Source organism: Lissotriton helveticus, chromosome 7 (assembly GCF_964261635.1).
Source record: "Lissotriton helveticus chromosome 7, aLisHel1.1, whole genome shotgun sequence".
Classification (NCBI taxonomy): domain Eukaryota; kingdom Metazoa; phylum Chordata; class Amphibia; order Caudata; family Salamandridae; genus Lissotriton; species Lissotriton helveticus.
Genome location: NC_136068.1, coordinates 789,993,303 through 790,137,481, shown reverse-complemented (window position 1 = coordinate 790,137,481; position 144,179 = coordinate 789,993,303).

The following is a 144,179-nucleotide window of genomic DNA, read 5'->3' as shown; positions in this document are numbered from 1 at the left end:
GCTCCTTACTTATAACGCCCCCGGAGCGACCGCGCAGCGGACGCGCGCAGCGGGAGCACCAATTGAGCGCCGAAGGTGCGCCAAAGGTAAGCCCGTCTGCGCCCGTCCGCGCCTGGCCCGCGCCCAGCGCCAGGACCCCTGGCCCCCACTGCCGGAAGCCGACTCGACGGACCTACGACGCCACCGAACTCAACGCACTCAACACCGGCCGAACCCCGGGCTGCTACCGAGCCACACCGAGACGCACCCACGGACCCTTCGGCTGCCATTCCTGCAAGTTCACCTGCAACCGGACCCACACCACACCAGCACCCACCGAGCCGACCACCAGCAACACCCACCTGAAGTGCATCCTGCTCAACACCCGCTCCGTTCACAGACACGCCGTCGAGCTCTGGAACCTGCTCGACACCACAGACCCAGACGTCGCCTTCCTCACGGAAACCTGGATGAACGTCTCCTCAGCGCCCGACATCGCCATCGCCATCCCAGAGGGCTACAAGATCATCCGGAGGGACCGCGTCAACCAGACAGGAGGAGGCATCGCCATCATCCACAGGAACACCATCCGCATCACGACTAACACCGACGACACCCTCGCACCCGCCGAACACCTGCACTTCCAGATCCACGTCAACCCCAAGACCACCCTCAGAGGCACCCTCATCTACAGACCCCCGGGACCATGCACACAATTCAGCGAAGACATCGCCGACTTCATCAGCCCGCACGCCCTCCTCTCCGCTGACTACATCCTCCTCGGGGACCTCAACTTCCACCTGGAGAACAACAACGACCGCAACACCACCACCCTGCTGGACAACCTCGCCAACCTCGGACTCAAGCAGCTGGTCAACACCCCCACCCACTACGCCGGACACACACTCGACCCGGTCTTCTCTTCCAGCAAGGACATCACCTTCAGCCACGCCACGGGACTCCACTGGACGGACCACAGCTGCGTTCACTTCAGCTTCAGAAGGACCACGCGCCACCATCACCAGCAACAGGCTCCCCGCAGAAGCTGGAACAAGATCTCTGCAGACCAGCTCGCTACTTCCCTGAGCAAGACCCTCCCACCAGCACAACGAACCCCAGCCAAGCGGCCACCAACCTCACGAAATGGATCAGCGACTGCGCAGACGACCTCGCCCCGCTGAAGACCCCGCCGAACAGACCCGGCAGCAAGAAAGCCCCATGGTTTAATGACGAACTCAAGAGCTCCAAGAAGAACTGCAGAACACTCGTGAAAACCTGGCGCAGAGACCCAACACCGGACAACATGACTGCCCTCAAGCTCGCCACCCGAAAACACCACCAGCTGATCCACGCCACCAAGAAAACCGCATTCAAGGAACGACTGGACAACAACGCACACAACAGCAAGGAACTCTTCAACATCGTGAAAGAGCTCTCCAACCCCAACGCCGGAAACAACGACATCACCCCTTCGCAGGACCTCTGCAACTCCCTCGCCTCCTACTTCCACAACAAGATCGCGGACATACACAACAGCTTCAGCACTCAACCGACGCACGCCACGTCCGAACCACCGCCCCCCACCACCACCCTACGCGCCTGGACCCCGATCAGCACCGAAGACACCATCCGTACGATGAACTCCATCCACTCCGGATCTCCGACAGACCCCTGCCCTCACCACGTCTTCAACAAGGCCGACGCTGTCATCGCACCCCACCTGCGGGACATCATCAACACCTCCTTCGACACCGCTACCTTCCCGGAGAGCTGGAAGCACGCCGAACTCAGCGCTCTACTAAAGAAGCCATCAGCCGACCCCACCGACCTCAAGAACTACCGCCCCATCTCACTGCTCCCGTTTCCTGCAAAAGTCATCGTGAAGACCGTCAACAAGCAACTGGCCGCCTTCCTCGAGACGAACGGTTCCCTCGACCTCTCGCAGTCTGGCTTCCGGGCCAACCACAGCACCGAGACCGCCCTGATCGCAGCCACCGATGACATCCGAGCCCTGCTCGACAACGGAGAAACAGCGGCCCTCATCCTCCTGGACCTCTCCGCGGCCTTCGACACTGTCTGCCACCGTACCCTAGTACAGCGCCTCAGCAACGTCGGAATCCAGGAGAAGGCACTGGAGTGGATCACCTCCTTCCTCGCCGGAAGGACACAGAGAGTCCGCCTCCCCCCGTTCAGATCGGAAGCCACCGAAGTCATCTGCGGCGTTCCTCAAGGCTCCTCGCTCAGCCCAACACTCTTCAACGTCTACATGAGCCCCCTCGCAACCATCGCACGCCAGCACAACCTGAACATCATCTCCTACGCCAACGACACCCAGCTGATCCTCTCCCTCACCAACGACCCCGCCACCGCCAGAGCCAACCTGCACGAAGGGATGACAGACGTAGCCAAATGGATGTCGACCAGCCGCCTGAAACTGAACTCAGACAAGACGGAAGTCCTCATCCTGGGATCCTCACCCTCCGCCTGGGACGACTCCTGGTGGCCCCCCGCCCTGGGCAGCGCACCCAAACCAACAGACCACGCACGCAACCTGGGCTTCATCCTGGACTCCTCCCTCTCCATGACCAGACAAGTCAACGCCGTCTCCTCGTCATGCTTCAACATCCTGCGCATGCTACGTAAGATCTTCCGATGGATCCCCACCGAGACCAGGAAGACGGTCACCCAGGCCCTCGTCACCAGCCGTCTGGACTACGGCAACTCCCTCTACGCTGGAACCACCGCCAAACTCCAGAAGAGACTCCAGCGGATCCAGAACACCTCAGCACGACTCATCCTGGACATCCCCCGCCGCAGCCACATCTCTGGACACCTTAGAGACCTGCACTGGCTCCCGGTCAACAAGAGAATCACCTTCCGGCTCCTCACCCACGCACACAAAGCCCTACATAACCAAGGACCAGGTTACCTCAACAGCCGCCTCAACTTCTACGCTCCCAAACGCCAGCTTCGATCGACCAGCCACGCCCTCGCCGCCATCCCCCGCATCCGAAGAGCCACCACAGGAGGAAGGTCCTTCTCCTACCTGGCTGCCAAGACTTGGAACTCCCTTCCGACCCACCTCCGCCTGACCCAGGACCACCTCGCCTTCAGGAAGCAGCTCAAGACCTGGCTGTTCGAGCAGTAGCGGACCCCTCCACCCCCCCAGCGCCTTGAGACCCTCCGGGTGAGAAGTGCGCTATATAAATGCCCTGATTGATTGATTGATTGATAACATGTCAGGAGCAAGGGTTACCTTATCTCTCTGATGTTCTGGCTCTGCACCATTTGATTAAGTGGATCTCGATATTGTCTAAAACTGAATATACCAACAGAGAAAGGGTTCAAAGCTTAAAAATCCAGCACCAAATGTCACTATTTGTAATGGCCTTTTAATTCTTCACTATACCTCGGTGCATCAGGTCTGGGATGTGACCCACATACATCCCAAAAGGGTGGTATAAAGCCAACACTACCAAAAATACAAGATTGACCCTGCACCCGAAAAGAATAAGTATTTTATGTATGAATATAATAGTGCATCATTTTGAAACAGCAGAGCAACATGTAGGTAGATAGCTTCCCAAATGAAAACAACAGGCGGTCATATTTTTTAATTGTAGCAAATAATATACTTCTATTCAAACACTTCATTCCTTAAAAAGCATGATAAAATTGCTTGCCAAGGCCTTTCATCCCACATGGGACTCACCCGGGGGCATCTTGGCACTTGACTAGAAATTTTAACATGAGACTGGAGACCGAGAGTGTGGTTAAAATAGAAAAGCCTTTGGATGTTTCCTAAATGTGCTGTAAATAGAGATTTTTCAAAGGGGATCAGGTAGCTCATTCCATTATCTTGGAGCCAGATACGAGAATGATTTTCCTCCAGTGTGACTCAACCTTATATGCAGTGCTCGTAAAAGACCAAGAGCCCCGGACCTAAGGTTTCTGTTCGGTACGTGTTTGACGAATCTTTTTTGAAGGTATTGAGGACCTCTTCCATTAAGCGCATTATATGTGCGACAACAGATCTTAAAAAACTATCTCTTTCTCTCTGATAGCCAATGGAGCTCTCGCAGTAAGGGAGCCGAAGGAGAGCCCACTGGGCGATTCAGTACCATCCTGGCCGCAGTATTCTGAATCACCTGCAGTTTGCATAGCAGGGTCTCTCCTACCCCTGCCAACAAGGCATCGCCATAGTCCAGGTGGCTGATAACGGCCTGGACCAGGGTTCTACGGTGGTTTGTCGGCATAAAGGGAAGGATTCCGCGAAGCAGATGCAGGCTATAATAACAAGAGCTAGTCGTGGCGGCAATGTGATCTTTCATAGATAGAGACTGGTGTAGTTTTAGCCCTAAATCTTTAACACATTGTGTTGGAACAGGAGCTACTCCCAATTGGGAGGGCCACCAGTCATCAGACCAACTAGCTGTGTCTTTTCCCATTAGCATTACCGGTTTTGCCGGAATTCAGCTGGAGACAGTTCTGCATCATCCAGCTGGAGATCTCAAGCATTCCTCTGGTAAACCGTGCTTTCTCTGCTACTATATCCGGACCAACAGAGAACATAAGCTGAGTATCATCAGCATATGAGATGAGCTCAAAGCCTAGCTGTTCCACTATCCTTGCTAATGGAGCCATATAAATATTAAATAGGGTTGGGCTTAGGCAGGAACCCTGAGGTACGCCTCTGTCTAAGCTGATTGAATCTGACCGGTAAGATCCTAGCATAATTGTTTGTCTTCTGCCAGACATAAAATTACGCAACCATTTCAAGGCTGTTCCCGGGATGCCACAAGAGTCTAGTCTCTACGCTAGCACTTTGTGTGAGATGGTATCAAAAGCTGCGGAGAGATCTAATAATATCAGTATTGCCGATACCCCTTTATCTATTTCTTGCCTAAGCAAATCTGTAACTGCTAAAATAGCAGTATTGGTACTATAACCCGGTCGAAAACCGGAATGTGATGGATCAAGAATTTCATTTAGCTCCAGATATTGACTTAGTTGCTTATTGATTATGCTTTCCAGAGCACGTGGGTCTGCTGTTGGTTTCTTCAATTAAGGATGCACGAATGCATCCTTCCATGTTCTTGGAATGTTCCCGGATTGTATGGATGAATTATACATTTTGAGAATAGCTGGCGCACAGCTGGTAGCTGGTAGCTAAGAGAGCCATTATCTTAGGTGGACAGAGATCAGTGGGTGAGCCCGATTTTGCTGAGGATAGTGCCTTAGAGACTTCCTCAAGGGTAATTGGTTCAAAGCAGACTAAAGTACTTCCTGCCATTTTTTCATGATCCATTTGTCTGCTGGTGATATCAGGGTCTTGAACAATTTAAATGGAAAGTTAGCGTAGATTTTAATGATCTTTTCTTGAAAGTAACTCGCTAGCTGATTGCAAAAATCTTGTATTTCTATGGGAGATTGTCTGCAGACACAAATTATTTTACTATATTAAAAAGGGCTTTTGGGGCATTAGTGGCGCATGCAATTTGGTTGATGATAAATTGGCGTCTTGCCACTTTTAAGTTTGAGTGATAGATGGCCAAAGTTTGTTTGTACTGCATTCTATCTTGTGACTCTTTACTGACGCGCCAAACTGTCTCCAGTCTCTTACATTTGGATTTTTCAATCCTTAAATCGTTGGTATACCAGGGGGCTGATGGTCGGCGTTGGAATGACACCTGACTTTTTTTTGGGATCACCGCATCCAAGGCGGTAACAAACACATTGTTAAAAACATCCAAGGTCATATCATTTTCCATATTCTTTTTCCCCAATTCTGATTGAAAAACCTCATCAAAGGCTTCGACCGAAAGATTGCACCAGGGCCTGTGCATTATTAGTTTCTTTCCTGAACTTACAGTCGAAATCTTAGGGCAGGGCAGTTTAATGGCAAACCTAATCATTGCGTGGTCTGACCATGTAGGAGGCTCTGGGGGTTGCAAGTTAAATGGGCGATGTTAGAAAACATTAGGTCTAGCATATGACCAGCAAGATGAGTTGGACTAGTCGCTCTTTGGGTAAGTCCAATCATATCAAGAGTGGACGTGAGTTTATTAACCTCCTGATTCATTAGGTGTTCCCCATGAAAGTTAAAATCCCCCAATAGGAGAAATGTATTTGCAGCAAGAACGTGCATGGCAATTAATTCTGTCAAGTTGTGCACAAAATTGATCTTTAAACCCGGGGATGATATAGTAGAGTACCATTCCAACTGTCTGTGGGTGACATTGTGATCTTAAAGATTCCTAGGTCCATACTTTCATTACTTAGTGTGCTAATCCAATTTACTGACAGATGATTTTTAAAAATTCTTGCTATCCCGCCACCCGTCTTTCCCTCCCTATCTAGATGTAAAAAGGTCTACTTCTCGGGAATTGCCATCTCGATCAGTGGATAGTTAGTGGAATTTAACCAAGTTTCAGTGAGAAAACATATGTCCGGGGTATGCGATGAGATCATGTCCCAGATTTCGAAGGAATGTTTTGCTAATGATCTCACATTACATAATATGCACTTTAGTCCACTAATATCTTGCTCCTTTAATTTATTCTTAATCTCAGGATCTGCACCTTGAAATTGACAATATCTGCAAGCCACTGGGCCCTCAAGTATACTAGGGAATTTCTGCTGACAACATAGGTGGTCCCGATGATTATCTAACTCCCTCTTCCTAATCCTCTGTAGGGCATTATCTGAGTTAGAAATACGGGAGGATTGGGGGATATTTACCTCATTTCGAGCAGGGTTCTTGGCCTCTGGGCTCGGTTGGGCGCAGAACGGTGCAGATAGGCAAGCCTTTGGCACTGACAAGCTCATTTATGTCATCCGATGCTCTCACAACTAGCCCAACACCCTTCTATACCCACAGGATGGCTGCTCGCTCCACCGGCCACCTCTGGTGTCATCTTGTCTTCTCACCGCCCAGCCCCTCAATCGGCTGAGTGTGGTGAGTGGGGGGGTAACCAGACTAACAATTTTTAATATTTGAGGTTGACGATTTTAAAAAGGTATCTCTGTGGGGGCATTGAAGGAACAGATCTCACCTGTGCAATCTCCTGACTCCTGACCAGCACGGAACACTGCTGCACTCTCCCCCGCTGCCGCTGCTGAATCCCGCGGCCGCCGAGAGGGGGGAGTGTGATCGTCCTACCGCCTACATCTCCCAGCCTGCCCAGTTCACCTTGGGGACGCCGGCTGCAGCGTCAGTTTGCCGCGGCTGGAGGCGCATAAGAGCAACGCGCTCCTGCTGGGGAGCGGGGGCGTATCTCTGTGGGGGCATTGAAGGAACAGATCTCACCAGTGGAATCTCCTGACTCCTGACCAGCACGGAACACTGCTGCACTCTCCCCCGCTGCCGCTGCTGAATCCCGCGGCCGCCGAGAGGAGGGAGTGTGATCGTCCTACTGCCTACATCTCCCAGCCTGCCCAGTTCACCTTGGGGACACCGGCTGCAGCGTCAGTTTGCCGCACCTGGAGGCGCATAAGAGCAACGCGCTCCTGCTGGGGAGCGGGGGCGTATCTCTGTGGGGGAATTGAAGGAACAGATCTCACCAGTGCAATCTCCTGACTCCTGACCAGCACGGAACACTGCTGAACTCTCCCCCGCTGCTGCTGCTGAATCCCGCGGCCACCGAGAGGGGGGAGTGTGATCGTCCCACCGCCTACATCTCCCAGCCTGCCCAGTTCACCTTGGGGACACCGGCTGCAGCGTCAGTTTGCCGCGCCTGGAGGCGCATAAGAGCAACGCCTTCTCCCGCGTCGCGGGACGCGCGCGGGCCAACGCCGGGCTGAGCCCGGGCAGAGGGTGGGCCGTCTGTGGCCGTCCGGGGCTGGCTGGGCTGGGCCCCCCCCTTGAAATCTGTTAACTTGCTGTAAAGGAACTCAGGACGCTTGTAAGTCCACTACCGTTCCAGGTCTAAGATTCTCACTGAAGGTACTGTGTCCAGACCCTGCCATCCCCGCCATGTCGACGGCAACTTGATCGGGCAAAAGCCTGAGAAAGGGGGGTCGGGGGGATGAGGTGGGTATGGTCGGCACCATGAATCAGTTTATCACTCGTGTGGCTACTGTCATCGAAAAGGAGATCGCCATGACAGAGCGGCGCCTCTCTAGAGAACGCCTTGTTGACAAACGGTCATCGCTGGGTCCGATAGCTTTGGTACCATCTCCAGTGCGACCTCTCGACCCATTGATCCTTGCCTCACCTCCCCTGGATCACCCCCGGGTGACCGCTCTAAGAGCTAGCATAGATAGGTTGGAGAGTCTGACGGATGAAGCTCATTTAGTTGAAATCAATGCTGCCCCAGACCCCCTGGTTAGTGAGTCAGTTGCCCCTACACTGTCCCTAGCCATAAATCCTACACATGTGGACATACCTCTCCTACCTGCACTCGTGGTACAGGCACAAATACACCCAGTTCCAATCAAACGGAAAAGAGTGGCTAGCCCACGGAAAGGTAGATTGGTCAAACCATATAAGAGACTCCGGGGGTCTGGTACTAGGACAGGTGGTGCCCAAAAGGTAGCGGGACGAGTCACCAGTACTTTGATGGGAGCGAAGGGGGGGGACCTATCTGGAGGGCCAGTGCCCAATGTCTGTTCACACCCGATTAGTGACTCTGTAGGGACTTCACCCTCAGACTCTCTCTCCATCGCAAATATAGAGAAAATGATGAAACTACTACTCCTCCCTGTGTTAGAGAGAATCCAAGGACTATCAGAGCGGATGGACAAACTAGAGCAGGCAACCCTAGATAACTTCTTCTCCCTAAAATCATGTATCAAGTTACAGTTAAGAATTAGGGAGGAGGGGACTGGGGGGGGGGGGACCCGACAGTAGGGAGACTCCTATAGCCCCACAAGGTCCCACTTCTATACCCAACACTATAGCCGGTCCCGCTCCTGTGGTGCCGGTGGTGATTGTTTCTGCTCCTAACCCTGTGGCTCGCCCAGGGGTAGCCAAGAAGCCCGGGTCGCTGGCACTTAAGGCCGCAGTTAATTTGAAGATTCCTAAGGCTAATACTATTCCAGCCAAAAAGACGGCATGTCCCAGGGCTAATGGCACTCCTGGCCGAGCAAGCATTAATACTCCAGCCACCAGTATTGCCCCTGATAATACAAATCCTAAAATAGATAAACTAGTACAAGCCAACGCCTTGCAGTCAGGCAGGGGCCCAAAGGGGGGGATGATCCCAAATGCTAACTTACCTCCCGACTGCCAGCCTTTTGTGGCAGTATTGACTGGGGTGCCCGAACTTAGTCCAGGTAAACACGAGTCTTTTGTGGAATTGCTGAATAAGACCTTGTTTTGGCTTAAAGAAAATAGACCTTTGTCGGATACCTGGGATGGGCGGGTAATTCATGTAAGGAGAGTTGGCTGGATCGGCACTAGACCAAAAAACTTAAGCGGGGACTGTATCATAGTAAATTTTGAGGACCCAAGGGTGGCCAGTTATGTTTGTTCTTTTCCTACCAGGGAGTACAGCTCACCAGGTAGCGGTGGAGCAATAGGCACACGTGACCTCAGCTTCTTTAACCCCCAAACCTGTTAGCCAGGCCAGTTGGAACATCTGTGTGGGAGGAATGGGGTGGCAGGCAGGTTCGTGGTAACTTCTCCCATTTTAGCCCTTTTTGTAATAGCCCGTACCAGCCGCAGGGCCAGTTGTGGCATAGCTATTGACATGCTAGTTGCCCCCGACGGGAGAAGCATGTTGAGGCATCTGGGGAGTCATTAAGTGACAGCTCAACCCTTAGAGGGGAAATGGTGAGGTCATCTACTTGAACACCTTTTGATCCCGCTATGTCTGTAGGTCACCCATCGGTGGCTGGTGCTGAAGATCCCGAGCTTGCACGGTCCCCCTTGGAGGTCCCTGGGGGGGAAGCTTTATCCTTGATCTCGGAGGAGGCCCCTAGCACTGTGCATGGAATACTGACATACCTGAATGGAATTCATTTGTTGAATCTTTCGGGATTTGCTTGTTCCAGGAAACTTGCCGCTTGGAACCACGTCACAAGGTGGGTTATACTACCTACTTTGTTTCTGCACTACAATCGCCTGGAGGGAAGGGCCGCCCCTCCGGCGGTCTACTAATCTGGGCAAGTATTTCCCTGGGTTTCTCTATCAGGTCTATAGCCACCAAATCACCAGATCTGCAGAGAATATCAGTTAGAGGGCCACGTGGGGGGAGGGTGCTCGAAGTATTTAATATCTATGTCAGAGGAACAAGGGGTGGCACATCCACACTGTCCCTTACGGGCATCGATGAAGAACTTAGATCTAGTGGTGCTGACTCCCTTGTCATACTGGCTGGGGATTTCAATTGCACATTTGAACCCCTTGCTAGGGAGGATATATTGGGCACCCGGGAGGACGATGCAAGGAGAGGTATCCCCCCCTCACACTATCCCCAATTAGAAGCTGGACCCAAAGTGCCATTGATCTTAATGCCCTTTGCCTGGAACATGGACTTAGGGCAACCAACGGCAGATCAAACTCAGACCCTACCGGGGCTCATACGTTTAACAGAGTAGGCCATTCCTCACAAATTGACTTTATTCTCTTGAACTATAGACTTTGGGCCCATTTGATAGACATGGTGGTTTTACCGTCCACTGACAGCGACCACAATCTTTTATCTTTGTCCCTGTCTCCTTTTTGGGCGGGAGGGACCCTAGCTCCAACTCCACATGTATGGAAAACAACACAAGAAGTTTGCCCTTCTAACTGTGGCAGGCGCCTGAAATTGAACACCATTGCTGCCAACGAGGGAAAGATCCTGGAAGTAAAATCCATAATGTCTAATATCATGCCCCGTTTAGACTCCCTCGCACTGAGCACGCATGAGGTTCCCGCTTTGTTTGTGGAACCACCAACACCTTAGGTGAATTGTTTTTAGCTCGTCCTGTAGGCACAAGGGGCAACGCAAGAGGTGGACCCATGGGCAATGTGGGCTGGTTCTCCTCTGCTTGTCGTGTTGCCAAAAGGGAGCTAGTCAAGGCGGTGAAAGCCAAGGATGGAGGCCTGATTAGTATTGCAAGGAGTAATTATAGAAGGGCATTATCTAAGGCCAAGGCTGAGCATGAGAACCAGTTTTGGTATGACCTAAAGGTGGCAAGCTCAAGGAAGGACTCGAAGGGATTTTGGGACCGAATAAGAGCTAGGGACAAACCCGTGGACTCGCTCATAACATGCAATATAGCGGAGGGCGTGTGGTTTGACCACTTCTCCCAGCTCTACACAATGGCTCCGGGTATTGAGGTAACCCTGATTGAACAGCACCCCATAGATTGCACTGAGCTTAATGAGGAATTCCTGTTTACACCCAAGGAAGTGGTGGGGGCGATTAAGTGCCTTGTCCCCAATAAGGCAGCGGGCCCTGATGGCCTCCCAGGAGACTTGCTCCGCATTAATCCAGATGAGTGGGGGAGACTTATTGCTTCCTTACTGAATGCTGGCTTGGCTGGTGCGGCTCTCCCGGATTCATGGAAGGGCGCCGAGGTCGTCCCAATCTTTAAGAAAGGGAGTCGGGATGACCCTGCTAACTATCGCCCTATAAGCCTCTTGGATTCCACACAGAAGGTGGCAGGTAAAGTAGTTTTAGGAAGGGTCTTGCAGTGGGTAGAGGAGAAGCATATTCTTTCAGACTTCCAGGCTGGCTTCAGATCAGGTATGGGGACTATAGAGCAATCATTCTGGTTAATGATGCTTTTTTGGAAAGTGGTTGTACTGGGCACACGTAGCCAACTTTGGAGTGTGCTTGATGCACTGGGAATTCCCCCATAATTATTAAACATGCTTATAAAGTTACATGCAGATAACTTTGCACAGATCAGGTGGGGCAACCAGGGACAAAAAACATCAAGAATTCCTGTAAATAGAGGCGTCCGCCAGGGATGTGTGCTAGCCCCCACTCTGTTTTCATTGTATGTCAACGGAGTGGTGGAGCACTTGCTGCAACATCCTGCAGACGCACGATCCCTGGCTGGCAGGAGAATACCTACCCTCCTATTTGCAGATGATACCCTCCTGATCTCCAAAACCCCAGCGGGCCTGCAGAGCCTTCTAACTAGTTTTAAGACCTTCTGTGACTCAAGGGGACTAGTTATAAACACAGGGAAGGCTAAGTTCCTGGTCCTAAACCCCCCGAAGAAGACCGTCAAACCACCTACACTAGAATCAGTTCCACTCGAGAGAGTCAAGGAGTTCGATTACCTCGGCATTCGTCTCTGCGACTCTATGAGTTGGAAATGTCATCACCAAAAGATGCTGCTGACCCACAAGAGGGTGGTGGGGGCCCTCCTTAACGAACAGCGTTCCTCATCCCTCAAACCCATTGCACCGGTACTTGACATCTACAGAGCAAGAGGTGTCAGTGCAGCTCTTTATGGGGCAGAACTCTGGGGTGTACAGAATGTGGACCAGTTGTCTCGCTCCGAAAACAAATTCCATAAGGACTTAATGGACCTCCCCTACAGTACGCCAACTCTTCCACTTCTCCTAGATATGGGTACCCGGCCCATTGGTGACCAGGCGAGGCTGCGTCCCCTTCTTTTGTGGGCGCTTATTTGGAGAGTCCCTGAAATGTCCAGCTATGCAGAGGGTTTAAAAGAGGTTCTATTAACGCCTGGCTGGTCTAAGGTCCGTTGGTTAAGGGAAGTCAAGCGCCTTCTTATAGATCTGGGCCTTGAAGATGCTTGGAACACTAGAACTGCCCGGCCCAAGTCAGCTCTGAAGAAGTTATACTGGAGTTGGGTGATTGATGGCAGAAACAGTAATGCTAATTTGTGTAGGACCACTGTGGAATTCCTTTTGGTTAAGGAGGTGCACTTTTGCGAGCCGTATTTGGATATTATTTTAAAACCCTGGGACAGGGCTCTATATTTCAAATTTAGGGTAGGCTTACTTCCAGTAGGGAAAATGACTTCCAGGTGGAAGGTCCCGGCACAGACAATTCCCTTCTGCCCCTTCTGTGTGAACAGGATAGAGTCAGTTCCCCACCTGTTGTTTGAATGCCCGGCCTATGTAGTTCCTCGCCGCAGATGGTTGAAACCACTCTGTAGAGAGCTTGGGACTAGATCCCATAAGGAGGCCTTACAAATTTTAAAAACGGACCCGCGGCCCTTGTTCGCATGTGGATTGGCGAAATTTCTAGGTTGGGCATGGCGCATTAGATCTACTAGGCTTTTGTATCTTGTTTAATATGTATTTTAGACTGTTTTTATGTAAATTATTCATGCCACTTGCAATATGAATTGTATGTTTATTATTTATGCATTGGCTTTTATTGTTTTTATGTATATGTAATGCTTTTTACGATATACACCATATCAAAATAAAGCCTAACTAACTAACTAAACAAACAATACAAATTAAGCAGTGCAAATAGAGTAAAAATACAATCTCTCATTTTTCCGCCTCTGGAGATTCTAGTGCAGCTCATGCGCATTTAAATGCTCTTTTATGTCATCTGATGCTCCCACAACTAGCCTGACACCCTATACCCACAAGATGGCTGCTTGCTCCACCGGCCACCTCTGGGGTCGTCGTGTCTTCTCACCGCCCAGCGCCTCACTCGGCTGAGTATGGTGAGTGGGGGGAGGGGGTAACCAGACCAACAATTTTTTATATTTGAGGTTGACGATTTTAAAAAGGTGTAAACAATACAAATTAAGCAGTGCAATAGAGTAAAAATACAAACTCCGGGCTATCCGCCTCAGGAGATTCTAGTGCAGCGCGTGCGCACTGACGTGGTCTTTTATGTCATCTGATGCTCCCACAACGAGCCCAATACCCTTCTATACCCACAAGATGGTTGCTCGCCCACCGGCCGCCTCTGGGGTGGTCGTGTCTTCTCACCGCCCAGCGCCTCAATCGGCTGAGTATGAGGAGGGGGGGTTGATTTGGGGGGTAAGCAGACTAACAATTTTTAATATTTGAGGTTGACGATTTTAAAAAGGTGCAAACAATACAAATTAAGTAGTGCAATAGAGTAAAAATACAAACTCCCGGCTTTCCGCCTCAGGAGACTCAAAGACTAAACAATTCATTATTATACTAACAGTGTAATGCTATTGGTCTACATTGTAGTTTAACAAGAGCCTTGTCATATTAATTATAGATCAATGGGAAGCTACTCTGGATCTCGCATAGTCTTTAAATAACACATCCATTCTAGCAAAGGGAGGGAACAGAGCAGAATAATGACTAAATACATTTCCAACCACAATGAGTCTTTCATCAACACATTAATCTGTATGTGGGCACATTGTCAATATAACACACTTGGCAAAGGAAAATAGCATGAGTAATATCATCTCCAGAATTAACACCATTTGCTGATCTACAAAGCAGAATTAATCTAATATAGTCACATTTAAAATATAATCGTGATTTGTAAATAATTCATATCCTAGATCAAATCTACATAGATTCTATACACATTTATAATAATGTTTAGACTCTAGCTTCGTACCTCAATTGAAGTTTGTTCGGGCTGACGATTTTTTGAAAGTTCAAACTGATATTAAAAACAGAGAAGGAGAAACAGTGTATCTGTGAATAAACAAAATTTGAATATTTCTTTAAATATATACTCTAATAAATGCAGTTAACATCCATAGTATTTCAGAAATAGTTCCATTCAATATTATTCAACTGTTCAATAGCTGTTATCTCTAAATCACCCTACACTGATCATCAGCTGTTATTATTTTAGGTGCACATAAATAAATATCACTACATTGCCTGCCAAATGGGTATATTCCTAGCATAAAGCACTTCATACATCGGTCACTACATTACTTTATACATATGGTGACTTAGTTTCTGAAAAATTCTTTATTAGCGTTCTGTTTTGTGAGCCGGTATTTCAGTCTGTTACACGTAAAAGTCACTTACAGATAATCGCGTTCATGATGTTGTTATTACATCTGTATGTGCCATAGGAATCAACAAGGTGTTGTGTAAGCCGGTATTTCAGTATAAACCGTTATTTCAATATAGTGATTTTCTGTAAAAAAAAAACATTAAGAACTGACGTTGACCCTTCATCTGCTATTTGAGGTATATTTAAACTATTAAAAAGCCACCATGGTGGATCTTAACTTTTTAAAATTACATATTGATCATGTATGACACACCCCAGTAATTAGATATGGGTGCCAAAACCCTTCATTTGTGTTGTTGTTTCAATGCTAACAAGGTTTGTCAACTCACACTGAGTACATACTAATCTAATGACTACAGTGTTATTGTGCCGTGCATAACAAACGTCTAAATAATCACCTAAAAACTAAAGGCCTATATTATTTGGCACCGGGCACGTACCAATCTGACAGCAGCAATATTATTTTAATGCTTTACGTAATAACTGTCCAGATGAAAACCATCACTTAATTATAACTGAATCATATTTAAAATAAAGTTCCTTATATTAACACTATGAGCCCACCTACACAGACTTTCTTACGTGCACTTGCCTGTAATATTATATTGGGGCAGTCAAAACAGCTTAAGATCACTGGATAATAAACAACGTCTCACAATGGCCTTCACTCAGATACAAAACAATCACAAACTCTACCTGGTGTTCACTAGTCAGTCTTATTAACCAAATCCCAATAGGCAGTTGAAGTCAGATTCAAGAAGTCCAGACTGCACTAACCTTCACCCCAATATCACGCAGTCACACATTCCGAGTGCATACCGCGTCTCAGTACTTATGTGAATATGTGAATCCCTCTGTATGTATGCGGTCGTCCGGTTCCCTCAAAGTTACAAAGAACCAGGAGGTGCTAGGGGGCGCACAGCGGGATGGCTGCCTGAAGAGACAGCTCCGCCGGGCAGACATAGGCCCAGCGATATTACACGCGTGACACAGACGACAAACAGAAGTAACGGCGCAGCATCAAGCGTGGGAATGCACCGGGAGGCCATAGGAGCAATAGAATGAGCTGCCGGTGCGTGACACACGAAGATACAAGCCGAAATTAGCCGCGGTGGCTGCGAGATAAAATGGCGGCCATGGGGGACTGCAAAGCCTGAAGGACAGATGTCGGAGACACAGCGCGCACCCGGGTAAGGCGGAATGCCCGAAACAGCGGGAGGCGCGACTGCATAAAATAGGAGGCTGCTAGGGGCTCCCGGTGATTAAGGGATATGTAAAGTCATAACGGGGCTCTGACACTGCAGCTCTCCCGGATCCAACATGGCGGCGCCCACTGCTCCGAGAGATATGACAATCGCTGTAAGGTAGGAACCACTTCACATTACCACCTCAATGTGGCTCTACCCCCTGCGATACGATCTGGCTGCATACAACAGGTTACACTGGAGAGACTGTCCTGTAATAACGGAAAAAACAAGACACACACCCTCTGTGCATGTGAGCGAGACACAAAGATATGAGGGAGATGCTGGCCACTACTGATGCGGAGGCGGTATGCCCCAACTGCGCGGCGGAGATAACACAGTAATGTAAAGATCTTCCTAGCGTAGGGGCCCACACTTTACCCAAGAGCTACTAGTGCATCGTTACTGCCGCATAAATCACTGAATAGCGCATCTAGGCTGAGATAGTATGCTCCTGCTGTAGCGTCTAGGTACAACCGCTTCCCGCCAAGGACCCTCAGAGATCCCTGCCGGTCGGCCGGAGCTGGGGACCCTGGACGGAAGAAGACGGAGAGCAAGATATAGGCAACGCGACGGGTCCAGGTTGCTCTCCTAAGTAAAAAAACTGCACTATCGCTGAGCAGAAAGAAGAAACCACACACGCCATTCATAACTACGGCCAAGGCATACAACAGTGCAGCGGAGGCTTATGGTGGTCTGGTAGGCAGGGAGTGAGTGGAAGGTCTAGGGCTTGTGATAGCCGGCCGCCTTGCGATGTTGCATAACAATTGACTTTCACTGCATACCGTAGACAACTTACCGATCTTGAGGGGACAAGGTGAAAGGTGCTACATATCAGTGATCTATTGCTACACGTGCACCAACTTCTCACGTGCGACAGTGGCCCTTGCAATTTGATCCCCAGAACAGGACGCATACCTCTTGTGTGCTGGTTAGGGAGTGCTCCAAAAGCAACCACAATGGGAAAACCCGACTTGCAGCAAAAAAAGCTCAATTTTGAGTCCTGAAGAGCAACACGGGGACCAAATGCAAATTCGGATGCTGATCCTGAAGCAGATATGGCCGCAGAGAGTAGTATGGCAGCCATTCAGACAAATCTGCAAGACATAAATGGAAAACTCGACAACCTCGCATGTCGGGTGGACAGCATGGCCGCCAACCTAGACAAGCAGGGGGAGCGTTTGGATGCGGCTGAATATCGCATTTCGGCAGTAGAAGATGAAGCGCATGTCACGGCGGGTAAATGTGGCAGTATCAAGAAGGTGCTCGAGGTGATTAAAGCAAAAGCAGAGGAGTTAGAAGTCCGCTCACGGAGGAATATTGTAAGGATCGCAGGGGTCCCAGAATCAACAAACATGGGCCGAATGGAGACATATGTAGAGGGCCTGTGTCGAGAAGTGTTTGGAGCGGAAGCATTATCGCCGATCTTCATAATAGAACGGGCACACAGGTCCCTAGCACCACGGCCGCCTCCAGGTGCCCCACCAAGACCTATTGTAGCTCGTGTGCTAAACTATCGAGATCGGGACAACATGCTAAGGCTGGCACGTGAGAAAGGACAGATCAGCTATCAATGTATCCAGCTAGAATTCTACCCAGATTATACTATTGCGGTACAACAGGCACAAAGAGAATTCGCCGCCGTCAAAGCGAAGTTACAGACATTGAAGGTGGACTACGCCATGTTATACCCTGCGCGACTAAAAGTGACATGGGGGGCAAACCGACGAATCTTCCTACTCCTACAGCAGCCCAGGAATTTATAAAAAAAATAACGAACAAGCGAAAAGCAATGGATCACGAGGACAAACAGCGGGAATCCAACTAATTGGGACCAGACCATGGACTATCATTAAACACTGCAAATGCGAATGGCTCCACTGACATGGGGCGCATGTAAGTTGGGTATGAGTGCGAGATCGACCATCGACTCAGCCTGGAGGGGTAAGTGACTGCATTCCACTCTCTATCTAACACCAGGAAGAAGCTGAACTATAAACAAACGCTGCGAAGGGGGAATTGTGGTGATATGAGCATACTGTTGACACTCTGACTGTGCTAATCCACTGGTGATGCTGCACACTGGGACAGCTAAGCATTGTCTGGCTCTAGGCAGGTCTTGTTACACTACAAGATAGTGACTGTTGAGAGGGATTGGTGATTAGTCTTGGTATCTTTACCTCCTAAAAGTTCAGAACTTATGCCCTACGTTTGGCCCCCGGAACAGATAAATCTGGAACCTACAGCAAGAGATTGAAGATCCGGAAGGGTGGGGCACACTACGGGAGGTGAGGATTGTAATTGAGCTGCATGGTGGGAAAACCGAAACCAAACGTCCTCGGACATGCACACAACTGACATTTTGTAAACAATTACTATTGCTCTATGGACACCAGTGATACAATTACGCAACGTGCTTTGATGATCGTGTATGTGCAGTGCAATGGAATGTTTCAATGATGCTATTATGCTGTTAAATTTATTGCCAGTTACATGACTAGAATGTTTATTAACAAATGCGTCTCTGATGATTAGTAATGTCTGCCCCCATCCATTAAGTTGGGTGGTGTAATGTGCCCTCGGCGGACCTCCACATGGGTGTTCCCCGAACAGTTTATGAAATATTTGGGTGTTACTTTTGGGTTAAGGCTTCGTCAGGATTGGGTTGCTGAAGTGGGTGGGGGGAGCTTGAATGGGGGGTTTGCTCCAGTTCACGGACCAAAGTATTTAAGATGCATTGCTGAGATTCATGATGTTAACCATATCTGCGACGGAAGCTCTGTGCTAGCACCTGATAGATACAGTGTTGAAAGGGAGACAATATATATATGTACATAGTGGAAAATTAGCTAACCACATAAGATGCCGGTAGCTGACACACAAACAGGCCAACTGCGTCTAAATTTCATCACCTGGAATATTCGGGGTTTCACGAATCCCAAGAAAATAAGGCAGGTATTTGCTTGTTTAGATCGCTGGCATATAGACGTCGCACTATTGCAAGAGACCCACATTGCCCCGCATACTCATAAATACATAGGCCACAGATGGGCGGAAGCATCGCACTCTTCCACATATTCCTCATATTCTAGGGGGGTCACTTCTTTGGTAAGAAAAGGTAAAATTTTTAAAGTGGAACACGCGATAATAGACAAGAATGGGCGGTATGTCATACTCACGGGAATTCTACGAGGGCAGCGGATAACATTAGTTAATCTATATGGGTCAAACGTGGACGCACCCGAGTTCTACAAAGTGGTCTGGCAACACTTACATGATACACAAGACACTACATTGCTATGGGGTGGAGACCTTAATCTTGCACTCCATGATCATATGGACCGCTTGGGTAACACTATTGAGTCGTATAGACGAGCACGGGCGAAAGTGCTAGATATTATGACTGAACTCCGCATGCGCGATCTCTGGAGGGAGAGACATCCAAACACTGCAGAGGCTACACACATAAATGGTGCATATGGTAGTTGGTCTCGCATTGATTACTGGCTAGGTTCCGTTAACACATTGCCTTGGACGCGGGAAGTTAAGCATATGCCCAAAACCCTATCGGACCACAACCCAGTTCTCCTATCCCTTCAGATTCCACACTATTCCCCGCCTGCGTTCAGTTGGCGCTTCAACGCCAAAGCACTCACTGACACGGTATATGCCGGCACAATAGCAACAGCGATTAGGGATTACTTCCAATTAAATGAGTCTACTGTCGAAGATCCATGCATTTTATGGGAGGCTTTTAAAGCCACACTAAGAGGGGTGTGCATTAGTACGACAGTGGGAATATGACGAGATGGCAGCTAACACGATGTGAAGCTTGAAACTCAATATGAGAGTACACAGGGTCCGTCTTTGCTGGGAGAACATCAATCCTTCGCCGAGGATGAACTTAAATACATTTTCAAGTGCCCCACAGCTAGAAGGTTCGGCGAAGGAGGCAGGCCCGGCAAGGTGTTGGCGTCAAACATATGTGAAGGGCGTTGCCCACACACGATCATGCAGATACGGAAAGGTGATGGCTCCTTGTCCACAGACGCTGAGGGTTTTCTACAAGGGTTTGTGCACACCTATAGTGAGCTATACACATCACAACCCACGGTACCACCAGAGGAGGTTATGTCCTATTTAGAAGATGTCACAATTGCATGGCTCTCGGACACACAAAGGGAAAATCAGTCGCTGCCAATAACAGTGGAAGAGGTGACAGAGATCATTAAGGCATTACCAAATCGGAAAACGCCAGGCCTGGACGGGTTCACGTGTGAATTTTACAAAACATATGTTGACATGTTGGCCCCGCATTTAGTAGCAATGTATGGCAGCGCCTTTGATCAGAACATACTCCCTTCGACACTGCGGGAAGTGATAGTAGCCCTTCTAAAACCTGCTAAGGACCCTGAATTATGCGATTCGTACAGGCCTTTATCTATAATAAATGTCGATTCCAAGATTCTGGCCAAGATTCTTGCTGTTAGGCTGCAACTTCTTATGACCAATCTGGTCCTTCTGGATCAGTCTGGTTTTATACCATCAAGGGCCACCACATATAACATCAGGACACTGTTTGCGCTCTCGCACTATTTGACACCAACCACCAAAGCAGTAGCGGTTATTTTAGATGCCGCTAAGGCTTTTGATTCTATTGAATGGTCCTACCTCCTCACGATATTGGATAGGATGGTATTCCCCCCAATGTTCACGAAGTGGGTGAAGCTACTATACACGAAGCTGGTGGCCAGAGTTAGAGTGAATGGGTACATGTCGGAACCGATAAACATCGCCCGAGGGACAAGACAGGGATGTCCGTTATCCCCCCTATTATTCGCCCTAGCCTTGGAGCCATTAGCTTGCATAGTCAGGCAACAGCATAAACAATCGGCTCTGCAATTTCCATCTAGGCCCTTACACATATCATTATATGCGGATGATATGCTACTATATGTCCGTAATCCTGAACAAAATCTGGCACCACTGTTGAGGGAATACATCAAATTTGGAGGACACTCTGGACTACAAATAAATTGGGCTAAATCTTCGATCATTTCCCTAACAGACACGACCCAACCATATACAACGGAGTTCCCCCTAGAATGGCAAACTAATCCGATTAAATACAGGTGTATGGTACCATAGAAATTCGGGGATTGTCATACACACCAACTATGGATGGGTAATATCATCTTTAGAGGATAAAACAAACCGATGGATACAGCTGCCGCTCTCCCTAGCAGACCGTATTGCGATTGTAAAAATTAATGTATTACCCAAATTCCTTTATCTGTTTAATAACATTCCCATTACCCCCCCCTAAAGAAGTTTTCAAACGCATCACATCGCTAGTGCTCAAATTAATATGGGCGGGCAAACAGGCATGCATTGAGTTCCAAACCCTGATGCTGCCTTATACTAAAGGAGGATTTAGTGTACCGGACTTCTTGCTATGCTATTTATGTGCCCAAGCACAGTATGCAGCGTATTGGTACCATCCGATACCATACTTGACACATACAGCAGTGGAAGAAGGAGATGCATTACCAATACCCTTAACCGCTGTTATCACGCACCGACGCCCACCGCTACATGCTGAACACATTAACACAATTGACACAACCAGTACAGCATGGCGCCGCCTAGGACGGCTAGCTCATAAATTACCACTATATACTCCGGCGCTCCCATTACATAATCACCCAGAGCTTTCAGTCACTGGAGAGAAGGTGGGCATGGAACTACTACAGCAGGTAGGGATAGCTACTTTTGGAGACCCTTATCACAAAGGGAAGTTTAGGACACTGCAAGACCTTTCCTACATAAAAAATCAGACACTGCTGTTCCGCTTCACTTATTACAGAGTACAGGTAGCCATTAAGAAGTTGTACCCTGACTACCCTGCTGAACTGGCACGGTTAGATACCCTGCAACTTGTATTGACCTCACCAAATACCACACATCTAGTATCTCATTTATACACCATAGCACAGAATGAAATTCCTGTTACCACTCATAAGGCCATGGAGAGATGGAATGAGGTGTTAGATAACCCACTCACAGAGATGGAATGGCAGGCTACATGTGCTTTAGTTCAGATGCTTACGCCAAACGGAAAACTGCGAATATTGCATTTCAAATATTTGCAACAAACAGTATACACCAGCCAAACTCTTTTGATATGGTCTAAGACAAAAGGCAAGATGCAAAAGGTGTGGGTTCGATGAAGCTGACTTTGTTCACCTCGCATGGCATTGTCCGAAGATAAGAGCCTATTGGGAGGAGATCTCATCATTTATCACTGCAATGGTAGGGATAGAAATATTATGCAACATACGTACCTGCTTATTAGGGCTTGTTGCAAATGTGAGATCTGTTAAAAAGAAATTTTGTGCGATAGCACTGTTATTGGCTAAACGTCAGATTTCAAAATATTGGTGTAGTGTGAAGGTTCCCAGCATTAAGCAATGGATGCATGATTTGACCTATTGTAGAGATATGTTATTGACCTATGAAGAAGAACTACCTGTAAGATCTCGACCTAAAGACTCCTGGAGGTTTTTCACAGATTATATACGTGACAATTCCGTTAATTAATCACATCACTTATCTGATTTTTCTCCCCTATTTAGGCAGCGAAGTATGGACACAGACTCTCTTTTTATTACATATTGATGACACGTGAATGATGAATGCAGAAATGTAATGGTCCGTAATGTTTGTTATGTATGTACCTCGGTTTCTGTTTTGACAAAAACTCAATAAACAGATTTATAAAAAAAAAGTTACCAAGAACCAAGCAACTTACCACATGCCATTTATATGGTATCTAAAGTGCCCGCACCTGTTACCGGTAGAAAAGCTTACCATGTGATGAGTTAACGGTCACATGACCTGCCCGAAATGCTATGCGCCATCTTAAAGTGTGCAAAAATTCTATATTAACAATCCACTGAGTTGGAAAATCTTTACAAAAAGACGGTAAATCTAGCACCCAAGTTTCTCATATCGTCATTTTTAAATATTATGTTATATACTCAACTATGAATGAATTCTGCATCTATTACGATCGCAAAACCACCTCAATTAACACTTGTCCACCCCTTCAACGTTAGGAAGCAAATCACATGATTTGCAGAAGACAACTACTTAGACAGTGTACCAACCAAAATAAAGTATGTATACTTGTATATAAACCAATCAATCAATCAATCAATCAAGGCATTTATATAGCGCACTACTCACCCAGAGGGTCTCAAGGCGCTGGGGGAGGGGGGTCCGCTACTGCTCGAACAGCCAGGTCTTGAGTTGCTTCCTGAAGGCGAGGTGGTCCTGGGTCAGGCGGAGGTGGGTCGGGAGGGAGTTCCATGTCTTGGCGGCGAGGTAGGAGAAGGACCATCCCCCTGTGGTGGCTCTTCGGATACGGGGGACGGTGGCGAGGGCGTGGCCGGTCGATCGAAGCTGGCGTTTGGGAGCGTAGAAGTTGAGGCGGCTGTTGAGGTATCCTGGGCCTTGGTTGTGTAGGGCTTTGTGTGCGTGGGTGAGGAGTCGGAAGGTGATTCTCTTGTTGACCGGGAGCCAGTGCAGGTCTCTCAGGTGTCCGGAGATTTGGCTGCGGCGGGGGATGTCCAGGATGAGACGTGCTGAGGCGTTCTGGATCCGCTGGAGTTTGTTCTGGAGCTTGGCGGTGGTTCCGGCGTAGAGGGAGTTGCCGTAGTCCAGGCGGCTGGTGACGAGGGCCTGGGTGACCGTCTTCCTGGTCTCGGTCGGGATCCACCGGAAGATCTTACGTAGCATGCGCAGGATGTTGAAGCACGACGAGGAGACGGTGTTGACTTGTCTGGTCATGGAGAGGGAGGAGTCCAGGATGAAGCCTAGGTTGCGTGCGTGGTCTGTTGGTTTGGGTGCGCTGCCTAGGGCGGGGGGCCACCAGGAGTCGTCCCAGGCGGAGGGTAAGGATCCCAGGATGAGGACTTCCGTCTTGTCTGAGTTCAGTTTCAGGCGGCTGTTCTTCATCCATTCGGATACCTCTTTCATCCCTTCGTGAAGGTTGGCTCTGGCGGTGGCGGGGTCGTTGGTGAGGGAGAGAATCAGCTGGGTGTCGTCGGCGTAGGAGATGATGTTGAGGTTGTGCTGGCGTGCGATGTCTGCGAGGGGGCTCATGTAGACGTTGAAGAGGGTTGGACTGAGCGAGGAGCCTTGAGGAACTCCGCAGATGACTTCGGTGGCTTCAGATCTGAACGGGGGGAGGCGGACTCTCTGTGTCCTTCCGGCGAGAAGGAGATGATCCACTCCAGTGCCTTCTCCTGGATTCCAACGTTGCTGAGGCGCTGCACTAGTGTACGGTGGCAGACCATGTCGAAGGCCGCGGAGAGGTCTAGGAGGATGAGGGCTGCTGTTTCTCCGTTGTCAAGCAGTGCTCGGATGTCATCGGTGGCTGCGATCAGGGCGCTCTCGGTGCTGTGGTTGGCCCGGAAGCCGGACTGCGAGAGGTCGAGGGATCCGTTTGTCTCAAGGAAGGCGGCCAGCTGCTTGTTGACGGTCTTCTCGACGACTTTAGCAGGGAACGGGAGCAGCGAGATGGGGCGGTAGTTCTTGAGGTCGGTGGGGTCCGCTGATGGTTTCTTTAGTAGAGCGCTGAGTTCGGCGTGCTTCCAGCTCTCCGGGAAGGTAGCGGTGTCGAAGGAGGTGTTGATGATGTCCCGCAGGTGGGGTGCGATGACAGCGTCGGCCTTGTTGAAGATGTGGTGAGGGCAGGGGTCGGTAGGAGATCCGGAGTGGATGGAGTTCATCGTGCGGACGGTGTCTTCGGTGCTGATCGGGGTCCAGGCGTGGAGGGTGGTGGTGGGGGGCGGTGGTTCAGTCGTGGCGTGCGTCGGTTGAGTGCTGAAGCTGTTGTGTATGTCCGCGATCTTGTTGTGGAAGTAGGAGGCTAGGGAGTTGCAGAAGTCTTGCGAAGGGGTGATGTCGTTGTTTCCGGCGTTGGAGTTGGAGAGCTCTTTAACGATGTTGAAGAGTTCCTTGCTGTTGTGTGCGTTGTTGTCCAGTCGTTCCTTGAATGCAGTTTTCTTGGTGGCGTGGATGAGTTGGTGGTGTTTTCGGGTGACGAGCTTGAGGGCAGTCATGTTGTCCGGTGTTGGGTCTCTGCGCCATGTTCTCTCGAGGGCTCGGCAGTTTTTCTTGGAGCTCTTGAGTTCGTCGGTGAACCATGGGGCTTTCTTGCTACCGGGTCTGCTAGGCGGGGTCTTCAGAGGGGCAAGGTCGTCTGCGCAGTTGCTGATCCACTTCGCGAGGTTGGTGGCCGCCTGGCTTGGGTTCGTTGCGCTGGTGGGTGGGTTCTTGCTCAGGGAAGTCGCGAGCTGGTCGGCTGTGATCTTGTTCCAGCTTCTGCGTGCAGCCTGTTGCTGGTGGTGGTGGATCGTGGTCCTTCTGAAGCTGAAGTGGATGCAGCTGTGGTCCGTCCAGTTGAGTCCGGTGGCGTGGCTGAAGGTGATGTCCTAGCAGGATGAGAAGACGGGGTGGAGTGTGTGTCCGGCGTAGTGGGTGGGGGTGGTCACCAGCTGCTTGAGTCCGAGGTTTGCGAGGTTGTCCAGCAGGGTGGTGGTGTTGCGGTCGTTGTTGTTCTTCAGGTGGAAGTTGAGGTCCCCGAGGAGGATGTAGTCGGCGGAGAGGAGGGCGTGCGGGCTGATGAAGTCGGCGATGTCTTCGCTGAATTGTGTGCATGGTCCCGGGGGTCTGTAGATGAGGGTGCCTCTGAGGGTGGTCTTGGGGTTGATGTGGACCTGGAAGTGCAGGTGCTCGGCGGGTGCGAGGGTGTCGTCGGTGTTGGTCGTGATGCGGATGGTGTTCCTGTGGATGATGGCGATGCCTCCTCCTGTCTGGTTGATGCGGTCCCTCCGGATGATCTTGTAGCCGTCCGGGATGGCGATGGCGATGTCGGGCGCTGAGGAGGCGTTCATCCAGGTTTCCGTGAGGAAGGCGATGTCTGGGGTTGTGGTGTCGATCAGGTTCCAGAGCTCGACGGCGTGTCTGTGGACGGAGCGGGTGTTGAGCAGGATGCACTTCAGGTGGGTGCTGCTGGTGCTCGGTTTGGTGGGTGCTGGTGCCGTGCAGGTCCGGATGCAGGTGAACTTGCAGGAGTGGCAGCTGAAGGGTCCGTGGGTGCGTCTCGGTGTGGCTCGGTAGCAGCCCGGGTCACCCCAATGTTTTGCCTTTTGCTGGAACCTATTTTATTGCTGGTTTTTCAAATATGCTCACTGGTGCTGTACAGTGGCACGTGTATGTGCCCACATCCTTAAACATGGAGAATTTGACTAATGCTTGGCTGATGTCTTCATCTTTTATATAAGGCCATCAAATTAGTTGCAGAAATACACCCATGACATGAAAAATTAACTGTTGCCTGTGGACTGTAAGCATTTATGTGGTTCACTAGTGTGCCTAAAAAGTACATGGCTCCAGGCCTACTACCATAGCCTTCCTGCTGCATTGTAAAATTTGCAGAACAACCTGTTAAAATAACCCTATTTGACAGGTAATAAAAGTCTCTTTTAAATAGTGGTAAGTTACTCCTGTGTAGGCCTTGAAGCCCACAAAGTAGTGTTTGTGCTATTTAAAAGTGGTACATAAAGAACATTAATATTACCATGTCCACTATAGGCTGTAGATGCTATAGCACAAAGTGCAGATCTAGGTTTTGCAGGTCAGCCCTGTAGTCACTATAGCTCATATTAGACTTGAGGGGAGCTTCTCAATGGTGGTCAGCAAGATCTTGCGTGAACAGGTCATTTACAGTCACGAGTACTCCAAAACATCTAGATTTCTCCCTTTTCTTCCTGGAGAAGCTCAACCGATGCAACATCAAGGGTCAAGACCTGGGAAACATATCTTTGGGCTCAGCAACTTGCACCAGCAGTGGCCAGCAGGGCTCAGGCAGGTTCATGTAACATAATGCCAATCAGCTGACCCTTGGAATCACTTAAGCCTGGAATGAAGGATGCAGGTCCAGTCTTTCTTCTCAGACTACTGGAAAGGCCTCAAGCAGCAGGGTCATTCTCTTTGGTAGCAGGGCGGTATTTCTGCAGAATGCAGACATCCAGGAGTATACTTAAGAGTGTTCAATGTTTATTTATTGTTATAACTTAATAAAAACTGTCATAATATTTTACAATTAATACAAAATAACAGTGTTTGCTTTAAGAAACATTGCCTTTGTAAATGATCCCTGCACATTTTATTATAAATAATATAAGTTAATAAGACCTGTTTAAGTGAATACTTTTTAACATAATCGGTTTTCTAAGATGCACTAGTTAATATTGCAAGAATACAGGATAATATAGTGTTCTTCTTTGCAGCATGTTGTAATAACATTTCCTTCAATTCTAACCAATCATAACCATCTTCATTGTTGTAAAGAGGCATATGCAGCGGTATAAAATTAAATATTCGTTTTATTTATGCACTTAAGAGTGGATCTGAGGGTCCAATTATACCTAGCGCCCTCTTTGAAGTGGGAGAAGCTTCTGGAGTTTTCCCCTTACAGAAGTGTCTGGAATTTCCTCCCTTCATACCCTAGTCCCAGTCTGTCTGGGGGCACAATAGGCTAGGGTGAACGCCTTTGTCTGTGTGCTAGGCCAGTGCCTTTGAAGTGCAAGTGTAGTAGACAACAGTTCCGCCCCCTCCCACATCATGCTAGGATGGCCCTTAATGCCAACATCCAGTACCTCAATGTGATATTATCTGAGTAGCCAACTACATCTAGTCATGTGACCCAGTAACAGGCTTCAGGCATCAAATGGTTAGGACAAGCAAATGCCTGCTTCCTAGAAATGGGATTTCCATAATTGTTTATTAACTACTGACTTTTTATCATTAAAGATGGTTTTAAATTACAATTCCTCAGGCACCAAAAATGATCTTCCTTTCTGCTCCCACACAAAAGTGATCACTTATTAAATGCAATAAGGTAACCTAACATCATATGGGAGAGGTAGGCCACACAGTTGTTCAAAAGAGATTCTGGAGTTTTTCACTACCAGAATATGTCAACTTTAAAAGTACATTTCCAACTTTTCAAATACAATGCACCATACCACATGGGCTGTTTAGGATCTACCTTAGGGGTGACGAAAATGTATTAAAAAGAAAGTTTTAGAACAGGCAAACAGTTTATTTTGCCAGGTCAAAATGGCAGTTTAAAACTACACAGACAGGCTGCAATGGCTGGCTTGGGACATGTTCGAAAAGTATAATTAAGTGGGTGGCCCAATGAGTGCTGTCAGCACACTAGTAACCTTTATTTTGTAGGTCCTAAGTAGATGTAACACTACTTTGCTAGTGATTTATAAGTAAATTAAAAATGCCAATTGGGTGTAAGCCAATTTTAGCATGATTAAAGGTGTGAGCACCTGCATTCTAGAAGTCTTAAAAGCCAGGTTCCTAAAACAGAAGGTGAAGGCAAACAGCTTGGAGGTGACCCTGCAGAGAGGGCTTAGTCAAATAGGGTGGAACCAAGTCCATTGTGCATGGCAAGGACATGAGTTATAGTTACCCCAGGGCTCAAGTTATACTTACTTAAAATACCCCTACCTATAACAGCTGAATTTCAATGGATTTGTGGGTTTAAAATCTGAACCTAGCTATAACGTCTCACTACCCTTTGGCTTTTGAGTGAATATATATATATATGTATATTAATATATTACCTACTGGCGATAGCCAGTAGGTATATATAGTTAGGATTGTTTTCCATAGGGAAATCGCAACATTCTATTGGGAATAACTTTGGCACCGGTTGAGGACTTAACTTTGCCTCGCGGCGCTCCGGTCCTTCCCTGAAAGTTTGGGGGGGATTCGTCAAGCGGGGGCTGAGATAAAAGGGGGGTCCCAAAACGTGTTTTCCCCATGTTAATTTCCATAGGGCGGTTGGACTCACTTTTAGCCCGAACGGCTGAATGGTTTTCCACCAAACTTGGCAAAATTGTAGGGACTGGTAGCCCGATGTGCCTTTGCTATGTCTCAAGATATGTGCTCCAGTGGTTTTTACGAAAATTGACTTAAAAAAAATATATATTGGGCTACATTGGGCTATATATATGTTAGAGCCCAAATGTAGCCCAATGCAGCCCAATGTTGCCCAATGAGCCCAAAGATGGCCACCAGAGACAAAAAAAACAAATGTAGCCCAAATATCAGCCAGATGTAGCCCAACTATAGCCCAATGACAGAATGTCCCAGAGTGTTCTAAACAACAACTAGAGCGCTAACAGTCTTACTTATGACAAAAGTATGGCACACCTGAAGTCATCTTGATTGGAATAAAGTGTTAACAAATAAAACATTTAATTTGCAAAGGAACAAAATGAGGGGGTTCATTTTGCCATAGAAATTATGATTAGTGCTGAAGAAAGAAAAATTAGGGCACATTTTGAGTGACTTCTCAAATCCTCTTATATTTCATTAAAAGAATTCTGATATGCAGTCTCCCAAGATGGCCACCAGAGACAAAAGAGCCTGTGCTTAAAAACTCTGTTAGCAAAGCAGGCATTTGAGATTTAAAAAATAGTTAGGATTGTTTTCCATAGGGAAATCACAACATTCTATTGGGAATAACTTTGGCGCCGGTTGAGGAATCTTCCTGAAATTTTCCTTAACTTTGTCTCGCGGTGCTCCGGTCCTTCCCTGAAAGTTTGGGGGGGATTCGTGAAGCGGGGGCCGAGATAAAAGGGGGGTCCCAAAACATGTTTTCCCCATGTTAATTTCCGTAGGGCGGTTGGACTCACTTTTAGCCCGAACGGCTAAATGGTTTTCCACCAATCTTGGCAAAATTGTAGGGACTGGTAGCCCGATGTGCCTTTGCTATGTCTCAAGATATGTGCTCCAGTGGTTTTTACGAAAATTGACTTAAAAAAATATATATATTGGGCTACATTGGGCTATATATATGCTAGAGCCCAAATGTAGCCCAATGTAGCCCAATGTAGCCCAATGTAGCCCAAAGATGGCCACCAGAGACAAAAAAAACAAATGTAGCCCAAATATCAGCCAGATGTAGCCCAACTATAGCCCAATGACAGAATGTCCCAGAGTGTTCTAAAGAACAACTAGAGCGCTAACAGTCTTACTTGTGACAAAAGTATGGCACACCTGAAGTCATCTTGATTGGAATAAAGTGTTAACACTTAAAACATTTAATTTGCAAAGGAACAAAATGAGGGGGTTCATTTTGCCATAGAAATTATGATTAGTGCTGAAGAAAGAAAAATTAGGGCACATTTTGAGTGACTTCTCAAATCCTCTTATATTTCATTAAAAAAATTCTGATATGCAGTCTCCCAGGATGGCCACCAGAGACAAAAGAGCCTGTGCTTAAAAACTCTGTTAGCAAAGCAGGCATTTGAGATTTAGAAAACGTTTTAATATATAAAAATGTTATCCGCTAATAGAATTAGCATTTAAAAAACCTTGCGAATTCAATGAAAAAACCATAGGTTTCAGGCCTTATATAGTTAGGAATTAGCATTTAAAAAACCTTGCGAATTCACTGAAAAAACCATAGGTTTCAGGCCTTATATAGTTAGGAATTAGCATTTAAAAAACCTTTGAAATTCACTGAAAAAACCATAGGTTTCAGGCCTTATATAGTTAGGAATTAGCATTTAAAAAACCTTTCAAATTCACTGAAAAAACCATAGGTTTCAGGCCTTATATAGTTAGGAATTATCATTTAAAAAACCTTGCAAATTCACTGAAAAAACCATAGGTTTCAGGCCTTATATAGCTAGGAATTAGCATTTAAAAAACCTTTGAAATTCACTGAAAAAAGCATAGGTTTCAGGAGTTATATAGTTAGGAATTAGCTTTTAAAAAACCTTTGAAATTCACTCAAGCTGGACATTTTACTCATACAAAACCATTGAAATTGCTCCTATATAGTTAGTTGTACCAACTATATTTCGCGCACCCGCAATCCACTGCTGATGATGTCACATATTAGATCATTCATGACATGGTCAGTGACATCACTGATGACATCTCAAATGACATCACTGATGACATCATCCACGTGACAATCACATACACCTTTTCATACACTATTACAATTTTTCATCACTCTTTGTAAAATACAGAGTATCATATTTAAATCCATTGTCACAGCAATACAAGTATCTAAAAATCCACTCAGTGATTCATAGATGTATACACACATCTAATCACTTACCTATGGATTCACTCATACATGCTGTCAATGAACAATAGAACACTATCAAAAATACTTATACATCTATATCGACATTAAACAACAGCACGCATCCTATTCACATATGAAGTCATCCTACTCACTTATGCAAACAATGGATCATACTTACATATTTACTTAGCTAAACACTTATACAAACACCACTTCTTCTATTCATTTAGATAGTAAGTCATACTTAGTGAATTATAAAATCATTATTACAAGTATACAGTTATCCATACAGTCACTCACACAATCATTGTGTCTTATGTATACTTATTTATATACAACAACTGACACATACACTGCCTTTTATTTTTCTAGTTTGTTGGACCTGTACCATTGAGAAATATATTTGCTCATCACCACACCCATAAAGATATTCACTCACCCAAACAACTGTTAGAACATGTAGTTTTAACTTCATATATCTACTGAATCAACTATTCACACATCTTTGGACAGTCACACACCCCCCACCGAACCACACACACTTTCACACTCCCATACAAATACTCAGTTAACTAATCAATAACTAATATAGACTTTCACATAGCTAGTAACCAACTGTAGAATCAGTTTACACAACAACTGACAAAGTGATACAGATATTCACATAGTTTAGTCACTATCCACTATATTTAGTGAGACATTATAAATTGGTCAAGTAAGCAGTCAATTACACTGCTACTAAATCCTCCATCCAAATATTTATTTATATATATCTACTTATTTTTCAATGCAAATTGCTATATATATAATGCATATTTAAATAACGAAGCAAACCACATTCACTGGATGATGTCATCAGTGATGTCATCAGTGATGTCATTTGAGATGTCATCAGTGATGTCACTGACCATGTCATAAATGATCTAATATGTGACATCATCAGCAGTGGATTGCGGGTGTGCGAAATATAGTTAGTACAACTAACTATATAGGAGCAATTTCAATGGTTTTGTATGACTAAAATGTCCAGCTTGAGTGAATTTCAAAGGTTTTTTAAAAGCTAATTCCTAACTATATAACTCCTGAAACCTATGGTTTTTTCAGTGAATTTCAAAGGTTTTTTAAATGCTAATTCCTAACTATATAAGGCCTGAAACCTATGGTTTTTTCAGTGAATTTGCAAGGTTTTTTAAATGCTAATTCCTAACTATATAAGGCCTGAAACCTATGGTTTTTTCAGTGAATATATATATATATATATATATATATATATATATATATATATATATATATATATATATATATATATATATATATATATATCCATCAAACATCCTTCGAGCATCGGAGCCCCCGCCCCTTCAGGGCGGCCTCTTTAAACAACGGGCACGAAGAAGCCCATCAATTCATTATATTAAGATATATATATATATATATATATATATATATATATATATATATATATATAGATATATATCTATATATATATCTATATATATATATATATATATATATATATATATATATATATATATATATATAAATTACCTACTGGCGGTCGCCAGTAGGTATATATAGTTAGGATTTTTTCTCTATGGGTTTTTTGAAAATTCTATGTCTAATAACTTTGGCGTTTGTGGACGGAATTGGCTGAAATTTTCAGGAAAATGGCACATTTTGTTTCTGAGCAGCCCTTGAAAATTTGGGGGGGTTCGTCCAGTGGGGGCCGAGAAAAAAGGGGGGTCCCAAAACGCGTTTTTCCCATGTTAATTTCCATAGGGCGGTTGGCCTCACTTTTAGCCCGAACGGCTGAATGGATTTGCACGAAACTTGGCAAAATTGTAGGGACTGGTAGCCCGATGTGCCTTTTGTAGGTCTCAATATATGTGCTCCAGTGGATTTTGAGAAATTAACGTTTAAAAAAAGATATATATCTGTAACAGCGGACTGGGCAGCGGCCCAGGACGCGTACTTTTCGCGCAACGGAGCTTTGTGAAGCGAAGCTGATTGGTTCTCCGGCGTCTGTCAACATTCCAAACAGTCCGTAGCGGCCGCCATCTTGTCTCTCGGTAGGATCGAGAGACAAGAGGAGGTCAAAACAAAGGGGGAAATAACTATAAGGGGGCATAGTAGATCCTCGCTGACCCCCTAGGTTTGATGTGGAGGTTTTAAAAGGGCCCCGCGGGGCAAAAAAAAAAAATAATAATAATAATCGAACGGCTGAATGGATTTGCACGAAACTTGGCAAAATTGTAGGGACTGGTAGCCCGATGTGCCTTTGCTAGGTCTCAATATATGTGCTTCAGTGGATTTTGAGAAATTAACGTTCAAAAAAAGATATATATCTGTAACAGCGCACCGCTTCGCGTACTTTTCGCGTTACGGAGCTTTGCGAAGCGAAGCTGATTGGCTCTCCGGTGTCTGTAAACATTCCAAACAGTACGTAGCGGCCGCCATCTTGTCTCTCGGTAGGATCGAGAGACAAGAGGAGGCCAAAGCGAAGGGGCAAATGACCATAAGGGGGCATAGTAGATCCTCGCTGACCCCCTAGGTTTGATGTGGAGGTTTTAAAAGGGCCCCGCGGGGCAAAAAAAAAAAATAATAATAATAATCGAACGGCTGAATGGATTTGCACGAAACTTGGTAAAATATTAGGGACTGGTAGCCCGATGTGCCTTTGCTATGTCTCAATATATGTGCTTCAGTGCATTTTGAGAAATTAACGTTCAAAAACAAGATATATATCTGTAACAGCGCTCCGCTTCGCGGAGATAAAATTATATCTGTATTACCTAGCTGTTGCTAACACCAGTTAGCGACGGCTAGTAGGAGATAGCGACCATCTTGGGTCCCACTTTGCATGTGAGTGATATTTATCACTAATGACATGCAAAGTGGGCATGCCAAGATGTTAGCGACTGGAAACAGTCGCTAACATCGCTATCTCCTAGGGACTGGTAGCCCGATGTGCCTTTGCTATGTCTCAATATATGTGCTTCAGTGCATTTTGAGAAATTAACGTTCAAAAACAAGATATATATCTGTAACAGCGCTCCGCTTCGCGGAGATAAAATTATATCTGTATTACCTAGCTGTTGCTAACACCAGTTAGCGACGGCTAGTAGGAGATAGCGACCATCTTGGGTCCCACTTTGCATGTGAGTGATATTTATCACTAATGACATGCAAAGTGGGCATGCCAAGATGTTAGCGACTGGAAACAGTCGCTAACATCGCTATCTCCTATTATCAACTTTTGGAAATATTCGAGATAAGCGCGAATATCTCCAAAAAGTAACAGCTGCCCTGAGCAGTTCTTAGCCATGTTATCCAATGGGAGGTGGATAACATGGCTAAGAGCATTAGCTCGGTAATGCATGAATATCGCTGAGTTTTCAGCGATATTAATGCATTGCGGTCGTTTTTTATCGTATTTGCGATAAACCTTGATAATAGCAAGGTTTATCTGCGATAATTTCTGACGGTAAAAAAATCTTTGCAATGCATCGTTAGGGATAAATATCGCTTAACTTTGGTAATATGCCCCAACGTCTGTTAACGTTCGATTCGAAGGAAATCAGGAATTGTTGAAAAACATTGTGTGCGCCATCTTGTCTTTTTTCAAATGCCACACTTTTGTCGTGCACGGCAGCCATTTTAGATGCCTTGACCAGACCCACTCTGTGCACGCTGTCGATCCTTAGCATGGCTCCCCACCCTCGCAAGCATCTCACCCAGGCAGTGGTCACCCCCGCTCTCTGTCTTATGCATGGGTAATAAACCTCCCCCCATCTGCGCTGCTCTTCCCTGAGAATCACACCCTGTGCCCGCCCGACACCTCCCTTTCGCCCTATTCACTACCGCACCCTCTGACACTCCTTTTCCTCTGTGTCCGATTGTCCAGGCCGGTCCTAGGCTATCAGCTAGCCCTGCAGATGTAGTTTATGGCCACAGCTGTAAAGAATCACCCCTCTTCAAAGGAGTTATAGTAGATCAAGGCCCACACTCGATGAGATCCGTCACAGCAGAAGCGTTGCTATTATCTGAAAACCATCCTGTATTGTGATTGGGGAGGGGACCGAGCGTGAAGCGGAAGATTCCAGGGATGACTCTTTGTACATCAAAGTTTTTACAATTATGTGTCACATTAAAAATATATAGCACTCCGACAAAGTAGTAAGATTATAAAACTTTAATAATTTATAAATATATACAAGAAAACAAAAATAGTAATAACATATAAACATTTTTAGGGAAAAACAACGAAGTAGCGGTCGGCTGTGCGAATAGTCCCAACGCAGCACAACGTCCAGATTTCCGGCGTGGGGCGTCGCGGGGGGTGGGTCATCAGTAGCAAACTGTTGTGCGAATAGTTCCAAGGCAGCAGAACGCGCCGAAATCTAGATGACACGAAAGTGATGTCTAGTAAGTTGCCACCCAGCAAATAACGGCGTGGGGCGTCGCGGGGGGTGGGTCATCAGTAGCAAACTGTTGTGCGAATAGTTCCAAGGCAGCAGAACGATGGCACCAAGGTGATGTCCAGTAAGTTGCCGCACTGGTTTTGGTATCCTACAATGCTGCTCCGAATAACGGCGTGGGGCACCCCGGGGGAGGCGGCGTGAACGGGCCTCTCCAGGTGGAGTCTCATCTGTTTTAGTGGGGCGCCCCTTTACCGTTTCAGTTGCCATTCCGTCCGCTTTTGGTCCACTGTGTCAAAATCCGCCATTCAGCTGAGTTGCGCCCACTCTTGCGGTGCAGCGATAGGCGGCTGCCACAGGACTCTCAAAATGGCGGCAGGCTCTTTCCTTTTTGGGCGTGGTCCACTGAAATGGCCCTGGGACACCTTGGAAATCGGACGCTTGTCTGCTAGGTCTTGGACCCCATTCTCGAAAGCGTCCCTTCCGCCTTGAGAATTCATCAAAAGTTTTGGGGGCCCCGACTCCTGCAGGCTTCTGGTGGGGAGCGGCTGCCATGATTGCTCGCGGAATGACCACGACGGAGCTACGAGATGGTGGTGCTCTCATGCTGACGCCAGTTTAGTCTGAAACATCCAGAAACAAGGTGGGGCTTTCATCGTTTGGGGGAAAAAAAAAGTTTTCATCCAATGAAAAGTGTTGTTTTTAGGTCATATGATCAAGCCTTCCATCATTAGGAAACCAAAAGTAAAATGAACCAATGAAAAGTTTTATAAACAAGTCACATGACCTGTTATGCGGCATAGGGTATAAAATGCGTAGAAAATACGTTGGCACGTGAGGCGGCGTCAGTAGCGGACCGATGTGCGAATAGGCCGAAGGCAATACAACGCGCCAAGATCCGGATGGCACCGAGGTGGTGTCCAGCAAGTTGCAGCACTGGTGTGGCCATCCTACAATGCTGAAAGTCGGCGTGGGGCGCCCCGTTGGCCTGTGAGTTTGCGTCAGTAGCGGACCGATGTGCGAATAGGCCGAAGGCAGCACAACGCGCCAAGATCCGGATGGCACCGAGGTGGTGTCTAGTAAGTTGTCGCACTTCTGTGGCCATCCTACAATGTTGAAAGTCGGCATGGGGCGCCCCGTTGGCCTGTGAGATGGCGTCAGTAGCGGACCGATGTGCGAATGGGGCCAAAGGCAGCGCAACAATATTTTCTGACTGACACCACAAGGCGCTGAGATGCCAAGATCCGGATGGCACCGAGGTGATGTCTAAGTTGCGGACTGATGTGCGAATGGGGCCAAAGGCAGCGTAACAATATTTTTTGTATGGAAGATACCACTAGGCGTTGAGATGCCAAGATTCGGATGGCACTGAGGTGATGTCTAGCAAGTTGGTGTGGTCATCCTACAATGCTGAAACTCGGCGTGGGTCGCCCCATTAGCCTGTGAGATGGCGTCAGTAGCGGACCGATGTGCGAATAGGCCGAAGGCAGCACAACGCGCCAAGATCCGGATGTCACAGTGGTGGTTTCATAGTTGAGAGGCACTTCATCTGCAGTGGGGCGCCGAGATCCGGATGGCACCGAGGTGATGTCTAGCAAGTTGCTGTACTGGTGTGGTCATCCTACAATGCTGAAACTCGGCGTGGGTCGCCCCATTAGCCTGTGAGATGGCGTCAGTAGCGGACCGATGTGCGAATAGGCCGAAGGCAGCACAACGCGCCAAGATCCGGATGTCACCGTGGTGGTTTCATAGTTGAGAGGCACTTCATCTGCAGTGGGGCGCCGAGATCCGGATGGCACCGAGGTGATGTCTAGCAAGTTGCTGTACTGGTGTGGTTATTCTACAATGCTGAAACTCGGCGTGGGGCGCCCCATTAGCCTGTGAGATGGCGTCAGTAGCGGACCGATGTGCGAATGGGGCCAAAGGCAGCGCAACAATATTTTCTGAAGAGAAGACACCAAAAGGTGCTGACATTCCAAGATCCGGATGGCACCGAGGTGGTGTCTAGCAAGCTATGCAGTTGAGTTGTGTGCGCACTTGCGGCGAATAGGTCGAAGGCAGCATAACAATGTTTTCTGAATAGGAGACACCACAAGGCGTTGAGATTCGGTTACCACCGAGGTGATGTCTAGCAAGTTGCCGCACTGGTGTGGCCATCCTACAATACTGCTCCGAATAACGGCGTGGGGTGCCCGAAGGGGGGGGGAGCCGGCGTGAATGGGCCTTCCTAGGTGGAGGCTCGTCTGCTGTAGTGGGGCGCCCCTTTACCGTTTCAGTTGCCATTCAGCTGAGTTTCGGCTGCTCTTGATGCTACAGCGACAGGCGGCTGCAAGAGGACTCTCAAAATGGCGGCCTGTTCTTTGGATTTGGGCCTGGTCCACTAAAATGGCCCTGGGACACCTTAGAACTCGGACGCTCGATTTTTTTTTCCTTTCCTGTACATGCAAAAAAAGGTAAATGCCCGGTACGTTACACGCTTCATCTGCCACGATGAACTCTCCAGAGGAACCGAAAAAAAATATAGTTGTGGTAACTATACCATGCATCGTCATATGGGGAGGTGGCACCAATTAATTATAGTGCTGCATAAAAGAGAGATTTGGAGGAGAACCCCATACCTGCTAGTACATTCATCAAAGAAGTGGCACTGAGAGCTTCAGAGGCAAGGGAAACGGTCCCAAATATTTAGAAGAACTTTGGAAAGATTAAAATGACATGTTTAGATTGTGGCAAATTAATTTCATGTGGACAGATGAGTGTTACTCTAATAAATACAGCATATGAACATCATCATAGTCGATGGTTGGTAGAGACATTTTGACTATATCCTGGACCTGCCCGTCCTCGCCCAAAATGGCGCCGGAATAAATGGGACTCGTAACTCCTTGTTGTGTACTGGTTGCAGAACCTTGAAATCACGAGATACGTATGCAGTTTTGAAGCACATGGCGGGCGGGGACGAGAATTGATTGAATATTTCGACATCCCTATTGATATTAAGTTCTGATGTGTTATTGATTACTGTACTGTTGAAAGTTCGAATTAACGTCACCCATGGTACTTGCCCGCAAATGTATATCTAGATAATTTTATTGTAACTGGCCCTGTCGTATTTTAATTATAAAATGTACGTCCACCGATTCCGTAACTGTTAGACACCTTAGTTCTTGCAACCTAATGGCCCGCCCGTTACGTTCCTCTACAGTGTAAATGTCTATTCATCATATACGATTACAGTTTGCTCTGTGGCAGGCCCACGTGGTTATAGGCTCGTATTTGTATAATGAAATTTTCACAATAAAGGTTTTTAAAAGAAAACATGGTAGTAGTATATACATTGGTAAAGTTTTTAATAATAGTGACTGTTTTAGAATCATTAAAAGGCAAGTGAAATAAAGCAGACCAATTACATGAAGGGTAAAAGGTATAATACGAAGGAACGCAGTAAAGATAAATGGTCAAGGGCTGTTGTGTTTTCTATTCCTGCAACATAAAGTGATCGATAAGAATCTCATATTCAGGCGTATCGGCGACTAAGACAGCAGGTCGACCCTCTTTTGCTCAACGGCTCCGTCATGGGACGAAGAAACGCTCTTTTTCTCGAAAAAAGAATATATTTTACTTGCAGGACAGTTGTAAAATTTCCGGGAAAGTACATTAGCCTGGAACATTATAACATATATTTAAGAAAAAATAATGTTCGGAAGTAATGAAAAGCGTAATTTTTAGGTCATATGACCAAGCCTTTCATCATTACAATAAGAAATGTAAAATGAACCAATGAAAAGTTTTATTAACAAGTCACATGACTTGTTATGCTTACGTTACGCGCTGCGCGCCCCGGATGACTTCCGGATGCGCTAACGCGGCGCGTCATATGACGCATTACGCGACAACGCAGGTACAGAATATAGTCAAAATGTCTCCACCAACCAGCGGTCGGAACACAACCCCTTTCAGCAGGCTAAATAGTTCTGTTAAATGACAACAGAAGGGACAGGCAACAAGAACCATCAGTCAAAGAGGGGAGGGCTAGTTCTTCTCTACCGGGTTACATTGGGGCGCTACCGGAACTGATCGAATTGGTAGTCTACAGTGTTTCTGGATGTTTCAGACTGAAGCTGGGGTTAGCATGAGAGCAGCACAATTTCGTAGCTCCGTCGTGGTCATTCCGCAACCAATCATGGCAGCCGTTCTTTATCGTTATTTTGGGCGGGGTGGGTGGCGGAGCCGAGCTGTTTTGCAGCCATCATTGTGTGGAGTTCAGTTCATCTCACTAGTTTTGTATTTGTCATGAGGGGTTGTTCCTAATGTTTCTATTTTAGCGAGGTCAAAAAGAGATCCCATTAGTGGCCTACTGATTTTGCTCGATTCCTTTTCTTTTTTTTTACACGATTTTTCGTTATCTGCAAAGACTAAACAGAGTATTGCGACTCTGTGTTTGTTTGTAAATAGAGAATGAACCAAAGAGAACTAATTCTAAAACAGTAAATACTTGGATAACAATCAATCAAATGGAGAGAGAAGCAGGCACGACGGATTACAATGGGGGCAAAGGCCTGCGTTAACTACCTTTCACTATCTGCAAAGAGAGAGTACTCCTAATAGAAATGAGGGGGGGGGGGCACCATTCAAAGCAGATCAGTGTGCATAAACACGAAAATGTTTTCACTTACCACGTACTTGACATTCGACAGCTTATGATATTTGCTATTAAAAAACCATTGAAATTCACTGAAAAAACCATAGGTTATAGACCATATATAGTTAGGAATTAGCATTTACAAAACCTTGAAAATTCACTGAAAAAACCATAGGTTATAGACCATATATAGTTAGGAATTAGCATTTAAAAAACCTTATTTTACTCACACAAAACCATTGAAATTCCATATATAGTTAGTTGCACTAACTATATATCGCGCACCCGCAATCCACTGCTGATCATGTCACATATTACATCATTCATGACATGGTCAGTGACATCACTGATGACATCACTGATGACATCTCAAATGACATCACTGATGACATCACTGATGACATCTCATTTGACATCATTCTTGTGCTAATACGATAAACCTCTTCAGACTCTAATATAACCTTAGATACACTCAGTGTATACAGACACTCACACACTGCCACTCGTCCATGGAGTTACTCACACACCCAGTCAGTCATGCAAAGAAACAATCTCACCTCCATTTCTTCAACTATACAGTTAAACACACCTTACTTATTGAAACATATACTAACACATATTTACTCTCTTATACAATCCCTGATACAAGTTCACAATGATCGATACAACTACTCACTCATTCAGTGGCTCTCATGCACAGTTATTTATATATGCCAACTCTCACATGTACTGTGTTTTACATATGTACTTACTATGACATGTAGCATTGAGATATCCATTCACTCATCAATACACTCATGCACACAGTCAACTGCCCATGTAGCTGTTTCCACATGCACTCTTGAACTCATACACCTAGTGAATAAACTGCTCACACATCTATGCATAGAGTCACACACCTTCCAGCCACCCCTACACAAACTCAATCTCCCATAGAAATACTTGGGCAACCAATTAATAACACATATAGCCTCTCGTATAGCTAATGATCAACACATGCAGCAGTTTACAGAACAACAGACATAATGATGCACAAATTAAGACAGTTTAGTCACTAACCCATGCATTCAGTGAGACACATTTAATCACTCACTCATACAGTCAGTCACGCACCTACTAAATCCTTCATCCAGACACTTATACATCCACTCATTCTTCAATATGTAAAACATATTTAAACTTTACAAAAACACACAGACACTAGATGATGTCATCAGTGATGTCATGTGAGATGTCATCAGTGATGTCATTTGAGATGTCATCAGTGATGTCATCAGTGATGTCACTGACCATGTCATGAATGATGTAATATGTGACATGATCAGCAGTGGATTGCGGGTGCCCGATATATAGTTAGTGCAACTAACTATATATGGAATTTCAATGGTTTTGTGTGAGTAAAATAAGGTTTTTTAAATGCTAATTCCTAACTATATATGGTCTATAACCTATGTTTTTTTCAGTGAATATATATATATATACATATATATATATATATATATATATATATATATATATATATATATCCAAACACACAGGTTGCCCACTTGAGAGAAGCCACGAGGCGGGTGAAGTATTTCCTCATTTATTAACAGGCAGCTGCATACAGGTGAACACAGGAAAGCACACCACCAAAGTTCCTAGCGCCAGACCGGTTTCGGGATTGAACCCTTTCTCAATGGCGTTCTGTTTGTAAATGCCGGTTTTTCTTCGTGCACTCAATTTCAAAAGTACCTGCCTTAGTGGGCGTGGCTGAGTTAACAGCCTCCTGGGTCTTGTAGTGCCACGACGTTTTTTCTCCAGTGAGTCCGTATTTACAGCAGAAATTAAAAAACAACTTGAAGCCCATGTGGGTTGGGTGTTGAATCCTGCTTGGACGCCTGATGTCCTTATCAGCTGTCTTGGGGCACGCACCTCCCTGAGGTAATGACACCATGTGGCATCATTACAGGTCCGCAGCGCGGCAGGCTTCGCCCGCCTCGTGGCTTTTCTCAAGTGGGCAACCTGTGTGTTTGGATATTAAACGGCTGCGCTCAGCCGTGTGAGAAGCCTGCCGCGCTGCGGACCTGTAATGATGCCACATGGTGTCATTACCTCAGGGAGGTGCGTGCCCCAAGACAGCTGATAAGGACATCAGGCGTCCAAGCAGGATTCAACACCCAACCCACATGGGCTTCAAGTTGTTTTTTATTTTCTGCTGTAAATACGGAATCACTGGAGAAAAAACGTCGTGGCACTACAAGACCCAGGAGGCTGTTAACTCAGCCACGCCCACTAAGGCAGGTACTTTTGAAATTGAGTGCACGAAGAAAAACCGGCATTTACAAACAGAACGCCATTGAGAAAGGGTTCAATCCCGAAACCGGTCTGGCGCTAGGAACTTTGGTGGTGTGCTTTCCTGTGTTCACCTGTATGCAGCTGCCTGTTAATAAATGAGGAAATACTTCACCCGCCTCGTGGCTTCTCCCAAGTGGGCAACCTGTGTGTTTGGATATTAAACGGCTGCGCTCAGCCGTGTGAGAAGCCTGCCGCGCTGCGGACCTGTAATGATGCCACATGGTGTCATTACCTCAGGGAGGTGCGTGCCCCAAGACAGCTGATAAGGACATCAGGCGTCCAAGCAGGATTCAACACCCAACCCACATGGGCTTCAAGTTGTTTTTTATTTTCTGCTGTAAATACGGACTCACTGGAGAAAAAACGTCGTGGCACTACAAGACCCAGGAGGCTGTTAACTCAGCCACGCCCACTAAGGCAGGTACTTTTGAAATTGAGTGCACGAAGAAAAACCGGCATTTACAAACAGAACGCCATTGAGAAAGGGTTCAATCCCGAAACCGGTCTGGCGCTAGGAACTTTGGTGGTGTGCTTTCCTGTGTTCACCTGTATGCAGCTGCCTGTTAATAAATGAGGAAATACTTCACCCGCCTCGTGGCTTCTCTCAAGTGGGCAACCTGTGTGTTTGGATATTAAACGGCTGCGCTCAGCCGTGTGAGAAGCCTGCCGCGCTGCGGACCTGTAATGATGCCACATGGTGTCATTACCTCAGGGAGGTGCGTGCCCCAAGACAGCTGATAAGGACATCAGGCGTCCAAGCAGGATTCAACACCCAACCCACATGGGCTTCAAGTTGTTTTTTATTTTCTGCTGTAAATACGGACTCACTGGAGAAAAAATGTCGTGGCACTACAAGACCCAGGAGGCTGTTAACTCAGCCACGCCTACTAAGGCAGGTACTTTTGAAATTCAGTGCACGAAGAAAAACCGGCATTTACAAACAGAACGCCATTGAGAAAGGGTTCAATCCCGAAACCGGTCTGGCGCTAGGAACTTTGGTGGTGTGCTTTCCTGTGTTCACCTGTATGCAGCTGCCTGTTAATAAATGAGGAAATACTTCACCCGCCTCGTGGCTTCTCTCAAGTGGGCAACCTGTGTGTTTGGATATTAAACGGCTGCGCTCAGCCGTGTGAGAAGCCTGCCGCGCTGCGGACCTGTAATGATGCCACATGGTGTCATTACCTCAGGGAGGTGCGTGCCCCAAGACAGCTGATAAGGACATCAGGCGTCCAAGCAGGATTCAACACCCAACCCACATGGGCTTCAAGTTGTTTTTTATTTTCTGCTGTAAATACGGACTCACTGGAGAAAAAACGTCGTGGCACTACAAGACCCAGGAGGCTGTTAACTCAGCCACGCCCACTAAGGCAGGTACTTTTGAAATTGAGTGCACGAAGAAAAACCGGCATTTACAAACAGAACGCCATTGAGAAAGGGTTCAATCCCGAAACCGGTCTGGCGCTAGGAACTTTGGTGGTGTGCTTTCCTGTGTTCACCTGTATGCAGCTGCCTGTTAATAAATGAGGAAATACTTCACCCGCCTCGTGGCTTCTCTCAAGTGGGCAACCTGTGTGTTTGGATATTAAACGGCTGCGCTCAGCCGTGAGAGAAGCCACAAGGCGGGTGAAGTATTTCCTCATTTATTAACAGGCAGCTGCATACAGGTGAACACAGGAAAGTACACCACCAAAGTTCCTAGCGCCAGACCGGTTTCGGGATTGAACCCTTTCTCAATGGCGTTCTGTTTGTAAATGCCGGTTTTTCTTCGTGCACTCAATTTCAAAAGTACCTGCCTTAGTGGGCGTGGCTGAGTTAACAGCCTCCTGGGTCTTGTAGTGCCACGACGTTTTTTCTCCAGTGAGTCCGTATTTACAGCAGAAAATAAAAAACAACTTGAAGCCCATGTGGGTTGGGTGTTGAATCCTGCTTGGACGCCTGATGTTCTTATCAGCTGTCTTGGGGCACGCACCTCCCTGAGGTAATGACACCATGTGGCATCATTACAGGTCCGCAGCGCGGCAGGCTTCTCACACGGCTGAGCGCAGCCGTTTAATATCCAAACACACAGGTTGCCCACTTGAGAGAAGCCACGAGGCGGGTGAAGTATTTCCTCATTTATTAACAGGCAGCTGCATACAGGTGAACACAGGAAAGCACACCACCAAAGTTCCTAGCGCCAGACCGGTTTCGGGATTGAACCCTTTCTCAATGGCGTTCTGTTTGTAAATGCCGGTTTTTCTTCGTGCACTCAATTTCAAAAGTACCTGCCTTAGTGGGCGTGGCTGAGTTAACAGCCTCCTGGGTCTTGTAGTGCCACGACGTTTTTTCTCCAGTGAGTCCGTATTTACAGCAGAAATTAAAAAACAACTTGAAGCCCATGTGGGTTGGGTGTTGAATCCTGCTTGGACGCCTGATGTCCTTATCAGCTGTCTTGGGGCACGCACCTCCCTGAGGTAATGACACCATGTGGCATCATTACAGGTCCGCAGCGCGGCAGGCTTCGCCCGCCTCGTGGCTTTTCTCAAGTGGGCAACCTGTGTGTTTGGATATTAAACGGCTGCGCTCAGCCGTGTGAGAAGCCTGCCGCGCTGCGGACCTGTAATGATGCCACATGGTGTCATTACCTCAGGGAGGTGCGTGCCCCAAGACAGCTGATAAGGACATCAGGCGTCCAAGCAGGATTCAACACCCAACCCACATGGGCTTCAAGTTGTTTTTTATTTTCTGCTGTAAATACGGACTCACTGGAGAAAAAACGTCGTGTCACTATAAGACCCAGGAGGCTGTTAACTCAGCCACGCCCACTAAGGCAGGTACTTTTGAAATTGAGTGCACGAAGAAAAACCGGCATTTACAAACAGAACACCATTGAGAAAGGGTTCAATCCCGAAACCGGTCTGGCGCTAGGAACTTTGGTGGTGTGCTTTCCTGTGTTCACCTGTATGCAGCTGCCTGTTAATAAATGAGGAAATACTTCACCCGCCTCGTGGATTTTCTCAAGTGGGCAACCTGTGTGTTTGGATATTAAACGGCTGCGCTCAGCCGTGTGAGAAGCCTGCCGCGCTGCGGACCTGTAATGATGCCACATGGTGTCATTACCTCAGGGAGGTGCGTGCCCCAAGACAGCTGATAAGGACATCAGGCGTCCAAGCAGGATTCAACACCCAACCCACATGGGCTTCAAGTTGTTTTTTATTTTCTGCTGTAAATACGGACTCACTGGAGAAAAAACGTCGTGGCACTACAAGACCCAGGAGGCTGTTAACTCAGCCACGCCCACTAAGGCAGGTACTTTTGAAATTAAGTGCACGAAGAAAAACCGGCATTTACAAACAGAACGCCATTGAGAAAGGGTTCAATCCCGAAACCGGTCTGGCGCTAGGAACTTTGGTGGTGTGCTTTCCTGTGTTCACCTGTATGCAGCTGCCTGTTAATAAATGAGGAAATACTTCACCCGCCTCGTGGCTTCTCTCAAGTGGGCAACCTGTGTGTTTGGATATTAAACGGCTGCGCTCAGCCGTGTGAGAAGCCTGCCGCGCTGCGGACCTGTAATGATGCCACATGGTGTCATTACCTCAGGGAGGTGCGTGCCCCAAGACAGCTGATAAGGACATCAGGCGTCCAAGCAGGATTCAACACCCAACCCACATGGGCTTCAAGTTGTTTTTTATTTTCTGCTGTAAATACGGACTCACTGGAGAAAAAACGTCGTGGCACTACAAGACCCAGGAGGCTGTTAACTCAGCCACGCCCACTAAGGCAGGTACTTTTGAAATTGAGTGCACGAAGAAAAACCGGCATTTACAAACAGAACGCCATTGAGAAAGGGTTCAATCCCGAAACCGGTCTGGCGCTAGGAACTTTGGTGGTGTGCTTTCCTGTGTTCACCTGTATGCAGCTGCCTGTTAATAAATGAGGAAATACTTCACCCGCCTCGTGGCTTCTCTCAAGTGGGCAACCTGTGTGTTTGGATATTAAACGGCTGCGCTCAGCCGTGTGAAAAGCCTGCCGCGGGACCTGTAATGACGCCACATGGTGTCATTACCTCAGGGAGGTGCGTGCCCCAAGACAGCTGATAAGGACATCAGGCGTCCAAGCAGGATTCAACACCCAACCCACAAGGGCTTCAAGTTGTTTTTTATTTTCTGCTGTAAATACGGACTCACTGGAGAAAAAACGTCGTGGCACTACAAGACCCAGGAGGCTGTTAACTCAGCCACGCCCACTAAGGCAGGTACTTTTGAAATTGAGTGCACGAAAAAAAACGGCATTTACAAACAGAACGCCATTGAGAAAGGGTTCAATCCCGAAACCGGTCTGGCGCTAGGAACTTTGGTGGTGTGCTTTCCTGTGTTCACCTGTATGCAGCTGCCTGTTAATAAATGAGGAAATACTTCACCCGCCTCGTGGCTTCTCTCAAGTGGGCAACCTGTGTGTTTGGATATATATATATATATATTCACTGAAAAAACCATAGGTTATAGACCATATATAGTTAGGAGTTAGCATTTAAAAAACCTTATTTTACTCACACAAAACCATTGAAATTCCATATATAGTTAGTTGTACTAACTATATATCGCGCACCCGCAATCCACTGCTGATCATGTCACATATTACATCATTCATGACATGGTCAGTGACATCACTGATGACATCACTGATGACATCTCAAATGACATCACTGATGACATCACTGATGACATCTCAAATGACATCACTGATGACATCACTGATGACATCTCAAAAGACATCACTGATGACATCACTGATGACAACATCCAGTGACTGTATTTTTCTGTAAAGTTAAAATATGTCTTGAGTGGATGTATAAGTGTCTGGATGAAGGATTTAGTAGGGGCATGACTGACTGTATGAGTGACTGATTAAATGTGTCTCACTGAGTGCATGGGTTAGTGACTAAACTGTCTTAATTTGTGCATCATTATGTCTGTTGTTCTGTAAACTGCTGCATGTGTTGATCAGTAGCTATATGATTAACTATATGGGTTATTGATTGGTTGCCCAAGCATTTGTATGGGAGACTGAGTGTGTGTGTGGGTGGCTGGGAGGTGTATGACTCTCTGCATAGATGTGTGAGCAGTTGATTGACTAGATGTATGGGTTCAAAAGTGCATGTGGAAACAGCTGTATGGTTAGTTGACTGTGTGCATGAGTGTATTGGTGAGTGAATGGATATCTCAGTGCTACATGTTAAAGTAAGTACATATGTAAAATACAGTACATGTGAGAGTTGACATATATAAATAACTGTGCATAAGAGCCAGTGAATGTGTGAGTGGCTGTATGGATCATTGTGAACTTGTATCCAGGATTGTATAAGTGAGTAAATATGTTTTAGTATATGTTTGAATAAGTAAGGTGTGTATAACTGTATAGTTGAGGAAATGGAGGTGTGATTGATTCTTTGTATGACTGACTAAGTGTCTGAGTAACTCCATGGATGAGTGACAGTCTATGAGTGTCTGTTTACACTGATTGTATCTAAGGTTATATTAGAGTCTGAAGAGGTTCATCGTATTATCACATGAATGATGTCATCAGTGATGTGATCAGTAATGTCAAATGAGATGTCATCAGTGATGTCATCAGTGATGTCATTTGAGATGTCATCAGTGATGTCATCAGTGATGTCATTTGAGATGTCATCAGTGATGTCATCAGTGATGTCACTGACCATGTCATGAATGATGTAATATGTGACATGATCAGCAGTGGATTGCGGGTGCGCGATATATAGTTAGTACAACTATATATGGAATTTCAATGGTTTTGTGTGAGTAAAATAAGGTTTTTTAAATGCTAATTCCTAACTATATATGGTCTATAACCTATGGTTTTTTTAGTGAATTTTCAAGGTTTTGTAAATGCTAATTCCTAACTATATATGGTCTATAACCTATGGTTTTTCAGTGAATTTCATTGGTTTTTTAAAAGCTAATATCTATAGCTGTAAAATGTATTCTTCTTTAAATCCAAAAATATATTTTATATGTTTATTAATAATTTTTTTTTTAATATTTTTTTTGTTTCGCTCCCGGTTCGCGAACCGGGAAGCTTTCCGTTAGCTCAATTTGATGCCGCGACCCAGTCAGCGAACCGGTAAACGTTCCGTTAGCGCAACTGCCGCGTTAGAAATCAACATCGTGACGCGTCGCGGAAGCGCGACGTATCACGTTGTCGCATAATGCGTCTTATGACGCGCTGCGTTAGCGCACCCGGAAGTGCTCCGGTACGCGAACCGAGGCGCGAAGCGCAGCGACCCGGAAGCGATCCGGGTCGCGTTCCGCAGCGCGTAACATAAGCGTGAGAGGTCATGTGACTTGTTAATAAAACTTTTCATTGGTTCATTTAACTTTTGGTTTCATAATCATGTAAGGCTAGGTCAGGTGACCTAAAAATAACACTTTTCATTGGTTTAGAACTATTGTTTTTCCCAAATGATGAAAACCCCTCCTTCTTTCCTCACTCTGACTTTCATCTTTGTGAGAGGAAATGAAAATGAAATGAAATGAAATGAAATGAAATGAAATGAAATGAAAATGAAATGAAAAATTACATTTCTATAGCGCATAACTACCCGGAGGCCTCGCAGCGCTTGAAGACTTTATTTCATACTAGAGCAATGGCTTCAATGGTAGCTTCAGCTGGTGGACCCCCACCACCACCACCACCTCCTCATGGGAAGAGAGGACCACCTCCCCAGGTCATCACCAACACAGAGGAGGAAGAGGAAGAAATAGAGGAAGAGGAGAGAGAAGGACCACAGTTCTTGGAAGAGGTGCCCCGGGTTTCCCATAGGAAAGCCAGCTTCATTTGGCAGTTTTTTTCAATGCCTCCAGGCCAGAAGAAAGTGAATGCGAGGTATGTCACCTGCCTCATTTGCAAAGAAAAATTATCAAGAGGGACTGATAAAAAGTATAGCTATGGGAACTATACCATGCATAGGCACATGAGCAGGTGGCATCCACTCAATTACAGCCGGGCGGAAATACGAGACATGGAACAGAACCCAACAGCAACTCCTGTGGCCAGGTCAACTTCGTTGATTTCTTTGACAGCAGCAGAGGCACGGGAAACCGTGCCAAACATCCAGGATAATTTTGGGCATATGAAGTTTACTTGTCTGCACTGCGGTGCATTGATATCATGTGGCAACATGAGTATCAATTCAATAAACCTAGCTTACAACATAATCATAATCATAATTGCCCTAACCGCCCCACACAGTAATTTTTTTTTTGCTCCTGTTGAGCCCTTTTCAATGCCTGTTTTTTGTTGTTTCCCCCCCAAAAAAACCAAAAAAAATCTAAAATTGTTCAAAAAATAAAAAGCAAACAAAAAATGTTAAAAAAATAAAAAAAAATATATAAAACAACAAAAACATTAAAAAAAAAGTTATTTTCAGAACTACCTCCCCTTTCAAAAAAAATTGCTAGAATGTTTAGCACTCTAGCAAGCTCTATTTCTTTTAGTTCGCTCCCAGTTCGCTTCCCGGTTCGCGAACCGGGAGCGAACCAAAAAAAAAAAAAAAAAAAAAAAGAAGAGTAAGTATAAGGAAAGTAAACAGAGAGTGATGTTAAAAGAAAGACAGCTATAGGGAGTAAACCAGAGATACTGTTTAATAGATATATTTACCGAAGAAAAGATGGAAGAGGGTATAATTGTGGAAAACAAAATAGATAAGGAAGTGAAAGAAAAAAAAGAGAGTAGAACAATAACAAAGAAGAGTTTCTTGGAGAATGTGAGTGAATGTTCAAAATAAGATTAAAACATGGGGAATAACAGAGAGAAAAAATAGAAAACAGAAAACAAAAAATAACAGAAAAAGATTAATTGAAACAGCAAAGAAATGTAAATAACATAGAGCCATATCATCAACATAGGCAATAAAAGTTTTGCAGCTTTTATCGGCAGAAATATGTCACCAAAGCCGCTTTTGCGGCAGAAAACTGCCGCTAAAACCACTTTTGCACCAGTTTTCTGCCAATAAAAACAGCAATAATTTTATTGGCTGTGTTCATAATATGCCCCTTAGTGTGCTTCAACTACACAGAGAAAGCATTATGAACAAGTAGTGAAAAAGTGATCAGTCAAAGACACTAAGAGTAATAGAGACGGAGTGAGTGAACAAGAGTGAGGAACTATGAGAAGAGAGGGACTGAGAAAAGGAGTGGAAGGAGTTGAGTAAGTAGGTAAAAGAGAAAGGAATGAGGAAAGTAGCAAAGGCAGGAAACTGAGGGTTAAAGAAATAAAGCTGTGGAACTAATAGTAGGTGAATGTGATAGAAATGTAACGAAAAGAATACAAAACATTTACCTTATAATTGTCGTTAAATTACTCACTTTTTGTTTTTATACTTTCAATCTGTGAAAGAGAGAACAGACATTTGAAAAATATTAAAACATGTATTTAAAAATTACAAAAGACAAGGGGAAAGATTGAAGGACAAACAGTTTTTCAACAACTTTGACACTGACAGAAGCTTCTGCTTCTCCAGGCCCCCTACACAGTCCTAAAGATATACATTTTAAACTAACAGTATCTTGATGCAGATGAAGTGAGGCCTATCTTAAAACATGGTGCATCTTTTGCACTGCTGTTGTCTCAGAAAAGTGTCGCAAGACACTAACATTTTAAATGATTGCTTCAGGATGCCAATAAGATGTGTCCTATCCAGAGGTTTGTTTGAGGTGAGACCTACTCAGGGTTCCAAATGAAATTTCGAGTTGTTTGAAGAGAACAGAGGACATAATACATGTGGAGGCCTACCAACGAATTGATTAATGTCCACTGCACTCTTGAACAAATGTCAGACCTCCTCTGTCTCCAGGAACAGGCCTAAACCTCATCTACACAATGTGGTGTGTAATGTTAGGAAACACAGGTAATATAATTGAAAAACATGCACATTTTTTTGCTCATTCCACAATCATATGACCTGTGTTTCCTTTGCTTAGGTATCTCATTGTGGAAATGTAGTCTATCATATGAAAGACTACGTAGAATATGAGCACTGTATGCAAGAACTTTGATACTTACAGAAGCCTCTCCTTCTCCATCCCTCCTACACAGTTCTAAATGTACATCATAAATGGAAACAGTACAGAATTAATTATACATGTTAAATGGTTTATTTTTGCTGTTCTCAGAATGTATCAAATTTCACTAAAAACAGTGACTTGAAGGTATTCATCATATAACAGCGGGGAAAAAAAAACACAATCAAAATGATTGTGTTTAAAAAACCCATACAACATAACAAATCAGAATTCAGAACTCCTTAAAGTTAACTTACTTTCCATGACGTCAAAGGATGTCCTATGAACAGCTTACACTCTGTTGTGCTGTTATTACTTTCAGCCCGCCACTTTCTGAAAGAAAACCTCCATCGTTTTGAAAAACATGTTACATACAATAAATGACTTCTTGCTCTCTACCACAAGTTTCCACAAGGCCAAATCTTGTCAGAGCCATTTATAACTCTTGGATTTCTTGTAAGCCAATCCCGTCATTTGGCATTTCCGCAACTTTCAGAATTAAAATGTTGAAGATCATTTTCACAATCCTGGACTAGTAATATCTTCCCCTTCTTCCTCAGTCATGTTCTACATTTCCTATGACACTGATACTGCTTACTATGAAGCAGACTTACACTACCTCTATGACTACTACAATTATTTAATTCTCTACATCACTTTTAATCACAAAGCAATGTAAAACAGTAGACAGCATTGCAGACTTACATTCCCTCTACTCTATGTTTTGATTGGCTGCTTCAATTAGCTTATAAAAAGAAATAGTTTTTCTGAACTCATTCAAAGTGCACTTATTTCTCCATGACGTCCAGTCTTATGGTTAGAAGTTATGTCTCTGAACTACACTTATCCTCAAGGCCAAATCGTGTAGGAGCCATTAGAACTTCTTGAAATTCCTCAGAGCACATCCCGAGATTCTTTCCCTAAAATGTTGGTTTTAAAAACACCAGGTAAGAGTTTTTAAGGTCATACGGCAATTTTTTTTTGAAAATTAAAACAGAATCATTGCAGAATGACCAGCCATTTCTAGACTTTAAATAAGCTGTGTAATGTCCTGATGTTATTGAAGGACCGTCATGATATATAATTGCTGCAGTTACAAGCGTCCTTCCTGATATTGACAACTGCGAAGCCACAAAATTTTTAATTAAAGTTGTCAATTTTGTTCCATCAGGCCTACATCGTTGGAACATTAAAATGACATACTGACCACATGTTTGTATAAATAATGTGGACATCATTTCAGATTTACATTGGCTACACTCCATGTTGTGATCAGCTGCTTTTACTAGCTTATTAAAGGAGACTGATTTACTGTCTGGCAAAGTTAAATATATAAATCTTTCTGAGTCTACACTAGTAGTACTTGATACCATACAGTTCTCGCAGTCATGCTGCCATTGATAAGAAAGCCCAAACAGCTGATCTACATCTACACCTTCAGCATGCAATACATCAAGCATATACATTAAAAACTCCTGACAATCTTGCTGAATATTTTGAGAGAATTGTGTTTGGCCTGAACATCTGTCTAACAGATTTCGAATTTCAGACACACTTTCTATGTTTGTTCTATCAGTGCTACATTTTTCTAAGACAGAATTTAACAAACTGCAAAATCTTTGATCAGAATTGACCACAATCTCTTCTTTTACATTTTCTAGAGAAAACAAAACATTAACCACTACATTAGCATAGCAGTTGACACCAGAACTGTTTTCAAATTGAAAACCAACAACATCTTCAACAGAATCCTTTTTGTTTCTGCTTATAATTTCAGGTTCATCGACTTTTCGTCTTTTTGCTACAACCTCCCTAGTATTGGTCACATTTCTTCGTTCCCGGCCTACCACACGTTTCTCAAACAAAGGATATTGAGGCAAATGTGGCGCATACTCTCTTCTTAACCTATTGTATTCCTTAACACAATCTAGATCCGCACAAATGTTTGTGACATCACACTCAATCAAGTACAATCCCGATAAAGTTCTAACTCGTGACAATGCCACATATGCCATACCCTCCTTGAACATTGAACTGCCAATATTCACCAATGCACTGTCTACACTTAAACCTTGCGATTTATGGATTGTCACCGCATATGCCAAGCAAACAGGAAACTGCTTACGGCGAACATATAAGTCTTTTACAAGCAAAAATCTAGCAGAACAACGACCAATTAGCTGTACTTCCTCAATGCCATCAAATTTAATTTTTAAAAATTCAATTCCATCTCTATTTCTGTATTTCACAAAATCAACAACATTACCCATTGATCCATTTACCAGACCTCTTTCAACATGTAAATTCCTTCTTAAAATTATACGGCAGTTCAAGCACACATTCAGAGTCTTTTCAAAACCTGCAGTTTTAGATATACTCTTCTCTAATTAATCCAATTTTGTTTTCAGATTCTCAGACAAAATAATTGTTGATCCCATATGCTCTACTCTGTCAATAGCTTCCAGTTTCACAATCTCTTGCTTTTCTAAATGCAACATTTTGTTGTTGAATTTGGCACATTCTGCAAGAGTTGGCATCAAACATATTCCAGATTTCTTCTCAGTAATTTTCTGAAAAATATTCTCAGGCACAACATCTTGTTCTGGATATAAATTTGACAGTAATCGTGCATGTAAAGCTTCTTTCCCATGCTCGGTCACTTTTCCAATTCTAACATCTTGTAGAATAGTCTTGTAAACTTCATCCTTTGCCTGACGCATATTTTCATGCAGTTCAGCATAATTGAAGTTTAACCATATATTGACGTTGCCAATGCTGCCTAGGCACTTCCTGGTATCTTCATGCGTGAGCATTTTGAACACAGGTTGCCCTTTCACTGGTGTCAGCTGCAGAAGATCTCCGAAAACAATGATGTGTTTGCCACCAAATAACACATCATACTCTGTTTTGAGAACTTCTTGCATTCTCAAATGCACAAAGGCAAGCATGACATTGGAAACCATGCTTACTTCGTCAATGATAAGAAGTTTCATTTTCCTCAAGATTCTTGAAACTTCAAAACAAGCATCTCCAGATAGCTTGTGATATTGTAATTTGTTGTCATGCTCCACTGGCAGCATCAGTAAACGATGTAAAGTAATCCCTTTAATGTTATGTGCTGCCAGTCCAGTTGGAGCGGTGACAACACAAGACAGCGATGACTCTGTCCTTTCCTGCAAATAACATGAAATTACTTTAATAAGGAAACTTTTTCCAGTTCCCGCTTCTCCACTCACGTACAGTCGGACAGGCTTCAACGACGTACATGAGCACTCTTTCTTGTCATGACTTAATCCATGATCAATTTGCATGGTAACTTCGTCATATATTTTCCTCTGCTCAACGTTGAGTTGTCTTTCCAACTCTTCTAAGTTAACCGCATCCTCCTGAGCATGTGCCATGGCTCTTTCCACTTCATTCATAGCAGTGGCAGCTTCATTTTCGATAACAGGTCCTCCTAGTGGATCCTGACTCAATGAAGCAGAACTCTGACTGTCCTGAGAACTGTCTCTGGCAATCTCGGCTGCAATCATTGCTTCCTGCTCAATTTCCGCATTCAACATTTCTACATATTTGGGAAAAGCAGGACATTCTATGGTCTCCTTGGCGGCATTGAAAGAGTCTTCGTAACAGAGAAAATCTCCAAGCAGTTCCTCTTCTGCACGCCAAGGCTTGAAAAGTTGCAAAAGTGCTAAATAGAAAAACTCATTTTTTTCAGGAGATTCGCCACTCAATTTTCGATGGTTTACCAAGTGGCATTTTCTTTGCTTGACCAGACATCCCTCACTTCCTATTACAGCATACACTCCTTTCTCAGTATCTTCTTTGATGTTCCTCTTGAATATGTAATTTTGAAGAACCTCATATAAACAAACATTCTCGAGGTGAATGCTTCGATTTGGATAATATGTATCCAACATGTTGGTCTTCAAAATGTCGGTACTGTTTGGCTCCTTTTCCGCCAAATACTCAATTTCCCGCACAGGTTTGAGAACTCGATTACGCGTTGCAGCAAGACCAAGACTCGCCCAAATGATACTCCTGGACTTGGCATAGAGACTTGCTGAAGACAACCGGTCAGAACATTCGTACGCTCCAATTTCTCGATGCGACAACATCTTCAGACTGAAACTGTACAACTTCTTGCTGAGGCTCTTTTCATGGGAAATGTCCTCCCACATATCCTTCAATTCTGTCTTCTCTTTTTTGGTGATGTAAGACGTCACATACCGAGCCACAGCCATACAGTTATCAGCCACAAACTGTATATCCATGTTAGCATTCCACATGGACAAAATCACCGGGTTGTAGTCGTTGATGTACTTGGACTCTTCGTTCCTCTTCAAATTGTATGTGTTTTTAGGTGATTTCTTCATCACATTATGTCGCAGCGAAGACATCAAACTGTTTACTCTTCCTTTAGAAATCACCGGTCGTGGAAAGCCGAAACGACATTTGGTGTAGAACTTGTCCTTGTTTCGGAATTTACGACGACAGTACTTTCCACATCGATGGCTTTGGAAACGCAGAACTTTTTCTCTTAGGCTTTTCTTCTCCTTTGCGTTTGGAACCGCACACGTAGAATACTCTTGTATAAAACTCATCACTGAGTCTTCTGGATCCGTTCCAAATTTAGGTGCATCCTTGATCCACAGCAACATATGTATATGAGGAGCACCTCTTGCTTGGTACTCCTTTCTCCAGAAGAAATCCAACACCTCTCCAAGAGGTGGATTCTTCTTATTCATGATGAAAGACATCATAGCTTCAAATCTATGATTGAAGTACCTACATACATTGACTGGATCCAAAGAGCACAGTTCTCCGGGTGTCTTGAATTCGATGTTTTCTACGTTAGCATTTGCCTCTCGTAGAAATTCAAGTAAGTCTTCCCAGCCATACTCGGCACAGCTCAGAGTGAGGAACCATGTGGGAGTTCCTAAGTTCCTCAGCATACATTTTAAATCACCATGACGACGGTACCAGTACTCATTAGTACCACGCTGACACGCCATGAGATTAATCAGGTGAGAATCCAAAATACTGTCTTGGACATTGACTTTATCCATAAAGTCACTTGCCGAGATGTTTTGCATGTGTATACCACTTTTCAAGATGTGGTTCACTGCATATGACAGTCCAGACAGATCGCTTTCAAACAGGAGATGAAACAAATAGGGAATGCATTGTCGAAACCTAGCATCTCCTGCATACAAACGCAAAGTCCGGTATTCAGAAGCAGGAATTTGATGAGGTCGCTCATCATATCTTCCTCCCTGACCTGTTGGAAAAAGCTGTGGGAAACACCGAGCTTCCAAACTTTCCTCCCAAACACTAATGGGACTCCCTTTGGCTTGTTTCATTTGAAACAACTCAATAGCATTCCCCATGACTTCCTTGGAATGCAAAGGATGAACACTATAATGTTCATATATTTCTTCACTAGTAGATGGTTCTACTTTCTCAATTTGACCAGCACACAAATCGCTATCCTCTTCCTCACTTACTTCCTCTTCTGCAACATATACATTCTTATAGTATTTATTATTTTTTTTCAAATACAATGTTGCCTTTTTAACTTTCCTAACATCCACTAAATCTTGCCATATTTTCTTATTCTTTGTCGGAACCCCATTAACTAAGATAACCAGAGGTTCCTCTTCCACTTTTTCTACTCCAATTGTGTTAATGTTTTTCTTCAAATCTAGAGGCAAACAAACAACTCTTCCCTTTAATCCTCTCTGTAAATCTGATGGAGGCAATTTCCCTGTCTTTGGCTCCATTCTTACAATAGCCTGAAAGGGATGGATAATTTGAATCAAAATAGATTCATAAGTATTTAAATCCTTCAATTCAGAAGGAATCTCAACCAATTCCAGATTATTATGAACTGCTCTAGCAGGCATCTGGTTTTGATTTAATTTGCAACAACAATAAGTACACACACGTTGATCCAATCCCAAATCAAAACAATTTTCTACCATCAAGTATGTTGTGAAATCCTTCCATTCACTATTATTTTCCCTTTCACTTTTTGCATATAAATCCACTAACTTAGTCTGATTCTTATAATAAGTGCGTCGACAACACACACAAGTGAAATTTGGCCTCTCACTTGATTTGACCTGAAACGTCGCAATTTCCCTCTGGAAATTATCTGTACTGGAAACCTGTACACTATCTTCCACATTACCCGCTTCTTCTTGGTCAATTTCAACATTCTCCTCTTTACTTCCAAAGTAACAAAACTCAATTTCTTCACATATATTCTTCACATCTATTTCAGAACCATGCAAAAGAGCAGCGCATAATTGTTTAAGCATAATTGCTGGACTCTTAGCATAATACAACATTCTAACTCATTTCCTCACTTTATTATGATGCACTGCTAGCATCCTGAAATGATGAAAAACACTCTGGCATACTCTCCTGGAAAGACAAGCCAGTGAATGACCATGCAAACCTGTCACTTCTCTCACTCTGCAAGGATCTAATTCTTGCAACAACCTCATTTTCTGCTTCAAACTTTTCTTATTAAATGACCGTACAAAATCACAAAGCAAATTGATGGAATCCTGTCGCACACTGCAAATACTACTACACTTCCAGGTGTACACAGGACCCTTAGCACGTCTTCCTAAAACCTCATTACCTAACACCTCTTCTGCCTCTGTTGTCACAAGTTTTTCTTTTTCAACTGGACAACCATCTTTCACTTCATAAGCACGACCACTGGTGTCAACTGCATGCACCAAATCATTATCCTGGAAATAACTCTCCTCATTAAAAAATGCCTCACAGCTTGAACTATGCATCCATTCTCCAGAAAAAACTTCACAAACGATTAACTATTCTCTTCCATCTACTATTTCTTTTGAAATCATAAATTGCCTTGTTTAGCTTCCTAATTCTATTGATTATCAAAATAAATAACTTACGTTTAATTTCAAATGCCTGATCAATAACTTTCTCAACTTTTTTTTTTCTCTTATAAAAAAGCACTTTCTGTTGACCTTTCTTAATATTTTTTAACAAATTGCCAATTATCCTGTTGCGGAACATTCGTTTACGAATGTCCCTAAACTGTTGTTTCCTTCTACTATCATGCACAGAGTTATCTCTTGCTCTAGCAGTAACATTTTTGATTGGCCTTTCCTTTCCGTTTGAATTGCTTCTCTTTTTCTGGACTGAAACATTTTCTGTAGTAATATTTTTTTTACTACAAATATTTCTTATGAATGTTTTTGTCCACTTACCCGGTGCTTTCTTGGTGACTTGACAATTCTTTTTTGTAGAGGACTGCTGCTGTAAATGATGGACCTGCTGTCTTTGACGTTTTGTAGCCTTTCTCATTCTCTCCTTAGTTGGCATTCTCAAAATTTGAAATTATCTGCAGTTGAATCTGTGGTAAAATATAATAAAAAATGTTATTAACCACTATTACCAAACAGTAAATCAATAACGGTCAACAAAAACTTAACACACTACTTAACATTTTTACATATAATATTTTTTAGTGCTTTGGCAAATTTAGAATACAGAAATAGCAGAAAAGAAATGGAATTCTTCTTCATTTACCTGTCCTGTTTTATATGTGAATCTGATCTAATTTTATGAGCATATTTTAATATTTTATTGAAGACACTACACATAACCTGTTTTTGAAGGTGTGTTTAATTTAAAATTAAACAGTTTACATTTTTACTTTTCATTTATTGTAAATTTTAAAAATAAATGTTTATAGTTCCATAGGCTCAAGCAGGTCAGCTTCCCACCCTATGTCATATAATTCGGACAAATCTGCATCCTCATCACGTTCTTCTTCATCCTCAGGATTTAAATCATCCAAGGGATCAACATCCACTGATGTTTCAATTACGAGTTCAATGATGAGGTCGAAATCAACTGATTGCTGATTGTCGCTCATGTTGATGTTGTCTTTATCTTTAAAGAAAAATAACAACAATGAGATGTTGCAGAGTAAGAGACAAATCTCAGAGATTATAATAGTAAAATTGTTTAACAAGAGTAACATTTTGCAGCTATTATTTAGCCATGTCCAGCGATGCTGAGCAGGTGAAGCCTATGTCTAATTTTTCAGTGAACAGGACTCATCTCTTCTTAACCTTGGATAAGCCTCACCGACTCTGTGTCCCCTGCACATACTTAAATGTAAAGGGGCAGATTTATGTTAAATGGCACATCCCCAGGCATGCACCAGTTAACGTGCACCGCTGCTCTGCCACCCATGGTGTGCCGTATTTACAATCAGATAGGAGAAAACTGCGTCAAAACCCTGCGCCTGCTTTAAGCAGGCATAGGTCTTGACGCAACATTGTGGAGATGGGGCACCCCTGAGCCTTGCTTGAGCTGCATCGCACTTGCGATACAACTCCAGCAATCACTACCTTTACATCACAGATACATCACGCATCTGTGCCATTTTTGCCCCATGATGCCCCGCATTGTAAATGCAGCACACCATGGGTGGCGGAACAGCGGCACAGGATGACTGACACATCCCTGGTGATGCACCAGTCATCATAAATCTATCCCTAATCTTCTTATCTTGTTACAGATGAACCGCCATATGTACCATCAAACTATTTTGCATTTCCTAAATAGCGAATTTTAAGGAATAAATAGCAATTCTTTACCATTCCTAATTTGCAATGAGCAAATTGCTAATTGCAAGTTACCCATTCATTTCCATGGGCTAGGAGCCTCATAGGAATGAAGGTTTAATTTGCGATTAGCAATTTGCTCATCACAAATTAGGAATTTTTCCAAGGGTGCAGGGGTGTCTCAAGAACACCCTGCTGCACCCCCTGAAAAAGAAATTTGGGGGCATATGGCGCACATACATGCCCTAAGGGCATGTATGGGCGTCATATGGCACCTTTTGTTTTTTGGAAAAAAAGCTTTTTGAAAAGAATTCACAAATTACCACCAACTAGAAGTTGGTGGTAGTTTCCAAATCCTTAATGTCATTTTTTTACATATTTTTTGTTTGATACATTGCATTTAAGTAATCGCAAAATTTGCAAATCCTTCAGTGCAATCGCAAAATAAGGAATAGCAAATTTTGCTATTCCTTATTTTGCATCAAACTTGTTTGATATATACCATTTGTCTAATTAGCATTCGCAAAGGCCGAAATTCGCCGAATTTTGATCTTTGTGAATGCTAATTAGCTTGATACATATGGCCCCAAGTGAGGCCTGTCTTGCAACATGGTGCATCTTTTGCATCACTGCTGCATCGGTTTCATGTGGTACGTTTTTTTTACACCATGACATATCTGCCTAAAAGCATCAATTTGTAATTTTGTCGCCTCATAGCAAATCTTTTGCACCGCCGCTGCATCATAAAAGTGACGCACAGTGGCGCAAAAGAGGCATACACCTATCATAAATCTGTCCCTAGCATTTTAAATGATTAATTCATGATGACGATAAGGTGTGGCCTATCCAGAGGTTTGTTTAAGGTGAGGCCTACTCAGGATTGCAGATTAAAATTACGGTTGATGAAGAATACAGAAGAGATAATACATGTAAAGGCCTACCAATGAAGTAAGTGATTTGCACTTTATTTCGCAAGTCATCATAAATGTATCCCTAAGCTTCTTATCTTGTTACAGATGAACCACCATATGTACCATCAAACTATTTTGCATTTCCTAAATAGCGAATTTTAAGGAATAAATAGCAATTCTTTACCATTCCTAATTTCCAATGAGCAATTTGCTAATTGCAAATTACCCATTCATTTCCATGGGCTAGGAGGCTCATAGGAATGAAGGTGCAATTTGCGATTAGCAATTAGCTCATCACAAAATAGGAATTTTTCCAAGGGTGCAGGGGTGTCTCAAGAACACCCTGCTGCACCCCCTGAAAAAGAAATTTGGGGGCATATGGCGCACATACATGCCCTAAGGGCATGTATGGGCATCATATGGCACCTTTTGTTTTTTGGAAAAAAAGCTTTTTGAAAAGAATTCACAAATTACCACCAACTAGAAGTTGGTGGTAGTTTCCAAATCCTTAATGTCATTTTTTTACATATTTTTTGTTTGATACATTGCATTTAAGAAATCGCAAAATTTGCAAATCCTTCAGTGCAATCGCAAAATAAGGAATAGCAAATTTTGAATTAAGGACATTTTAAGTCATTTCCACATGTGCAGTGTTTTCAAATTATGATTTGAAAATCGTTTTTGGGGAAAAGTAATGGTTTGCAAATTTATGACAAGGACATAATGGTGTATGCTTCTCTATAAGGCATTTCAGTGTCTCTGATGTCATTTTTCCCATATTACATTATAAGACCTTTCCCCGTGGAGCACATTCCTTGTAAATATGCTCCCACCTGTGCATGGTAAATTTAGATTTTGACTGTTTGAGTTACATAGCCATGTTAAAAGTGACCCAAAAAAGTTGCAAAGGCTTAAAAAAAACACTTTCATGTGTCTAAAGGACATTTTAAGTCATTTCCCCGTGGGCAGTGTTTTGTAAGTGGCGCAAAAGAGGCATACACCTATCATAAATCTGTCCCTAGCATTTTAAATGATTAATTCAGGATAACGATAAGGTGTGGCCTATCCAGAGGTTTGTTTAAGGTGAGGCCTACTCAGGATTGCAGATTAAAGTTACGCTTGATGAAGAATACAGAGGAGATAATACATGTAAAGGCCTACCAATGAAGTAAGTAATGTCCACTTCATTGCGCCAGTCATCATAAATGTATCCCTAAGCTTCTTATCTTGTTACAGATGAACCGCCATATGTATCATCAAACTATTTTGCATTTCCTAAATAGCGAATTTTAAGGAATAAATAGCGATTCTTTACCATTCCTAATTTGCAATGAGCAAATTGCTAATTGCAAATTACCCATTCATTTCCATGGGCCAGGAGGCCCATAGGAATGAAGGTGCAATTTGCGATTAGCAATTAGCTCATCGCAAATTAGGAATTTTTCCAAGGGTGCAGGGGTGTCTCAAGAACACCCTGCTGCACCCCTCAAAAAGAAATTTGGGGGCATATGGCGCACATACATGCCCTAAGGGCATGTATGGGCGTCATATGGCACCTTTTGTTTTTTGGAAAAAAAGCTTTTTGAAAAGAATTCGCAAATTAACACCAACTAGAAGTTGGTGGTAATTTGCAAATCCTTAATGGCATTTTTTGCATATTTTTTGTTTGATACATTGCATTTAAAGAATCGCAAAATTTGCAAATCCTTCAGTGCAATCGCAAAATAAGGAATAGCAAATTTTGCTATTCCTTATTTTGCATCAAACTTGTTTGATACATACCATTTGTCTAATTAGCATTCGCAAAGGCTGAAATTCGCAGAATTTAGGCCTATGCGAATGCTAATTAGCTTGATACATATAGCCCCAAGTGAGGCCTGTCTTGCAACATGGTGCATCTTTTGCATCACTGCTGCATCGGTTTCATGTGGCACGGTTTTTTTACACCATGACACATCTGCCTAAATGCATCAATTTGTAATTTTGTCGCCTCATAGGAAATCTTTTGCACCGCCGCTGCATCAGAAAAGTGACGCACAGTGTCGCAAAAGAGGCATACACCTATCATAAATCTGTCCCTAGCATTTTAAATGATTAATTCAGGATGACGATAAGGTGTGGCCTATCCAGAGGTTTGTTTAAGGTGAGGCCTACTCAGGATTTCAGATCAAAGTTACACTTGATGAACAATACAGAGGAGATAATACATGTAAAGGCCTACCAATGAAGTAAGTAATGTCCACTTCATTGTGCCAGTCATCATAAATCTATCCCTATGCTTCTTATCTTGTTAGAGATGATCTGCCATATGTATCATCAAACTATTTTGCATTTCCTAAATAGCGAATTTTAAGGAATAAATAGCGATTCTTTACCATTCCTAATTTGCAATGAGCAAATTGCTAATTGCAAATTACTCATTCATTTCCATGGGCCAGGAGGCCCATAGGAATGAAGGTGCAATTTGCGATTAGCAATTAGCTCATCGCAAATTAGGAATTTTTCCAAGGGTGCATGGGTGTCTCAAGAACACCCTGCTGCACCCCCTGAAAAAGAAATTTGGGGGCATATGGCGCACATACATGCCCTAAGGGCATGTATGGGCGTCATATGGCACCTTTTGTTTTTTGGAAAAAAAGCTTTTTGAAAAGAATTCGCAAAATACCACCAACTAGAAGTTGGTGGTAATTTGCAAATCCTTAATGGCATTTTTTGCATATTTTTTGTTTGATACATTGCATTTAAGAAATCACAAAATTTGCAAATCCTTCAGTGCAATCGCAAAATAAAGAATAGCAAATTTTGCTATTCCTTATTTTGCATCAAACTTGTTTGATACATACCATTTGTCTAATTAGCATTCGCAAAGGCCAAAATTCACAGAACTTCGACCTTTGCAAATGCTAATTACCTTCATACATATGGCCCCAAGTGAGGCCTGTCTTGCAACATGGTGCATCTTTTGCATCACTGCTGCATCAGTTTCATGTGGCACGGTGTTTTTTACACCATGACACATCTGCCTAAATGCATCAATTTGTAATTTTGTCGCCTCATAGCAAATCTTTTGCACCGCCGCTGCATCACAAAAGTGACGCACAGTGGCGCAAAAGAGGCATACACCTATCATAAATCTGTCCCTAGCATTTTAAATGATTAATTCAGGATGACGATAAGGTGTGCCCTATCCAGAGGTTTGTTTAAGGTGAGGCCTTCTCAGGATTGCAGATGAAAGTTACGCTTGACGAAGAATACAGAGGAGATAATACATGTAAAGCTCTACCAATGAAGTAAGTGATGTCCACTTCATTGCGCCAGTCATCATAAATGTATCCCTAAGCTTCTTATCTTGTTAGAGATGAACCGCCATATGTATCATCAAACTATTTTGCATTTCCAAAATAGCGAATTTTAAGGAATAAATAGCGATTCTTTACCATTCCTAATTTGCAATGAGCAAATTGCTAATTGCAAATTACCCATTCATTTCCATGGGCCAGGAGGCCCATAGGAATGAAGGTGCAATTTGCGATTAGCAATTAGCTCATCGCAAATTAGGAATTTTTCCTAAGGTGCAGGGGTGTGTCAAGAACACCCTGCTGCACCCCTGAAAAAGAAATTTGGGGGCATATGGCGCACATAAATTTTAACAACATTCCTTTACGTCAAAAACGATTTTCAAGTCATAATTTGAAAACACTGCACCCGGGGGGAAATGACTTAAAATGTCCTTAAGACACATGAAAGTGTTTTTTTAAAGCCTTTGCAAGTTTTTGGGTCACTTTTAACATGGCTATGTAACTCAAACAGTCAAAATCTAAATTTACCATGCACAGGTGGGACCATATTTACAAGGAATGTGCCCCACGGGGAAAAGTCTTTTAATGTAATATGGGAAAAATGACATCAGAGACACTGAAATGCCTTATAAAGAAGCATACACCATTATATCCTTGTCATAAATTTACAAACCATTCCTTTTCCCCAAAAACGATTTTCAAATCATAATTTGAAAACACTGCACATAGGGAAATGACTTAAAATGTCCTTAAGACACATGAAAGCGTTTTTTGATTGCCTTTCCAGCATGGTTGGGTCACTTTTAACATAGCTATGTAACACAAACATTCAAAATCTAAATTTGCCATGCACAGGTGGGAGCATATTTACAAGGAATGTGCCCCACGGGGAAAGGTCTTTTAATGTAATATGGGAAAAATGACATCAGAGACACTGAAATGCCTTATAAAGAAGCATACACCATTATATCCTTGTCATAAATTTACAAACCATTCCTTTTCCCCAAAAACGATTTTCAAATCATAATTTGAAAACACTGCACATAGGGAAATGACTTAAAATGTCCTTAAGACACATAAAAGCGTTTTTTGATTGCCTTTGCAGCATGGTTGGGTCACTTTTAACATAGCTATGTAACACAATCATTCAAAATCTAAATTTGCCATGCACAGGTGGGAGCATATTTACAAGCAATATGCTCCACAGAGAAAGGTCTTACATTAAAATGGGAAAAATAACATCAGAGACACTCAATTGCCTTATAATGAAGCATACACCATTATGTCCTTGTCATAAATATTATAACCATTCATTTTCCTCAAAAACGATTTTCAAATCATAATTTGAAAAGACTCCACAGCTCCTATGCACAATAACACCCTGTCAGTACTAATACTTCACATTTTCTCCAATTACATTTTCTCAAAGAAACAAAATCTATTTGTAAAACACTTGAGACAAAGCAACATTTGAAGAACACAACTTTCTTCATAATTTTCTCCTTAAAGCACACTATTCTCTATCTAAATTAAAGAAATCTTTTCTCACCTTAGCAAATACTTTGAGTTTCAAAACAGTCTCAGAAACACACCAATTTGTCTTCAGCAGAGCAAAAGGTATGCACTCCAGAGTCTGCAGCTATCAAAAGCACAGAAATGCTGTAATTCTTCACACATATCTCTCATGTCACCCAATCAAAACTCTTCCCTCACTTTTTTCAAATCAAAACCATTCCCCCCTCTGCCATTTCATGCCTTTTCTGCATGGCAACCACCTCTTGGAAGACCTCTGGTGTTTGCAAGCACAAACAACAATGTTGCAATTGAACTCTGAACTCTCAGTGCACCTCATATCCAGTGCATTCTTTCATTTAATGAATTTTTTCTTGACCACTCAAAATACATCTTTCAAACAACTCATCCATGCACCCTAACTTTCTGTTTTCAGCAATCAAAATCCACCAATCACTGTTACTGCTTCATTAACACAGAAACTCCACAGTTTTTTTCATTTTAAACTCTTATTTTTTCAACTGCCATTTCATTGCCACACTTCATCTGACTGCAGGAGAAGCTTCTCTCACCATGTTTTCTGTCTGGATTGTTGGACATAGTTACATCTATTGGGCTCAGAGGTATGCTGAGAACAGGAATTTACCTAACCTCAATCTACAAGATGTGGAAATTAAGTGGTTTGGCCACAGAGGATTAAAATGTCACCAATTGATACCATTGGTGAAAACCTTTATGCATTTGCCAAAACCTGACCTGTTAATTGTGCACTGTGGAGGTAATGATTTGGGCACTTTGACTGGGGTAGGTCTGGAAATGCTTTTAAAGGACACCTTTGAGCAATTGATGGCACTTTTTCCTCAGACTGCCTTGGTATATTCAAATATATGCCAAAGACAGAAATGGAGGTGGTCAAACCAATTTTGTCCACAAATTTAGAAGTCGAGGAAGCATGTAAACAAATCTGTTTCAGCTTACATGAGAGACCATGGAATGGGCTCCCTGTACAACAATAACTTGCGTTACTACATGCAAGATATCTACAGAGGAGATGGAGTTCACTTCTCAGATGAGGGCAACAGAATTTTCATTCTGAATTTAAGACTGTGCATTGGTACCTACTTATAAGTACCTAAATGTACCATAAACCCAAAAGCTCTTCTCAGAGCTACCCTACATCTGATCACTCACAATTATTATTTTACTCTAACATTTTTCACTAATTTTCAACAAAGTACGCTCCCTGGGGCGCTACCCGGTACGCGAACCGGGAGCTAACCTCGCTAAATTAAAAAAAAAAAAAAAAAATTCGCACATATGAGCCTCCTCAGCCACCCTCAGAAAACCTAGGGGGTCAAGATAAGTCTACCGTGCCCCCTTCTACCCATTCTGAACATTATTTGCCCTCCATCTTGTATCTTAATTCGACCGAAACACAAAATGGTGGACTCCCGTAACGCTTAAGGTTCGCGAACCGGGGCGCTCACCAGTTCGCGTACCGGGTCGCTCCCTGGGAAGCGCACCATCAAAAAAGGTGGGAAAGTAGTTTACAGAAAAGCGACTGGAGACAATTTCACCAAATATAGATTAGCTCATACTACATACCAATGCCTACCATTTTCACAAATTTGATTGAAATTCCATTTAACCATTTAGCCTGTAGACCTCTCTAAATACCCTGAGGTAAATTACTTCACAAAACACATCTGAAGTGTTGGAATTGACAACCAATTAAAATGTTACTTTCATTTTCTACTTTTTTTACCTGACATTTGATTGGCTATGTGCCTGAATATATATAAAGGAAGAGAGAGAAACACAGCCATTTTGACTACTACTTCCTGAACTACATTGCAAGATCATTTTCACTCACAACTTAAACTTCTTTTTAGAAGGTGAGATATTATTTTATAAATTTGAAAACATTTTCAGATAGTTATATACTATCCCTCTGTAAGAGTTAGACATTGAGAAAGGCTTCTTTATTATAATTATGGATTGATTTAGGTTTCTGTGGTATAATTATGAATTTACTTAGGCTTTTTCACAGGCACTTTTTAATAGTACTACTTCACGCCTGAAACCATACAGTGCCCATAGATTACTTCTCTGTTATAAACTCACAAGTACCTGTCTGAACTTAAACCCAACAGTGCCCTATCTCTACTGATATATTTATTTTTTATGCAAATTACAGCAATAAAATGGAAGGTGAGCAGAATGTTTCCTTCGAAATTGTTCTGGAGAACAACACAGAAAAAGATATTGAGGACAATGATGACTCAGATTTCATGGATGAATCACGGGACCATGAATTAGTTCAATGTGTAGAATCTGTGGATCATTTACTTCATTATGATGACGGTCAAATGTGGGAACTTATGTTCACTCAACAAGAGGACATATCGGACAGTCAAATGCTAGACGTTCTATTAAATTTTGAAAAACAATCCGAAAAATAAAATTGTATGTAATATTAAAAAATTGTTTGAGTCTTTAATCATTTTTATATGTAATTCATAAACTAGTTAAATGTTAGAAATGTTATTAAATTTTCAAACACAATCACAATAATAAATAATTGCTTAAAAAATAAAAAAAATTAAAAAATAATCAACAAAACCAACAATCAATTAACATACAGTATTTGAAAAGTCTATCATTCTTTTTTCCTTATAGTACGCTGCCCAGAACGCTTCCCGGTTCGCGAACCGGGCACTGCCCACGCAAAAAAAACAATTTTTTTTTTTTTTTTTTTTGCCCCGCGGGGCCCTTTTAAAGCCTCCACATTAAACCTAGGGGGTCAGGGAGGATCTACTATGCCCCCTTATGGTCATTTCCCCCTTTGTTTTGGCCTCCTCTTGTCTCTCGATCCTACCGAGAGACAAGATGGCGGCCGCTCTGGACTGTTTAGAATGTTGACAGACACCGGAGAGCCAATCAGCTTCGCTTCGCGAAGTTCCGTTACGCGTAAAGTCCGCGAACCGGAGCGCTGCCCAGACCGCGCTTACAGATATATATCTTTTTTTAAACGTTAATTTCTCAAAATCCACTGAAGCACATATATTGAGACCTAGCAAAGGCACATCGGGCTACCAGTCCCTACAATGTTGCCAAGTTTCGTGGAAATCCATTCAGCCGTTCGGGCTAAAAGTGAGGCCAACCGCCCTATGGAAAACTCAATGTTAAAAACACGTTTTAGGACCCCCCTTTTTTCTCGGCCCCCCCTTGACGAACCCCCCCAAATTTCCAGGGGCTGCTCAGAAACAAAATGTTCCATTTTCCAGAAAATTTCAGCCAATTCCGTCCACAAACGCCAAAGTTATTAGACATAGAATTTTCAAAAATCCCATAGAGAAAAAATCCTAACTATATATACCTACTGGCGACCGCCAGTAGGTAATATATACACACACATATATATATATATATATATATATATATATATATATATATATATATATATATATATATATATATATATATATCTATATATATTCACTGAAAAAACCATAGGTTTTACACCAGCTATAGTTAGCTGGAAATTTTACTGGCATAAAACCATTGAAATTCCCACGTTATAGTTAGTTGGACTCACTATAACTTGCGCGTGCAATGCACTGCTGATGACGTCACATATTACATCACTCATGACATGGTCAGTGACATCACTCATGGCATCACTGATGACACCATCCTTGTGACAGAGTGACAGACCTCCTTTCACTGTAATGTAACCCTTGAAACACATATTCAAAAATAGAAACCAACATTTTCAAAAAAATGGAGATACCCATATCTCGAACGAAAACAACATTGTGACGTATCGCGTAGCTGAGTGATGCATCATATGACGCACTGCGTATGCGCACCCGGAAGCACCCGAGCGCATACGATCGCGCAACGTAAGCGCCGCCGGGCGCGTCCCGGGGCGCACCCCCGGGCACAAACCGGGGCGCGTAGCGTAAGCGCGTCCGTTCATGTGACCTGAAAATAACACTTTTCATTGGTTCAGAACACTTTTTGTTTCCAAATGATGAGAAAGCCTAGGTCATGAGACCTGAAAATAACACTTTTGATTGGTTCACAACAGTTTTGTTTTCCAAATGATGAAAGACCCCACCTTTTTTTCCTCATTCGCACTTTGTTGTTTGAGTGATGAGGACCTGCATTCATTCTGTGAGAAATTGCTTCACTAGTAGCAGCTGCAGGTGCATCTGCACCACCACCACCTCCAACACCACCACAAGGACCACCACGAGACCACATTGGTGGTCAAGAAGAAGAGGAGGACGAGGAGGAGGAGGAGGACAATCCCCCATACAAACCCAAGGAACATTTTATTTGGGACTTTTACAAGATGCCAATGGGTGCAAAAAAAGTGAATGCAGCTAAGGTGACTTGCCTCATCTGTGGCGAACAACTGTCAAGAGGGAACCCAAAGAAGAAGTACTCTTTTGGGAACCACACTATGATTCGACATATGCAGAGGAAGCACCCGAACAATTATTTGGCAGCAGAGGTCAGGGAACTGACCAGGAACCCTCCCCATCCTTCTTCTTCAAGCGCCTCCAATCAACCCACTCCATCGGGTGCAGAGGATAGGGAGATGGTCCCTAATGTACAAACCAGGTTTGCAAAATTTAAATTTGTTTGCATATATTGCAACAAAACAATTTCATATGGTGAGCAAAGCATCACTTTACTCAATCGAGCTGCAGACAACCAACACTGCAGCAAGCAACTTTAATTTGTTTCTATTTTTTTTTTGCTCCAGTTGAGCTGTTTGCAATTCCCTGTGTTTTGTTTGACCCCAGAAAAACTACAAAAAAATATAAAATTGTTCAGAAAAGCCAAAAAAAGTAAAAAATGTTCAAAAAAACAATAAAAACATATAAAACAACAAAAAGAATAAAAAAACAGTTCTTTTCAGAACTACCTCCAATTTATATAAAAATGCTACATTTTTAAAAAACTCCGTCTTTCTTTTTTTCTCCAGGGTACGCGTACAGGTACGTGTACCGGAGCGCGCACCCCCCCCAAAAAAAGAAAAAAATGAGTTTGTGTGTGGGGGGGGGTGGGTGTGTGTGTGTGTGGGGGGGTATGTGTGTGGGGTGTGTGTGTGTGTGTAGGATGTGTGGGTGTGTGTGTGGTGTGTGTGTGTGTGTGGGGGGGGTGTGGGTGTGTGGGGTGTGTGTGTGGGTGTGTGTGTGAGAGGTGTGTGTGTGGTGTGTGTGTGTGTGGGGGGTGTCAGAGCTGTGTGTGTGTGTGGGAGGGGTGTGGTGTGTGTGGGGGGTGAGGTGTGTGTGGGTGGGGGTGTGTGGGGTGTGTGGGTGTGGGTGGGGATGTGGGTGTGTAAGGTGTGTGTGTGGATATGGGTGTGTGGGGTGTTTGGGTGTGGGTGGAGGTGTGGGTGTGTGAGGTGTGTGTGGGGGGTGTGTGGGTGTGGGGGGTATGTGTGTGGGGTGTGTGTGTGGGTGTGGGATGTGTGAGTGTGTGTGTGTGTGAGGAGTGTGTGTGTGGGTGTCTGTGTGTGTGTGTGTGTGTGTGAGGTGTGTGTGTGTGTGGTGTGTGTGTGTGTGTGGGGGGGGTCAGAGGTGTGTGTGTGGGGGGGAGTGAGGTGTGTGTTGGTGGGGGTGTGTGGGTGTGGGTGGGGGTGTCGGTGTGGGTGTGGGTGTGTAAGGTGTGTGTGTGGGTGTGGGTGGGTGGGGTGTTTGGGCGTGGGTGAAGGTGTGGGTGTGTGAGGTATGTGTGGGGGGTGTGTGGGTGTGGGGTATGTGTGTGGGGCATGTGTGTGTGTGTGGGATGTGTGGGTGTGTGTGTGAGGAGTGTGTGTGTGGGTGTATGGGTGTGTGTGTGAGGTGTGTGTGTGGTGTGTGTGTGGGGTGTGTGTCAGAGGTGTGTGTGTGTGGGGGGTGAGGTGTGTGTGTAGGAGTGAAGTAAATGATTAAGGGAAAGAGAATGAGTGAGGGAGCACAGGAAGGGAACAGAGGGTAAGGGAAGTAAAGAAGGGGGACTGAAAGAAGTTGAATGCGGGAGGGGAGTTAGGGAAAGGGGAAAAATTAATTTAAAAAAATAAATTGGGCCTATATGGGCCTCCTAAGCCCCCCTCAGAAAACCTAGGGGGTCAGGGGGTCAGGGGGTATCTACCGTGCCCCCTTTCACCCATTCCCAACATTGTTTGTCCTCCATCTTGTGTCTCAAATCTACCGAAACACAAGATGGAGGACTCCCGTAGCGCTGCCGGTACGCATACCGGGGCGCGCACCGGTAAGCGCTCCCAACATTTTTTAAAAGGTAATTTACATAAAAACCTTTGTAGAGATGTTAACCATTTATAGAATAGGCCATACTACATAACAGTCCCTACCATTTTCCCAAATTTGGTGATATTCCATTCAGCCATTTAGGCTATAGCCCAGTCTAAATATCCTGAGGTAAATTACATGACAAAAACACATATGAAACTGTTAGAAATTACAACCAATTAAAATGTTACTTACATTTTGTACTTTTATGTGCTGACATTTGATTGGTTATATACATGAATATATATAAAAAAAAGAGAGGGAAACACAGCCATTTTGACTAGTACTTCCTGAAGTTCATTTGAGAAGGATTCTCACTGAAAACTTCAACTGCTTTCACAAAGGTTGTTAATTTGGAAAGTGAAGTATGTTGTGCACTTTAAGTTAATTTGGGAAAACATTTTCTGATAGTTATATACTATCCCTCTGTAATAGTTATAGATTGAGATAGGCTTCTCTGTAATAGTTATGGATTGAGTTAGGCTTCTCTGGTATAATTATGAATTTACTTAGGCTTCATCACATGCACTTTTTAATAGTTCTACTTCCTGCCTGAAACCATACACTGCCGAAAATTTACTTCACTCTTAAAAACTCAGAAATACCTGTCTGAACTTAAACCCAAAAGTACCCTAACTTAACTGATAAAGTTATTTTTTATGCAATTTACAGAAAGAAAATGGAAGAAAAACAACAATCCAATGTTATTTCTTTCGAAGTAAAGATTGAAAACAATCCAGATGAAAAAAAAGATGTCTTGAATTTCATGGATGACTCTATAGACCAACAATTAATTGACTGTTGGAACAAATTGAATCATGCAATGATAATTATGAGGAAATTCCAGACAATATAATTTTAGAAGTTTTATTAAATTTTGAAAAAGAAGCAGAAGAATACATTTATATTTATTAATCAAAAATTGTTTGAGACGTTATTCATTTTTATATGTAATTCTTGAAGTACTACCAAAATTATTATAATATAAAGTGAGACTTATAGTATATCTGTTCTGTGTGTTTTTCTTACATAGTAAGTTTACTCATTTTCATCATCATAAGGGAGCAGGATAGACTACACATGATCCCCTAGGCCTTCTCAGGGAGTGCTTAAAGTATCTATTTCTGCTTTCCTGACAGACTATGATATGGATTCCATATACCACAATAACTTCTGTAACAACATGCAAGATATCTACAGAGGAAACGGTGTACATTACATTTAAGACTCTGTATTGGTACCTACATGTTGGTACTTGAAACACCCAAACAACACAACAACTCTATTCAGAGCTACCCTACCTATAAGCACTTTAAATTATTATTTTACCATTTCACTGGGTTTTCACCATGGTATGCTCCCCGGTATGCTCCCCGGTCCGCGTACCGGGCGCTCCCCCCGCGAGAATCGAAAAACAAAATATATATATTTTGCCCCGCGAAGCCCTTTTATGGCCCCCACATCAAACCTAGGGGTCAAGGGGGTCTACCCTGCCCCTTTTGGTCATTTCCCCCTTTGTTTTTGCCACCTCTTGTGTCTCGATCCTACCGAGACACAAGATGGCGGTTGCTCCGGACTGTTTGGAATGTTGACAGACACCCAAGAGCCAATCAGCTTTCCGAGCGCGAACTAGCGTTACGCGCTGGTGCGCGCCCCGGTGCGCGTACCGGGGCGCGCTTACAGATATATATATTTTTTTTAACCTAAATTACTCAAAATCCACTGGAGCACATATCTTGATACATAGCAGAGGCACATCGGGCTACCAGTCCCTACAATTTTGCCAAGTTTGGTGGAAATCCATTCAGCCGTTCGGGCTAAAAGTGATTCCAACCGCGCAATGGAAATTAACATGGGGAAAACACATTTTGGGACCCCCCTTTTATCTCGGCCCCCGCTTGACGAATCCCCCCAAACTTACAGGGAAGGAGCAGAGCGGAGCAGGCCATCTTCTTTGAGAAATTCGCGAAGATTCGTCCACCGGCGCCGAAGTTATTCCCAATAGAATGTTGCGGATTTCCTATGGAAAACAATCCTAACTATAACTACCTACTGGCGATCGCCAGTAGGTAATATATATATATATATATCTGTCGCTAGTAGGTAGTTATAGTTAGGACCTAGTTTCCATAGGAAAAGAATTGTTTGACTTGCCTATAACTTTGGTTTCATTTGACCAATCTTCATAACACTGTCCAAAAAAGGCATCAAAGTAGGTTCAGTGTGTCATGGAAAGTTTGGGGTTGATCTGTGCAGTGTGGACCGAGAAATAGGGGCAAAAAATAAGGCTGCATTTGTAGTGGTAATTGCCATTGGAATGCTTTATGGAACCTACACCCCAAACCACTGGACGGAATTACACTACATTTGGCAGAATTTGGCAGAAAGGTAAATGTTGTTAGGCACATTATGCTTCTTGTTATTGGGTGCAAATCTGCTCAGTAATGCTTGAGAAATTAAAGCCAAGAAATACAGTGATATCTCTTGCCATGGATGTTTGGTGGCAATTTCGCGATGGTTGCCGATCTTTTGCAAGGATGTTGTGGTAAATCGCGAATGAAAGAGGCCAATGGGAATGCTTTGATTGGCTCAACCTGAACAGAAAGTTCTGGCTGCCATTTTATTGATCGGAAACGGTTCCCAGGGCTGAAAGTGTATGTCAAAGCTAACATAAGGGGTTAGGGTAGAGATACTCTGACCCCATGTTCGAGAAATGGGGATGTTAGTGACATGCGTTTTGTGTCCCAAATAGATTATTTTTATCACGTGCGATATTTACAACGATGCCATGACCAGCAGCGTGGTCTCCAATGTACCGTTGCAGGTTAATTGCAACTATTGTGCCAGCAATGTGAATATTGGTTCAACTATAACACAAAAATATCTATATCCATATACACACCCTGCTGGTCATAGCTACGGACTCATGTACCTACTCACATATCTACTCAGACACTGATACACCCACATGCCCACTCAGACACTAATGCATCTGCTCACAGACTCACTCAGAAACCCATGTGTGTTCTCAGATAAGCATTTAGAGCCTCATACAGCGTCTATTCACATACATAGTCAGAGACTTATATCCCACTCAAACACTCATGCACTGCCTGAGAGGCACACTGAGTCACTTATGCTTTCACTCGCACACCCACTGATAGACAGACCTACTATGACACTTATGCACCCACTCATGGATCCACTTACAGGATCATGTACTTAATCACATACCCATTCAGACACTCACACACACACACTCAAATACCCAGTCGGACACTTATACACTCATCACAAAGCAAACTCAAAGACTCATGCACCCATTCATAAACCCACTCAGTGACTTATACACCCACTTATAGACCTATTGAAGAACTCATGCAGCCAGTTACAGACCCACTTGAAGACTTATGCACCCACACATAATCCTGTAAATCATTAATACACACTGCTAAAGAGATATTGAGAGACTGATAAATGTTTTTATAGTTATTATGATAGTGACTTATCTAGTGTTATGGTTAGAATGAATGATATAGTTGTAAGTTCTGAATGGGGTGGTGGCTATTGAATTCCTGATTTTGCTTTGTATTTTCACGATGTCTTCATGGTGATCACGGGTACCAATAGTATCACGAGTCATGGCACTACAGCGAAAGTGAAAAATAGGTTTAAGAGATGGTTTTTATAGAAATTCACTAGAAAAACATGATTTGGGACTGTACAATAATAAGTATGTAGTGTCAAAAATGCTATAATATGTGTGCATATATGTATTTTATCAGTCTGTAAAATAGGCGTGATTGCCGCAAGTACCAATGTCATCGCAATACAATACAGTAATAAACCCTCAGTCTGTAGAATAGTGTAAAATGTGTGCGTATATGTATTTTACACTCTATAGGAAAGGTGAGATCGTCAGGGTTAACGACGTTGTTGTGATGCCCTGAATAACCGCAAATTCAGAAAATAGGTTATAAAGATGTTTTTTCAAGAAACGTAGTATAAAAATATGAGTCTATACATGTTCTTAAAGAAGCATGTATACAGTAATATTTGTAGTGCAATGTTTAGAATAGATTTTCTTTAGTTATTATTTTTGCATTTGATGGTGGCTGTTAAATGTCTGCTTTTATTTTGCGATTTCGCTATGTATCTGGAATCATCACAATGTCAACTAAAGATTCTCACAAACTGCAAAAAAGAATCTTCATAAAGAAAATGAACAATATTTTGGGTACTAGGAGGTGGAGGGACCGTCCGCAGGGGCAACGGCGGTCCTTCCATTGCAATTAGGATGTGGCCGCCACCCTGGCGGTCACATCCTTTATCTTTAACCTTGCGGCGGGTGCTGCTTGAAGCAGCACCCGCCGCAAGGTTAAAAATGCATGATTTGCATTTACATGCACAACGTGGCAGGCACCGCGCGGGGACCCCAGAAGAAAAGTTCCACATGCTTTTCCAAGGTGGAAAAGCCGCAGCAGAAAAGCATGTTTCACCACACATCCTAATTTGGCTGATGGTGTCTTCCAGACACCGCCACCAAATAGCGCTCATCATCCCGCAGATTAGCGGCGGACTGACCTGCTGTCCGCCGCTGTTCCCAACGCCATCCCACCGCCATCCTAATCTGGCGGTGGGTGTTTACTGTGACCGCGGCGGTGAATCCGCATCCTCCGGGCTGGTCTGTGGCTTCCACCGGCCCGGAGGATGCAGATTCACCGCCATCGTAATCGACCCCTAGGTTGGCTTTGACAAGAGCATTTGTGCTGATTGTGTGTATATGACAGCTACACATAAGACTGGATGCAGAGTTTGAGGTTACTTAGAAACACCCTGTTGCCTTGATCTGTAAAGTGCACTCCATCATTTCTAGAAATTCCATGGATGTCAAAACACAAGTTGTTGTTATAGATTGAGCCCATGTTATGGTCTCTGAGGAATGCAGAAACAGTTTTGCAAACATATTTCCTGACTTTGTCAATCTTTGGACAGAATTGGTATGACCACTTCCATTTATGTGTTTGGCATATAGTATGCCAAGACAGTGTAAGAGAAAAGTGACATTCGTTCTGCAATGGGTTTTTTTGTAGGATTTCCAGCCCTACTCCAGTCAATGTGCCTAGGTCATTGTCAATACAGTGTACAATCATGAGGTGAGGAGATCCACAATGGTTTTAAGCAAAGCCAGCAACTGATGAAACTCTCTCTGGCCAAATCAAGTAATCTAATCTCCACATTTGGCAAACCGAGGTCCCTGTCAATACCTCTATTTTTTCAGCATCTTTGGCCCAATGGACATAGCTGTGGCCAACAATCCACACTCTTAGCATTTTGAAGTGAAGGAGTAACATCAGTCAGGGAGATTTCAAAATGAAAAGTAGTTAAAATGGAGGATTTTTTTTTAAACATATGTTTGATCAGATGCTGTCGGCATGTAAGTGAATACATTTAGGTAGTGAGTTGTATGCATTATACAGAAGTCCTATTATTGGCTGTTGTTTGAAGAAAGAAATGTAATTCAGAAATGGATATGCTTTTGAATCTGTGGAGTAAACCACACATGCTGTATCTACTTTGGAAGTAGCATGTTCCTTCTAGTATGTACTGGGAACATGTGACCTACTGGTTCCACTGGGTTGCTAGAAACACTGAGCTAAGAGGGCATGGGGGAAGGATGTTAAAGAGACAGATTTTCTTTTTCTTTAAAGTTGAGGAGTTATGACACCATTTTAGTAATGAGAAACTTTAATTTCCAATTTTAGGACTATGTAATAAACTGTCATGCAGTATTTAAATTAAAAAAAACCTGAAGATAAATATAGGTTTGGACTCCCGCTTTTTTTCCCTGCAATGATCGTGAAAACATCGCAAACACGCTTAGACAGGAATCTCATCTTGAAAGAGAGGGAAAGGGTTAACTGATTCTAACCATTCACAAGTGGAGCTAGAGTAATCTAAAATGAAAGACTTGATTTAGCTTGCGGCCTTTCTCATGATCATAGAGTAGAAGATTGAAGAGGTTGCCATTTTATGGTTGATTTGTATAAGAGTGGTATACCATTCTTTTGCTTAGTTTTTGCAAATCTTAACAGTATTAAAACTATCCTGAAAAGGTAAAACAACAATATAATCTACAAACTCAATTCACTGTTATGTATATAACTTTAATTTTTTTAAAGTTCATTACAAATGAAGATGTTTATGGGAGTTTGATTAAAAAAAAGAGTATCACAGTGATATGAAAAAAATATATATCAGATGAACTGTATCTGGCAGAGGGTATGCATTTAAGATGTAAGTCCTGTTGAAAATGACAATGATCAATGCCTTTAAAAATGACAATGTTTTAACCCCTTCCGTGCGGGGCACGTTCAGCGGACGTCGTGTGCACTACCTATGTAGTGCTGCGCACGTCCGCTGAACGTTCCGGCCCTGCCCGCGCAATAGAACATTCCGCACCAGCGTGGAACGTTCGGCGCAGCGGAGGGGTTACATTTCACAGCATCATGTGCAGAACAGACAGATCCATGTTATTTGCATTCTGGGAATTGTAGTACTTTTAGTCACATTATTAAACAGGAGTAGTGTAGTCATGAAGAAAAGATAAGAAAATGTGCTGCACCAGTATATGAATTATAAAGTAGTAATACTTATTAGGTATATATTAGGAAGTGTTTGTCAATGTGGTTTTTAACTTATATGATCAGTTGCTTATGCTTATATTGCGAGATATGGTTTTTCTGGTTGCAGATAGTTACATGTACGATGAGACTCTTGAGTTGTAGAGAGCTATATATTTTTGAAAAGATGGCCTGAAGGTGTATATCTATTATGAAGTCACTTATGTTCTTACATGGTGATCTATGTTATTTAAGGCTGTTGAAAATTACATGTATATGGTGAGGGTGGTGTATTTCATTAAACATGCTGGGCCATATTATGAAGTAAATGAGATAATGATCGCAAAGCGCGCTCAGCGTGTTTTTATCTATCGCTGTTCATCGCTGAATTACATCACCGTGTTAGCGGCGCATTAGCAACGCTTTGCTAACAGGCGATGTTCAAACCAATGATTGATGGAGATAAACATCATTAGCGTGTCAAATCAAGTGATGATTTCACAACGTTACTGAAAAGCTTGTAAATATGGGAGGGTAGACTTAATCTGTCAATCCACCTTCCATTAAAAAGATAGCTAAGTCAGGATTTTACCTGACTTTAGATTCCTGCGATAACCGCGGTTAGCGCATCTATTTTCATTGCATTTCGTGTCCGGGTCCGGCTTGTTAATAGCGCGATGTTGTCTTTGCATCTATTTTACTAATGTTTTGTGAAGGAACGCCTACTTTGCATCTAATTAGCGATGTGAGGCATTAGTAAAACTGCTGCTAACATGTGCTAATGCATATTAGCGGCGCAATGATGATATGGAAATAAATATATCACCGCTTTTCGGCCGAAAACAGCCTCTAAAGTAGTGTTCAGAACGTCCCTTGAGAATTCTTGTGCTAGCTTCACTTGGTGTGTAACATTATCTTTGAGAAATACTGAATGTATGTTTTCAAGACAAAATAAATATTTGAGAAATGGTGTAGGTATGCCACTAAGAAAAAGGTTTTGTGCTTTGAAAAAGTGAGAATTGTTGTTTTCAGTTTTAGAAACTTACTGATCCCTGTGCACGTTGAGTAACAGAGCAATGTATGCTCCTAGAGATCTATGTATCCAATTATATATCAAATGTGATATTTATTTATTTATTTTTTATTTTAGGATTTCTAAAGGGCATGGTTACGCCAACTGGCATGTCACCGCGCTAAGCAGACTCACAACTGGGACCCACTTTAGGCACTTGAGATAGAGTTTAACAAACAAATGCATCTAGACTTTACTCATACATGGCTTAGAAGAAAAGGATAGATACACTAAAACAGGTAGTTTAGTTAACAGGAGTTAAACAATGAGTCACAGATATAGTCACAACTATTATGTATCAAATAGCAATGGAGATACTTTCACAGTAAGCCAGTCACTACTCAGGCAATCATCCAGCCACTACTCAGGCAGACATTGAATCACTCACACACTATCCACACACTTATTCAATTACCCCAGCATTACACAGGCACTCTTACAATTTTGCAGGCACTAATTATGAAGTTGTTGAACTATGCAAGCACTACCCATGCATTCATCCAATCACCCACACACTAATCATTCACATATACAATGACCAAGGCTGTACCCAAGCAGTCATTCACATGCCCAGGCACAACCCATGCACTCATCCAAACACCCACTTGCAACCCATGCACTCATCAAACTACTGAGGCACAACTCATTCACTCATCCAAACACTCAGGTACAACTCTTGCAGTCGTCTAATTCTGCAGGGAGTACAACTGCAGTAAACCTATCACCCATTCATTATCTATGCACTCATTCAATTACAGAGGCAATACTCTTGCAGTAATATAATCACCCCAGCAGTACACTTTCATCCATCCAATCATTCAAGATTTAACAAAGGACTCATGAAATCACTCAGACACTAGTCATACAGTTACCTAATCCGTCAGGCACTAGTGATGCACTCATTCATATATCCAGGACCTGCCAAAGTACTTATCTAAACACCCAGGCACTACCTGTTCACTAAACAAAAAACACATGGGCAGCAGCCATGTACTCATCCAATCACTGAAAACTACTCAAGCTCTCATATAATTTGCTACTTGCTGTGCATGCACTAAAACAATTACGTATGCACTATCCATGCACTCTATAAATTACCTTCATACTATCTATGTACTCCTGCAATTATCCAGGCACAAAAGTTGCACTCATTTAATCATCCAACCACTATCTATGAATCTATTGGATTATTGAGGCACTAATCATGCACTTATCTAATAATTCAGGCACTAATAACTCTTGCACTCACTCAAACACCCAGATAGTACTGATATACGAATGGAAAACACACAGGCAGTAACTATGCAGATACAGAATGACCCATGGAGTTCTCACATAAACAAGGAATTATACAGGCACTACCTGTATCCTCAGGGAATCACCTAGACAGTACCTATGTACTCATTCAATCATCCAGGGACTATTGATGTACTCAACCACAAACACATGTATTTACAAGTTTTAGTGAGGAAAATGTAGTGTTTTCGAACCATCTGGTGAATTATATATGCAACCTGTCACACACTCTTTGTATGTACTCAGAAGAAATGGTGTGCTATATGCTCTGATAGATATTAATGTACAGATTTTTATTTGCACTGTTTCACAATTTTTTTATCAGATACATCTAAGTAGAAAGTACTGGAATAATAAATACACCAGTGACACAGTGGTAGAGAGGCAGACAAATAGCTCTTATCTCGTGTTTTTGAATTTACAGTGTTGAGACACTGTATGTACACTACACTTTGGTTGATGTTCAATTTAAAGTATATTACAGAAGGGATAAACTGGTCTTTCACCATGTATAAGTGAGAACTGAGATATGGAGCAGCTGCCCTGTAGAAGAAGGAGCTTTATTGTTAAAAGTTACCAAATAAAAAAAGTTTTGTGTTTTGCTTTGGTTTTGGTATATCGAAGTTATATAGCTGGTTCACTGTCAGAAGATCGCCACCTAATATATCCCTATATTTAAAATGGTAAGTACAAAAATAGCCCCAAAAACAGATCAAAGTAATGAATATAGTTGTACAAAATATAGTTTTTATATCAAATAAAATAATGCAATTAAATATATTAAACATTAAAATTAAGAGGAGCCACGCTAGGAACCAAGATGGCTGCTTAGGCTCCTGGCTCCGCCGACCTCCGTCTTCTGCCAGATGATCCTGTCATTAATCCTCCCTGTGGATGAACCGGAGAGCTGTCTGACGGTGCAATCCCGAAAACTTTTCCAGTTTGACAGACGGAGTTACGTCAAATTTAAGTTTGAGGCCTTAACCAGCTTGGAGCCGGGGCCTCGAGTACTGGCCCAGCCGGGTTCCAGTTGAACAACATCAGCCGTGGGAGTCTGGCAGGGTCCGGTCTATTGCTGTGGAGGTTGTTTTTTGCCCGATTTGGACGGCGGTCCTCTGAGTTTGCACCATCAAAGGAGTGGCGACAAGGCACGACTGAGGCTGTGGGTGGAGGCCCCTTACCCGGGGACGCTGTCTGTCCCCCTCCGGTGTTCGCTGGGTCGGGGTCTTCGCTCGCGGTAGTGGAGTGCAGATAGCTGCAGTGATACATGATAAGTCGCCCTCCACAGACGACCGTTCCGCTCATGCCTGCTCCCCCGGAGAGACCGGGCTCTCTGGGGGAAGTTAAAGTGGTCAAAACCGAGCAAGGAGAGATGTGACGGGCCGAGTATGATCCGTCGTTGGGAACTGTAATGGCGGCCATCGGGGTACTCCATTCATATGTGGAGGCCCTCGTGCACAAAATGATTGCTTGTGCTTTTGAGACAGGGTAAGTTGGACCGGACTCTGCTCCATTGAAGGAACTACTGCATGCTGCGACACCCGCAATGGCCATGTTATCGAAGGATGAGGGTCCCGTGCAACGAGAGTGGCTGCCGATAACTGCGAACTTGGTGCTTCGACTGGATCATTGTACCTATCATCACCTTTGACTGTGGGAAGATTGGTCAGTGCTCTCGTTCCGGGAACCCCTGTCGGGAATTGTTTTGGGCTCGAAACAGCATCTCTCCCCTTCCCGGCAGTTTTACTACGATTGCGATGGAAACAACGTTGGGAGTTGATGTCGATGAGGGGGGCCCTTAGTGGTGATGGGGTTCTAAATGGCTTAACAACTTTGATTCGTCTCTGGACGTACTTTGCTGAAATCTATACGCACTTTGACTCTCCTGTGGAGGCGGCAGTTCGACCGGAAGGGCTTCACATGACTGATTGGAAGGGCCAAGGCTGAGACTGATGAACTGGATTTGGAATTGTGGCCCCGGTGAATGTGGGATTTGCTACCGTTGTGCATACGGGAGGGCGGGCGGGTTTTTTTAAAGCTTCCCCTGTGTTGTTATACATAAGTTTTTTCATAAAATGAAGGGTCCGTTATAGGGGTTGCTTGGTTCTGGCGGGTGGGGAGGGGGGACCGGGGGCCCACACGAGGACGGCCCTCCTCCATTTTCTACTTTTAGTTATTTAGTTTAGATGGGGCGACAGGCACACTGCTAGTTGGGATTAGGCGAAAGCTACATGCAGGGGTGCAGGGTGGGGGGAAGGGGTTTTTAGTATTGTGTGTGTTTTTGTTTGTTTCTAAAATCCTATATGAATCCTGATATTGGGTGCCTTACCGACGAGTAATCCTGTATTGTGGGTAGACGGGTTCTGTGGGCTGTACTGATTGGGCTGCCTCTAGTAATGAGTTGCGTTTTATATTGTTGCGTGTTGGTTTCGGTAGTTGCCTAGGTCCATTGAATTGTTGCACTTCATTTCTCCCGTCACTCGAAAATCATCTCTCTATGACAATCCTGTTTCCCTTGGGTGGAGGGGTTTGTGGGCTTTATTGTTTGGACTGGCCTTTGAAGAATTATCGTATATGATACGGCCGCATGCTTGTTACAATTTTTGGCAGTTCTCGTCTCGGTGATCATCCGTCTATTCTGCATTATATGTTTGTATATTTTCCTGTTGTCTCATAATGTACGGCACCTACTGTTGATCCTTTTTGTGTTTCAATTAATAACAAAAAGATTTATAAAAAATAAAAAAAACATTAAAATGAATAGAACAAATAAACTTGATTTTAAAAAGTTGAACACACATATATAATAAATAATATATATTTATATATATATATATGTACTTTAAAACAATTAATAAACTATTCATTGTAATTAATTTACAATGTTTAAATTATATAACATTTTTACAAAGAAATATATATATATATATATATATATTACCTACTGGCGGTCGCCAGTAGGTATATATAGTTAGGATTTTTTCCCTATGGGATTTTTGAAAATTCTATGTCTAATAACTTTGGCGTTTGTGGACGGAATTGGCTGACATTTTCTGGAAAATGGAACATTTTGTTTCTGAGCAGCCCTTGGAAATTTGGGGGGGTTTCGTCAAGGGGGGGCCGAGAAAAAAGGGGGGTCCCAAAACGTGTTTTTAACATTGAGTTTTCCATAGGGCGGTTGGCCTCACTTTTAGCCCGAACGGCTGAATGGATTTGCATGAAACTTGGCAAAATTGTAGGGACTGGTAGCCCGATGTGCCTTTTCTAGGTCTCAATATATGTGCTCCAGTGGATTTTGAGAAATTAACGTTTAAAAAAAGATATATATCTGTAAGCGCGCTCTGGGCAGCGCTCCGGTCCGCGGACCTTAAGCGTACCGGAACTTCGCGTAGCTAAGCTGATTGGCTCTCCGGTGTCTGTCAACATTCTAAACAGTCCGGAGCGGCCGCCATCTTGTCTCTCGGTAGGATTGAGAGACAAGAGGAGGCCAAAACAAAGGCGAAAATGACCATAAGGGGGCATACTAGATCCTCCCTGACCCCCTAGGTTTAATGTGGAATTTTTTAAAGGGCCCCGCGGGGCAAAAAAAACAAAAAAAAAATTTTTGTTTTTTTTTTGCGTGGGGAGCGCCCGGTCCGCGAACCGGGAAGCGTTCTGGGCAGCGTACTGCAATGAAAAATGAATGATAGACTTTTTAAATGCTGTATGTTAATTGATTGTTGTTTTTGTTGATTATTTTTTATTTTCTTTATTTTTTAAGCATTTTTTTTTATTGTGATTGTGTTTCATAATTTATTAAACTTTCTAACATTTCATTGTCAGAAATTTCATAATTATCATTGAATATACATTGTAGTCTCTGAGGGTGTAAAATGTCCTCATTTTCAAGGAGGTTATCTACTGCTTGTACACATTGCAGTAGTTCTTTGTCTAAAGTTTCATCGAAAAATTCAATATCATTTTCATCATTGATTTCTTGGCTGCTCTCTTGCAGGACAATTTGAAATTCAACTTTCTGTTCGCCTTCCATTTTGCCTGAAATTTAGATTAAAAAAATATATATTAGTAGAGATAGGGCACTGTTGTGATTAATTTTGGGCAGTGTATAGTATCAGAGTGGAAGTAGGAATATAAAAAAGTGTATGTGATTTAACGTAAGTAAATTCATAATTATACAAGAGAAGCCTAACTCCATCCATAACTATAACAGAGAAGTCTATCTAAATCTATAACTACTACAGAGGGATAGTATATAACTATCAGAAAAAGTTTACCATATTAACTTATAGTGCACAATATACTTCAGTTTTAAAAATAAAAACTTACCTTTAGATAGAAGTTGAAGGAATTAGTGAAAATCCTATTGAAATGTACACCAAGAAGTAGTAGTCAAAATGGCTGTGTTTTCTTCTCTTCCTTTATATATATTCAGGTATATAACCAATCAAATGTCAGGTAAAAAAAGTAGAAAATGAAAGTAACATTTTAATTGATTGTCAATTCCAACACTTCAGATGTGTTTTGTGAAGTAATTTACCTCACGGTATTTAGAGAGGTCTACAGGCTAAATGGCTAAATGGAATTCCAATCAAATTTGTGAAAATGGTAGGGACTGGTATGTAGTATGAGCTAGTCTATATTTGGTGAAATTGTCTCCAGTGGCTTTTCTGTGAACTACTTTCCCACCTTTTTTGATGGTGCGCTTCCCAGGGAGCGACCCGGTACGCGAACCGTTGAGCGCCCCGGTTCGCGAACCTTAAGCGTAACGGGAGTCCACCATTTTGTGTTTCGGTCGAATTAAGATACAAGATGGAGGGCAAATAATGTTCAGAATGGGTAGAAGGGGGCACGGTAGACTTATCTTGACCCCCTAGGTTTTGTGAGGGTGGCTGAGGCCCATATGTGCGAAAAAAAACATTTTTTTTAAAAATTTCGCGAGGTTAGCTCCCGGTTCGCGTACCGGGTAGTGCCCCAGGGAGCGTACTTTGTTGAAAATTAGTGAAAAATGTTAGAGTAAAATAATAATTGTGAGTGATCAGATGTAGGGTAGCTCTGAGAAGAGCTTTTGGGTTTATGGTACATTTAGGTACTTATAAGTAGGTACCAATGCACATTCTTAAATTCAGAGTGAAAATTCTGTTGCCCTCATCTGAGAAGTGAACTCCATCTCCTCTGTAGATATCTTGCATGTAGTAACGCAAGTTATTGTTGTACAGGGAGCCCATTCCATGGTCTCTCATGTAAGCTGAAACAGATTTGTTTACATGCTTCCTCGACTTCTCAATTTGTGGACAAAATTGGTTTGACCACCTCCATTTCTGTCTTTGGCATATATTTGAATATACCAAGGCAGTCTGAGGAAAAAGTGCCATTAATTGCTCAAAGGTGTCCTTTAAAAGCATTTCCAGACCTACACCAGTCAAAGTGCCCAAGTCATTACCTCCACAGTGCACAATTAACAGGTCAGGTTTGGGCAAATGCATAAAGGTTTTCACCAATGGTATCAATTGGTGACATTTTAATCCTCTGTGGCCAAACCACTTAATTTCCACATCTTGTAAATTGAGGTTAGGTAAATTCCTGTTTTCAGTGTACCTTTGAGCCCAGTGAATATAACTATGTCCAACAATCCAGACAGAAAACATGGTGAGAGAAGGTTCTCCTGCAGTCAGATGAAGTGTGGCAATGAAATGGCAGTTGAAAAAATGAGAGTTTAAAATGAAAAAAACTGTGGAGTTTCTGTGTTCATGAAGCAGTAACAGTGATTGGTGGATTTTGATTGCTGAAAACAGAAAGTTAGGGTGCACGGATGAGTTATTTGAAAGATGTATTTTGAATGGTCAATAAAAAATCATTAAATGAAAGAATGCACTGGATATGCAGGTGCACTGAGAGTTCAGAGTTCAATTGCAACATTGTTGTGTGAACTTGCAAACACCAGAAGTCTTCCAAGAGGTGGTTGCTATGCAGAAAAGGCATGAAATGGCAGAGGGGGGAAGGGTTTTCATTTGAAAAAAAGTGAGGGAAGAGTTTTGATTGGGTGACATGAGAGATATGTGTGAAGAATTACAGCATTTCTGTGCTTTTGATAGCTGCAGACTCTGGAGTGCATACCTTTTGCTCTGCTGAAGACAAATTGGTGTGTTTCTGAGACTGTTTTCAAACTCAAAGTATTTGCTAAGGTGAGAAAATATTTCTTTAATTTAGATAGAGAATAGTGTGCTTTAAGGAGAAAATTATGAATTATGTGGCGCAAATTGCCTGTAAATATGCTCCCACCTGTGCAAGGAAAATTTAGATTTTTAATGTTTGTGTTACATAGCCATGTTAAAAGTGATACAAACATGCTGCAAAGGCAATTAAAAAACGCTTTTATGTGTCTTAAGGACATTTTAAGTAATTTTCCCATGTGCAGTGTTTTGAAATTATGATTTGAAAATCGTTTTTGGGGAAAAGGAATTGTTTTTAAATTTATGACAAGGACATAATGGTGTATGCTTCTTTATAAGGCAATTGACTGTCCCTGATGTTATTTTTCCCATTTTAATGTAAGACCTTTCTCTGTGGCGCAAATTGCTTGTAAATATGCTCCCACCTGTGCATGGCAAATTTAGATTTTAAATGTTTGTGTTACATAGCCATGTTAAAAGTGACCCAACCATGCTGGAAAGGCAATAAAAAAACACTTTCATGTGTCTTAAGGACATTTTAAGTAATTTCCCTGTGGGCAGTGTTTTCAAATTATGAATTGAAAATCGTTTTTGAGGTAAAGGAATGTTGTTAAAATTTATGTGCGCCATATGCCCCCAAATTTCTTTTTCAGGGGTGCGGCAGGGTGTTATTGAGACACCCCTACACCTTTGGAAAAATTCCTAATTTGCGATGAGCTAATTGCTAATTGCAAATTGCACCTTCTTTCATATGGGCATCCTGGCGCATGGAAATGAATGGGTAATTTGCAATTAGCAATTTGCTCATCGCAAATTTGGAATGGTAAAGAATCGCTATTTATTCCTTAAAATTCGCTATTTTGGAAATGCAAAATAGTTATATGATACATATGGCGGTTGATGTCTAACAAGATAAGAAGCTTAGGGATAGATTTATGATGACTGGCGCAATGAAGTGGACATCACTTACTTCATTGGTAGAGCTTTACATGTATTATGTCCTCTGTATTCTTCATCAAGCGTAACTTTAATCTGCAATCCTGAGTAGGCCTCACCTTAAACAAACCTCTGGATAGGCCACATCTTATCGTCATCCTGAATTAATCATTTAAAATGCTAGGGACATATTTATGATAGGTGTATGCCTCTTTTGCGCCACTTACAAAACACTGTCCATGGGGAAATGACTTAAAATGTCCTTAAGACACATGGATGTGTTTTTTTAAAGCGTTTGCAATTTTTTTGGGTCACTTTTAACATGGCTATGTGACTCAAACAGTCAAAATCTAAATTCACCATGCACAGGTGGGAGCATATTTACAAGGAATGTGCTCCATGGGGAAAGGTCTTATAATGTAATATGGGAAAAATGACATCAGAGACACTGAAATGCCTTATAGAGAAGCATACACCATTATGTCCTTGTCATAAATTTGCAAACCATTACTTTTCCCCAAAAACGATTTTCAAATCATAATTTGAAAACACTGCACATGTGGAAATGACTTAAAATGTCCTTAATTCAAAATTTGCTATTCCTTATTTTGCGATTGCACTGAAGGATTTGCAAATTTTGCGATTTCTTAAATGCAATGTATCAAACAAAAAATATGTAAAAAAATGACATTAAGGATTTGGAAACTACCACCAACTTCTAGTTGGTGGTAATTTGTGAATTCTTTTCAAAAAGCTTTTTTTCCAAAAAACAAAAGGTGCCATATGACGCCCATACATGCCCTTAGGGCATGTATGTGCGCCATATGCCCCCAAATTTCTTTTTCAGGGGGTGCAGCAGGGTGTTCTTGAGACACCCCTGCACCCTTGGAAAAATTCCTATTTTGTGATGAGCTAATTGCTAATCGCAAATTGCACCTTCATTCCCATGAGCCTCCTAGCCCATGGAAATGAATGGGTAATTTGCAATTAGCAAATTGCTCATTGCAAATTAGGAATGGTAAAGAATTGCTATTTATTCCTTAAAATTCGCTATTTAGGAAATGCAAAATAGTTTGATGGTACATATGGTGGTTCATCTGTAACAAGATAAGAAGCTTAGGGATACATTTATGATGACTGGCGAAATAAAGTGCAAATCACTTACTTCATTGGTAGGCCTTTACATGTATTATCTCTTCTGTATTCTTCATCAAGCGTAACTTTAATCTGCAATCCTGAGTAGGCCTCACCTTAAACAAACCTCTGGATAGGCCACACCTTATCGTCATCATGAATTAATCATTTAAAATGCTAGGGACAGATTTATGATAGGTGTATGCCTCTTTTGCGCCACTGTGCGTCACTTTTATGATGCAGCGGCGGTGCAAAAGATTTGCTATGAGGCGACAAAATTACAAATTGATGCTTTTAGGCAGATATGTCATGGTGTAAAAAAAACGTACCACATGAAACCGATGCAGCAGTGATGCAAAAGATGCACCATGTTGCAAGACAGGCCTCACTTGGGGCCATATGTATCAAGCTAATTAGCATTCACAAAGATCAAAATTCTGCGAATTTCGGCCTTTGCGAATGCTAATTAGACAAATGGTATATATCAAACAAGTTTGATGCAAAATAAGGAATAGCAAAATTTGCTATTCCTTATTTTGCGATTGCACTGAAGGATTTGCAAATTTTGCGATTACTTAAATGCAATGTATCAAACAAAAAATATGTAAAAAAATGACATTAAGGATTTGGAAACTACCACCAACTTCTAGTTGGTGGTAATTTGTGAATTCTTTTCAAAAAGCTTTTTTTCCAAAAAACAAAAGGTGCCATATGACGCCCATACATGCCCTTAGGGCATGTATGTGCGCCATATGCCCCCAAATTTCTTTTTCAGGGGGTGCAGCAGGGTGTTCTTGAGACACCCCTGCACCCTTGGAAAAATTCCTAATTTGTGATGAGCAAATTGCTAATCGCAAATTAAACCATCATTCCTATGAGGCTCCTAGCCCATGGAAATGAATGGGTAACTTGCAATTAGCAATTTGCTCATTGCAAATTAGGAATGGTAAAGAATTGCTATTTATTCCTTAAAATTCGCTATTTAGGAAATGCAAAATAGTTTGATGGTACATATGGCGGTTCATCTGTAACAAGATAAGAAGATTAGGGATAGATTTATGATGACTGGTGCATCACCAGGGATGTGTCAGTCATCCTGTGCCGCTGTTCCGCCACCCATGGTGTGCTGCATTTACAATGCGGGGCATCATGGGGCAAAAATGGCACAGATGCGTGATGTATCTGTGATGTAAAGGTAGTGATTGCTGGAGTTGTATCGCAAGTGCGATGCAGCTCAAGCAAGGCTCAGGGGTGCCCCATCTCCACAATGTTGCGTCAAGACCTATGCCTGCTTAAAGCAGGCGCAGGGTTTTGACGCAGTTTTCTCCTATCTGATTGTAAATACGGCACACCATGGGTGGCAGAGCAGCGGTGCACGTTAACTGGTGCATGCCTGGGGATGTGCCATTTAACATAAATCTGCCCCTTTACATTTAAGTATGTGCAGGACACACAGAGTCGGTGAGGCTTATCCAAGGTTAAGAAGAGATGAGTCCTGTTCACTGAAAAATTAGACATAGTCTTCACCTGATCAGCATTGCTGGACATGGCTAAATAATAGCTGCAAAATATTACTCTTGTTAAACAATTTTACTATTATAATCTCTGAGATTTGTCTCTTACTCTGCAACATCTCATTGTTGTTATCTTTCTTTAAAGATAAAGACAACATCAACATGAGTGATAATCTGCAATCAGTTGATTTTGACCTCATCATTGAACTTGTAATTGAAACATCAGTGGATGTTGATCCATTGGATGATTTAAATCCTGAGGATGAAGAAGAGCGTGATGAGGATGCAGATTTGTCCGAATTATACGACATAGGGTGGGAAGCTGACCTGCTTGAGCCTATGGAAATATAAACATTTATTTTTAAAATGTATAATTAATAAAAAGTAAAAATGTAAACCGTTTAATTTAAAAATAAAGACACCTTCAAAAACAGGTTATGTGTAGTGTCTTCAATAAAATATTAAAATATGCTCATAAAATTAGATCAGATTCACATATAAAATAGCACAGGTAACATAAATATAAATGTCATTTCTTTTCTGCTATTTCTGTATTGTAAATTTGCCAAGGACTAAAAAATCTTCTATTTAAAATGTCAAGTAGTGTGTTAAGTTTTTGATCATTGTTATTGATTTACTGTTTGGTAATAGTGGTTAATAACATTTTTTATTATATTTTACCACAGATTCAACTGCAGATCATTTCAAGATTTCACCATGCCAACAATAGAAAGACAGAGAAAGGCTGCAAAACGTCAAAGACAGCAGGTGAAACAAAATAAGCAGCAGTCCTCTAACAAAAAGATTTGTCAAGTCACGAAGAAAGCACCGGGTAAGAGCACAAAATATTTCATAAGAAATATGTGTAGTAAAAAAAATATTACTACAGAAAATGTTTCAGTCCATAAAAAGATAAGCAAATCAAATGGAAAGGAAAGGCCAATCAAAAATGTTACTGCTAGAGCAAGAGATAACTCTGTGCATGATAGTAGAAGGAAACAACAGTTTAGGGACATTCGTAAACGAATGTTCCGCAACAGGATAATTGGCAATTTGTTAAAAAATATTAAGAAAGGTCAACAGAAACTGGTTTTTTATAAGAGAAAAAAAAAGTTGAGAAAGTTATTGATCAGGCATTTGAAATTAAACGTAAGTTATTTATTTTGATAATCAATAGAATTAGGAAGCTAAACAAGGCAATTTATGATTTCAAAAGAAATAGTAGATGGAAGAGAATAGTTAATCGTAGTAATTTTTGTGAAGTTTTTTCTGAGAATGGATGCATAGTTCAAGCTGTGAGGCATTTTTTAATGAGGAGAGTTATTTCCAGGATAATGATTTGGTGCATGCAGTTGACACCAGTGGTCGTGCTTATGAAGTGAAAGATGGTTGTCCAGTTGAAAAAGAAAAACTTGTGACAACAGAGGCAGAAGAGGTGTTAGGTAATGAGGTTTTAGGAAGACGTGCTAAGGGTCCTGTGTACACCTGGAAGTGTAGTAGTATTTGCAGTGTGCGACAGGATTCCATCAATTTGCTTTGTGATTTTGTACGGTCATTTAATAAGAAAAGTTTGAAGCAGAAAATGAAGTTGTTGCAAGAATTAGATCCTTGCAGAGTGAGAGAAGTGACAGGTTTGCATGGTCATTCACTGGCTTGTCTTTCCAGGAGAGTATGCCAGAGTGTTTTTCATCATTTCAGGATGCTAGCAGTGCATCATAATAAAGTGAGGAAATTAGTTAGAATGTTGTATTATGCTAAGAGTCCAGCAATTATGCTTAAACAATTATGCGCTGCTCTTTTGCATGGTTCTGAAATAGATGTGAAGAACATATGTGAAGAAATTGAGTTTTGTTACTTTGGAAGTAAAGAGGAGAATGTTGAAATTGACCCAGAAGAAGAGGGTAATGTGGAAGATAGTGTACAGGTTTCCAGTACAGATAATTTCCAGAGGGAAATTGCGACGTTTCAGGTGAAATCAAGTGAGAGGCCTAATTTCACTTGTGTGTGTTGTCGACGCACTTATTATAAGAATCAGACTAAGTTAGTGGATTTATATGCAAAAAGTGAAAGGGAAAATAATAGTGAATGGAAGGATTTTGCAACATACTTGATGGTAGAAAATTGTTTTGATTTGGGATTTGATCAACGTGTGTGTACTTATTGTTGTTGCAAATTAAATCAAAACCAGATGCCTGCTAGAGCAGTTCATAATAATCTGGAATTGGTTGAGATTCCTTCTGAATTGAAGGATTTAAATACTTATGAATCTATTTTGATTCAAAGTATCCATCCCTTTCAGGCTATTGTAAGAATGGAGCCAAAGACAGGGAAATTGCCTCCATCAGATTTACAGAGAGGATTAAAGGGAAGAGTTGTTTATTTGCCTCTAGATTTGAAGAAAAACATTAACACAATTGGAGTAGAAAAAGTGGAAGAGGAACCTCTGGTTATCTTAGTTAATGGGGTTCCGACAAAGAATAAGAAAATATGGCAAGATTTAGTAGATGTTAGGAAAGTTAAAAAGGCAACATTGTATTTGAAAAAAAATAATAAATACTATAAGAATGTATATGTTGCAGAAGAGGAAGTAAGTGAGGAAGAGGATAGCGATTTGTGTGCTGGTCAAATTGAGAAAGTAGAACCCTCTACTAGTGAAGAAATATATGAACATTATAGTGTTCATCCTTTGCATTCCAAGGAAGTCATGGGGAATGCTATTGAGTTGTTTCAAATGAAACAAGCCAAAGGGAGTCCCATTAGTGTTTGGGAGGAAAGTTTGGAAGCTCGGTGTTTCCCACAGCTTTTTCCAACAGGTCAGGGAGGAAGATATGATGAGCGACCTCATCAAATTCCTGCTTCTGAATACCGGACTTTGCGATTGTATGCAGGAGATGCTAGGTTTCGACAATGCATTCCCTATTTGTTTCATCTCCTGTTTGAAAGTGATCTGTCGGGACTGTCATATGCAGTGAACCACATCTTGAAAAGTGGTATACACATGCAAAACATCTCGGCAAGTGACTTTATGGATAAAGTCAATGTCCAAGACAGTATTTTGGATTCTCACCTGATTAATCTCATGGCGTGTCAGCGTGGTACTAATGAGTACTGGTACCGTCGTCATGGTGATTTAAAATGTATGCTGAGGAACTTAGGTACTCCCACATGGTTCCTCACTCTGAGCTGTGCCGAGTATGGCTGGGAAGACTTACTTGAATTTCTACGAGAGGCAAATGCTAACGTAGATAACATCGAATTCAAGACACCCGGAGAACTGTGCTCTTTGGATCCATTCAATGTATGTAGGTACTTCAATCATAGATTTGAAGCTATGATGTCTTTCATCATGAATAAGAAGAATCCACCTCTTGGAGAGGTGTTGGATTTCTTCTGGAGAAAGGAGTACCAAGCAAGAGGTGCTCCTCATATACATATGTTGCTTTGGATCAAGGATGCACCTAAATTTGGAACGGATCCAGAAGACTCAGTGATGAGTTTCATCCAACAGTATTCTACGTGTGCTGTTCCAAACGCAAAGGAGAAGAAAAGCTTAAGAGAAAAAGTTCTGCGTTTCCAAAGCCATCGATGTGGAAAGTACTGCCGTCGTAAATTCCGAAACAAGGACAAGTTCTACACCAAATGTCGTTTCGGTTTTCCATGACCGGTGATTTCTAAAGGAAGAGTAAACAGTTTGATGTCTTCGCTGCGACATAATGTCATGAAGAAATCACCTAAAAACACATACAATTTGAAGAGGAACGAAGAGTCCAAGTACATCAACGACTACAACCCGGTGATTTTGTCCATGTGGAATGCTAACATGGATATACAGTTTGTGGCTGATAACTGTATGGCTGTGGCTCGGTATGTGACGTCTTACATCACCAAAAAAGAGAAGACAGAATTGAAGGATATGTGGGAGGACATTTCCCATGAAAAGAGCCTGAGCAAGAAGTTGTACAGTTTCAGTCTGAAGATGTTGTCGCATCGAGAAATTGGAGCTTACGAATGCTCTGACCGGTTGTCTTCAGCAAGTCTCTATGCCAAGTCCAGGAGTATCGTTTGGGTGAGTCTTGGTCTTGCTGCAACGCGTAATCGAGTTCTGAAACCTGTGCGGGAAATTGAGTATTTGGCGGAAAAGGAGCCAAACAGTACCGACATTTTGAAGACCAACATGTTGGATACATATTATCCAAATAGAAGCAGTCACCTCGACAATGTTTGTCTGTATGAGGTTCTTCAAAATTACATATTCAAGAGGAACATCAAAGAAGATACTGAGAAAGGAGTGTATGCTGTAATAGGAAGTGAGGGATGTCTGGTCAAGCAAAGAAAATGCCACTTGGTAAACCATCGAAAATTGAGTGGCGAATCTCCTGAAAAAAAGGAGTTTTTCTATTTAGCACTTTTGCAACTTTTCAAGCCTTGGCGTGCAGAAGAGGAACTGCTTGGAGATTTCCTCTGTTACGAAGACTCTTTCAATGCCGCCAAGGAGACCATAGAATGTCCTGCTTTTCCCAAATATGTAGAAATGTTGAATGCGGAAATTGAGCAGGAAGCAACGATTGCAGCCGAGATTGCCAGAGACAGTTCTCAGGACAGTCAGAGTTCTGCTTCATTGAGTCAGGATCCACTAGGAGGACCTGTTATCGAAAATGAAGCTGCCACTGCCATGAATGAAGTGGAAAGAGCCATGGCACATGCTCAGGAGGATGCGGTTAACTTAGAAGAGTTGGAAAGACAACTCAACGTTGAGCAGAGGAAAATATATGACGAAGTTACCATGCAAATTGATCATGGATTAAGTCATGACAAGAAAGAGTGCTCATGTACGTCGTTGAAGCCTGTCCGACTGTACGTGAGTGGAGAAGCGGGAACTGGAAAAAGTTTCCTCATTAAAGCAATTTCATGCTATTTGCAGGAAAGGACAGAGTCATCGCTGTGTTGTGTTGTCACCGCTCCAACTGGACTGGCAGCACATAACATTAAAGGGATTACTTTACATTGTTTACTGATGCTGCCAGTGGAGCATGACAACAAATTACAATATCACAAGCTATCTGGAGATGCTTGTTTTGAAGTTTCAAGAATCTTGAGGAAAATGAAACTTCTTATCATTGACGAAGTAAGCATGGTTTCCAATGTCATGCTTGCCTTTGTGCATTTGAGAATGCAAGAAGTTCTCAAAACAGAGTATGATGTGTTATTTGGTGGCAAACACATCATTGTTTTCGGAGATCTTCTGCAGCTGACACCAGTGAAAGGGCAACCTGTGTTCAAAATGCTCACGCATGAAGATACCAGGAAGTGCCTAGGCAGCATTGGCAACGTCAATATATGGTTAAACTTCAATTATGCTGAACTGCATGAAAATATGCGTCAGGCGAAGGATGAAGTTTACAAGACTATTCTACAAGATGTTAGAATTGGAAAAGTGACCGAGCATGGGAAAGAAGCTTTACATGCACGATTACTGTCAAATTTATATCCAGAACAAGATGTTGTGCCTGAGAATATTTTTCAGAAAATTACTGATAAGAAATCTGGAATATGTTTGATGCCAACTCTTGCAGAATGTGCCAAATTCAACAACAAAATGTTGCATTTAGAAAAGCAAGAGATTGTGAAACTGGAAGCTATTGACAGAGTAGAGCATATGGGATCAACAATTATTTTGTCTGAGAATCTGAAAACAAAATTGGATTCATTAGAGAAGAGTATATCTAAAACTGCGGGTTTTGAAAAGACTCTGAATGTGTGCTTGAACTGCCGTATAATTTTAAGAAGGAATTTACATGTTGAAAGAGGTCTGGTAAATGGATCAATGGGTAATGTTGTTGATTTTGTAAAATACAGAAATAGAGATGGAATTGAATTTTTAAAAATTAAATTTGATGGCATTGAGGAAGTACAGCTAATTGGTCGTTGCTCTGCTAGATTTTTGCTTGTAAAAGACTTATATGTTCGCCGTAAGCAGTTTCCTGTTTGCTTGGCATATGCGGTGACAATCCATAAATCGCAAGGTTTAAGTGTAGACAGTGCATTGGTGAATATTGGCAGTTCTGTGTTCAAGGAGGGTATGGCATATGTGGCATTGTCACGAGTTAGAACTTTATCGGGATTGTACTTGATTGAGTGTGATGTCACAAACATTTGTGCTGATCTAGATTGTGTTAAGGAATACAATAGGTTAAGAAGAGAGTATGCGCCACATTTGCCTCAGTATCCTTTGTTTGAGAAACGTGTGGTAGGCCGGAAACGAAGAAATGTGACCAATACTGGGGAGGTTGTAGCAAAAAGACGAAAAGTCGATGAACCTAAAATTACAAGCAGAAACAAAAAGGATTCTGTTGAAGATGTTGTTGGTTTTCAATTTGAAAACAGTTCTGGTGTCAACTGCTATGCTAATGTAGTGGTTAATGTTTTGTTTTCTCTACAAAATGTAAAAGAAGAGATTGTGGTCAATTCTGATCAAAGATTTTGCAGTTTGTTAAATTCTGTGTTAGAGAAATGTAGCACTGATAGAAGAAACATAGAAAGTGTGTCTGAAATTCGAAATCTGTTAGACAGATGTTCAGGCCAAACACAATTCTCTCAAAATATTCAGCAAGATTGTCAGGAGTTTTTAATGTATATGCTTGATGTATTACATGCTGAAGGTGTAGATGTAGATCAGCTGTTTGGGCTTTCTTATCAATGGCAGCATGACTGCGAGAACTGTATGGTATCAAGTACTACTAGTGTAGACTCAGAAAGATTTATATATTTAACTTTGCCAGACAGTAAATCAGTCTCCTTTAATAAGCTAGTAAAAGCAGCTGATCACAACATGGAGTGTAGCCAATGTAAATCTGAAATGATGTCCACATTATTTATACGAACATATGGCCAGTATGTCATTTTAATGTTCCAACGATGTAGGCCTGATGGAACAAAATTGACAACTTTAATTAAAAATTTTGTAGCTTCGCAGTTGTCAATATCAGGAAGGACTTTTGTAACTGCAGCAATTATATATCATGACGGCCCTTCAATAACATCAGGACATTACACAGCTTATTTAAAGTCTAGAAATGGCTGGTCATTCTGCAATGATTCTGTTTTAATTAAAAAAAAAAAATTGCCGTATGACCTTAAAAACTCTTACCTGGTGTTTTTAAAACCAAAATTTTAGGGAAATAATCTCGGGATGTGCTCTGTGGAATTTCAAGAAGTTCTAATGGCTCCTACACAATTTGGCCTTGAGGATAAGTGTAGTTCAGAGACATAACTTCTAACCATAGGACTGGACGTCATGGAGAAATACGTGCACTTTGAATGAGTTCAGAAAAACTGTTTCTTTTTATAAGCTAATTGAAGCAGCCAATCAAAACATGGAGTAGAGGGAATGTAAGTCTGCAATGCTGTCTACTGTTTTACATTGCTTTGTGATTAAAAGTGATGTAGAGAATTAAATAATTGTAGTAGTCATAGAGGTAGTGTAAGTCTGCTTCATAGTAAGCAGTATCAGTGTCATAGGAAATGTAGAACATGACTGAGCAAGAAGGGGAAGATATTACTATTCCAGGATTGTGAAAATGATCTTCAACATTTTAATTCTGAAAGTTGCGGAAATGCCAAATGACGGGATTGGCTTACAAGAAATCCAAGAGTTATAAATGGCTCTGACCAGATTTGGCCTTGTGGAAACTTGTGGTAGAGAGCAAGAAGTCATTTATTGCATGTAACGTGTTTTTAAAAACGATGGAGATTTTCTTTCAGAAAGTGGCAGGCTGAAAGTAATAACAGCACAAAAGAGTGTAAGCTGTTCATAGGACATCCTTGGACGTCATGGAAAGTAAGTTAACTTTAAGGAGTTCTGAATTTTGATTTCTTATGTTGTATGGGTTTTTTAAACACAATCATTTTGATTGTGTTTTTTTTCCCCCGCTGTTATATGATGAATACCTTCAAGTCACTGTTTTTAGTGAATTTTGATACATTCTGAGAACAGCAAAAATAAACCATTTAACATGTATAATTAATTCTGTACTGTTTGCATTTATGATGTATATGTAGAACTGTGTAGGAGGCATGGAGAAGGTGAGGCTTCTGTAAGTGTCAAAGTTGTTGCATGCAGTGCTGCACTTCTGCGTATTCTTTCATATGCTAGACTACATCTGCACAATGAGATACCTAAGCAAAGGAAACACAAGTGATGTGATTGTGAAATGAGCAAAATAAATTGCACGTATTTCAATTACATCACCTGTGTTTCCTATCATTACGAATCACATTGTGCAGATCAAGTTTAGGTCTGTCCAGGGAAACATAGGAGGTTTGGACTTTGTTGAAGAGTGCAGTGGACATGACTCACTTCATTGGTAGACCTTCACATGTATTATCTCCTCTGTACTCTTCAACAAGTGTAAATCTCATCTGCAACCCTGAGTAGGCCTCACCTCAAACAAACCTCTGGATAGTAGACATCTTATTGGCATCCTGAAGCAATTATTTAAAATTTTAGTGTCTTGCGACACTTTTCTGAAACAACAGCAATGCAAAAGATGCACCATGTTTTAAGATAGGCCTCACTTCATCTGCATCAAGATACTGTTAGTTTAAAATGTATATCTTTAGGACTGTGTAGGGGGCCTGGAGAAGCAGAAGCTTCTGTAAGTGTCAAAGTTGTTGAAAAACTGTTTGTCCTTCAATCTTTTCCCTTGTCTTTTCTAATTTTTAAATACATGTTTTAATATTTTTCAAATGTTTGTTCTCTCTTTCACAGATTGAAAGTATAAAAACAAAAAGTGAGTAATTTAACGACAATTATAAGGTAAATATTTTGTACTCTTTTCGTTACATTTCTATCACATTTAACTACTATTAGTTCCACTGCTTCATTTCTTTAACCCTCAGTTTCCTGCCTTTGCTACTTCCCTCATTCCTTTCTCTATTACCTACTTACTCAACTCCTTCCACTCTTTTTCTCAGTCCCTCTCTTCTCATAGTTCCTCACTCTTGTTCACTCACTCCGTCTCTATTACTCTTAGTGTCTTTGACTGATCACTCTATCACTACTTGTTCATAATGCTTTCTCTGTGTAGTTGAAGCACACTAAGGGGAATATTATGAACACAGCCAATAAAATTATTGCTCTTTTTATTGGCAGAAAACTGGTGCAAAAGTGGTTTTAGCGGCAGTTTTCTGCCACAAAAGCAGCTTTAGCGACACATTTCTGCCAATAAAAGCTGCAAAACTTTTATTGCCTATGTTGATGATATGGCTCTATGTTACTTACATTTCTTTGCTGTTTCAATTAATCTTTTTCTGTTATTTTTTGTTTTCTGTTTTCTATTTTTTCTCTCTGTTATTCCTCATGTTTTAATCTTATTTTGAACATTCACTCACATTCTCCAAGAAACTCTTCTTTGTTAATGTTATACTCTCTTTTTTTTTCTTTCACTTCGTTATCTATTTTGTTTTTCACAATTATACCCTCTTCTGTCTTTTCTTCGGTAAATAGATCTATTAAACAGTATCTCTTCTTTACTCCCTATAGCTGTCTTTCTTTTAACATCACTCTCTGTTTACTTTCCTTATACTTACACTTTTTTTTTTTTTAATTTTTTTTGGTTAGCTCCCGGTCCGCGTACCGGGAAGCTAACCCGGGAGCGAACCAAAAGAAATAGAGCTTGCCAGAGTGCTAAACATTCTAGCAATTTTTTTTGAAAGGGAAGGTAGTTCTGAAAAGAACTTTTTTTTTATATTTTTGTTGTTTTATATTTTTTTTTATTTTTTGAACATTTTTTGTTTTTTTTGTATTTTTTGAACGATTTTATATTTTTTTTGTTTTTTTTGGGGGGGGGAACAACAAAAAACAGGCGTTGAAAAGGGCTCAACAGGAGCAAAAAAAAATTACTGGGGGCGGTTAGGGCAATCATAGTGTTCATACGCCAGGTTGAGTGCATTGATGCTCATGTTGCCACAAGCTAATAATGCACGACAGTGCATACATAAGTGAATCATGTGCCCAAAATTTTCTTGAATATTTGGCACAGTTTCCCGTGCCTCTTCTGGTGTTAGAGAAATCGGTATTGTTGGTCTGGCCACAGGAGTTGGTCTTGGATTGTCCTGCATATCCCTTATTTCCGCCCGGCTGTAATTTAGTGGATGCTTCCTTGTCATGTGCCTGTGCATTGTGTGATTTCCATAGCTATATTTTTTGTCCGTCCCTCTGGACAATTGTTCTTTGCATATGCGGCGGGTGACATACCTCGCATTGACTTTTTTTTGGCCACGAGGGATCGAATAAAACTGCCAGATGAAACTGGCTTTCTTTCTGGAAACCCGGGGCACCTCTTCTAAGAACTGTGGTTCTTCTCCCTCCTCATCCATTTCTTCATCTTCCTCCTCAGTGTTGGTAATGACCTGGGGAGGTGGTCCTCTCTTCCCATGAGGAGGTGGAGGTGGTGGTGGGGGTCCACCAGCTGAAGCTACCAATGAAGCCATTTTCCAACAAGCAAAATAGGTCTTCCTCTCACAATGATGAAAGTCAGAGTGAGGAAAGAAGGAGGGGTTTTCATCATTTGGGAAAAACAATACTTCTCAACCAATGAAAAGTGTTATTTTTAGGTCACCTGACCTAGCCTTACATCATTATGAAACCAAAAGTGAAATGAACCAATGAAAAGTTTTATTAACAAGTCACATGACCTCTCACGCTCATGTTACGCGCTGCGGAACGCGCCCCGGTTAGCTTCTGGGTCGCTAAGCTTCGCGCCCCGGTCCGCGCCCCGGGACACTTCCGGGTGCGCTAATGCGGTACGTCACAAGACGCATTACGCGGCAACGCGATACGTCGCGTTTTCGCGACGCGCCGCGGATCGCTTCCGGGGAGCTGCGTTTCGCGCCTCGGTCCGCGCCCCGGGGCACTTCCGGGTGCGCTAACGCAGTACGTCATAAGACGCATTACGCGGCAACGCGATACCGTCACTATGTTGATTTTTTACCGGTTCGCGGACCGGGTCGCGGCATCAAAGCATCAAATTGAGCTAACGGGAAGCTTCCCGGTCCGCGGACCGGGAGCGAAACAAAAAAAATATTTAAAAACAATTATTAATAAACATATAAAATATATTTTTGGATTTAAATAAGAATACATTTTACAGCTATAGATATTTGCTATTAAAAAACCATTGAAATTCACTGAAAAAACCATAGGTTATAAACCATATATAGTTAGGAATTAGCATTTACAAACCTTGAAAATTCACTGAAAAAACCATAGGTTATACACCATATATAGTTAGGAATTAGCATTTTTAAAACCTTATTTTACTCACACAAAACCATTGAAATTCCATATATAGTTAGTTGCACTAACTATATATCGCGCACCCACAATCCACTGCTGATGATGTCACATATTACATCGTTCATGACATGGTCAGTGACATCACTGATGACATCACTGATGACATCTCAAATGGCTACCTTCCTTTTGATGTTTAATGACAGGACTCTCCATTCCTGTTGCCGCCAGAGCCGCCCTGCAGGGTCGGGGGCCCCCAGCATGGAGTTCGTTTGTTTGGTGGTGCTTACACCTTTGGGGGCATGACCCGCTCGCCCTGCGCCAGACCAGCTGGACTGCCGTGGTATTTCTGTCAGCAGAGGTGAGAAAGGGAGAAGAGAGAGGGCACACCTCTTTTGGAAAGTTCTGAAATAAACTCGCCCTTACGAAGCTATTCTTTTTGCCACTTTAGGATTCATCATTTTAAATATGCACTCGACACTTTATTCCTGGATGCAATTTGAAAAGAGTGCAATGTAGGCATAAGAACGCTATGCAGCAGAATACCAAACTGCCCACGTTTTGCACTATCAACACCGGTGCATCTTGGAACTTGAGTGCTAAAACGAAGGTCACATGACATGTTAATTGAGCACTGGCTAATCAACTTTAATGATTCCTTCCTGTGAACAAGGCTTCATTAAGCCGAAATGCATTGGGACTTGAGTGGCTGAGTGGAAATAAAAGGACTTGTTTAATCTTGTAACTGGGCTCGGCTACCTTCCTTTTGATGTTTAATGACAGGACTCTCCATTCCTGTTGCCGCCAGAGCCGCCCTGCAGGGTCGGGGGCCCCCAGCATGGAGTTCGTTTGTTTGGTGGTGCTTACACCTTTGGGGGCATGACCCGCTCGCCCTGCGCCAGACCAGCTGGACTGCCGTGGTATTTCTGTCAGCAGAGGTGAGAAAGGGAGAAGAGAGAGGGCACACCTCTTTTGGAAAGTTCTGAAATAAACTCGCCCTTCCGAAGCTATTCTTTTTGCCACTTTAGGATTCATCATTTTAAATATGCACTCGACACTTTATTCCTGGATGCAATTTGAAAAGAGTGCAATGTAGGCATAAGAACGCTATGCAGCAGAATACCAAACTGCCCACGTTTTGCACTATCAACACCGGTGCATCTTGGAACTTGAGTGCTAAAACGAAGGTCACATGACATGTTAATTGAGCACTGGCTAATCAACTTTAATGATTCCTTCCTGTGAACAAGGCTTCATTAAGCCGAAATGCATTGGGACTTGAGTGGCTGAGTGGAAATAAAAGGACTTGTTTAATCTTTTAACTGGGCTCGGCTACCTTCCTTTTGATATATATATATATATATATACCAATAACATAAAATCTATTAAAAACATTCTATTATAACATTCTATGGGGGCCACGCAGAAGAACTACACACATCAGACGCCCATAGGAGCCAGCAGGGGCTGAACTACAGGTCACTGCCCCTCCTGCTTGCCTCACCTGGGTGCTCATAAACTGCTCGCGCCTCCCGCTTTGCGGGAGATGCTTCGCCATCACTGCGGGTGCCAAGCAGAAGAACTACACACACCAGATGCCCCAGGAGCCAGCAGGGGCTGAGCTACAGGTCGCTGCCCCTCCCGCTTGCCTCACCTGGGTGCTCATAAACTGCCTGCGCCTCCCGCTTCGCGGGAGACGCTTCGCCATCACTGCGGGGGCCACGCAGTAGAACTACATGCACCAGACGCCCCAGGAGCCAGCAGGGGCTGAGCTACAGGTCGCTGCCCCTCCCGCTTGCCTCACCTGGGTGCCCATAAACTGCTCGTGCCTCCCACTTCGCGGGAGACGCTTCGCCATCACTGCGGGGGGCACGCAGAAGAACTACACGCACCAGACGCCCCAGGAGCCAGCAGGGGCTGAGCTACAGGTTGCTGCCCATCCCGCTTGCCTCACCTGGACGGATTTAAAAAGCTAGTTTCCCCCCCGCCCCGCGGGATGCCGGGCTAAGACCGGGCAAAGGGTGGGCCGTCTGTGGCCATCAGGGGCTGAAGGGGGCTGTGCTGGGCCACCCCCCTTTTTGTTGTTGCTTCATAAAGGTACTGTTGGTTTTGAACGAGTGCTTTTTAGCACGAGGTTTTGAACAATGAGGAACAGGAAATGCATGGAGGGAGGGGGTGAGACCCTAAGTGCGTTGGTGAAGGGGAAAAAGCCAAGGCAGTCAAAGAAAGTAGTAAAGCATGCAGGGAATAACTGTGTCATGGACCGCATTGATGAACTTATCGAGGAATGTGGAGCCCTACTTACGTCTGAGCACCCCCCTAATCCGAAGCCAGAAAGGGGTACTAGGGGCCCTGAAGAAGTATCGAGGGGGGGTAATAAACAAGGCCCAATAGTGGTTCCTGACATGTTTCATGGGAAAAAACAAAGTGGCCGAGGTCAAGATATAGGGGAAGGTGCTGGCAGGGATAGTGAGATTACTAACATTGACATAGAGCACAGAGTTATTTGTCCCCCTGTGATAGATCCAATTATACTTTGTAAAAATAGGTTCTCTGCCCTAGCAAATATCGATAGCAGTGGTTCTGCAATTGAAGGTCAAACAACCCAGCACAGCACATGTGATGTATTAAATGGAGTTAGCGAACCAATACTGGGGGGCCTTTCTGATTCTCCTGTTGTTTTTGCTCCTATTAAGGATATTGAGGAAGATAGTGCAGCTCTGACCATTGTGGTCAAACAATTATGCAAACTTGTTGAGGGCATGCAAGCTAAGATTGATAGCCTTACTACCACAGTAAATAACGCCATTCTGGGCTGTGGTCCATGCCCTACTTGTTTGGTAAATAAAACACCGAGTGGTACACCTCTAGAACAGGAAAATGTGGCAGTACAATGCACTGTGTCTAACAAAAGTAGTGATAGCTTGGTGAGACAGGTTGGAGCTTTGTATAGCGAGGTAGTTGGAGTAAAGAAAGGGTTATCGCAAGCACCCAATATGATCGTTGCTAAGTGTCCTAATGTAAAATTAGAGAAAACACAGCAAAGGGAAAGAAGTGGTGATCTCAAACTAAGTGGTAGACACCATACCAATCCAAGCATGTCTAAGCAGACTAATAGCAAAACCGTTATGGTAGATAGAGGTGATCTACAGCACCATGCCAATCTGAATGAAGTGTCGAAAATCTATATGGTGAATGTCCGGAAGTAGAGCCCTGGAAAGGATCTAGATACAAGTGACTCCCTAACAAATAAGGCTATTCATTGGATCAGGCATACTAGGGGTTGTTGATCTGTGATAAGGGAGGACATTGCCAGGGTTCAAAGGCTAACATATCAAGGGGGCAAAACTGGTTGCATTGAATTGATGTTCAAACAGGCGAATATGGCACAAAATGTGATATTACTAGAGTTCAGAAATTGCTCCCCCGATCATTCCGTTATCCAAATGAGATCTTCTCCCCCCCATCAGTGGCAGGATGAAATGGGGAAGAGAATACCTGGAAGACAACAGGGTTGCTCGGGTTTGGAGTTTAATGATTGACTGCTAGATAAAGGTGACCATCTAGGTCTTCCACTTTGTGCTGTAGAGGAAAGTCCAAGTCTGTACATGGACCCTAACCCAGGTAGTCCCTGCACACCAGCAATCTTGTGGCTAACGGAGGACCACGCTAACCCTATCCCAGCTTGTGCCCCAAAAGCCCATACTTAAATATGAATGCTAACTGTCTTGATGGATTTGAAAAATGTGGTTCAATCTTGTCATGGAACATCGCAGGGTTGAATGCAAAGATTCAAAGTCCAGAATGGGCTTTGTTTATTAATTTGTTTAATATCTGTCTATTTCAGGAAACTTGGCTACTTGAAGCACAGCACTTCCCGGGGGTTTTAAATTATAGTGTACCCGGAGAAAAGAGTGTAAGAGTGTAAGAGGGCGACCTTCTGGGGGTTTAGCAATGTGGATTAGGCAGGACCTGGAAGTTGATGTAAAGGTGCTCCCTTCAAACCACAGGGACATACAGATTGTTACCCTTAAGTTTAGCCAGGCTAAATCTGTATATGTATATGCGAGGAGTATAGGGGGGAAGAAATCAGGGACTATTGCCGCCCTAGAAGACCTTATAGAAAGATACTCTGCGCAATCATATATAATTGTAGCTGGTGATTTTAATACTACTTTTGATCCGTTGTTAAGTGGCGATTGGAACCCCGCAGACGAAGAAGATAAGCAGTGGGGAGTTCCTAAATTAGAGCTGGCGCCCGTTAAGAGGTGGACTGAGCTGGCAATCCAGATTAATTCAATTTGCTAGAATAAAGGGTTAAGAGCAACAAATGGCAGAACATTGCAGGATAAGCTGGGTGCCATTACTTTCAAGAGTGGTCCACGAGAAAGTAGAATTGACTACATACTAATGAGTCTTGAAATGTGGAACCGCTTAGAGGACATGATGGTTGTTGATCGCTTGGAGAGTGATCACAATCCTCTATGTCGGCTTTTGATGTACTGGAAAGCATCTATGGCTGCCAGGGGATTGAACGAAGTGCCCTCCCAAGTATAGGTCTTGCAAATGATATGCGCCATGTAAAATGGGTCAAATTGGTTTAATGTCAGGAAAATATTGATTTTATATCAAGCAAGCTAGAGCAAGCAACTATGGAGTTGAGTTCTTATGTCAGTAGTGGTGGTATAGAATTAGATATAGAAATTGGTACCAAGATACATGAAACATTTTTTAACCAAATAAAAGGTTTGTTTGTTAGACCGTGCAAGGCAAACAAGGCCCAAATTAACCACTTGCACGTTGGTATTTCAAGAAATGTAGAAAAGCACGCATGATCTGGGCCAGGCTATAAAATATGGATCTGGCGAGACTGTACGCCTCGCTAGGGCAGCCTACAAATGTGTAATATTCAAATCAAAGCGTGATTGGGATGAAAAGAGGTGGCAAGAGCTCAAGGAAGCTAGTGCCGAAAAGAATTCTAAATGCTTCTGGAATATACTTAAGTGGGGATGTGAGGGCCAACCTGAAAAGCCACAAAACTGGGTATCCCAAGATGTGTGGGTGGACTATTTTAAGCCCCAATACGCAAAAAGCAATGAACTAAATATAAATTCTAGACCAGAGGTCATATATACTCCCTTCTTGGTAGATGCGCTTAATATTAGGTATGTAGATTGCGCCTTAGATTCTGTAGTAACTGGGAGGGCGCCAGGTATAGATGGCGTTCCAGCAGACACCTTTTTGCACGATAGAGATTCTTGGGGGAGGTATATCCTCTTGTTGGCTAATATTATAGCAAAAGGAGCACCCATATCCGAATCATGGAATGGCGCGGAAATTATACCAATTTTTAAGAAGGGGGACAAGTCACTCCCTGGTAATTACCGCCCAATCAGTCTAATCAATACTATGCAAAAGATCTTTGGTAGATTGGTTTTAAACAAAGTGCAGGAATGGGAGTGCGAACGGAACACCTTATCACACCTCCAAGCAGGATTTAAAGCCTGTATTAGTACGGTCGACCAAGTATTGCATTTTGCAATGCTCTATTTGAAGACTGTCCAACTGGGTGGGGGTAGTTTATATGCTGCCTTTATTGATCTAAGGGCAGCTTTCGATCTTTTTCCATGCTCGATCTTGTGGTTTGTTTTAAATGATATGGGTATGTCTCCTGCCCTTCTTTCATTAATTATGAAACTCCACGAGCATAATTTTGCCCAAATCAGATGGGGTCCTCCTGAAAGTGTTACCAGCCAATTACCAGTAGAAAGAGGGGTACGGCTGTGTGCTAGCCCCAACCCTGGTTTCACTTTATATCAACGATGTGGCCAAAGTACTGATTGAAGCTAATGTTGATGCTCGATCCTAGCAGATGCGAAAGTACCTATTTTAATGTTTGCTGACGATTGTCTAATTATTTCCAAGACCCCGAGGGCTGGAAGTAAATGTCTTAAAATCCAAATTCCTGTCTTTTAATCAGCATAAATCATATAAGGGCAATATACTTATGAATAAATTACCCCTCAAGCAAGTTAAGGCATTTAGCTACCTGGGTGTCATTATCAGGCACGATTTGCGATGGAACCAACAATCAGATCTGGCTACACTCAAGCATCGCCAACTGGCTGGGGCATTGAGCAAAGAGCATGGTAAGTCATTAAAAAAAACAGTGGCCCCTGCTCTGCGCGTTTATAACGCAAAGGTGGTTAGCTCAGCCCTTTACGGCGTAGAGATCTGGGGATTTGAGAACCTGAGTTAGATGACTGTGTCTGAAAACAGGTTTCTACGCAATCTTGTTAATTTACCCCAGAGTACCCCTATGTGTCCTGTTTTTTATGATTTGGGTATGACACCAATTGAACTTATTGCTAACTTGCATCCAGTGTAGGCGCTTATGGTCAACTCCCGAATTAGGAATATTTGCCACAGGACTTTTGGACATAATTAAAAACTATACCTTTCAAAAAATTAAATGGCTTTCTGGTATTGGTAGGATTCTTACTGAGTTAGGATTGCAGGAATTATGGGAAGATCCACTCAATGCTAGGTTCCCATCAAAAAAGGTTCTAAAGGGTATATGCTGGGGGATGGTAGCTTCAAAGGCTTTTAGAACTGCCGCTCCATTTTCACTCACAGGTGTCTTCCTGGATTTTAAAGATGAGATTACTTTAGAAACTTTCTGGGATGACATAGCAAAGCCACTAGATAGAATGCTCTATTTCCAACTTAGAATTGGTAGTTTACCTGTTAGAGCATTCACATCTAGGTGGTCAAATGGTGGAAATGCTTCATGTCCCTGTTGCCCGGCCAACTTGGAATCATTTAGCCATATGCTATTTGAGTGTACTGTGTACTCTGCTCCATGCAGAGGTTGGCTGCCCTCCATGTGTAAATTATTGGGGACCAGGAGTGGCGCGGTAGCTACTAGAATTATTCGCACAAGCGCTAACCCTCCTGTATATATTGCAGTGGCAAAGTTCTTAGGATGGTCTTGGGCTATTAGGAGCAGTGTGATGAAGGGGTAATTAGGCCACACGTGCTTTTATGTTAATCTTTTCTATATAGTGTATTATAATTATTATGATTATGAATTTGATGCCCTTTTTAAATAATTGAGATGAATTGTATTTTACATATCATGAGTTTCATGTTTTTAACTCCTGAGATGAATTTTATGTATTTTATGCTTTGATGACAATTGTCGAATTTTAAATGTCCCACTCCAGTCAGTGCAACAGTAGGGAAACTGTTGGATAGCAGAGGGGTAAACATTTCTATTCCCAGTCCAATTAGTGAAACAATAGGGAAAGTGTTGGATAGCAAAGGGTTAAAAATCAATATTCCAACTCCAATGATTGAAACAGTAGGGAAAGTGTTGGATAGTGGAGGGGTCAAAATTACTATTCCCACTCCAGTGAGTGCAACAGTAGAGAAAGTGTTGGATAGCAGAGGGGTAAAAATAACTATTCCCCCTCCAATGAGTGAAACAATAGAGAAAGTGTTGGAGAGCGTAGGGGTCAAAATTACTATTCCCATTCCCAATCCAATGAGAGCAACAATAGGGAAAGTGCTGGATAGCGGAGGGGTACACATTACTAGTTCAACTGCAGTGAGTGGAACAGTAGAGAAAGTGTTGGATAGTGGAGGGATAACATTTACTATTCCCACTCCAGTAGGTGCAACAGTAGGGAACGTGCTGGATTGTGAAGGGGTAAAATGTACTATTCCCACTTAAGTCAGTTCAAAATTAAAAACACACAAAATGTCAAAAACAAAACAATATTTATAAAACAAAATAAATAAAAAAATGCTAAAAATTAAAATGCACGTATTTATTATTAAAAATAAAAATAAAAATAGATCAATAGAAACATATTGTAAAGATGAATATCTATCAATAATACTTAGAAATCCTATATTAAATAAAATAAACAAATAATTTTCAAACAAATACATATTTTCATTTAGAAAGTATTTATGAACAAAAATATTAATTATTACATTTTAGTTTATTTACGTCCTAACCCATAATACCACACAATTCACAACCCACATCTACATTTTAAAAAAATGTACTTCCATAATTAACATAAATATCAATAAAAAAATATTAATTGAAAAACAAATTAAAACACATAACAATTAATTATCTTCCCACCCCCACCCTATACCCCTATAATCCCCACAATCCACACCGAAAATGAAACTGTAAAAAATGAATTACACAATTAAAATAGTTTTTACAATTAAAACACTAATAGCATTTAACAATCCAATACTAATATTATATAGAGAGAGCCCAAACCTTTGAGGCGGGTAATCTCAGTAACCACAGCACCAATCACAACACCCAATACAGCGTTGGAAAGGGCAATTGCAGCAGAAGGATATAGGTTATGCAGACGGCCACCATATACATTTAAAAGGTACAAGAACCATGCCAGCAAAGTAGTCCCTTGAGGGCGTGTCTGCGTTCTACTGTGGGCGTGACAAATGCTGGGGGCGTGTGGAACGTTCCGCCCTTCATGCCATGTGAGTCGTAATTGTGCCACATCAAGGGGCACGCTGGGGGCGTGACACGTTGGGGCCGTGACAAACGCTGTGGGAGTGTGTCTGTGCTGTGGGCGTGTGTCCGCCCATCATGCCATGTGAAGCGCCAATTACGTAATGAAGGGGCACGCAGGGGGCGTGACAAACGCTGGTCGCGTGTGCTACGTTCCGCACTTCATGCCATCTGGGTCGAAGATTAATCAGATCATCTGCTGTGGCCGTGTGCTGGGGGCGTCACAAAGGCGTTCACCTCGAAGCATGGTAAGTAACCATTCGCAAGACTCCCTTGGGGGACTGCCCGTTGTCTTACACATACTGGGTGTGCCGAATGCAGTGTGTGCCTTGGCCTGAGTGCATCTGAAAGGGCCGAACGCAGTGTGTGGCTTGGCCTGGGTGCGTCTAAAAAGCACTTGGGCCGAACAGCGTCGCTGTGGGTCATAAAAAAATAAGAACAGCGGGAAACAATCATTCAAGACTCACACAATTCTAATTGTTAAACGGTCGCCGCTGGCCCTCAAGCGGGAGAACACGCGAATAACCGTATCTGAATACACACATTACACACATTCTATTTCATACCCGACAACGTTGGAACAGGCTGCTAGTTAATTATAAAGTAAGTACATTTGATTTGCTCCCTACCCTTTACCCCTATAAAACCAAAACCCACACACAAAAAATTAACCAATTACCATGATTAACTATCAATTAATTAATTAATATTAATTACCAACTAATTATGAATTGATTAAAAATAAATTACTTCCCCCCCTTTACCCTATAAACCCCAAAAGCCTAATTTAAAAATAATTACACAATTTCGATATTTAATTTTCAAATAATTATTTAATATTAATTAGCAACTAATTATTCATTAATTGCAAATATATATCTTTCCACCTTTTACCTTTATTAACCCAAAACCCACTCCCCCAAAAAATATAATTGAACAATTAACAAAATGATCAATTATTTATGATTAATTATCAGCTAATTATTACTTAATTAAAAATAAATTACTTCCCAAACTTTACCCCACTATAAACCCCACATTCCACACCTAAATGATACACAACTACACAATATAATTACTAACAGTTAATTATAAAATTATAATTAAATAACTTTCCATCTTTTACTTTCATTAACCCAAAACCCACACCCCCCAAAAAATATAATCATACTATTAACAAAATCATCAATTATTTATTATTAATTATCAACTAATTATGAGTTAATTAAAATACATTACTTCCCCTATAAACCCCACATTCCACACCTAAATAAATTACACGATTACCAGAATTAATTACAAACTAATGAACTAATATTAATTAACAACCAATTATTAATTCATTAAAAATAAACTGCTTCCCAACTCATACCCCTATAAACCCCACAACCCACACATAAAATTAAATAAAAATAATTAGTAATGTATTATAATGGAATTACTTCCCACTCTATTCCCCTATAAACTTTCAATGTGCTACGGAAAATATTATATTAAATGATTAAAATAAAATTGATAACTACAAAAAATGTAACACATATATTAAAAAACATAAAGAATACTTATACTAAAAATGTATCACTTTAATTTAAAATATATACAAACAATATAACAGTAATTAAAAATTCAATATTTTAAACAACTATATTTTTGCAAATAATATTAATGACTTCCATATTTTTTTTAAACAATATTTCGATGTCCTTGGCCATGATATTCTTGCTTTTGATATTTATGTGTCATGATATTTACAACTCAATATTTGTGTAGGTCGGCATTTCCAATGCAAACTGTTGTCTAAATACCATATAGCTTGGTCAATATATAGATTTACAACTGCAACATAACATAAAAACTGTTTTTGTATTATGTGTAAGTCAACATTAAAGTAGATGGTACGTTGGCTTGAGTAAAAATGTAAATGTACTTATTTTTCTTTTACTGAATATTATATACAAAACTACAGACAGTTAGAATGCCTCCAAAAGCTTGGAGGCAAAAGCAACAGAAGCAACTACAGAATCTCTGCAGAACTGAGACTCAAAAGGGGGACAATGCAGAAAAAGTGATGAAAGAACAAAAGGGCTACTGGTAAGAGGACAAAGTAATTTCTTAACCCCTTCGAGACGGATGATGAGCTCAGCTCGTCATGAGTTACGCCTCTCGTACGCTCATGACGAGCTGAGCTCGTCATGCACCGCTGTTATTTTAAAAATGCAGCGCAGCGCGGAAATCTGCACCGCACGCAAGCGGTGAAAAATATATGTGGGCACCTGCAAAGATGACAAAATAATGAACATAAAAAGCAAACTATGAGAAAGAATAAGCATGGACAATATCTATATATTAAAAGAATGTGAAAGAATGTAACACAAATTGACACACCTTAACCAGGAGACGGACACAGTTTAAGGAAATCAGAGCCAGGATGTTTTGTAGTAGAGGGGTTGTAAATCTACTGAGAGATATGAAGAAGTATAGACGAAGGAGAGTGCACTGAAACAGAAAGAATAATTTGAGGGAGTAGTTGATAAGGCTTTTGCTTTGAAGAGGAAGCTTTTAATTTTGATTATAAATAGAATAAAGACTCTTGACAAAATGGTGTTGTACATGAGGAGACAAAACTAGAAGAAAAGATTAGTGAATTGAAGTAACTTTTTGACACTTTTTAGTGTAGACTGAATACATACTTCTACTATAGAACCTTTCTTTAATGAGGAACTCTATCTCTAGGATAGCGCACTAGTTCACGCTATTGATGAAAGACAACAATGTTATTCCCATTCCGGAACCACTTCAAGGTTTAAGTGTTTATAAGTCAATTCTCATCCTCTTGTACTATACACCTGAAAAAATTGTCAATTGGTCTGGGAACAGTTAGGGGAGAAGACTAAATGCCCTAAGTGCAGGCTTCTAGCAGCAGATATTCTTTAGATGTTTTCAGCCTGCCATATGCTTCATGACTTTTGGACAGGAGTTGGCACAGCTTTCTAGCACCAGTTTTTGTGTGGACATAGAGTTTACATACAAGGAGATTGTTAGGCCACAGATCACATCTAGGCCTCAGGATGAATGATGGTTGCCCCCAGAGGCAACTCTTATCTATTATTATCACATCAGCCAAGCTACATATTGCGAGAGCTGGTTTCTCTCCTTTACCTCTCAAGGTAACAGAGTGGAGGGCTCTCTTCCAGAAAATCTATTATCAAGAACTTGCTGTGGTTAAATCTAGGGGACATCAATCGATTAAAATGTTTGACTGTATCTAGGTGAGTTTTGGCTGGGATCCTTTTAATAACACTAGTCTAAGAAATGTTGATTAACCTGATTAATTTTTTCTTTGGCCTAGTAAATTGCTTAGTCTGATGAATTTCATTTCAAATTAATTTTCGAACTGGTCCCTTTTTATGTCTATCTTTTAATACACTTTCTGATTTTGATATCTCCCCTTAGTCAATTAATTTGTCTTTCTATTTTTATATTAACTTTTTATATACTGGTGTAATTTTGTATTAATACATGTAATAATTACATGAGATATTGCAATAGATTTACTGTTAAACCCTATCCCTAGTTAAGCTTATTATGTAAATGAAACCTCTATTTTTACTCTATCCATTCTTGATGAAAAAAAATCCCAAGTATACCTCCATTTCGGGCAATGGAGATAAAAACAGGCAATATACCACCAACAGAGCTGCAGAAAGATCTAAAAGGTAGAGTAGTGTACTGGATTACTAGTATTTTCTCAAAATGTTCAGCAGGATGCTCAAAACTTTTTAATGGTAATGCTATGACTATTAGAAGAAGTAAATATCAATGAATTATTTGGTTTAACTTACAAATGGAACCATAACTGTAAACATTGTGAATTCATCTCTGGCACTGAAATTAAATTCCGAATGACTCCTCTACTTTACATTACCAGTTTATAAAGCTGTGGCCTTTGAGTATTTAACCAAAACCGCCCATCAAGATATGATCTGTTCAAACTGCAGAACAGAAATTAGGTGTACATTATTACTACACAAGTATCGGAAATATGTTATAGTCATGCTACATCAATACATAGTGGATGGTACTAAATTAGAAACTGAAATTACAAACTTTGTAGCTCGACATATTTCCATTTCAAAAAGAAGTTTCCCAACTATAGCAATCATATTTCATGAAGGGGTTAATATACCCTCTACACACTACACAATATATTTAAGATGTCAAAGAGGATGGATTCAAATCAATACTATGTAAAAAGTTACCAAACTAACATCTGCTATTTCTAGAACTGAAGTTATAAGGACAACTTAAGATCACAAAATGTGGTATTTTGTGCATATATATATGTGAATTATGAGTTCCTGAGATATTATTTGGCCTATTAGGGGTATTGTCTACAACAAGTTGTTAGAAATTAAAGACTCTTTTTAACTGGAGGAAAGGGATATATAAAACATTACAGGACTACATTCTGTTACTACAGATAAAAACTAAATGGCTATACTATAATAACAAAAGCCTTAATTTGCATCTAAGAAGTCTTCTCTCCACTTTACCATTATATCTTGCCCAGACGAGGCTCCCTTGCTCACTTTGCCACTGGGTTCAAGATAGCCTGGCTGATGAGGGCTGTTAGCCCGAAACTGGTCCCAGGATGCTTGTTTCCAGTCCAGGGAAGACAAGGCTTGACAGTTCGGACTGGGCTATTCCCATGAGGCACAGGGTCAAGACTGATTTGCATATAGCTGTGTCTTAAATGGGGTGGCGAAGTGAGCTAAAGAACGATGCTGGATTCAATCCAGATCTGTGACTGGGGTGAGTGTCTGAAAAGTTTTAGCGCTTCTTCCATCATTTCCTTGTGTTTGCTCAGTATCTATATAGTTGACTGAGGTGATATATTACTGGTTGTAAATGTTGAACAAAAGGGTGCATGAGTGGCTGAATGGGTGTTTGAGCAGATGCATAAGTGTGTGTATGGGCGAGTGACAGGGTATGTGCATTGCTGTCTCGGTGCATCAATGGGTGTGTAAGTGGGTGTATGGGTGTTTGAGTGGATGTATGGCTGGGTGAACATGAGAGAGGTTGTATGGGAAATTATGTGGTTCTCTCAGTTACTATATAGGTGAGTGAGTATATGCAGTAGTATATGAATAAATAACTGAGTGGCTGAGTGAGTAATTGTATGGGAGTTAGTGACATTGTGACTGACTGTATGGGTGTGTGAGTATGTGTGTGAGTAGGAGTATCATTAACTTATTTACTGTGTATGTAGCTGTATGGTGTATGGCTGGATGTGTAAGTGTGTCTATGTCTCTATCACTGGATCTGTGACTGTATTGGTGAGTGAATAGGGGCATGAGTGTCTGTATATGTGAGTTATCACCTGATAGAGTCCTCCAGCAAGGACATCCTCTTCAGCCACGCCACCGGACTCCACTGGACGGACCACAGTTGCGTCCACTTCAGCTACAAAAAGAACACGACACACCACCACCAGCAACAGGTCGCACGCAGAAGATGGAACAAGATCACAACCGACCAGCTCACCGCCTCCCTGAGCCAGGACCCACCCGCAAGCTCAGCGAACCCCACCCAGGCCGCCAACAACCTCACGAAGTGGATCAGCAACTGCGCAGACGACCTCGCCCCACTGAGGACCCCACCCAGCAGACCCGGCAGCAAGAAAGCACAATGGTTCACCGACGAACTCAAGAGCTCCAAGAGGAACTGCCGAGCCCTCGAGAGAGCCTGGCGCAGAGACCCAACACCAGATAACATGACCACGCTCAAGCTCGCCACTCGAAAACACCACCAACTGATCCGCACCACCAAGAAAACCGCATTCAAGGAACGACTGGACAACAACGCCCACAACAGCAAGGAACTCTTCAACATCGTCAAAGAGCTCTCCAACCCCAGCGCCGGAACCAACGTCATCACCCCATCACAAGACCTCTGCAACTCCCTCGCCTCCTACTTCCACAACAAGATCGCGGACATACACAATAGCTTCAGCACAGAGCCGACGCACCCCACGACAGCACCTACACCCCCCACCGCCACCCTCCGCGCCTGGACCCCGATCAACACCGAGGAAACCCTACGCACGATGAACTCCATCTACTCCGGATCCCAAACCGACCCCTGCCCTCACCACGTCTTCAACAAGGCCGACTCCGTCATCGCACCCCACCTGCGGGACATCATCAACACCTCCTTCGACACAGCGACCTTCCCGGAGAGCTGGAAGCATACCGAACTCAGCGCTCTACTGAAGAAACCATCAGCGGACCCCACCGAACTCAAAAACTACCGCCCCATCTCGCTCCTACCGTTTAAGGCCAGAGTCATCGAGAAGACCGTCAACAAGCATCTGGCCGCCTTCCTCGAGACGAATGGATCCCTCGACCACTCGCAGTCCGGCTTCCGGGCCAACCACAGCACCGAGACCGCCCTCATCGCCGCCACCGATGACATCCGAGCCCTGCTCGACAACGGGGAAACAGCGGCCCTCATCCTCCTCGACCTCTCCGCGGCTTTCGACACTGTCTGCCACCGCACCCTAGAGCAGCGCCTCAGCAACGCCGGAATCCAAGAGAAGGCTCTAGAGTGGATCACCTCCTTCCTCGCCGGAAGGACCCAGAGAGTCCGCCTCCCCCCTTCAGATCAGAACCCACCGAAGTCATCTGCGGCGTTCCTCAAGGCTCCTCGCTCAGCCCCACCCTCTTCAATGTCTACATGAGCCCCATTGCGGCCATTGCCCGCCAACACAACCTCAACATCATCTCTTACGCCGACGACACCCAGCTGATCCTCTCCCTCACCAACGACCCCGCCACCGCCACCCTACAGGAGGGGGATGAAAGACGTAGCCGAGTGGATGAAGAACAGCCGCCTGAAACTGAACTCAGACAAGACGGAAGTCCTCATCCTGGGATCTTCGCCCTCCGCCTGGGACGACTCCTGGTGGCCCCCCGCCCTGGGCAGTGCACCCAAACCAACAGACCACGCACGCAACCTGGGCTTCGTCCTGGACTCCTCCCTCTCCATGACCAGACAAGTCAACGCCGTCTCCTCATCGTACTTCAACATCCTGCGCATGCTACGTAAGATCTTCCAGTGGATCCCCACCGAAACCAGGAAGACGGTCACCCAGGCCCTCGTCACCAGCAGACTGGACTACGGCAACTCCCTCTACGCCGGAACCACTGCCAGACTCCAGAAAAGACTCCAGCGAATCCAGAACGCCTCAGCAAGACTCATCCTGGACATCCCCCGAATCAGTCACATCTCCGGACGCCTAAGAGACCTGCACTGGCTCCCGGTCAACAAGAGAATCACGTTCCGACTCCTCACCCATGCACACAAAGCCCTACACAACCAAGGCCCAAGATACCTCAACAGCCGCCTCAACTTCTACACTACCACCCGCCAGCTTCGATCAACGAACCATGCCCTCGCCGCCGTCCCCCGCATCCGAAGAGCCACCACAGGAGGAAGATCCTTCTCCTACCTCGCCGCCAAGACATGGAACTCCCTCCCGACCCACCTCCGCCTGACCCAAGACCACCTCGCCTTCAGGAAGCAGCTCAAGACCTGGCTGTTCGAGCAGTAGCGGACCCCCTCCCCCCAAGCGCCTTGAGACCCTCCGGGTGAGTAGCGCGCTATATAAATGCTATGATTGATTGATTGATGTGTTACTGGCTGTATGCATGAGTGACGAGATGTGTGAGTGTTTGTATGTTTTCAGTGAATGAGTTTTGGTAATGGTTGTATGGGAGTGGGTGTATGACGTTTTATGGGGTTTACGAGTTTCTCAGGATGATGTCATCAGTTATGTCCTTTGAGATGTCATCAGTGATGTCATTTAAGATGTCATGAGTGATGTCACTGACAATGTCATGATTGATGTAATATGTGAGGTCATAAGCATTGGTTGCAGGGGCAAGAGTTCTTGTTAGCTCAGCTAACTATAACTAGTGAATTTCTCTGGTTTTGCATTAATGAAATGTCAGCCTTACGATAAAATCCCTGTAACCTTTGGCTTTTTCAGTGAAAAAATATATATATATATATATTCACTGAAAAAACCATAGGTTTTACAGACGTTAGGATTTAGCATTTAAATAACCTTAGAAATTCACTGAAAAAATGATAGGTTACAGGGACGTTATAGTTAGTTGGACATTTGACTCATATAAAACCAGAGAAATTCGCCAGTTATAGTTAGTTGAGCTAACTATAACTCTCGTGTCCACAATGCACTGCTGATGACGTCACATATTATATCACTCATGACATGGTCAGTGACATCACTGATGACATCACTGATAACATCTCAAATGACATCACTGATTACATCATCCAGTGAATGTGTGTTTCTGCAAAGTTTAAATATTTTTCATATATATCTATGCCAAGGTGTATTGAAGAAGTGCCTGAATGGATTATTTAGTAGGTGCATGACTGTATAAGTGAGTAAAGGAACGTGTTTTACTGAATGCATGGTTAGTGACTAAAACTGTATGAAAGTCTGTATTAGTCTCTCAGTTGGTGTGTAAGCAGCTGCATGGGTTGGTGAGTAGCTACATGAGTTATTGCTTTGTTGTCGGAGTATCTGTATGGGTGCCTGAGTGTCTGTATAGGTGGGTAGGGGGGTGTAACTCTGTACATAGATGTCTGAGTGGGTGATTCACTGGTTGTATAGATTCAAAAGTGCCAATGGCGAAGGGCTGTATGGGTGAGTTAGCGTGTGTATGGGTTTGTTGGTGAGTGAATGAATGTGTCAGTGGTATATGTATGAGTATCTACATATGTTTTAAGGCAGTATATGTGAGTGTTGGAGTATATAAATGACTATATGTGAGAGTCAGTTACTTGAAGAGTGGGTGTATACTTGTATCAGTGATTGTATAAGACAATTAGGTATTTGTTAGTATCTGCATAAGTAAGTGATGTGGTGTGTGTATAAAGAACTGGGTTGGTGTGTATAACTGTAAACATGAGTAAATGAGTATGTGATTCATTCTTTGCATGACTGACTAGGTGTGTGAGTAACTCTATGGATCAGTGGCGGAGTGTGATTGCATGTATAGGTGTATGAGTGCATATTATAGTACTGTATTGATGAGTAACTGCATGTATAAGTAACTGGACCACAGGAAATAGTGGGTGGTATGTAGTATCTGGCATTGTTGTGTGTATGGTTTCAAAAATAGTAGTCTGTATTTTGGAAAGGGTGTATCAATGTTTATATTAGGACATAACTTTGTTCATCAGATTATCACATGGATGATGTCATCGGTGATGTCATCAGTGATGTCATTTGAGATGTCATCAGTGATGTCACTGACCATGTCATGAGTGATGTAATATGTGACGTCATCAGCAGTGCATTGCAGGCGTATGAGTTATAGTTAGCTCAACTAACTATAACTGGCGAATTTCTCGGGTTTTATGAGTCAAATGTCTAACTAACTATAACGTCCCTGAAACCTATGGTTTTTTTCCAGTGAATTTCTAAGGTTTTTCAAATGCTAATTCCTAACTATAACCTCTGTAAAACCTATGGTTTTTTCAGTGAATTTCAAAGGTTTTTTAAATGTTAATTTCATATTTTAATATTTATAGAACCTTTATTTTTTCTAATTATTTTTAATATTTTGCAACTCTATTATCCTTTTTTAACTTTAAAAATATGTAATGTTTTATATCTTCCCCCAAAAATATGTATATCATTTCTTTTTTATTTTTTTTAGAAAACTACAGTCCTGTACCAGTAGTCTATCAACCTCGATCAGCGCGCAGATCCTATCCGCCACATTTAAATGCTGCACATTTTGCATCCGACAGGTTTGTGGCACCGCATAACAACATATACATATGAGGTCGCGCCAGCTGCGCGTTGCGTATGTGATGAGTGCACACTGCCACGCCCTGTGTTACATCATAGATGTATAGTGTCGCACCGCAAACCCCATTCCTTCATTTTTTTTGTCTCAAAACTATATCTAAATAACTAGTATATATGAGAACAAGCAATAATGAAAAATATTTTTAAAATGTATATATTTCTAAATGTAATAAACTTATATTATGATAAATATATTTTCTCAAAATCACGTCGAATGCGGTCTCCCTGCGCGCTGGGTGGGCAATTGCCATGGGACCATAAAAAAAAGCATGTCATTAGTTCATAACATTTCTCATTGTAACAGTTGAAAAACGCCACCCATTTTAGTCAATCTCTGTACTGCATTTGATGAGACACACCTCTTCTGCTTAGAGAGCTTTTTTCTAAACTTTTTGCTATGTTCACATATCGTACACTACACACAACATGCAACCATCATCTTCATCAATATTCAAGGTCTGTAAAGTAGCCTTCCACCTGTGATATCCATGCACCTAAAAGTTACATAACCAAAGTTTTCTCCACTACCAGAGGTAACATGGTTGCATACGCTGTCCACAGCACAATGTAATATAGTATGGCCCGGAGGCAGTATCATGCATAGATAATGAACACACGGACACAGATAGATAGTGGAAGTGGGTACAGGCATGTGCGCTTGACTCCTTTTTATTACCAGCGTCACATATCCAGTGATGTCTGTGCTGGATGCATGTGGGGTGAGTTTAAAGCAGCCCTGAGGGAATGGTTGCTGCTAGCATCAACTACAACAGTAATCATTGGATCACACACAGAGATTCAATATTAAAAGAATCAATAATTTGTGCTGCAGTAAGGTAGGGACAGTACATGTGAAATAATACAGAAACAATTCTATTGTAAAAGAACCACAACTTGTGGTATACTGAGACACAATCAATAGATCTGCAATAACACACAAAAGGTTATATCATAAACGCTCCATCAGCTCTAGTGCACCCAATTCAAAAGCATTCAGCATGTGCACAGCCAGCGATGATGCTTGCTGCGGGCGGCCCGTACTAGGAGCAACATCTGTTGCCATCAACACTGCATCATCTGCAATAGTGACTCGATCTGAATTGTGAACACTGCTGTCTGCAGTGTAGGCCAGAGAGAGCATTCAGCAGGAGCCCACAGCCACGTGGCATTAACTTGAGCTTCCCAGTTTGTCGTACGCGAAGCAAATAAAAAGCGTGTGCGGAGCTTGTAATGATACGTAAGCATGGTGCAGACAGAGCGCACTGGAGCAATGACTTTTCCTACAGGACTGCGTCATCTACAATAGCGACTAAATCTGAATTGTGAACACTGCTGTCTGCAGTGTAGGCCAGAGAGAACAGTCAGCAGGAACCCACAGCTACGTAAGGTGGACTCGGGCTACAGTTTGTCATACGAGAAGCAACAAAAAGCGTGTGCGGAGCCTGCGATAATGCTTATGCGTGGTGCCGACAGAGCGCACAGCAACAATGTCTTTTCCTACAGGACTACCTCATCTACAATACCGACTTGATCTGAATTGTGAACACTGATTTCTGCAGTGTAAATTGAAGTCAGTACTCAAACAGACATCCATGAATACTTTTTCTCACTTCCACTTCACAAAATACAACATAAATTACAGAAAACTCTACAATAAATAAATCAAAACAATTCGAATTCTGATTTCTGCTGTCCACAATGTAGACTATTCAGTGTTCCTTTGCACTTGCAAGATAAATTTGGTCATTGTACTAAACCTATAAGTCATCTAAAGAAATGTCTTCAAGCAAGTATACTAAAAGGATAATGTGTATATTTCAATAGACGTTGTAGTTACTTGACTACTGGATTCTGTAATTAAACAATCACCAGTCGATCCGAATTGTGAACCCTTCTGTCTGCAGTGTAGGCCAGAGAGAGCGGTCAGCAAGGGCCCACAGCTACGTAACGTGGACTTGAGCTCCCCAGTTTGTCATAAGAAAGCAACAAAAAGTGTGTGAGAAGCCTGTAATGATATGTATGCATGGTGCAGACAGAGCACATTGGAGCAATGTCTTTTCCTACAGCACTGCATCATCTACAATAGAGACTCCATCTGAATTGTGAATACTGCTGTCTGCAGTGTTAATTGAAGACAATACTCACACAGACAACCATGAATACTTTTTCTCACTTCCTCTTCACAAAATACAACAACATAAATTACAGAAAACTCTACAATAAATACATCAAAACAATTTAAATAGCAATTTCTGCTGTCCACAGTGTAGGCTAGTCAGTGTTCCTTTGGACTTGCAAGATGAATTTGGTCATTGTAGTAAACTTATAAATCATCTAAAAAACAATTCATGCAAGTATATAAAAAAAATGGTGTATATTTCAATAGATGTTCTAGTTACTTGACTACTGGATTCTATAATTAAACAATCACCACTCGATCTAAATAGTGAACCCTGCTGACCCCAGTGTAGGCCAAAGGCACTATTCATTAACGCCTCACAGCCACGTACCGTTGAATTCAAAAGCATGGAGTTGGTTGCACCAGATCAGAGGGGTACCCAGAAATAATCACAGACTTGAACTTCTATCATCCTTAATCATAGAATCAATACCCCGTTTCACTGTTTGGAACTGCTGTACCGCGATGTACTCCACCGACTGGTGTCAACCAAGCACAATAATCATGTGCAACAGTTAGCTACGCAAGCACAGAGTCTGATGCACCTCAACGGAGGGAGTTCTATGAAAACCAAGCAACAAGTAATATCGGACATCTTCCATTGTGGGATCAAGACACCGTTTAACTGTTGGGACCTAGAGTAGGTTGCACCTGGTCGAAGGGAGCACCTTCATATCCACTCTTAGATGCAGTTCTAACATCGTCCATTGTGTTATCAAGACAACTTCCACTGTTGGGACCTACAGTATGGGTGCACCTGGTCAGAGGGGGTACACAGAAATGATCACAGACTTTAAATTCTGACATCCTCAATCATAGAAACAATACCCTGTTTCACGATTCAGACCTGCTGTACCACGGTGTAGTCCAGCTACTGCTGTCAGCCAAGCCCAATAATCATGAGCAGCAGTTAACTACGGAAGCACAGAGTCTGATGCATCTCAATGGAGGGAGTTCTGTGAAAAGCAAGCAGCAGGTAATATCGGACATCGTCCATTGTGGGATCAAGACACCGTTCCACTGTTGGGACCTAGAGTTGGTTGCACCTGGTCGAAGGGAGTACCTTCATCTCCACTCTCAGATGCAGTTCTAACATCGTCCATTGTGGGATCAAGACACCGTTCCACTATTGGTACCTGTTGGACTACTGTGTTAGTAGTATACAGAGCACTCCAGGGTGCTGGGCCTCAGGCTGGGCGCTGTGTGCCTGTGTCGCGGTAGCCAGCGTTGATCTCAGGAACCTTCCGACCTTGCAGACCTCGGCCCAGGAGCTTCCGCCGGCACGTGGTGGGCCCTCTTTCACATAATGCGGTATTAAAAGGTGAACTGTGGGGCATATGGGCTTCGCAGCGGCCATGACGATTTCTGAGTACAAGCAGGCTGAGAGCATCATTTACGCAGGCACCTTCGCTCATGGGTCAATCTCGTGGTGGTGTAAGCTGCGCAGACCTGACAGACACGTTCGCCATTCCCGGAAAGGAACCACACCCTGAGAAACGTGCCTTTTATTCATAGCTCTACACTAGCCTTGCAAACAACGAGCCAGCCCACTACGCTAAAGATTTGGGGGGAGGGGCACGTACGCGATATGTTTTCATAATCTTCTCTACTGACTGTACTATCATGGTTGCGTCCACTGTCTACTTCACTCAATCGACCATAAGTTTATGTTGACATGTACATGTCTGATCTCTGCATACTCAAGTCTGTCTTGCACATCCCCTCAACACTTGCATTGTATACTTTTATAATAGAGAATCACTTCCCACATTTGCACATATTTTGCTCCAATCTCTTACCGCATTCTGCAATGTGTGGCACGGGTGCCAATGCCATGTTTGGTTTGTATACATGGCTAGCCACCATTCCCACAGTATGTAGTGTCATTGTGCCTGCTAGGTGTACATGTTGTTTGTCATGTTGCATGTGATTATATAAGGTAGTGCTTTTGTTCATGAGCAGTGGTTTCTCTCATTTACATATTTCTGTCTTAAAGAGGAAAATAACTTTTTCTCACAGTTAAAAAGTGCGTCCACAATGGCACTCATTCATCGCTATCCAAGAATGTCCAACTGCATGAAGCTTCTAAGCTTACAGCCCCAATCTTGTGTGCTTTCTTAAAACCATGCCAACTTCCACAATCAGCCCAACATTCAGACAGCTTTCTGCTTCTCATTAAATGCACTCCTACGGAATATGAGCTGGCATACCATCTGTCCTTACTGTTTCAAAATGAGTAACTTCCTGTGGCAATGTCTATTCCCACCCACACAAACCAGCTCCCAAACTTCAACTTGACCTTCAAAACCTACTTTGGGAATAGATATCATTAAACTAACCAAAGTGAAACAGCTTTTGTTAGAACACAAGTGTCCCACACTTCTGCAAAAGAAATGTATAAACTGCAGATAACACGAACTTTAAGTAAAATACAGTCCCTTTTAAATACGATTCTCCCATTACACTTTGTGAATTATTACACAATTTTCAACACATCTCACACTCAAGGTTTGGCACACTTTTTTAACCTTCTCTCCTCTGGCCTTTATCACACTCTTTCAAACTGTTTTTGGTATAATACCAGACATATTCAATCATCAATGGAATACAAGGAACAGTGCCCATAATTCCCACTCTCTTTGCGGCCACCCTACTACTATTTTTGCTTGTAAAAAATGGTTGCGTTCCCTGTGTTAACAACCATGTCCGACAGAATGCACCTCTACGCGAAGCTACATCAATACTGTCAAAAAATGGAACAACCTTTTGGCTGCCTGCCTCTATCTATTATGGGAGCCAGCTACACAATGACATTTTATTACACATATGCAATTTGCGTACAACTATTTTTTGATTGCAAAAGTTGCCCATTCGACTGGTGAATGGATCTATGCTTTGCCAACATCCCAAAAATAGCTCCTGATATCCAGCAGGTAATGTAGAATCTTGAAAACCATGAACTTGATTGTTCAGGCAGTGGAGAATTGGCGGATGCAATGCAAAAAGGTATCGTAGCAGAATGGGATTTCTGTGCAGCCACAAAAGATCTCCTGCAACGTGTGACTTTTGACAACATTGCAGATTGCCTGCCAATCCAAATTGCTGCTCCAACATTCAAGGAATATTACTGTCCCTTCAAGAATATGAATTGGATCGCTTCGCATTTCTCACACAATGGCAACAATGACCTCTTGGAACATTACCCATCTCAAGCAGCTGAAGAACTTCCAGACAGCAATCTCCAAGACTAGTAAGAATTTCACGTCATTCTTGGATTGATTTTTTCCAGCTTTTTTTACGTTTTCCTTTACATTTTTTTTAATTAATTTAAATTGAATTATTTTCATATAATAACTTTCTAAGTATGATCACGCATTTGAAATCTGTTTTCATTATTGCCCCTTATGTCTCCACTGTTACCAGGGATCGGTGATGTATGGCCTATGCAAATACGCTATTTACTTACTAAATTAGCCTAAACCCGACATCCATTTTGAAACCATGTCTATTCTTTGTGTATACATCTCTCTCTGTCTGCCTGTTACCCACAAAGCCCTTTCACACAAATGTACTCTTCCTCCGCCTGTGCTTACAAGCTGGCGATCAAGATAAAAAAACACGACATTGTTTAGGAACTGGTTGGCACAGTGTGGTAATCGTATCCTACCTTTATTTTCATTATACAATTTAGTAATTCATGTCTAATAGCTATTGTTCATGTCACATGGAACTGTAACATGTAATGTGGAATTCACTGACTTAGGAGCTTCAGTTTGAATACAGCACAAGTGGTTGGAATTTGCCTCAGCTCGATGCCTTAGCTCTCTGCACAAGAATTTTTTTTTCTAAAGAGCTGAAGACAATAATGTATCATTTGACCAGAAGGGTACCGAATGTGCTTCTCAGAAGCGCAATGTTTGTATGCCTCCTCAAAGTTCCAATTTGGGCGAACTATTACCAATTCTGACATGCTCAAGTGAGCTAAAAGGTGATGTCACTGGATCAAACCCAAGTGGGCTAATAAACAATACATGTAGAGAAGACATCGCCTTTTAGCTCACTTGAGCGTTTAACACTCGAATATTGACAGGCGAATGATCATAGATGGGGAGAAACTGTCTGTCCCTTTAAATGGTAACTTTATTGTTCGCACAGAGGACAGACGATAAAATCGTTGTAAATTCAGTAACGTGAAGCACATAAATATTATGTTTTTGGTATTGACCAGATACGATTCTTCATGTTTATATATGATTTATGTTTGGTTATTTGTAAATAAGCTGAGTCTGTTTTCACTTGTTGGTGAAAGGGCGTCACAAGTATGTGTTTATAAAGTGAAAGCAACGCGAGATCAGTCACTCGTGAACAAGGGAGTGATCCTGAGACGCGTTGAGTATTTTTCTTGCCTAACCTAGTGCTGGAATAAATGTTTGCTGCACCAAATCTCTTCGGTGTCCGTGGCTGCTGTTTTTTACGAAAGAAGAACGGCTGTGGAGTATATATATATATATATATATATATATTCAAACCTTGAGTGCCGCCTCTTTGGTGTAAAAATTGTGAATTGGGTCAGGATCCGACCCCTGTGCAGAGCACCCACAGCTGAGCGCGCGAGGTCGAAGGATCACTTTGGAAGGGATATATATATATATATATATATATATATATACTTATAACCTACTGGCAGTCGCCAGTAGGTAGTTATAGTTAGGACTGTGTTTCTATCCAAAAAGCGTTTTTTCTTTTCCCAATAACTTTGGCGCCGGTTGACGAGTCTTCGCAGAATTTTTTAAACTAATGGGGCACTTCGGTAAGCTCCTATGTTGCAAGTTTCAGGGTAATTTTTCAAGCGGGGGCTGAGAAAAGAGGGGGGTCCCAAAACATGTTTTCTCCACGTTAATTCCCATAGGAAACTTTAGACACGCCTACAGCCCGAACTGCTGAACGGAATTACACCAAATTTAGCAAAAAGGTAGGCCTTGTTTCAGAAAAAAGTTTGCGTGTTAAATAGTGTAAATCTGTTCAGTAGTTCCTGAGAATTTTTTTTAAAAAGCGGTCAAAAAATGCATTTCCCATAGGAAACGTTAGACACGGCTACAGCTCGAACTGCTGAACGGAATTACACCAAATTTGGCATAAAGGTAGCCCTTCTTTCAGAAAGAACTATTATTCTTAAATGGTGTAAATCAGTTCAGTAGTTGCTGAGAAAATCAAAAAATAAAAGTTTTGATATATAGAGGCACTGAGGATCCGTGGACCTTCGTGACCAAGAGCTGCATTCTAATTCACTGTCAGCCATCTTGTGCCTCAGTAGAACCAAGGCACAACAAAACAGCCTGCTCAGGGGATCCCACTAGGATCCCCAGGGCCCAGTAAAGTATTAAAAAAAAAATCGTCCAAAATCGCGCTTGGTGCACAAATCCGGCCTAGAAAATTAACAAAACGGAGCGTGAGCTCCCGCGCTTCCTTAATATTTAGCCCCCGGGTGGGCCAGGTCCTGGGGGCCCTAATCCCCCCACACTGCCCAGGGGACCGCTACCTCCCCAGGGCTTGATTTCATAGTTGGGGGGCACGCAGCCCCTTCAGCCACCCCTAGGGCTAACTTTAAAATGTGTGGAGGCTTCAAAGGCCCCCCAAGCCCCAGGCACCGCCCCCCCCCCCGGGTTTTCCTTTTTTAATATGTGGGGGGCTTTCGATCCCCCCAAGCCCCGGGGACTTTAGCAGGATCACGGCTCCACCAGGGACCACCACCCCTGGGGCTTTATTTAAAAAAATCTTAGATCTGTGTGGGAGGGCTCGAGCCCCCCCACATGCCCAGGGACTGCCACCTCCCAGGGCACTAATACTTAAATGCAGGGGTCCGTAATGGACCCCTGGCCCCGGGGACTACCACCTCCGCGGGGATTTGCAATTGTTGGGAGGGGGGCCACACGTCCCCCCTCCTGGAGCCCTTGATGGCCATGGGGACTGCCACCCCCAGGGCCAGCTCCTGCTGTGTCACGAGTGTCTACCCCCGGGACACTGCTGTTTGCAATGACCGGTTGGGAGCCGCTCTGCTCCCACTCTGTCCTTGCAAACTCTGCTTTGCTTCATTGAAGCGACAGCAGGGAAACCTGCTCTTGCTTCAATGAAGCTAAGCAGAATCGCTTTTCCATAAGGGGAGCTGCATGTTATCAGCTCCTCTTGTGGAAAAGCAATGGTGACTACCGCTAGATGCGGGGAGCCGGCGGGACCGTGGGGGGATTGGGGACCCCTCCACGGTCCCCAACCGAGAGGGCCGGCCCCAGGGGATGGGGTCCCCGGGGCCAGAAGTGGCCCGGTAGTGGGGCCACACAGCCCCCTCCCCAAATTTTTTTTAAATAAAATGGCACAAGAGGGGGTGGTGATGGACGGAGCTTCTGAATCAATCAAACACTCACACCCAGTCAACAGATCTGGGGTTAATCCATCACCGTTCTTTAGCCCACTCTGCCACCCCAGTTCAGACATGGCCATATGCAAATCAGTCTGACCCTGTGACTCATGGGAACAGTCCAGCCCAAACTGCCAAGCCATGCCTTCCCTGGACCGGAAACAAGCTTCCGTAGACCGGTTTCTGGCATTTCAGCCGTCTTCGGCCCGGCTTGCTTGAATCCAGTGGCAAAGTGAGCAAGGGACTCACACCTGAGCATACCCTGCCAACTTATGGCGAACAAAGTGGTACAAAAGGGGGTGAAAAATAAAAAGGAATAGCCAGGCCCCGGAGATGGCGTCCCCAGGGCCATAAATGGCCTGAGGAGGGGAGCCATGCGGCCCTCTTCCAATTTTAACAAAAATACATGTCTAGCTCTGGGGGATGGGGTCCCCAGGGCCCATAAAATAAAAAAGGAAGGGGCCCACACAGTCCCCTTCTTAAAAATTATTAATTTAAAAAACCATACACTCGTGCCTGAGGCTCTGCCCTCTCCCAGCAACACTTCGCAAACGCACCCTGTGGAGCGGTTTAAGTTGGAGAATTAATTCCCCTTCAATACTGGGGGTCCCTGGGGGCCAACTAGCCCACCAGGAACCTCCAGTAAGTGCCACAAGCCTGCCATGCAGAAAGTGGTCCAAGCATGTCCCTTTTTACACCTCTCTGCAACGCAGCTCTGTGGCGCTTAAGGAATCAAGGGCACTTAATCCCCCAACTTAAAACACGCCACGGGGCGCATTTGCACAGTGGTGAAAGAAGAGGGTTGTGTCTGAGCTGACATGTGTGCAAACATGCCCTGTGATGCATTTTAAGTTGTGGAATTAATGAACTAGCCCATCAGGTACCTCCCAATAGCGCCAGAGGCCTGCGTTGCAGAGAGGTGGTCTAGGCCATGCGCCTTTTTACACCTCTCTGCAATGCATCTCTGTTGCCCTTACTGGAGGTACCTGGTGAACTACTTGGACCCCAGCGACCCTCAGTATTCAAGGGAACTTAATCCCCCAACTTAAAACGCGCCACAGGCCGTTTGCACAGTGGTGAAGGGAGGGAGGAGGGCCTTTCTGCACCTGTGACTTAGAGGTAGTTTTATTCCCCCTGCCCTATTATGTACTCGGGGGTCATGCTATTCACAGGTGTACCCCAACGCATAGTGTTCCTAGTGTATGTAGGTGTTTTCATTCTAAGTGTCTTTTAGCATAGAACTGGCTCTAGGCTTGGTTAGTTAGAGTCAGTTACCACCAGAACCTGTCTGAAAAAGTTTAGGGTACAGGATGATTTTGCAACAAAGCCTCTTTCTGCTCATCTGTTTGTTCTTTTTGCACGTCTTGCTTCTTCCTGCACTTTTCTCCATCTTTGAGGACTTCTATTGCTTCTTTCTGCATTTCTTTTGCTTCCTGTGTGCGTTTTTTCTTCTTTCTTCACTTGTCCTACTTCTGTAGGCATAGTTAGAAACTAGCATTTAAAAAACCTTAGATATTCACAAAAAAAACATAGGTTTCAGGCATGTTATAGTTTGAAATGAGCATTTAAAAAAACCTTTGAAATTCACTGAAAAAACCATAGGTTTCAGGCATGTTAGAGTTAGAAATTAGCATTTAAAAAACCTTAGAAATTCACTGAAAAAACCATAGGTTTCATGGGCGTTATATTTAGTTGGACATTTTTCTCATACAAAACCAGTGAAATTCCCCATTATAGTTAGTTCAGCTAACTACAACTTGCGTGCCCGCAATGCACTGCTGATGATGTCACATATTACATCACTCATGACATGGTCAGTGACATCACTCATGACATCACTGATGACATCTCAAATGGCATCAATGATGACATCACTGATGACATTATCCTTGTGATAGAATGGCAGACCTCCTCTCACCCTAATAAAACCTTTGATACACACACTCAAAATTACAAACTAACATTTTCAAAACAATGGACATACCAATACCAGTTACAACACACCCATTCAGTAATTCAAAGATCGACACACACATCCACTCATTCACCAACAGTCCTATACAGTCACTCATACATGTACTCACTCATCATATGTACTCATACACGTACTTACTTTCTTAAACAATCACTTACAGAAAGACATACTTATTTATACATGAACTCTTCCAGTCTCTCACTCTTACATATACTCACTTACATACACCAATACTCACATATACTATTTTAAAACATATGTAGTTACTCATAAATACATTATAGAGAGTCATTCACTCACTAACACACCCAAACACACACTCATCCACTCATACAGTCCTGCACACATGCTGTCTTCAACACATACAAACAGTGAGTCACTCATTCATGCATATAGGCACTAAGTAATACCCCCACTGAACCATACAGACACTCAGACACTCATACTGATACTCAAAAAACAACTAATAACCCATTTATACACTCATGTAGCTACTCACCAACCCATGCAGCCACCTATACACAAAGTGAGAGACTGATACAGATATTTACATATTTAAACATTACTCACTAACCCATGTATTCACTAAGATATACTTAATCAGTCAGTTATACCATCAATTTTACAAACAAATCATCCATTTAGACACTGATATACCCATCGAACTTGAGATATACATATATAAAACATATTTCATTTTCTGAAAAACACACATTCACTGGATGATGTCATCAGTGATGTCATCAGTGATGTCATTTGAGATGTCATCAGTGATGTCACTGACCATGTCATGAGTGATGTAATATGTGACGTCATCAGCAGTGCATTGCGGCCGCGTGAGTTATAGTTAGCTGAACTAACTATAACGGGGAATTTCACTGGTTTGTACAAGTGAAATGTCCAACTACCTATAACGCCCCTGAAACCTATGGCTTTTTCAGTGAATATATATATATTACCTACTGGCGGTCGCCAGTAGGTATATATAGTTAGGATTTTTTCTCTATGGGATTTTTGAAAATTCTATGTCTAATAAGTTTGGCGTTTGTGGACGGAATTGGCTCAAATTTTCAGGAAAATGGAACATTTTGTTTCTGAGCAGCCACTGAAAATTTGGGGGGGTTTCGTCAAGGGGGGCCGAGAAAAATGGGGGGTCCCAAAACACGTTTTTCTCATGTTAATTTCCATAGGGCGGTTGGCCTCACTTTTAGCCCGAACGGCTGAATGGATTTGCACGAAACTTGGCAAAATTGTAGGGACTGTTAGCCTGATGTGCCTTTGCTAGGTCTCAAGATATGTGCTCCAGTGGATTTTGAGAAATTAACATTCAAAAAAAGATATATATCTGTAAGCGCGCTCCTGGTAGCGCCCCGGTTCGCGTACTTGACGCGTAACGGAACTTCGCGAAGTGAAGCTAATTGGCTCTCCGGTGTCTGTCAACATTCTAAACAGTCCGGAGCGGCCGCCATCTTGTCTCTCGGTAGGATCGAGAGACAAGAGGAGGCCAAAACAAAGGGGGAAATGACCATAAGGGGGCATAGTAGATCCTCCCTGACCCCCTAGGTTTGATGTGGAGGCTTTAAAAGGGCCCCACGGGGCAAAAAAAAAATATTTTTTTTCTTTGTTTTTGCGTGGGGAGCGCCCGGTACGCGCACCGGGAAGCGGTCCGAGGAGCGTACTATGAGGAAAAAAGAAAGACAGGGTATAAAAATTTGGGCAATTTTGTTATAAATGGAAGGTAGTTCTGAAAAGAACTGTTTTTTTATTCTTTTTATTTTTTTTATTTTTTTTATTAATTTTCTGAACAATTTTTTGTTTTTGTTTTATTTTTGAAAACTATTTTGTGTTTTTTTTGTGTTTTTTTAGAGGAAATAACAAAAAAGCAGGGTTTGAACATGTCTCAACAGGAGCAAAAAAAAATAAAAAGGATTCATTGTTTTCTCATCTTGATGCATTTATGATTTTCTCCAGCTCGGTTAATCAAAGTAATACTCTTCTCTCTATAACAAATAGTTCCTCCACAATATATACAAACTATTTTGTAGTGTTCAAAAGGAGCTTGAATATTGTCTGGTCCGGCGAATGAGCTTTGTCCACTGGAGGTGCTGGGGATGACATTTGGGGGATTGGCAGCAAGATGGCTCTGCCTTGGTGTTTCTGGCAGGAACTGCCTTACTTGCTCTTCCTCCTCCTCCTCCTCTTCGTCCTCATTATCTTCCTCTCTACCAAAGTCCAGTGTTGGAGGTGGTCCTTTTGGTGGTGGTGGTGGTGGTGGTGGTTGCTGAGAAGCACCAGCTGCAGCTATTACAGAAGCCATTGTGAAAAATAGGTCTTGCTCTCTGGAAGTAGAAAGTAAGAATGAGGTAAAAACAAGGAGGGGTTTTCATCATTTGGGAAAAAAAAATAGTTCTAAACCAATGAAAAGTGTTATTTTTAGGTCACATGACCTAGCCTAACAACATTAGGAAACCAAAAGTGAAATGAACCAATGAAAAGTGTTATTAACAAGTCACATGACAAATCACATGACCTGTTATGCTTACGGTACGCGCTCCGCGCCGCGCCCCGGATCGCTTCCGGGAAGCTGCGCTTCGCTTCGCGGACCGGAGCGCTTCCGGGTGCGCTGAAGCGGCGCGTCATATGACGCATTACGCAACAACGCGATACTTCGCAATTACGCGATGCGTCACGATGTTGTTTTCGAACGTGGCAGTTGCGCAAACGGAACGTTTACCGGTTCACGGACCAGGTCGCGGCAAGAAATTGAGCTAACGGGAAGCTACCCGGTTCGCGGACCGGAAGCGAAACAAAAAAATATATTAAAAAAAATACATTAAAAAATTGTATTAAAAACATATAAAATATATATTTCGATTTAAAGAAGAATACATTTTAAAGCTTTTGATATTTGCTATTAAAAAACCATTGAAATTCACTGAAAAAACCATAGGTTATACACCATATATAGTTAGGAATTAGCATTTACAAAACCTTGAAAATTCACTGAAAAAACCATAGGTTATAGACCATATATAGTTAGGAATTAGCATTTACAAAACCTTATTTTACTCACACAAAACCATTGAAATTCCATATATAGTTAGTTGCACTAACTATATATCGCGCACCCGCAATCCACTGCTGATGATGTCACATATTACATCATTCATGACATGGTCAGTGACATCACTGATGACATCTCAAATGACATCACTGATGACATCACTGATGACATCTCATTTGACATCTCAAATGACATCACTGATAACATCATCCAGTGACTGTGTGTTTCTGTAAAGTTTAAATATGTTTGATATATTGAAGAATGAGTGGATGTATAAGTGTCTGGATGAAGGATTTAGTAGGTGCGTGACTGACTGTATGAGTGAGTGAATAAATGTGTCGTACTAAATGCATGGGTTAGTGACTAAACTGTCTGAATGTGTGCATCAGTATGTCTGTTGTGATGTAAACTGCTGCATGTGTTGATCATTAGCTATACGAGAGGCTATATGTGTTATTGATTGGTTGCCCAAGTATTTGTATGGGAGATTGAGTTTGTGTGGGGGTGGCTGGGAGGTGTGTGACTCTGTGCATAGATGTGTGAGCAGTTGATTCACTAGGTGTATGAGTTCAAGAGTGCATGTGGAAACACCTGTATGGGTGGTTGACTGTGTGCATGAGTGTATTGGTGAGTGAATGGATATCTCAGTGCTACATGTCAAAGTAAGTACATATGTAAAACAAAGTACATGTGAGAGTTGGCATATATAAATAACTGTGCATGAGAGCTAGTGAATGTGTGAGTGGCTGTATGGATCATTGTGAACTTGTATCAGGGATTGTATAAGAGAGTAAATATGTGTTAGTATATGTTTGAATAAGTAAGGTGTGTATAACTGTATAGTTGAGGAAATGGAGGTGAGATTGTTTCTTTGCATGACTGACTAGGTGTGTGAGTAACTCCATGGATGAGTGACAGTGTGTGAGTGTCTGTATACACTGAGTGTATCTAAGGTTATATTAGAGTCTGAAGAGGTTTATCGTATTAGCACAAGAATGATGTCAAATGAGATGTCATCAGTGATGTCATCAGTGATGTCATTTGAGATGTCATCAGTGATGTCATCAGTGATGTCACTGACCATGTCATGAATGATGTAATATGTGACATCATCAGCAGTGGATTGCGGGTGCGCGATATATAGTTAGTGCAACTAACTATATATGGAATTTCAATGGTTTTGTGTGAGTAAAATAAGGTTTTGTAAATGCTAATTCCTAACTATATATGGTCTATAACCTATGGTTTTTTCAGTGAATATATATATATATATATATATATATATATATATATATATATATATATATATATATATATATATACATGTGATCAAGGCTGCCGTGTCGCAGTCGAAACGCGTCATGCTGGGGACAGATGAACATTAAACCACTTTTGAAATAATCCGAGCGCTGTTTTGTGGTCTGTACCTACGTTTGGGGAGTCGGTGTCCAGTGCTGACCAGTAGGAGTACTGTACAGATATATATATATATATATATATATATATATATATATATATATATATATATATATATATATATTACCTACTGGCGGTCGCCAGTAGGTAGTTATAGTTAGGATCGATTTCCATAGGGAAATCGCAACATTCTATTTGGAATAACTTTGGCGCCGGTAGAGGAATCAGCCTGAATTTTTCAGCAACTTTGCCTCGTGGCGCTCCGCTCCTTCCCTGAAAGTTTGGGGGGATTCGTCAAGCGGGGGCCGAGATAAAAGGGGGGTCCCAAAACTTGTTTTCCCCATGTTAATTTCCATAGGGTGGTCTGTCGCACTTTTAGCTCGAACGGCTGAATGGATTTTCACCAAACTTGGCAAAATTGTAGGGACTGGTAGCCCGATGTGCCTTTGCTATGTCTCAAGATATGTGCTCCAGAGGATTTTGAGTAATTTAGGTTCAAAAAAATGTATATATCTGTAAGCGCGCCCCGGTGCGCGTACCGGGGAGCGCTCCATGCGCGCCACGCGACCTGCGCACGGGAAGCTGATTGGCTCTCTGGTGTCTGTAAACATTCGAAACAGTCCGCAGCGGCCGCCATCTTGTGTCTCGGTAGGATTGAGACACAAGAGGTGGCAAAAAACAAAGGGGGAAATGACCAAAAGGGGGCAGGGTACACCCCCTCTGACCCCCTAGGTTTGATGTGGGGGCCATAAAACGGTCCCTCGGGGTGTATTTTTTATTTTTTTTTCGATTATCGCTGGGGGAGCACCCGGTACGTGCACCGGGGAGCGTACTTTGGTGAAAAATAGTGAAAATAATAGTGTAAAATATTCATTTTGAGTGATTACAGGTAGGGTAGCTCTGAAAAGAGCTTTTGGGTTCTGTGGCTGTTTTAGGTACCTACAAGTATGCCCCACACACACCCACACGCACACAACCCCACACCCCCACACCCACACACTCCCCACACACACCTCACACACGCACACCTCCACCCACACCCAAACACCCCACACCACCACACCGACACCTTACACATCCACACCCACAACCACACATCCCACACACCCAGACACACACACACACCTCACCCCCCCAACACACACACATGCACACATAGATACCTCACAGACACATCTCACACATCTCACACACCTCCCCCCACACACACACGCACACCTCACAGACACATCCACACATCCCACACATATACACACATCCCATACACATACTCCCCACACCCACACACACCCCACACACACCTCACACACCCACACTTCCACCTACACCGAAACACCCCACACACCCACACACACACTTTACACCCCCACACCCCCACCCACACCCACATACTCCACACAGATATATACCTCATCCCCCCCACACACACACACACACATACACACCTCACAGATACCCCACACATCCCCCACACACACCTCCCCCACCCCCACACATGGGGAAAACTCAGTGAAACATTAAAATAATAATTTAAAGTGCTTAGAGGTAGGGTATCTCTGAATAGAGTTGTTGTGTTGTGTGGGTGATTTAAGTACCAACATGTAGGTACCAATGTAGAGTCTTAAATTCAATGTACACTGTTTACTCTGTAGATAATTTGCATGTTGTTATAGAAGTTATTGTGGTATATGGAATCCATACCATAGTCTGTCAGGAAAACATAAAGAACATGGAGGCAGGAGATGAAAAAGAGATGTCAAATACACTTTGGAGATAATATAGTGGGAGAAAGGAAGTATCTATGAGCAAAATTACTATGTAAAACAAAAAAGTTGCACAGTATACTATAAGTTTGACTTTACATTATAATCAATTTGGTAGTAGTTTAAGATTTACATATAAAAATGAATAATGTCTCAAACAATTTTAGAATTATTAAATATAAATTTATTTTTGAGATTCATTTTCAAAATTTGATAGAACGTCTAACATTTGACTGTCCGAAATGTCCTCTTTTTGAGTGAACATAACTTCCAACATTTCACTGTCAGAAACGTCCTCATATTGAATTAACAAATCCACAGATTCTACACATTGTAGAAGTTCATGGTCCCGTGATTCATCCATGAATTCCAAGTCAATGGGTTCAATGATTTCCTCATTGTTCATCTCTAGGACAATTTCAAAGGAAACGTTCTGTTCTCCTTCCATTTTTGTGCTGAAATTTGCATAAAAAAAGTAGAACTATGGCACTGTTGGGTTTAAGTTCAGACAGGTAGTTTTGATTTTTTAATAGTGAAGTTAACTTTGGGCAATGTATGGTAACAGGCAGGAAGTAGAAATATAAAAAAGTGCCTGTGAAGAAGCGTAAGTAAATTCATAATTATAGTAGAGAAGCCTAAGTCAATCTATAAATATAACAGAGGAGCCTATCTATATCTATAACTATAGCAGAGGGACAGTAAATAACTATCAGAAAACGTTTTTAAAAAATAACTTAAAGTGCCCCTTACAAATTATCAACTTACTTTACAGAGAGGTGAAGAAGACAAAATGCGAAAATCCTTTCAAGATGTACCTCAGGTAGTTGTAGTCAAAATGGCTGTGTTTCCCTCTCATTTTTCATTTATATTCATGTACATAACCAATCAAATGTCAGGAAAAAAAAAATAGAAAATTAAAGTAACATTTTAATTGGTTGTCAATTCTAACACTTCAGATGTGTTTTTGTGAAGTAATTTACCTCAGGGTATTTAGAGAGGTCTACAGGCTAAATGGCTCAATGGAATTCCATCGAATTTGGGAAAATGGTAGGGATTGGTATGCAGTATGAGCTATTCTATATTTGGTGAAAGTGTGTCCAGTGGTTTTTATGTAAATTAACTTTTAACATTTTTTGGCGAGCGCTTCCTGGTACGCGCCCCGGTACGCGTACCGGCAGCGCTACAGGAGTCCTCCATTTTGTGTTTCGGTAGATTTGAGACAGAAAATGGAGGACAAACAACGTTGGGAATGGGTATAAGGGGGCACAGTAGGCACTCCCTGACCCCCTAGGTTTTCTGAGGGGGTCTTAGGAGGCCCAAATAGGCAAAAAAAAAAAGTTTTTATTTTTCGCGGGGGGAGCGCCCGGTACGCGCACCGGGGAGCGTACCGGGGAGCGTACTATGGTGAAAAATAGTGAAAAAAGTTAGAAAAAGATAATCATTTGGAGTGATCAGATATAGGGTAGCCCTGAAAAGGGCTTTTGGGTTCTGTGGCTGGTTTAGGTACCTACAAGTAAGTACCAATGCACAGTCTTAAATTCAGGAGGAATATTCTATTCCCCTCATCTGAAAAGTGCACACCATCTCCCCTGTAGATATCTTCCATGTTGTAACGTAAGTTATTATTGTATATTGAACCCATTCCATAGTCTCTCATGTAAGCAGAAACAGATGTATTCACATGTTTCACATGTTTCCGTGCTTTCTCAAATTGTGGACAAAATTGATTGGACCACTTCCATTTCTGTCTTTGGCATATATTGGAATATACCAAGGCAGCTTGTGGAAAAAGTGCCATCAAATGATCAAAGCTGTCCTTTAAAAGCATTTCCAGACCTACCCCAGTCAAAGTGCCCAAGACATTTCCTCCACAGTGCACAATTAACAGGTCAGGGTGTGGCAAATGCAAAAAGGTTTTCACCAATGGAATCAATTGGTGACATTTTAATCCTCTCTGGCCAATCCATTTGATGTTCACGTTTGATAAATCAAGGTTGTGAACATTTCTGGTACTAGCATACCTTTGAGCCCAGTGGATATAGCTATGTCCAATAATCCAGACAGAATACATGGTGAGAGGAGATTCTGGTGCAGTTAGATGAAGTGTGGAAAAGAAATGGCAGTTGGAACAATAGGAGTTTGCAACAAAAAAAAATGTAGACTTTCAGTGCTTTTGAATCAGAAGCAATGATTGGTAGAATGAGATAGTTGAAAACTGAAAGTTGGGGTGCATGGTTGTGTTCTGTGTAAGAAGTAATTTAATGGTTAAAAAAAAGTCATTTAAAGAAACCTTGCACCAGATAAGCTGGTGTATTCGCAGGTCAAACATCCTTGCAGAGGTGATTTGCAACATTGTAGAATAAACTTTTGAACCTGAGAGGTTAGTGAGGAGGGAGTTGCTATGGTAACAGGTAGAAAGGGCTGAGGGGGGAAGGGTGTTGGTTTGAAAATACAGAGGGAAGAGTTTTGATTGGTTACCATGAGCAATATCTGTGTAAAATTAGAGATTTTCTGTGCCATTCATGGTTGCAGTGTCTGGAGAACATATCTTTTGCTCTGCTAAAGAAATATTGGTGTGTGTATCTGACACTGTTCTGAATCTCCTAAAGTATTTGTAAAGGTGAGTTATGATTCATTACTATACATAGAGACTTGTATACTCTATGGAGAAGATTTGGAAGCAAATTGTGTTTTTTTAATGTTGCTTCGTGTCATGCTTTTTGATAATGCTTGGTAAAAAGTTTTTACTGCATAGAGGAATTGTATTTTGTAAAATTGGGAAGTTTTAGTAGTGATATGGAATGCTTTTCTTTAGGACCTGAGCTGTGTATTTTAAATGTGATGTCAAAAACGATTTGGGGAAAAATGAATGGCTTTTACATTTTTTAAAAGGAATAAAGAATGTGTGCATGTTTAAATAAATATATTTGACTCTTTACAATGATGTTACCTGTGTTTTAACTCAGTGTAGGAAGCATATTCAGTTTGTTTGCATAGAGGAATTGTATTTTGTAAAATTGTGAAGCTCCATGTGAAAGGGTTTGCCTCAGTCTTATCCCTGTTGTGAGGCAGGTGCAAGATTTTGCCTCAGTCGTAGCCCTGCTGTGAGGCAGATTATTGTAAATAGGATCTGTGCTGTGTTTCCTAAATGTGATGTCAAAAACGATTTTGGGGAAAATAAATGTTTTTAAAATTTTTGAGTATAATGTGGCACTGAGGTTTAAAAAGTGATGCATACATGCGTCACTTTTTAAATATGGGGAAAAAAGGTCCATGTTTGGGCTTTCCTGGGGAGCCTAGGTGGTGAGGCTTGTATCTAAGAGTGCAGTGGACTAGGATTCATGAAGCATATCCCTGTCTGCATTCTTATACACAGGTGTCAATTTGACTCTTTACAATGATGTTAGCTGTGTTTAAAATAAGTGTAGGAAGCATATTGAGTTTGTTTGCATAGAGGAATTGTATTTTGTAAAATTGTAAAGCTCCATGTGAAAGCGTTTGCCTAAGTCTTATCCCTGTTGTGAGGCAGGTGCAGGATTTTGTCTCAGTCTTATCCCTGCTGTGAGGCAGATGATTGTACATAGGATCTGTGCTGTGTTTCCTAAATGTGATGTGAAAAACGATTTTGGAGAAAATGAATGGTTTTTACAATTTTGAGTATAATGTGGCACAGAGGTTTAAAAAGTGACGCATACATGTGTCAATTTTTAAATATGGGGAAAAAAGGTACATGTTTGGGCTTTCCTGTGGAGCCTAGGTGGTGAGGCTTGTGTCTAAGAGTGCAGTGGACTAGGCTCCATGAAGCCTATCTCTGCTGCATTCTTAGACACATAAATAAATAAATATATAAATCTGCTGTGAGGCAGATGATTGTAAATAGGATATTTATATTATATATATATAAATAAATAAATATCTCTGCTGCATTCTTAGACACATAAATAAATAAATAAATAAATCTGCTGTGAGGCAGATGATTGTAAATAGGATATTTATATTATATATATATATATAAATAAATAAATATCTCAGCTGCATTCTTAGACACATAAATAAATAAATCTGCTGTGAGGCAGATGATTGTAAATAGGATATTTATATTATATATATATATAAATAAATAAATATTTCTGCTGCATTCTTAGACACATACATAAATAAATAAATCTGCTGTGAGGCAGATGATTGTAAATAGGATATTTATATTATATATATATATAAATAAATAAATATCTCTGCTGCATTCTTAGACACATAAATAATCCTCTATGCAAACAAACTCAATATGCTTCCTACACTGATTTAAAACACAGGTAACATCATTGTAAAGAGTCAAATTGATATGTGCGTCTAAGAATGCAGACAGGTATATGCTTCATGAAGCCTAGTCCACTGCACTCTTAGACACAAGCCTCACCACCTACGCTCCCCAGGAAAGCCAAAACAAGTACCTTTTTGCCCCATATTTAAAAATTGACGCATGTAGGTAGATGCGTCACTTTTTAAACCTCTGCGCCACATTATACTCAAAAATGTAAAAACCATTTATTTTCCCCAAAATCGTTTTTGACATCACATTTAGGAAACACAGCACAGATCCTATTTACAATCATCTGCCTCACAGCAGGGATAGGACTGAGGCAAAATCTTGCACCTGCCTCACAACAGGAATAAGATTGAGGCAAATGCTTTCACATGGAGCTTCACAATTTTACAAAATACAATTCCTCTATGCAAACAAACTCAATATGCTTCCTACACTGATTTAAAACACAGCTAACATCATTGTAAAGAGTCAAATTGACACCTGTGTCTAAGAATGCAGACAGGGATATGCTTCATAAAGCCTAGTTCACTGCACTCTTAGATACAAGCCTCACCACCTAGGCTCCCCAGGAAAGCCCAAACATGTATATTTTTGCCCCATATTTAAAAAGTGACGCATGTAGGTAGATGCGTCACTTTTTAAACCTCTGTGCCACATTATAATCAAAAATGCAAAAACCATTCATTTTCTCCAAAATCGTTTTTGACATCACATTTAGGAAACACAGCACAGATCCTATTTAAAATCATCTGCCTCACAGCAGGGATAAGACTGAGGCAAAATCTTGCACCTGCCTCACAACAGGAATAAGACTGAGGCAAACTCTTTCACATGGAGCTTCACAATTTTATAAAATACAATTCTATATAACTATATAACTCAATACTTTCTCGGGAAGCATAGGTGGTGAAGCCTGTGTATAAGAGTGCAGTGGACTTAGACATAGGTCTCATCTTCTTTGTACTTGTGGACAGAGCTGTCTTCCACTATACTCTTCAATACAGGCCTCACCTTTTGTGCACCCCTGGAGAATCCTCACCTGATCTGTAACCCTGTATAGATTGTTTGCTTTTTGTCATTGCTTTGTTGTTTGGTAATAGTGGTCTATAATGAACTATTTTTTTCTTTAACACAGATTGAAATCGTTATTTGAAGAGTAAGCAAAGATGCCCAGAAGGGAAAGGACAAGAAAACAACGTAACCGGGAAAAAACAAAAACAGCAACGGAATTACAGCACTCTTCCACAACAAATACTTCAAAAAACAGAAACCAAGCTCCTGGTAAGACTACTAAGTCTTTTTTTCCTTACATATGTACATCCCAAAAAAATGATGGACAGCATGTAGAAAAAGAAAATGAGAGAGTAAAATTGAAAAGGAAGGAGAGAACTTCAAAGAATCCTAAAACTGGAGCAGGAGAGAATAATATGTATAGGAATAGAAGGCAGAATCAGTTTAGAGACATTCGTAGACGAATGTTTCGCAATAGAGTGGTTTTAAATTTGTTAAAAAACATTAGGAAAGGTAAACAGAGAGCTGCTTTTCATAAGAAAAAGAAAAGTGTAGAGAAGATTGTTGATCAGGCTTTTGAAGTTAAGAAAAAAATATTTATTTTAATAATCAATAGAATTAGGACACTTAACAAGACAATTGATGTTTTCAAATCAAACAGTAGATGGAAAAGAGTAATTAATCGGACTAATTTTTGTAAAGTTTGTTCTGGAGAATGGATGCACAGTTCAAGTTGTGAGCCATTTTTTAATGAGGAGAGTTACTTCCAGGAGAATGATTTAGTGCATGCAGTTGACACCAGTGGTCGAGCGTATGAAGTGAAAGACGGTTGTCCGATTGAAAAAGAGAAACTTGTGCCTAGAGAACCAGAAGAGGTGTTATCTGATGCAGTTTTAGGGAGACGTACTAAGGGTCCAGTGTACACTTGGAAGTGTAGTAGTATTTGTAGTGTGCGACAGGAATCAATTGATTTGTTTTGTAATTTCTTACGTACATATAGTAAGAAAAGTATAAAGCAGAAAGTGAAGTTGTTGCAAGACTTAGATCCTTGCAGAGTGAGAGGAATCACAGGTTTGCAAGGCCATTCACTGG